The sequence below is a fragment of the Lissotriton vulgaris genome, chromosome 2_1 (genome assembly GCF_964263255.1).
Source record: "Lissotriton vulgaris chromosome 2_1, aLisVul1.2, whole genome shotgun sequence".
Lineage (NCBI taxonomy): Eukaryota > Metazoa > Chordata > Amphibia > Caudata > Salamandridae > Lissotriton > Lissotriton vulgaris.
The window spans coordinates 1,856,430,649-1,856,574,827 of record NC_141687.1 but is presented as its reverse complement, the minus strand read 5'-3'; the positions used below and the strand labels follow the sequence as shown (position 1 = coordinate 1,856,574,827).

At 45.6% G+C, this 144,179-nt stretch overlaps 1 protein-coding gene across 1 annotated transcript; it reads right to left on the bottom strand.

Moving 5' to 3' along the window:
- Positions 1-37,152: 37,152 nt before the first annotated feature.
- On the bottom strand, positions 37,153-130,005 carry CILP (cartilage intermediate layer protein). The gene is made up of 8 exons (XM_086958032.1): positions 129,864-130,005; positions 97,679-97,774; positions 94,851-95,120; positions 88,475-88,669; positions 59,860-60,174; positions 50,395-50,503; positions 45,714-45,871; positions 37,153-39,522 (listed from the first exon to the last, which is right to left on the bottom strand). The coding sequence occupies exons 1-8, from the start codon at positions 129,928-129,930 to the stop codon at positions 37,172-37,174; spliced, it is 3,561 nt and encodes a 1,186-aa protein (XP_086814158.1). The 5' UTR covers positions 129,931-130,005; the 3' UTR covers positions 37,153-37,171.
- Positions 130,006-144,179: the final 14,174 nt, after the last annotated feature.

The window sequence follows — 144,179 nt, the reverse complement described above, 5'->3', positions numbered from 1 at the left end:
CTTCCAAACTCTGCAAAAAGCCCAAAATGCCGCAGCCCGACTTCTGACGAACACCCCAGCCAGAACATCAGCCAAGCCCGCACTGAGGAAGCTGCACTGGCTCCCAATCAGGGAAAGGGTAACTTTCAAGGCCCTCTGCCTGGCCCACAAGGTACTGAACAACACAGGCCCCCCAATCCTCAACAACTGGATCACACCCTACAGACCCACGAGAGCGCTCCGATCCGAACTTGGAAACTTCATCATGATCCCCAGGGTGAAGAAGGCCCGTGTAGGCGGCCGCCGTTTCTCAGTCAATACGGGAAAAAAATGGAACGCACTCCCCTCGAATCTCAGTGCAGAACCTAATCTCCTACGGTTCAGGAAGTCTCTTAAAACCTTACTCTTCCCTTGAGCCGTCTTCATTCCCGACCTTCATCCCTTGGGAGCACCAGGTTCAGCGCTGGGATACCCGTTGGGTGACTACACGCTCTAGAAAAACCTAAAATAAAATAAATAATAAATAAAATAATACCATCAACGGACTAAAGCAGGGCTGTCTTTTGGCTCCTCTGCTTTTTTCTCTTTACATCTCAGACCTCCCCAAGTCTGTATCTGCTTGTAATGGTATCGCCCCAAGTTTGGGGGGAACCCCAATCTCCTGTTTGCTATATGCAGACGATATCCTCATATTGGACTTAACGCCCAAAGGGTTAAATAATCGTCTGCACGCTCTGCACCTTTTTGCAGAATCTCACTACCTGAAGATAAACGCAGCTAAAAGTAAAATTATGTGTATCTCAGGGAGGAAAAAATCAAAATATGAGAATTTTGGTTGGTCAGTAGGAGGTCATAAGCTAGAGGTGGTAAAGTCTTATGTCTTCCTGGGGAAAATAATATCTGATAACCTAGGCGACAAGGCCCACATGGAGAATAATACCAGAAAGGCCCTGTCTCAAGGTAAAAGCTTGAGCGCATTATACTCTGCCACTGGGAGAAGACATTTCTCTTACTTGCTAGAGGTCTTTCGGGTGAAAATCCTGTCATCCCTCTTGTATGGAATTGAAATAATCGATCTGGGGCAATGGGGTTCTTTACACGTTGCAGAAGGAAAAATTCTACGGTTTTTAGCCTCTATTAACACCGCCTGCACAGTGGCTGCCCTGAGACTTGAATTCGGCATCCGTAGTAGTTGGGTGCAGGGCTTGGCAGGGTTAGTGCGTTGGGTAGCCTGCTTGGCTAGAGGGGAAGTGGGGACGCTCAGATATCTGATGAAGAATGAATTGCTGGGCACCCTAAGGGAGTTCTCCTTAATTGTAAAGAATTTTAGAAGGGCTGTTGCCCTCCTACAATTGGAGGAGAGTACGCTTTTTACTCTGTCTGCCGGCCAGTTAAAATCACTTCTGAAACAAGCCTCATGGGAACTCAGTTTTAGGTTGGACAGGGAGTCCATTCTCGCAAAGAAGGGAGTTTCTCCTCTTACTGATACTTGCGTATTAAAGCATATGCAACCCTATGTCTCCTGGAACCTATCCCATGGCATACGGCGGTTCTGGCTTCTCCTGAGGCACGATCTGCTACCCCTAAATAATCTCATGGCTAGATGGTATGGTTGTTCGGCAATTTTTGTAATTTGTTTACCCAGGACTGTATTCACGTTCTCTTTGTATGTCCTGAACTTCGATCATTTCGGCGTAAGTAGCTGAGACAGATATGCCTGAAATTAAACATTCTTACTGCCAACTCTTTCTTACAAGCTTTATATAATCCCCCCAATGAAATGTTCTGTTTTAGTATTTTTAACTTTTTTAAAAGTTTCTTAAATATTTATTAGATGGTCTTATTAACTATATTGTGCTGATTATCTTGTATTTTGGTACTTAGGTAAAATTTGTAAATGTCTTTTGCATTTGAACGAGTTCTTTGTATTGTGTATCTTTTTATGTGGACCTCTTAGGAGTTCCAAAACATAATAAAATAAACTTGAAACACAGACGAGGAGGCTTGTTCCTCCAGGTCATGGCTTCCGTCGCAGGCGCCTACCTCTTCTGCCCCTTCAGACATGTTAGATCCGGACGATATTGTCCATCCCCGCTCTTCGGAGTGGGTTCCCGGGGAGAAGGTGGCTCTTTATGTGGCTAACCGGTTGCGTAAGCCTGTAGATAAGGACGCCCGCAGTCGCCTTAGAGCGGAGTGTCCTCGCCCCACCTTAGAAGGTAAGGTGGCGTTGAGCCCGGATATAGATCCCAAAATGGCAACATTTTTAGCCAAGTTTGTTAAGGACCCTCGGAAGGGTATAGACAGGTCGTGGCGCACTTGCCAAGACAAGTTGCTGGATGCCATTGGTCCCATGACTAAGATTCTTGACATGGCTGAGGAGGCCAAGGTGTCAGGAGACCTCATATCTCCTGAGGTCCTGTTGAATTGGGCACAGCGAGCCATTGTTTTCCTTGGGAATGCGAATTGCGCGCTCTCTACCGAGAGAGACGGAGGTCGCTCTTAATTAAGATAGATCCCAAGTTGGGCGACCTCGCTTCGTCTGAGGCTGGCGCGGTGGCGCAGGGTGGGCTCTTCGGAGACTTGTTCATCAAGGAGCTTGGCAAATTCGTAGCCACCTTTACCTCCTTAGACAGGGCTCAGTCGAATATAAAGAAGGTCTTTGCCCCTCGGGTTTTTGACCGGGCCGGACGTGGCAGGGGCCGCTCGTTCGGCCGTGGCAACAGCTCCGATCGGGGGCAAGGCTCCGGCCGCGGTCAGTTTCAGTCCAACGACCGCTTCAACAACTTCTACCCCACGAGGGAACAGCGATCCCGCGGCCGGGGAGGCCAGAGAGTCCAGCAACAAAGTGTTGGAAGAGGTGAGTGTGCTGCCCTCAGCGAGTTTGCAGGTAGGGGGCGCTTGGCGCAGTTCTTCCCAGCCTGGGTTTCCCTGACAAGCGACGCTTGGGTGCTGCAGACGGTCCAGGGCTTTCAGATGGAGTTCCTTGGTCGTCCACGTCAGCTACAGCGTCCCCGCCCCAATACTTTCTCGCAGCGCGATGCGGACTTGGTGCGCGCAGAGGTTTCCGCCCTCCTCCACAAAGGGGCGATCTGCTGCGCGCAAGAGCATCCAGGGGGGTTCATCAGCAACCTCTTTTTGGTCGACAAGGTCGACGGCGGCCGTCGCCCGGTCATCAATTTGAAAGACTTCAACAAGTGGTTGGTGTACCGCCATTTCAAAATGGAGGGGATTCACCTCTTGCGGGATGTTTTACGGCCATCCGACTGGATGGTCAGACTCGACTTAAAAGACGCCTATTTGGCGGTCCCGGTTTTCCCTCCCCACCACCGGTTCCTACAGTTCAGTTGGGACGGTCAGGTCTACGAGTTCACCACGCTTCCTTTCGGGCTCTCCTCAGCTCCGTGGTGCTTCACAAAGGTGTTGCGCCCGGCAGTGGAGGCCTTGAGAGCACGGGGTGTCAGAATGATTGTGTATCTGGACGACATGTTGTTCATGGATCAATGTCCACGACGGTTGGTGTCCCAGCTGCAGATGGCAGTCAACCTGCTTCAAAGTCTGGGTTTTGTTATCAACGAGAAGAAGTCGCTTCTGGTTCCCGTCCAGTGTGCCACCTTTTTGGGGTTCAACATAGACTCTGTGTCTGCCACGTTGAGCCTTCCTGCCAGAAAGATGTCGAAGATCAGACACGAGCTGCGACACTGTCTGGCGAGGCCGCTCATATCTCTGCGGCACTTGGCGTGTTTAGTGGGCCTCCTGTCGTCCTCAATCCAGGCCATTTTTCCGGGCCCCTTCCATTATCGTGCGATGCAGCGTCTAAAGACGTACCACCTCAGCTCATTCCCCTTTCGGAGGAGGTGAGAGGCGAAATGCAGTGGTGGCTGTCACACATGGAAGCCTGGAACGGCCGTGCGATCTTTGGGTCAGCCCCGGATATAGTCATAGAGTCCGACGCCAGTCGATTAGGCTGGGGGGCCAGATGCAGCGATTTTTCCACGGATGGCGCCTGGTCTGCCCAAGAGCAATCTTTGCATATCAATTGTTTAGAGTTGCTCGCGGGCTCCTTTGCAGTCCAATGTTGGACAAGAGACAGAGTGAAATCGTGTGTCCTGTTGCGTATGGACAACGTGTCGGCGGTCCGCTGTATCAATCATCTGGGTAGGGCCAGATCCAAGATGCTGGCGGACCTCGCACGGGAATTTTTGCACTTCTGCCTGGACCATCAGGTGTCGGTCACGGTGGAATACTTGCCGGGCCGGCATAACGAGGTAGCAGATTGCCACTCCCGGCACCTGCTGGATGCCAGCGTCTGGAAGTTGGATCCTCAGGTCTTTGCACGGTTGGCGGACAGGTGGGGCCCCTTCACGGTGGACCTGTTTGCGTCACGTCTAGACCACCAACTTCCGAGGTACTTCAGTTGGTGCCCGGACCCGCGGTCGGAAGCAACGGACGCGTTCCTTCAGGATTAGTCGAACGAGAAGGGTTACGCGTTTTCTCCATTTTCAATGATAACGCGAGTGTCGGCGCTGCTGCGTCGTCAGTTGGCGGAGGTAGTGTTGATCACGCCTTGGTGGAGGTCGCAAGTTTGGTGTCCGGTTCTTCTGGAACTTTCTTGGGATTTTCCAATCCTACTCTCCCTCTCTCCTCACATTCTGCTCAGTCCGGAAGGGACTCCCCACCGGTTGGTTCAGGAGGGATCGTTAAGGCTGATGGCTTGGAGGATCTCCGGCGTCGCTGGACGCTCCCTGGCCTTTCGGGAGAGGCAGAGGTCTTGCTCTACAAGGCTTGGGCGGATAGCACAACCAAGAGATACCGATCAGCGTGGCATAGGTGGCGTCGCTGGTGTATGCGACGGGGTTTCGATCCTGTGGGGGCAGATGTAGTGCAGGTCCTTAACTTCCTTGCTGACCTAGCGGAAGTGGGCTTGGCCTATCGATCCATCAATACTTTCCGTTCCGTGATCTCGGCTGGCCATGATTTGGTGCAGGGTTCCCCGATTGGGGAGCACCCTTTGGCGTGCAGATTGTTGCAAGGGATCCGTCTCTCGCTGCCACCTGATCCGCGTTACTCCGTCCTGTGGGACGTGAACAGAGTTCTGAATTTGTTTCTGTCATGGCAACCGAATAGGTTTCTCTCCCGTAAAGAGCTTACGGCTAAGCTGGCGATGCTGTTGTGCCTGGTGTCCTGCAGGCGAGTCTCGGATGTACGAGCTCTTGACATTACGGCTAGAGTTTTTTCCCCGGATGGGGTGTCCTTTACGGTAACAAGGCGAACCAAGACCCTTACACGGGTTATTTCATACCCAGCTTTTCCAGACTCCCCTAAACTGTGTGTAGTACAGTGCCTCCGTGCCTATGAGGATATGACTGATGATACTCGCCCTCCGGGCGAATGACAACTTCTCATTGCCATACGTAAACCGTACAAGGCTGCTTCTTCCCCTACGATCGCCAGATGGGTGCGTTGGGTAATGCAGGAGGCGGGAATTCATACCAAACAGTTCGGCGCTCATTCAGCGCGAGGTGCTATGGCCTCGAAAGCATTTGCCCTTGGGGCTCGGCTGGAAGATTTGATGAGAGCGGCCGATTGGTCCTCAGATTCAACTTTCAAGAGGTTCTATTTTAAGCCAGTGTTGGAAGTGGCTCGGCTAGTTGTCGACAAGCTTTGAACTGGCATAATCCGAAGCCTCCGGTCCTGCCATAGAATGAGAATTTGCCTAGCCTTAGTGCTGGTAAGTTCCAATTCTATTAAGGACTCGGAGGCGAGGATTATCCCTCCCAATGACTTCCAAGAAGTGTACCCTCCCCGTATGCAATGTAAGTAAATCATTTATGGGAATTTTATGCTGTTAACATTAGGGTTGCTGCACTGTGTTCAGTATTTTTTACCTGAGATATTCTGGAGAGATGTTTGGAATCTGATGATGTGATCTTTTTCAGGAAATGATGGTTCCAAACAGGATGCGTGAGAATGCCGGAACATGGGCTTTGCGTGAAGAAAGAGGAAGAGGAGGCAGCAGAGGAGCATGATGGGAGCCACAATGGCTACAGAGACTGACAAAGGACTAATGTTTTGAGTTCCTGTTTCCCAAGTGTTCATGGGAAAAGTAGTTTTATGTGTTTTTTTCTTGCTGCTGTGGAGAATAAAGTGAAGAAAGTATGGCATAATCCTCGCCTTCGAGTCCTTAATGGAATTGGAACTTACCAGCACTAAGGCTAGGCAAATTCTCATTATGTTATGTTATGTTATGTTATGTTACTGTTTGTTTTGTAGAGCGCTCAGCTGCTCCAAAGAGCGTCCCGGCGCTAAAGATCATCACACCAAATACCAGCAGCAAACAAACAGCCATAACAGAAAACATAACCAGAATTAACCATAACAGCATTACAAAGCAAACAGATAGGTTTAAGTCCTTTCCTAAAAACCGAGAGATTGGTGCACACCCGCAACGTCAAGGGCAGTGTGTTCCAGAGGCGGGGTGCAAGGTAACTAAAGGAGCGACCTCCACAGCGAGCACGCTTCACTGTTGGAACAATAGCCTTGGCCTGGGCAGCAGATCTCAGAGGTCTAGATGGAAGATAGAAATTGACCCTAGTCTGCAGATATTCAGCGCCGAAATTGTGAAGCGCCCTAAAAGCTGTAGTTAGGGTCTTGAAGAAGATACGCTTACGAATCGGCAACCAATGCAGAGAGACAAGGAGATTGCTGGCCCTAGATCTTCTAGTTAGACCGAAGATTGCCCTGGCTGCAGAATTTTGAACTATCTGCAGACGAGTCAGCAGATACTCAGGAAGACCTAAGTAAAGGATGTTGGCGTAGTCTAGGCGCGAGCCAATTAATGCTTGCACCGTAATTTTCTTATGCTCCAAAGACAAATAGGGCAGAAACTTGCGCAACATCCTTAAGATGGCAAAGCACTTCCCAGTCAAGCCAGCAACCTGGGTTTTAAAGGAAAGAGTGTTATCGACCATCATACCCAGGTTCTTAGCTGTGACCGAATCGCTGGCAGGGGGAGATATGGCCGAAGGCCACCATAGCTTCCAACGTGGGTCTGCAGGACAGCCAAAGAACAATATCTCGGATTTGTCGGAGTTGCATTTGAGGCCATTTTTCCCAAACCAGTCAAACACAAACTCCAAACACTTCCGAATGGCTGCTCCATCGAAGTCACAGCCCCTGTCACAAGTGAACAGGAGCTGTGTGTCATCCGCATAGGATATGATCTGGGCCCCTAGCTCCTCCACCCATGCCGCAAGAGGTGTAAGGAAGATATTAAAGAGGGAAGGACTCAGTATGGAGCCCTGCGGGACCCCTACCTCAAGCTGCGGCATCCGGGCGGAGAAAGGGGGAGCCCAGATCGTTTTTGTCCGATCGGCCAAAAAAGACTGAAACCATGCGAACACCGTACCCCGCAGCCCAATCTCCCAGAGTCTAATTAGGAGGAGGTCGTGGGGGACGGTGTCGAAGGCCGCCGACAAATCAAGCATGATAAGCAGGGCCTTTCCACCCCTATCGAGGGTCTCCTTCACAATCTCAGTAACCTCAAGAAGAGCGGTCTCGGTGCTCAGGTTAGATCTAAATCCAGACTGTGACTGATATAAAAGGGAGTTACCCTCTGCAAAGTTGGTAAGGGTGGTATGAACACACTTTTCAGTGATCTTGGCCAGGGCAGGAAGCAGCGAGATTGGCCTATAATTAGAATGCAGTTTGGCATCTGCATTCTGTTTTTTAATGAGGGGAAGAACTAAGGCCTGTTTCCAGGAGGAGGGGACTTTGCCCGACTTCAAAGATGCATTAATGAGAGGGTTGATGATCGGATTAATGGCAGGTGCCAGGGTCGCAAGACACTTGGCGGGACAAGGGTCCAGAGGAGAGCCAGATTTCAGGCTAGAGAAAAGGTCAAGCGAGGCCTGAGGCTCTAAAGAGGGAAAACAGTGCAGGGTAGGGCCCACAGAATCCATATGCATAGCTGGTGGGCATAACCAGGGGTTGGAAAGGCCGTCGACCTCTGAACCTGTACTCAAGATGATCTGGGTTCCTTGCAAAGCTGACTGGATAGTACGTATTTTATTAGTAAAAAATACTGCAAGCTCCATGATCCAAGGTTCCGAGAAAGCAGATGCAGAAGTGCGGCAGGAGGGAGTTATGGGTGGCAAATGTGTTCACTTCCTGTTTGCAGATATGCCTCAGGGTAAGTACCTGTACAAATCTGCGCTAAATGTAATGAACACATTACTTACCAGAAATCTTCATTTACCCGGTTCGAAGTTCTCATCATCCCAGTCATTACTGAACTGAGGTATTCTGCCTCCTACAGACACTTAAACCTGCTTCTGGGATTGTGATCCCATTTTAAACTAGTCCTCTTTCTGTCTCCACGAAGCAGAGAAGAAGACTGTCCGTCCCCCCGCCTCACCTTCTGTATTTTACTCTATGAAACAAAAGAGGTACAAGTTTGGGAGGGGTGGAGGGATCTGACCTGGGACGAGGAGGAGGAGTAATGGTAACCAACGTTGGTTCTTTAGCCAGTGGCCAAGAAAATAATGAAATTCCTTGGAAAGTGTCCCGGCTACATGCATAACTGTCAGTCAAATAGAAAATATTTCTGCTATTTAGCAACCGGGTAAAAAATGCACACATCCTGTAAATCGTGCATAGAGGAAATGGTAAAGTGTTATTGCTATTTACACTGCTGCCAGCCAAACATGGCACAATCTCTACCATTTAGCTAGCAGCTAATAAATATTGATATTTCTTTACTATTTTCACAGCTTCTGGCCAAATAGCGCATATTCTCAATTATTTAGCCAGCGGTCAGGTAAATAGTGAAACTTGTTCGCTAATTTCCCAGCCACCATTCAAACTGCACATAATGTCTGCTATTCAACCAGTGACTCGGTAACCAGTAACGTGTTTTGCTATTTGCATGCCCGCTGTCCAAGTCATGCATATGTCTGCTATTTAGTCAGTCGCCTGGTAACTAGGGAAGTTTCTTTGTTATTTGCACAGCTACAGGTGAAACACTACATGTTTCTTTATGGTTTAGCCAGTGGCTTGGTAAATAGTGACATTTCTTTACTACTTGCATGGCAGCAGGTCAGAACAATGCTTCAGCTCTACTATTCAGACAGGTAAATGGTGAAGTTTCGTTGCTATTTGAGATCTCTTAGTTATCTTGTGGAGGGAGGTTACATATTAGAGAACATTCTAGTTACCTGGAGCCCGACTAAATAACTGCCCTTGTCTTAAAAAGCTAGGACTGACCCAAGGTGTCACTCTGGATGCCTCCAGGCACATGTTTCGAAAATAAACTGCAGCTGGAGAGCCTGGTGGGCAGTCTGCTGGCTCACTGTCCCTGCTGGGATGAAAAGCAGGCATCCGCCCTGGTCATCGTTCTTGGCTCATCTCCTCCGAGAAGTCTGAGAGGTGCCAGAATAAAGTCTACTTATGAGAGCAACCCCCCAATCTATGCGCCACGCAGGCGATGAATCACCACGGCTGTTTGGTTTTGTTAATGTATTCTTCGCTTCGGTGCCACCACGAGGCCGGCCTCATTTGGGCTGTTAACCCATGTTATTGTTTTAGGAAGGAAGGGCTGAGGGCTGCAAATCCGAACAACTGATGTCCAGACAAGTTACATATTACAGCAACAAACATGAGGCAATGTCTAACCTACATTGGAATAGAGACAGTGTCTCACAACTGCTGTGTTTGGTGAACCAAGGGAAAAACGTTTGTAAAGAATAAAGTAGGTGAGAGAACGAGAAACAACTGTACTTCCAAAGGGAGTACATTTCCCAAAACATGCGAAAGTTTTGTTTTCAGGAGACTTCATCCTCAGGCACAAGATTGTGAAAATGAGTTTCATGTTATTGTGCAAGTCTTTAATCAGTTCCTTATTGCTTCCACTTCTCACCACTCCGGTTTCACTCCTGAGTGAGTTAAGTGTCGCTCCAACCAACACCAAACGGACGAGTTTTTTTTCCATAAGAAGCAGGTAAATTGACTTTAACATGTTACGTTGATAAAAACAGTTCCTCGTTAATAAAAAAAACGGTTCCTTACTACTAAATTGACCTGGCCAATAAAGAGTCCTCCGCCTCTTGCACTATACTTACATTTTTAGATTCGGTGTTAGCTGACTGTCCCAACATTTTATGTATAGTGTACTTACTGATGGTTACTACCAGAGACCCTTCTTCATCCACTGGTCTGCTACTGTGTCAGTCACATTAATCTTCCACCCTCAAGAGCATGGAGCAGGGTCAGGCCACTAACACCAGTGAGCGACGGCATTCTGCTTTTTCACAAGAAGCACATCCGTACACAAACTAACTCCCTTCCGTGCTGCGGACGACTTGATGTATGTTTTTGGGACAAAAAATATTTTTCCTTTAGCCAATGTTTTCTTTTTTTTAGGTCTCGCTAGACGTACGCAAAAGCGAAGCTTTTGCGTCTAGCGAGACAACTAATGTCGTCACTTTCAGGGGAATGTAGACAGCAGACTGTCACGAGCGTCTCCTGCCGGAGATTCTACCTCGTGTGCGCGCACGGCCAGCCCGGCGCCGTGCACGTCCCCTGCCACAGACACACACATGCACTTGCAGGCAGGAAGAGCCACAGACACACGCGCGCACCCCCCCACCCCCCAACCCCCCCCCGCCGCACACACGCAGGAGCGCACCTACACACACGCACGCACACATACAGAGACACTCCCCCCCCCCGCGCCGCATACACAGAAGCGCCCCCGGCCGCCGCATACATACAGAGACACCTCCCCCTCTTTCCGCAGCACTTCTCTTTGTTCCCGGTGTGACTCCTCGGCTCTGCAGCTCTTCTCCGGGGCCGCGGGACAAAAGCTACTCCTCTGCGCAGGCGGCTCAGGGGCACTCCGCAGCTCACGGGAGCCCCGGGCCGCGGGAAGACTTTTCCTCTCCTTTCTCGGGTGCTCGAGGAGGCGGGACTTCCGGCCAGGCCGCGATGCAATTGGCTGGCCGGCCGGGCGGCTGGTTGCTTTCGCTACCTTCTAACATCTGGTTATGAATGGTGGGCGGGGAGTACCGCTAGACGCTAAGCCTGCTTACTGAATGAAATGCGCGTTGAATGCCACCGCGTCACCACAACAGTTCCGTGGGCGCCCTTCCCCCGCCTTTTGTACTTCCCCCTCCCGCCAGGGGCCGATTGGTCAATAAGAGCCTTTGGGTGCTGCTGACGGAATCACCACTAACGCGTGTCACGAATCTATTTAAATGAGGAGTTTCATAACGGCAGAATCCCAGCGCCCACATGGATTGCTGAACATTTCATCTGGTTTTGAGAATCCCTTTAGGAGCGGCCACTAGACACAGACGAAACCGGCAAAGGGAGCTGGCACACCTCTGTGCACGCACCTGCTCTTCTCTGTCTTAGCCTCGATGTTCTGCTTTTGTTTACAGAACTCCTTCCTGAAGCTGCGGACCTGTGCCCCGCCGTTCTGCCAAACCACGAGGAGAGTTGGCAGGCAGGGCCGTTTCTAGGTGTTTTGCCGCCCTAGGCGAGAATTGAAAAATGCCACCCCCCTCTCTTTTACTACCATCACTCTCTCCCCCCGTCATCCAGGTGTTGGGAAAGAGAGGCCTGCTTTTGTACCTCTCTATCTAGTCTGGACTGTCAAATACGTATTAAAGTAAGTCATCTGTATCAATTGTTGCGGCTATGTAAGTGTTATTGCCCTGTTCTGAGGGTATTAACTAAATTATGCCATCATGGGCTTGAGTTGGAAGAACAGTAGGGGCACTCGCCTCTACCACCTCCAATCACACCCAACACAGGCAGATACACAGACCCACAATCCCAGAATGCTTCACCCTCTCGCTTCACGTTGAACTAAGAATGCAGGCAGCGAAGAACAGCAGCTACTTCCGGCCATCTTGCCACTCTGATTAGTTGCAATCATGTCGGCTGCACGTCTAATTGGCAACTGGTTGCCCATCAGTGTAGTCCATTGCTTTGCATCATCTTTATTTCCAAGCAGTGCAGTCACTCATGTGTCAAGTATTTCGAAATACACTTTTCTTTCACTTGAGAGCCGGAGGCGTCAGATGTCCGCATCTGCAGAGATAGCGCTGCCAATCCCTGATTTATGACACGAGTGTGCAGCGCAAGAGGCATGGAGAAGCACACGCTAGCATTAGTATGCAGCACACCGTGCACCCCTTATTACCAGACATAAGTTTTAGATTTTAGATGTGGTGCTTGGCCTCCAAATCGCCCTTGAATCTGTGGTGTACTATGGTCAAAGATTAAAGGCGCGATTCATGGGATCTATTTGGTTTTAATTGGAGACCAGATAAATGTAAATGTATGTATACTTATAAAGCGCACTGTTACCCCATCACTTGGGTCATCCTGGCGCTGTATACCGCTGGGGAACCCGTCCTGGCTTTCCCGGTGAGATGGTCCCTCCTGGGCACCCCCAAGGTGAAGCCAGGCATCCCCGGCGCTGATAGGGCCGTTGTGGAGATTAAGCAAGCTATTGCCCAGAGTTGCAGAGTGGGACCCATGGTTAGCGTAGGCACCTAGGCGAAAATTATCAAGTCCGCAGACATTGACCCAAGACCCTGCCGTGTCGGGAATTGAACCCTGGTCCCGGGCCGACCTCTGCTTCAGGGTCTGCCGCTTCTAACCAGTGAGCCACACTTTTCCACAATACTGTATAAGGTTTCCAGTTTTATGGACTTATCATTTATATTTGACTGTCTCCATCAATATTTATGCTTTTCTAATTTTATTCAAATGTCATTTTGTTCAATATATATCCGCATTTATACATATGAAATATGTAAACTTCAGCTTACAGGGTTTCAACTTGCAGGGTTTTTTAATTATGTTACGGGGTTATGCAACACCGCATTACTAGCCTGATTCATCAAGCCGAAATGGGCTCGCAAAGGGCCAGATTCTGAGAATCTGGCCCTTTGCGAGCGCTATTTTTGCATTTGGGATTCATCATCCCAAATGCAAAAATCGGTAATAGCGATTTCGCTATTTTGCGAGGAATTACATTCAAGGAATCTCTATTTGAGATTCCTTAAATGCAATTCCTCATCCATTTTAAAATTGCGAATTCGCAATTTCGGCCCGCTATTTACCGCGAGGTCAAACCTCGCGGTAAATAGCGAAAACTTAGAAAAATGTTTTTAAAAGCATTTTTCTAAGTTGCATGTTGCACACACACATGTCCTTTGGACATATGTGTGCGCAACACCTGTTCGTATTTACTTTTAAGGGGTGCTACAGGGTGTCCTTTGGACACCCCTGGCACCCTTTAAATCGCTATCTTATTTGTGATTAGCAAATTGCTAATCGCAAATAAGGAATACTCCCCATTCATTCCTATGGGCCTTTTGGCCCATAGGAATGAATGGGGAGTTATTCCTTATTTGTGATTAGCAATTTGCTAATCGCAAATAAGGAATATGTAGGAATCGCTTTTGTTTTTGCGATTCCTACATGAATGCCGTTTTGCGAGTCTGGAATAGCGATTCCTTATGATTCGCTATTTCAAACTCGCAAAACGGCACTATGATGAATCAGGCTGTACGTTTCTTAACTATTTTGTTTTTAATTGAACTTTTATAGTGGAACAACCTGAGTGTATCCATGCACTGCAAATATTGGTGCTCACCTGAAAGTTGCTGGATTAATAACGCTGTCAAACGAAGGCCCTACCCCCACCTTACTATTCCAAAATATAGCGTTCAAGAGACACCAATTGATTACAGAGACCGTGGTGGGATTACCAACACTTTGTATTAGCACCACTGGCTTGGCGCTTAACACCCAGCAGCATTCCAGGAGCAGCAAGGTTAAACAAATGGACGCTCGACATGACGACGCCCACTCCGTTATCTTATAATTTGTCATTAAAAGACTGCATTAAACACACAGAAGACAAGACTGCCTGTACCAGCCCCCTGCACATCCTTCAAGCGCCAACTCCCGTCACCGTAAGACCCTCGTGGCTGAGGCGACACAGAACTAACTATCATTTGTTTCAGTTTCTGTTTCACATACAATGTCTGTGTGTTTGTCTTATTTTCAGAAAATCGTCAAGCGTTTAACTTCTTTTCTTTCTCACAAATGTATACATAGCTTTGATGAAAAAAGTATTACCCTTACATGTTGAGAGAGTCCACTTACCTTTTCTCTCCCTGAACTCGGTTTCAAGGTCAAACTTTATTCTAACGAGTACAGCACAAATAAAACGGGTATATTTATTTAACACACGTTCACGCATGCTTGTTTTTTGCCGCCCTCCTCCTTTTGCCGCCCTAGGCAGCCGCCTAGTCTTGCTAATGGCAGAAACGGCCCTGTGGGCAGGTGCTTGGACCCAAGGATGTGTCCCCGTCATACGGCCAAGGCATGCATCCTGACGGCGTCAGCTGCAGAGGTAAGAGTCCTGGCGCGTGCAGCGAGATGCTCTTTGCGTATAAATACTACCAGCCTCAAAGGTTCATTAGTGGCCTCCGATGAAAGATTTTTAAAAAAAATTTTGGTCGAGCTTCAATTACCCGTCTTATTTTCCAGGGTGTCAAATTATTCTTTTATGAATGCATGGTCTAATTATTCATCATGATCCTTGTGTTATTTCGGTAAATAGACTTCTTTAGGATTGTTCAACAATGGACTTTTCTTTGGATGTTGCTGTCCCTTGTGATGTGGTAATATCCAAATCTGTTTATTTCGGATTCTTGAGCCATAAAACAATTAAACAAATAAATACATACAGACATCTCATACATTTCACCTTTTTAAATAAAAAATATGTCACAAAATGGGAAAGTGATAAAAAGAATACCCTCCATTCGACTATAATAAATGGACGGCGGGGGTGGTGTGGAATTGGCAGCGTTATTGGTGACACCACTGCCATGCAGACACAGACACCACCACTGGCATGCACACACAGACACCACCACTGGCATGCACACACAGACACCACCACTGGCATGCACACACAGACACCACCACTGGCATGCACACACGGACACCACCACTGGCATGCACACACAGACACCACCACTGCCATGCAGACACGGACACCACCACTGCCATGCACACACGGACACCACCACTGGCATGCACACACAGAAATCACCACTGCCATGCACACACAGACACCACCACTGCCATGCACACACGGACACCACCACTGCCATGCACACACGGACACCACCACTGCCATGCACACACGGACACCACCACTGGCATGCACACACAGACACCACCACTGCCATGCAGACACGGACACCACCACTGCCATGCACACACGGACACCACCACTGGCATGCACACACAGAAATCACCACTGCCATGCACACACAGACACCACCACTGCCATGCACACACGGACACCACCACTGCCATGCACACACGGACACCACCACTGCCATGCACACACGGACACCACCACTGCCATGCACACACGGACACCACCACTGCCATGCACACACGGAAACCACCACTGCCATGCACACACGGAAACCACCACTGCCATGCACACACAGACATACCACTGCCATACACACAGGGAAACCACCACTGTCATTCACACACGGACACCACCACTGCCATACACACACACAGACACCACCACTGCCATGCACACACGGACACCACCACTGCCATGCACACACGGACACCACCACTGCCATGCACACACGGACACCACCACTTCCATGCACAAACAGACACCACCACTGCCATTCACACACAGACACCACCACTGCCATGCACACATAGACACCACCAGTGGCATGCACACATAGACACCACCACTGCCATGCACACACGGACACCCAAAAAAATGTATGCAAAGCATTGTCATTTACAATGCCAGTAACTCAAACTTTAATGCTGCGAGACCTATTGCATTGCAAATGCTTGTTATAGTGGTGAGGGCCCAGTAATACGCAATAAAGTTTTAACTAAAACATGACAAAACAAAACAAACTGTGAGAAAGCCAAAAGGCTGGCAGCCAAGACAGTCCTATTGGCTTTGCCTCTGCTCATAGATTCTTTGCAAACTGCAGTCCTAAGCCAAGAATGTTGTGTCATTAAAGGACACCTTGAAAAAGATTGAAAAGTGGGTGATATCAAAAGAGAGCAACAGAAAGGATTCTCGCAGGGTGCCATAACTTAGCCTCCAATTTCACATGGAAAGTTTGGCCTGCTGGGCCCGATTTTCGTAGAAGGATTGGGATCAAATGACTTTGGCGGCAAAGACTCTTTACAAAGTATACAAATGCTCAAATAAAATGTAAAGTCCATGGATTCCTGCAGAGCAAAGATGATGCTCCTTCATGGATACAATGGAGAATGTCGCACCAGAACCCAAGCACAGCATTTTTGCTCCACTCACATGGCAAAACCCCTGCTTGGACTGGTGACAGACTCCAATAGGAATCTGGAAAGACTTGGAATTGCTAGATAATCACAGTTTCCAACAAGTTAGCAAGTACCAGCAAAGTAGCAATGACCTGGAAGTTGGAGAACTTGGAAGCTGAGGGACTGGCCTTTTTAATGAGGGCAATGTAATCTTAAGATTTATTGGGGCCCAGACCAAGACATATTTTGGGGGGGGCCTGTTTGGAACAAAAACAATTCTTTTCTGGCTTTCAGCTAATTCAAACCCCTAGTATACCAAACAAAATTGAATTATATGTTACACTTTCAGAAATGGAAGCAAAAGCAGCTGAAAGGTCAAAGTGCCAGGAGTCTGTGAGTCAACCAGTAACCAATGAAAGCTTGACCGAGAATTGATAAAGCGGTTTCTTTTTGCGCCTGGACCTATATGTTTTTCCTACAAGAACAATATTTAATGCAGAATTCAGTTTCTAATGAGCTTGCTTCTCTCATTGTAGAAAAGACATGGTAAGGGCGATTTAGTGGATGTATGATGAACTAGTGCATTGTATCAAAATAAGAAAAAAACCACATAGCACATAAACTGGTAGCTTTAGCTGGTGGATAGTCTCAGTCACAAATAAATCCCTCTTCACAACTGATGTCTGACTATACAACACATGCCATTTCCATGTAGCTTTAACCACGCAGATGTCATAACAATGCATGGCTTTACCACGCATGGTAAGTATAATAAGGTAAATGAAACCCATATATATGAGAGTGCCGTACGTTGTGGTTAGGATTAATGGGTTATTAGGTGTGGCTCATTGGGTCTTTTGAGATGTTCCTCACCATTAAAAGCACAGATTAAGGCACACCCTAATTTTTGTATAAATTTAATTTAAATGTGTTATAAATATGTATAAATTATTTAGGTAGATTAATTGTATAACGGATGTGTTCAATTTAATTGAAATGGAACATATTCACAATGATTGGAAACATTAACACATTGATTTGTCATTTTGGAAAATGGGTGCTTACAGGTCCCGGAAATTCAATTATCTTTCTGGTTGGTGCTGGGTCATGAGAAATGAAGAGGGACATGGGTTCCCATAAAACAGTAGTCACTGTGTTTAGAGATTGGCCCAGTTGAAGCCATGCTACCGAAACGCATCGGCAGTGAATTTTGTTTTAACATGCTTTTGTTTTTCTTGTTAATCACAGTAATAACATTGAAAATGTACCTGGATATAAGTATTATAAGAATTTGCCCAGAAACTTGTGCTGCGGATGTTGCTGAGGAAGGGAACTGAGCAAGTATATATTCGTATATATAATAAAAAAAGAAAAACTGCCAGCAAATAAAAACTGCAAAAATAACGTTATGGTAGCATCTGCTACCATGTCAACGTTATTGTTTCAGTTTTTAAGTGCAAACTCTGTGAACAGTATTCAAGCGCTTTGCCATAGCAAGAAACAAGCAAGACAAGATAAATTATGAAAAAATTAAGAAAATAAATAATAAGCTTGCCTCAGCAGCCCATCTTCTATTCCTGCAGCCAAGCTTTTGGAATCCATAACTCTCGTGAAGAGCTGAGCAATGCATCTGTTAGGGCAAAGTGGAACTAAAACCCCATGCATCTCAGCCATTGAAAGCACTGCTCTTATGCTTTTTATAATAGTAAATAAACAGCATAAGAGCAGTGCAAGGATTGGAACAGGTGACCACAGCTCTCCATCTGAGACCGTTGGGGCTGTGTTGCTTGTCCAGCTCTATGATAACTATGTCTATGGGGAAACCATAAACTGAGAATGTCTGTTCAGCCATAAGCAAAATACTGGCCAACCTGACATGCGCAGTTTAGTCAAAGAGCCAAGCTGCTGGTCGGCAATAAAGCCACACCTATTACTGTCGGCTGGGAGAGGCAGCTCAGTGTGGTGGGATGCTGTGATGCACAGAAGCGCTGTGGTGCTCAGAAGTGCTATGATGCACTTAAGCACTTCATGTAGGTAATGGCTGTAGTCAGGTGGTCAACTCCCCTAAGCCCCTATGTAGAGAAAATATCTAGTCATAACAAGTTGATATTCACATCCAAAGTTTAAAGTAACATTATAGTTAGGTGAATTTTTCAGTGACAACATTAACATTTTGAGCTAAAGAAAATCACAGCAATTAATCAGTTATAGTTAGCAGCGCTAACTATAACTTGCGCCCGCCTTGTACTGCTTATGACCTCACATATGATATCACTCATGACCTGTTCTATGACATCATTTATGACATCACTCATGACATCTCAAATGATATAATTGAGGACATCATCACCTTCGGCTGTGCGCAGTGGGGGGTTGGCTATAGGGCCTAGTGCTGGGGAATCCCCTCCACCAAGGCCACTTTTTTCAAATTAAAGGGGTAGGAGGCTTCACAGCCCACCCTCCCCAAGCCATTATTGACCCCAGGGGCCACATCCCTCTCCCCAAGCCTTGTTAGGCCCAGGGGGCTACGTCCTCCAGGGCCACTCTTTTATCCTGATCCCCGATGCCCAGTGGGGGCCCAGGGGGGCACAAAGCCCCCCTCCCTGGTTGATTTTGTCTCTGGGGACACCATTCCTCAAGGCCAGGTGGGCTTCTTTGGGAAGAGGGGCACGCAGCCCCTTTACCCAGCCAATTTTGGCCCCAGGCACCCCATACCCTGGGGCCTGGCACAATTTCTATGGTGAAAGGGGCATGTGGCCCCTCCCTGGGCTGATTGTGGCCCTGGGGACTCCATCTACTGGGGCCCGATGCAGTTTGTATGGGGGAGGGGGAACAAAGCCACCTTTTCAAGGCTCATTTCAACCCGGGGGACCCCATTCTCCTGGGGTTGGCCACATATTGAATAGAAGGGGGCACGAGGACCCCCTCCCTGGGCTGATTTTGCCTCCGGGGATACGACACCCTAGGGTCTGGCAACCTATTGAAGGGCTAAGGGGGCACACAACCCACCTCACTGGCTGATGTTGGTCCCAGGGACCTCATCCCCCGGGGCCTGGTACCAAACTGAAGGGGGGTGGTGCGTGGCCCCCTCCCCAGGCCAATTTCAGCCATGGGGATGCCATTCCCCGGTGCCGATTCAGAAAAGGGGGTGGTGATGAACAGAGTGTCTGAATTAAGCAGACCACTCTTACCCAGTCCAAAGATCAGGGCTTGATCCATCACCGTTTTTTAGCTCACTGCACCATCCCAGCTCAGAACCTGGCTACATGCAAATTAGTCTGTTCCTGTCCCAGTGCATGATGGGAACAGGGCAAACCGAACTACCAAGCCAATTCTTATAGTGGGAAGGAAACAAGCTTCCGGGGACCGGTTTCTGGCATTTCAGCCGTCGTCGGCCCGGCTTGCTTGAATCCTGATGGTGCAGTGAGCAAGGGACTCATGTCTGAGTATACCCTGCCACACCTATAGTGGCCAAAAACGATTCAGAAAAGGGGGTGGTGATGAACAGAGTGTCTGAATTAAGCAGACCACTCTTACCCAGTCCAAAGATCAGGGCTTGATCCATCACCGTTTTTTAGCTCACTGCACCATCCCAGCTCAGAACCTGGCTACATGCAAATTAGTCTGTTCCTGTCCCAGTGCATGATGGGAACAGGGCAAACCAAACTACCAAGCCAATTCTTATACTGGGAAGGAAACAAGCTTCCGGGGACCGGTTTCTGGCATTTCAGCCGTCGTCGGCCCGGCTTGCTTGAATCCTGATGGTGCAGTGAGCAAGGGACTCATGTCTGAGTATACCCTGCCACACCTATAGTGGCCAAAAACGAGTCAGAAAAGGGGGTGGTGATGAACAGAGTGTCTGAATTAAGCAGACCACTCTTACCCAGTCCAAAGATCAGGGCTTGATCCATCACTGTTTTTTAGCTCACTGCACCATCCCAGCTCAGAACCTGGCTACATGCAAATTAGTCTGTTCCTGTCCCCTGTGCCTGGCATAATAAAAAGGTGGGTGCCTTGGTGCCCACCCATGGCACCCACCACACTGTTGTAAGGGCAGCGGGGGGAGGCCGCAGCTACAGCCGGCTCCCCTCATCCAGCGGGAGCTGGCATCGCTTTTACCAGCAGGGAGCAACTAATAATGCTGCTCGCCACAGGTGAGAGCTATATTTAGATGTGTTTCCCTGCCCGCATCACTGAGGGTAGGGAAACAGATCTAAAGTCCACTCCCAGCGGGCTGGGGGGTTAGTTTTCAGGGTTAGGGCCTTTGGGTAGTTTTCATGGCTGAGGGAGTATTGGGGATGTTTTCAGGGCTGGGGGGGAGGGTAGTTTTTTATATTAGGGGTTAGGACGTTAGGCCTAATGGCAGTGGAAGGGGTTGGGGTAGTTCTAGGGACAGCGTGAGGGAGGTGGGAGTTGGTCAGGGTAGTGTGTGTTAAGGGTTAGGGACAGCGCGGTGGTGGGAGTGGGTCAGGGTAGTGTATGTTTGAGGAGGGTTTTCAGGCTCAGGGAGGGGGAGGGGAATGGGTAGTTTTCAGGGAAGGATTTGGGTCTCAGGGCAGATGGGCAGGTAGGGGGTTTGTAGATTAGGGCAAGAGGGTGGTGGTTGGAGTAGTGGCGACCTTAGCCATGCATACCCCTTTACCATTCAGGCTTTTACCACGAAAATGTGTGGTAATGGTAAAGGAATGCGTGGTTAAGACGCATTTGTGGTTCGGGCTGCGTGGTAGAGGCATGTGTGGTTTAGCCATGCGTGCCTCTATCGTACAACCCACTGCCACTATTTGTCAAGTGAAATTCTTATTTTCTCCTTAATTCACTTCCCTTGCCTTATCCTCCTGCCTCTGTCTAAGTGTATACATTTCTTGTTCGTCAGTGATCTCACGCTCAGTTGAGTAAGAGAAAGGTGAAAGGGCAGAATCCAGGCAGAAGGCAGAGAGGTAATGGGAATGGCAAAGTGAGACAGGTGAAGCAGAGAAAGAAGGAAGGTAGAGCCAAAGAGAAGTAGTGAAATAGGTGAGGTAGGGAGAGATGCAAAGCACATCGATTCTGATTAGATAGCCAGGAAGAAAGATACAGAGATGAGGAAAGAAGAAGAGGTTGGTAGAGAAATACAGGGTAGGTAAGGTTATAGAGTGGGGTAGGGATAGCAAGCGCTAGAGATAGGGAGAAGAAAATATAGGCGAAGGGATGGGTACAAAGAGGGGTGAGGTACAGAGGAAGTTATGGTAGAGAAGTGACCTAAAGAGTGCTGAAGGCAAAGAGGTAGATGGAGAAGAGTTGAGACAGTCGGAGCACTATAGAGGAAGGCAAGGTAGAAGGGCAACATGAGAAGTGAGGAATAAGAAGACAATCAAGTAAAGAGAGTAGTGAGGTAGAGAGAAATGTAGAGACAGGGGGTGACTTGTGGATAGAGATTTAGATGTAGAGATGAGGTAAAGAGACAGAGGTGGGGTAGAGAAAGAGAAGTGAGAATAATACAGATGTAGAGAGAGACGATGCAGAGACAGAGAAGTATGATAGAGAGATGTAGAAAAAGAGCAAGGTAGACAGATGACGTTATGAGAGTGCGCATAGATAGATAGATAGATAGTAGATAGATAGATAGATAGATAGATAGACAGATAGATAGATAGATAGGGTGATAGATAGAGTGAGGGCGATAGATAGATAGATAGATAGATAGATAGATAGATAGATAGATAGATAGATAGATAGATAGATAGATAGATAGATAGATAGAGTGAGGGCGATAGATAGATAGATAGATAGATAGATAGATAGATAGATAGATAGATAGATAGATAGATAGATAGACAGATAGATAGATAGGGTGATAGATAGAGTGACGGCGATAGATAGATAGATAGATAGATAGATAGATAGATAGATAGATAGTTAGATAGATAGATAGATAGATAGATAGATAGATAGATAGATAGATAGATAGATAGATAGATAGATAGAACAATGTATGTGCATTGAGGACTCTTTCCTTGGCCATCTTTCTTCAGTCCAAAAGGTGCCACACCTTGTGCCCCATCCCCATATACTTGAATCTGATTCTAATACAAGTACATGTAGCGTTGTGCTGCCGTCTTATCCGTCAAGCTCTGCTGGACTCAAGATATTGTGCAGAGGGCCACCTGAATAGGTTTTTGTTTGTCGTTTGTGCTGGTTATTCATATATATCTCTTTTGACACTCAGGAAATCTCTGAAAACCTGGATTTATTCTCAGTCTGACTCCTCAGTCCTCGCAGCTATTTAATCCATGCACCCCTAGACGACCTCCTGTGGGCTTAGCGCCAAGATGCTCCCTCCGGAGCGAAAGTTAGCGCTCTACAAATGCCAATAAATATCAAATATCAAATATCAGAGCCCCTGAGAATCAGTGGCATCATCTTTCCACTATATGTGCCCGCTTCAGAGTGCAACCTCGCCCCTCTAACCCTCCAAGGATTAGGTGACCCTGTGTATGCAATACGGCTTCTATTTGAATGAGACAGCGGAATTCTACATAGCGCGAGGCTACCGGGGATAGATTCTTCCATATTATGGCCCCCATACGTCGTGGAATCAATTGCAGGTCTTTCAGATTTTTGTACTATAAGATTTCTTTTTAAATACATGGTAATCTGCAGGTACTTTGAGTAATATTAATATGTGGCTTTCCTGAAGAAGAGCTATGCCGAAATACGCATAGACAATTGAATACAAGCCATGGTATGATTCATCATCACAAGACAGGAGTACAAAAGAATGAAATAATAACCTTATTTTGCAATGAAATATTACTCTATGTATGATGTTTCACTGCCATACATATCACGTTTGTATTATGATTTCTAGTGGGTCTGGTTTAGAGTTAATGTAAATGCGAATGCTGTATACATGAATTGTTGTGGTCTTTTGAGAAGTTTGCTTTTTAAGTCTTTACTTGTGCTATATTCTAATACATAAATTATTGAATGTTAACCAATAATAAAAGATCTGTTGTCTCACACGCTGTATATATTACTCCTCTAGCCCTCTCATAAATTTTCATTAATAATAAAATGTATCTGTCTTGGTTGCTTAAGGTTCTGCACATTGACGTTCGTCGGGAAGATTGCAAGACCATTCCAGCCTCTACATGTGCTAGCCTCCAAGACACTTCTGCCCTTGCTTCTGCATCCAGCGGAACCATTTGTGCGTAACCCAGACTTTTCTGTGGATGCCTTTTCTTTAGACTGTGGAGCCTTCTGTAATAAAAGGGCCCCGGTAATATCGACTGGATGGATGAGAACAGTAGACCTACCAACCTTGCCTAATGCTGAAGAAAGACCACATGGAAGGGACTTGAACCTGTACATTCGCCCCTGCCAAATAAACTGGAGATACTTCCTGTGCTTGTAAAAGATGGGCACTGTTAAATATGTGTCTTTTAAATCCAGGCACCCCATCCAATCTAATGGAAGCAGGATATCCCTTAAACAAACTACGGATTCCATCTTGAAATGGCGATAAAGAACTACATTATTTAGATCTTTTAAGTTTATCAATGGACTGAACCTTTTGTTTTTCTTTGCACCTGGAAATATGGCTGATAAAACTCATGGGATGTCCGGACCAGAGCTATATTGCTCCCTTCATCAGAAGCCCTGCTGATATCAAATCCACCCCTTCCTGGGAGAACTTCATTGGCATTGACAGTCTGCGCTGAACGGGAATTGCATGGAAGTCTGTTCGGAGGCCCTTTACTGTCTGCAAAACCCATAGATTATTGAAAATGCTTTCCCACTCCTGCACAAACCGAGCTAAACTGCCCCCAATGTTTCCAAAGGCAGAGAGTGCACTCGCACCTTGTGTTCCCCTTTCCCTTGTTTGATCGTCTTAGTAGCCAAATGCAAAACGTCTGTCCCTTCTTTGCTGGAAGAAAACAGGCCTGGTGTATTTAAAGTCTCAGTTGTAATAGGGTCTGAAGGATAATCACCTGCCCGCGTAGCCACCACGGTATCTGCTCTGGCTCTGGGACAAACCTGTAAAAAAAAACTCAGCAATGAAGAGTGGGATATGTCTAGAGACGAAACAGTCTGAATGTAGCAACATACTCCTTCTATAAATTCATCCCCAAAAAGGAAGCCATCTATAATTAGAGAGACATCAAAATCAGCCAATTCTTCCGATTTTAGGTCAATTCTCAACAACAGCCTCTTCCTCCTCTCTAAGGATAGGGTTTCCTAGGAAACAAATAGCCCTTTGGGCCAACCAGGGTATAACCTCCAGGTCTAGGGACTCCTCTATAGATTTTCCTTGTTTTGCTGTGCATACTATTCTAGCTAGTGGACCCAGAGTGTCCAGTAATGTATACTGACTGTAGCCCAGGTTTTGTCGATGGAAACGTCATTCACTTCTTCATATGGCCTTTTCTTTTGACACCCATCCTATCCTAGGAATGAATAATACCATTTGGACCCAAAATCCATTTCATCTTGTGGAATTGAACCTCTACCAATTATCATAGGCTTGTTACGATGTGGCACCATCAGTTACCACTGTTTACTCTTTGAGAGTTTCTGCCCCCTGCAGGGATAGTCAGGGAAGTACACATAACAGTCAATACTGAAATGCCTGGATCTGTTGCTACATACTTAAAATAAAGATACCACCTTTGAGATAGAATTTGAAACTGAGATATCTAAAAACCCACAAAAGTAGCTATTAAATATTTCTTCCTCTGTCTCTTCCATTTTTCCTGCCTGGTCTCTGCTGCTTTTAGTATCCATAATGACCTTGCTAGTCACAACCCCCAGGGAACTGACCCACCATCAAGAATAACATACGTAAATGGCCTTCTTTAAATCTTAATTTGTAGACACAGCACATTCTCGTGCTACCATTAAAGCAAGATTAAATTCTCCTTCACTCATAATTAGTTAGTACACAGCTCACATAAAAATCAGAAATAAAATTGCAGAATTAAAATAGAGATACTAGAAGTGTATCACTAATCTCTATGCACATTGAAATTTCAAAAGAAAATATTTTTTCAAAATCTGTGGGACTGCGCCGCTGCTTCCACGTGCCCTGCCGGCTACAATGTATCACAAGCACAGTTTTAAGCAAAAATGAAACTGCTCTATCTCTTTCGATACAAAGTAACTGCCCAAATAATCTTCACCAATGAAATCCTTCCCCAGCACCGCCTCGGAGAAAAGCTGACAACAATAAACAAGGCAAATATTACATAACAAAACACTCAAAAATGTCCCACAGCCCCATACTCCAGAAACTTATGTTCACAGCAAGAAAAGAGGAAGTTATACAGTTATTGGTGCTTTTTGTACTATGATTGATTTGTTATATGTCACTTCCTACTGGGACCTGCAGTATTGTGGGTATTGTAGTGCGTTTAAGTACTGTGAGAAATTAACAGTGAGAAAAGAGACTGCATAATATGAGCCTCTGGTCTTGTAATAAAATCACATATCTGTTTAGGACTATGCCCAGCCCAAGTCAAGAGCTGTCTTTTAGGCACATAGGAGGCAGGATCGACAGTTGGATGGAGAGACCTGCAGACAGCTCTAGGGTATACAGACTATTTTTCCAATAAATACTATTTATTAGTCATCAACAAGGAAATTGAGCATTTTACAAGGAAGACAGCAAATGTAAAGAAGAAAAGCATAAACCTTAGAGATCAGAAAATAAAAAAGCAGGACACTGTCAAAGGAAAGGTACACGGGGAAGCGAGATTGTTGCACATAAGCTGTATTAATGATTTTGGAGTGGCGCACAGCACCTCCCACATCAGGGTGGATGAGATCACAGACATCATACAATACTATCAGCATTGGGGATAGAATTCCCTTCATAACATTGCATAGTGGTGCTTGGATTTGTCTTTGGCCCAGGAGAGGGAAGACTATGCAGCACCAGTGAAGTATTTGGATATAGAGTGAGATTTGCGCTCTTTTATCTCTACTGTTCCTCTTCAACTTAGCATAAACCTTTTCGAGGTTTTCCTTAGGCATGGTGAAGGAAATGGTATCTCCATTGTACCTTAGCACCCAAATGTTTTAGTGCAACGTACTCTAAAAGTCCTACTCATGATCCTGGAGGAAGCCCATATGGGTAGCTGTACACCCATCAAACTACATGCCAAACCTAAGTCAATCTTTTTTTTGTCCTCATTCACCTCAAAAAAGACAAAGCAAGGTGTCCGTTGTTTCTGCCATTCTTTTTCGATGGAGAGGGGGGATACTGACCATTAATAGGCTTAATACAATAGGCACCCGCTTTTCTACGACTTTTTCTCTCACACAGTGTAAACACCGGAACTGCTTATGATTTTTGAAAGTGTGACCAGACCATGCAGCAGTCAAAGAGTTTGCCGGTGTAATCATTGGACATTTTTTTTTAAGATCCTATTGAAACTAAATACAAAAGGCTTTATGGTAACCCTTCTGTGCTCTCCAACCATAGCTGCAACATGTTCCAGAAGGCTTTCTTCTTTGACTTTTTCCCTGATAGGTCCATTCCGGATATATATATAAGAGACTCCAACCAATTTGTATGCTGTGGTGGTAAGTTGCTCACCCATTTTCGACATATCTCTCTTCTGGCTAACAATATTGTATAAAACAAAAGTTTTTTTGAAAGACAACTGCAATGGGAACATTAGTAAAAGACAAGTAAAGACTGACACTCTCCCACACTCATCCATGCTTCTCCAACATAGCAAAATACCAGAAACCGAAGACATGTTGTAGAGCTTTCACTTTCTTTCACATAAGATTCGAGAAGTAGTAAAAGATTGAGAGGGTGAGCTCAAATTCCCAAACTTTTCCTCTCATACCTTCCTTATATGTTTTTTTTTTCCCTACTGACTCCTTTAGATGTCAGAGGATTTACAGGAAGCATCTCTTAGCCTAGCCATACCTTTTCCTCTCATACCTTCCTTATATGTTTTTTTTTTCCCTACTGACTCCTTTAGATGTCAGAGGATTTACAGGAAGCATCTCTTAGCCTAGCCAGTGCCAAAGTCTGTGCTGTATTGTATTATTAACTCTGCACATCAGCAAGTCATCACGCGGTAGTATGTGCATGACAGAGCCACCATTTGTGCCATATTCACCACCATTGGCAATCAAGCAATGTTCAAGATAATAGTGATTCCATGACACATACCGTGCAAGTGTCCGTCAATTTCCCTAATGCAACCCATAATAGCTGATGGCAGTTAGACTAGTGGAAAGAGGCATCTGACTGTATATTACCATCAGAAAAAAGAAATGCATAGATTGTGAAAGTGCATGGCTCCACTTCATTTATTTGTATACAAATGTTAAATGAACAGCACTGTTGTTGTACACTCTTGTTGTTGAAGTATCTAAATATTTGGAGTGTCATTTAGCCATAACACTAGGAAATTTTCGTTTAGGGGTGAAGGCTGGCTTCCCAAGCCTAATTGACTCCAGTCCTCTTGGACATCCTACCACCAGAAACCTGTAAGCAAATGCTCCACTGCCCATCACATGCCAAAGGCCATACTCCTGATTTGCGTTTTGTGAAAAACATAAAGTGTTATCTATGGGTACTTCCTATACTTTGGCTTGCTCACTAAGCAAGCAGTCTTCTGCAGTTTTGCTCTCCGGTAAATCCTTATATGACTTGACCCTAAAATGGGAGATTTGCCTTCACTTGTGGCTGTGTTGTATGGGGACCCGTTTGTCAAGGTGCAAGGTCTATTCATGACAACTTTCATGATAAAGCACAGCTATCGCTATACAACTATTTTAATAAAGGCTGTGTTTGCCAAAGCCAATAAAGGCAGCCAGTGTTTAGGAAGCCTCTTCTTTCATCAAGGCCCTCAGAGATGTGGTGGGAAATGGCGAGTTGGCTGAGAGATGGTTTGTCTTCTTTCATCTAATAAGAGCTGGGAAGAGCAAAAGATTGTTCAAGATTGGTCAAAATTGGAGATACTTGATTTGGAAGCGTGTGTACCTTAAATTGTTTATGGTTCCATTTGTAATTTGGCCCATTCACATTTATGTTTCCATGAAGGAACAGCAGATAATGGACAAGAAATAGGAGATCTTTTTAAAAAAAAAAGGTGCAATTCAGTTTTCTTTTGTTCACCAAAGTGAATTTCTGAACAATGTATTTTTGGTCACCAAAAAGAAAGGCATTCTGTTTGGACATCAACCTGAAAAACATGCCTTCCACAATTCATAATCTGTTGACAACCTTGCTTCCTCTCCTACTACTCGTCATTATGCTTACCGTAATAATGTACTGCGATGCACAGCCTTTTGGCTAGGCTTGCCTGCAGATATACTGAATTCATTCATACATACATACATACATACATATATCTTAATGGCTATACCCTCTAACAGCATTTCAAGAGGGAAGACATTAATCATATGCAGGATCTTCTCCTTCAGAGAGACTGGATAGTCTGCTAGGACGTCAAGGATTCTTACCTCATGGCCCATATTTTTCCTTTCAATTGACAATTTCTTCAGCTTTTCTGGAAAGAACACGTTTAAAAGTTATGAGCCTTTTCGTTTAGGCTCGCTTCAGCCAATAGTCCTTACCCAATGCCATGTGTATGGTAGTGGAACCTTAGGATGCTAAGGATAAAAACTATTATTTATCTGGACAATACCATTTTCATGTTGCAGGAACCACACTTTCTTTCTAAAGAAGTTTTCAAGGCCATAACTCTTCTCCAGAGATTGCTGATAAATGTCTGTAAGTTAGGCTTGAACCTCAAAAAACTAATGGAGTAATTAGGCTTCAAAGGTGACTCTGTTTCCTCTACACTGCAGCTTCTAAGAAGAGGAATACGTGGGAGTTGTGTGAGATTCTGTCACAAGGGAAGGTAGACTTAAGATAACTGCCAAGAAAGGTAGGTACCCTGGCATCATTAATTCAAGCAATTGTTTTGTATGACCACTTCAATACAGGGCTCTGCAGAGATTGAAGATCAGTCACTTGCTGAAAGGTTTATCTTACATAGAGAGGGTGATCCATTTGTAGTTGGATTACATTGAGGCATGTAATGGTAGCATGAGCTTCGGATTCTCACCGGACATAATTATGCAGTTTGATGGCAGAAGAACAGGACTGGAAGCTAGATGTGGCTCACCCTCCACAGCAGGGACGTAATCATCAAACAAACTCTAGGTGCATACAAACTGCCTGGAACTGCTGGCTAGCTCGTTTGCAGTCAAATGTTGAGCAAAGACAAAATTAACTGCTGTGTATTGTCAAAGATTAACAATGTCTCAGGGGACTGCTACATAATCAAGTTTAGGGATGTAACGGAATTGGCCAAAGAATTCTGGCATTATTGCCTAAACCACCAGGTGTTGGCCTATCTTGAATATCTTCCAAGGAAGAGCAATGGGACTTCCTATTGGAGCTCTCAATTCCTAACCAATTGCAGCAACTGGAGGCTGGACCACTGAAGCTTGGGGACCTTGCAACTGAAACTAGCTTGCATCATGACTCAGTCACCAGCTGCCCCAGTTTTTCAGTTGGAGGCCAGATCCACTGATTCGGGCCACAAATGTGTTCCTACAATCATGGGAGAACAGCTCCAGTTTGTCGTTCCACTAGTCATAATTAATCCTCAAGTCACAATACTAGTCTGAAGACTGCAAGCAGAACTCGTTTTGGTTAATCCACTTTGGAGGTAACAATTGTGCTTCTCAGAACCTCCCTTGCTTCTCCAAACCTCCTTCCACATTCTCATCAGATTTTGATAAACACTTAAGCATAGCTTAATCATATTGCCAAGCCAGGTCCTTTGAGTCTGATCATAAGGAGAATTTCTTGGGTTCATGACAAATCCCAGACTTAGAATGTCCAGTTTCCTTCTTCCTCCACCAAGCTTGGGTGCCGGTAGTTTAGAAGAGATAAAATTCAGCATGGAAAAAATGGTTTGATTGGTGTATGGGTCAACATCTGCATCAATTGGGGGCAGAAGTGATGAAAGTTGTCAATTTGCTAGAAGAATTAGCAGATAAAGGATTAGTCTAGTGTAAAGATAATTCCTACAGATCAACCAGCTTAGCAAAGCATGTGCCATTGGCAAATTTTCCATAGGGAAACATCCTGTGGCAATAAACTGATGAAGGATACTCAAATGATCACTCATCCAGAACCATAATAATCATATATTTTGGATATTAATGCATTTGTTAGGCTGTTTGAACAATACACAGTCAATTTGGATCTTACTAGAGAACAGCTACCAGCAAAATTGGCTTTGCTACTGTGACTCGTGTCATGCCATATTGACTCAGATGCCTAGCCAATAACTTTTGATTGCCCATCTGCACAGAAGTGAACTCACTAGATTTCCCATCTTCTGTCCACAGAAAGTGACATTACTTGATTTCCCTTATCCATCTGCATCTGCATCTTATTACTGCCAAAGCCACCTTTAAAAGAAGAAGCCAAGCAAGAGGACTTAATTTCCCATTGCCCATCTGCACAGGAAGTGACATCAATGGATTTCCCATCATCCGTCTACACAGGATGTGATATCCGTGGATTTCGCATCATCCATCTGCACAGGAAGTAACATCACTGGATTTCCCATCATCCTTCTGCACAAGAAGTAACATCACTGGATTTACCATCATCCATCATTACAGGAAGTGACATCACTGGTTTCCAGCACACAGTACCTTGCTCTCTTCCCTCCTCCCAGAACCTATACAATGGTGGCTGCAGCGTGGACACGCAACAGGCATGTTGCTGCTGCACCAAAGGAATCCGTCTTTGCCTGGACGGCGCTCAGTTCCAGGAAAACCCTGGTTCGCCCCTTATCCATCAATACCCTGATGCACTCTTCCAAGCTCTTAACCCTGGCTGCTGAACTGCATCCACATCCAACCACATGGAAGGAGAAATCACATGCTTCTCCTACAAGTTCTCATGCACTCTTCCCCACCCTACACCCACCACTCTAACAGCACCCAGCACCCCATTCGCTCACACTCACATAAACCAGCCACTTGCTCCAACAGACCAAACACCATCTAAAAAAAACATGCCACAATTGCATGCATACTCCTCAACATATGCTTCCTCTCCAAACATGACATGGAGATATGAGACCTACTGCAAGACCACACTTCGGACTTGCTCTTTCTCTGGAAACATGCTTAAAGCCAACCTCGGCACCAGAAATTTCTACAGCCATTGCTGTTGTCTACAAGATCATTAGGTTAGACCTGAAGACCACCAGCAAAGCCAGGAAGTGGAGTCACTCACCATCATATTCAAATATACCATCAGTTTCACCCCCTACACAGACACCCCCACCAGCTACATGGAGCACCTCACGTTCAAGATACACATCACAGCCAACTTCTCCCTGGGCAGAACACTCATAAACAGACCACCAGGGACCATACCAATTTCACCAGCAACATCATGGACTTCATCACATCCCTCTTAATTAATGACAGCACCTTCATTTTCCTTGGAACCTTCACTTTACCTAGAAGACGGCACCAACCTAAACTCTATGACCCTTTTAAAAAACCTCAGAAACCTTGGCCTCACCCAACATGTTACTTATCTCACCCACACCACCGGACACCTATTTGACCCGATTTTCTCCTATATCAGCAACATCAAAGTTGAAGAGCAAGCAACCATGACTCTGACAGACCATGCCCTTGTCAGTTTCAGCACCCCCATGCCGGACCATCACAGAACTACCACCACCAGAACCGCTTGCCGAAGCTGGAAAAGGAGCTCAGAAGAGGAGTCGGCTTCGGCCCATTCTAAGCTGCAGCCTGAGCACACCAGTAACTTGCTGAAAACCACCAAAAACCTCTGGAGCTGGGTCACTGCATGTACCAACACTCAGGCTCGCCTCAAGCACAAGCCAACGGCAAGAGCCCGACAACAGGCCAGCTAGTACACAGATGAACACAGGTTGATGAAACACCACTACAAGTAACTGGAGCGCAAACGGAGATCAAGTCAAAAGACCACAGAGAAAGACATCTTCAAATCAGCTCTAATATGCTGCCGATATGTAACACCATGTGCACAGCTCTTTCAGATTGCATCAACACCAGCAGCAAAAAACGGCAACAGAATCTTTACCATCATCAACGATTTCACCAGCTGCCTTCAGCAACATCAACCCCTCAGAAGGCCTTTGCAAGAAGCTGTTGGAATTCTTCTGTAACAAAGTCACCTCCATATACAGAAACTTGACTCTCAAACGGACACTACCACCATCACAACTCAACTACCCATCACAGCTGATGAAAGAACCCTGCCTTCGTGGCCTGCCATTACCACAGTCTAAATCACTACTAACATGAAGACCATCACCTATGGAGCTCTGTCTGAACCTTGCCCCACCACTCCTTCACAAAAGGTCTCATACCAATCAACGAAGCACTAACACCATCCTTCATTCCTCCATTGACTCAGCCACAATCCAGGACACCTAGAAACATGCAACCACCATGCCCTTGCTCAGAGAATCATCCCCTGACCCAGCCACACTTTCCAACTACAGACCTGCCTCCTTCCTACCATGTACAGCAATGGTTTTTGAGAAACTAAACAACTGAAACCTTACTGACCACCTAAGCAACCACCAGTTCCTCAGTGCCATGCAGTCCAGATTCAGGCCCAACCACAGTACAGAAACAACACTCATCTCTACTCCAGACTACATCCACATGACCCCTGACAGAGAGGAAACACAGCAGCCCTCATTCTTCTCGTCCTTTCTGCAGCATTTGACACAGTCTCACACGCCATCCTCAACAGAAGCCTGCACGAGATTGGCATCCAAAGACCCACTCTCCTGCTGGACCTGCACCTTCTTAATGGATGGAACACAAGCTGTCAGACTCTCCTCTTACTCCACAGAAACTTGTAAACTTATCTACAGACTATCTCAAAGTTTATCGCTCAAACCCATACATGATCCGGGTGGGCAATGTCATCCGCGTACAACAACATTAACATCCTCTCCTTCTCAGGTGACAATCAACTCATACTCTCCATCTCAGACAAGACCCCCAACACAAGAAACAGGTTCACCCCCTCATGACCGATGTCGCTAACTGGATAAAAGCTAACTGTCTCAAGCTCAACAGCAACAAAACAGAAGTAATGATGTTTGGCAAGAATACTTCACCTTGGGACTCCAACTAATGGCCGAACAAACTCAGGCCACACTTACACCCAGAACCCATGCTAGGAATCTCAGAATAATCATCAACAGCAAACTGAACATGAAAGTGAATGCTATAACTGTATCCTGCTTCCATACCCTGAAAATGCTGAGGAAGATGTTCTAGTGGCTCCAAAGCAACATTAGAAAAACTGTCACTCAGGCCCTACTAACCAGCAAGTTGAAGTATGGGACACATTCTTTGCCTGGATTACTGAGCAACTCACTCAAAGACTACACACCATCCAGAACTCGGCAACCAGACACATCTTCAACCACACACACAGAACTCACATCACACCACACCTCAAGGAACTGCACAGGCTTCCAACAAACACAAACATGCTCAATTCAAACTCCTCGCACACAAACACAATCAAGGCACTACACAACTCGGGCCCCACCTGCCTGAGCAGTCACATCTCCTTCCACCTAATACCCAGACCCCTCCACTCCACAGGACTCCTACTGGCACACATTCGATGCAAACACAGAACCAGATCAGGAGGATGGACATTCTCTTACATCGTTCATAAAGCATGGAATCACCCCCCCCCAACACCAGATTCACCTCCTCCTCTCTTCTTGCATTCCGCTGAAACTGAAAACCTGGCTTGTCAATTAACCAGCCTACTATAGGTAGAGCAAAGCACACTCACCTGCTCAGTGCCAGGGAACCCTCACGGTTGATAATGTGCTGACGAATACACAGAACATAACAACATAACATAGAATGTTCAACCCAACAGGGTCACTTTTGCCCTTTTTCAGGCAAACCAAAGCATATATCAGGTGAGAATGTTATGTTTCTTTTCCTATTAACCCCAGACTGTGCGTAATGCAATGTTTAAAAGGATATGACTGCAGAATAAGAACATTTAGGCCTAGAGGTATACATTTACCATGTAAAGGTGTCTGCACCTGTTTCTACTTCATCATGAACAAAATGAGTGAAATTAATTAGGTCTCAATCAGGGATTGACAGCGACCGATTTGGAACCTATTCAATTAGAGAAACCTCCAAATAGTAATCGATGTGTGTGAGGTTGGAAGATATTGTGGGTTCAGCTGAGTGTTCTAGAACTTTACATTCAAATCTATTGCTAGTATGGCTTCTGAGAGAATTGCTAAGCTTTGAACACGCATAATACTTGCTTACAACGATAACACAGAAAGCAACTGCTGCCTGTTTCTACGTCTGATCGTTTTATTCAGTTAAGACACTAAGGTGAGTATTATCCCACCCTGTATAATTTGATGAACTGATTTTTGATGGATTAATTTTGTATGCAGGTTTCATATTTGTATCCCATCCAAATGTTATTATTGCTGAAATATGCTGATAAAGAGGCTATTCTAGTAGTAAAGAACGAGACAATCATACTACCTGTCTCTGTGTCCTTAACAGAATGATCATTTTCAGAAACCACCGAAGTGGAATATAAAGTGAAGATGAGACGTGCACACTTTCATTAGGTGGTGTTTGCTACACTCTCTGAATGTGAGTCGAATGTCAGCCAGCCTGCTTGCACAAAGATTGGTGTATCATGCTCAACAGTGTGCCATTGCATGTTGCTGCTTAGTCTGGTTTATCTACACGTCCTTCCCTGAAAGAGACCCACAAGTATAAAGTGTCCACGCCCGCTCCCAATCAGAAGCTCAGTAGCTGAACACTGGTAAATTTATTAGGTTATCAGAAGGTGCCTTTTGCACCTTTGAGCACCAATCATACTTACTTCTATGCTGTTTGCCGTGCAGGCTGCATGAAATGCATCTGGAGGCCACCTCAATGTTGGACAAGCCTTCCCTCAGCCATTTATTTTAGCTAAGTGTATCAACTGGAAAGTCATACATGTCATGCTTATAATTTCAAAGAAATGCTGCAGCAGGACAAAAATGTGTTGACCCCACTAAGCATCACCTAAATATTATCAGACAGAAAACGTAGTTATGTAACCCAAAATCTAATCACTTGGATGTCAGGCCACATTGCAACTTTCTGAAAGTTATTTTGTAGATTTACTACAAGAATGCCATTAGTTTTAGTGGAAATTGGCCTGCAGATTTGTTAAAGCCCATTTTATAAGGGGTCGTGGCAGCCATCTTGGATTTGAGCACTTCCCAATGTAGTTTGATTTCATGTCAAGGTTACCTGATCATGCTATTCCTATTGGTAAGAATGAAAGGGCATTAAAAGCCTGAACCTATTAGGTGACACTTAAAATGTAACATCCCCAAACTTTCTTGTCTGAAAATTGCATGGTGGCACTTCAAAGGCTGGTGTGGCTTAACAATTTAATTTGCAACCATACCAAAACCAACCACTGGATAACATCTGGTCACCATAGCCCCGTAACATAGTGGTTCCAACCCTGTCCACTTTAAGCCTTTCTATTTAAAAAAAAAAGCAAAAGCGTAATTAAACTTCAGTATGAGAAGGTAAGAAAAAGAAAACTTTCAAAACATGCAAAGATTGTATCTGTGAAGGGGTGTAAGAATAATTCCAGTGGTATGTGACTGCTACTCTGTGAGGGTGGTAGTGAGTGAATACTGGTGAGGCATGTGCAAGAGCTGCCGGTATTGTGGTCGAGACGGGAATTATTATGGGCGGTTTTTGAAACTCCTTTGGTCAGGGGCGTTGGTGGCCAAATCTTACCTAGTAGTAGGGCATTACGAACCCTGCAGATTGGTCAAAAGAGACAACTTTACATTTTTTTTTAATTCAAATCAAGTGTGACTGGCTACACATGTAATTACTAAGCCTTGGACTGGCATGATGCGCCAGGACGCTCCTTGGCTGGAGTTTCTGTGCGCACAATAAATAATCGTAACATAACATAACATAACATAACATGACAGTCTTCTGTTGTGCTGACAGAGGGTTAGCAATTATGGATCCTAAATAGTTGGCAGGTGTTTGCACAGCCAACAAACTTCTCTAATGTGGACGTAATAGCTGTCTTTGAAAAGATGCTAATGATTACATTCAGAATTTTCTCTCACTGAGCCCGTCCTGCACATTTGTGGAGGTAAGGATGGATATCGGCACTTTGAAAAATGCTGCCCAACCTATGATTTTTTGCTAATTTGGGATAGTTTTTCTTTGCAGTTCTCACAGACTTCTATTAATGGTCACAGGACCTATAAAATGTAAGTAAGAAAACCCGAAACCGTAGTACTTATGAAGTACTTATGAAGTGTAAAAATGATCTTTTCTTGTTAAAAAGGAAACAGATCTTTAATTTTCTTTATTTGAATAATTGACAATAATTATACTTATAAAATAACAGATACCTGAATTGCAAATTAATTTAAAATGACACATTTGTTTTCACTTTTTCCTTACTGTTAAAGTTCAATTTTCATTAAAACAATTACTATCAACATGGCTCTTTGATTTATGCAGGGTCAAAGTGTTCCTTAAGTCCTGCCATTCTAGGTCTGTGCCTAGATGCATGCTAACATTTGTGCAATCCAAAGAGCGAGAGAGATGCCATTTTCTCCCACTTGTATTAGAGTGAGGTGGTCTTAGTAGCAAAAAAATGAATATTTTGGGGTATAAAAGAAATAGGAATGGATGGCATCTACATTTCTCTGCTTAATGTCTCGGAAAATATTCAAGTTTGCCTTGTATTACTTGCAGAAGAAGAAAGTCTGCGGGCAGATTGGTTTGTGGCACTAGCTCTCTGCCGCCGGTTGTTTCCAGCTCTTGTTCTCCTAGGACTCACCACAGACTGGCTTAACACATTCTGTTGGGGTTGAAACACACTTTGTTGGCCTGTCTCTTTCTCCACACAGTTGAAAGTTAATGCAATGCCCAAGTTACTTTTCATTACCCTGGATGACCCATCAGAAGTGCCATCAAAGCATCTACCCAAGGCTATTTCTTTTGCTGTTCTGGGGTCTTGGTCAGTAACAGTGTAAATGCCATAGTTATGTCCCAGTGGGTCTAGAGGAGCAAGCATAGTGTATTCATTGGTGTCATTATTCACAGGTAGAGGTAAGTGGTTGACAAGATATTCATGAAGCATGCTGTTCACGTTTTCCCTGCGGCAACTTCCTTGTGGAAGAATTTTCACCATTGTGCGATCTACTCTGTCTTGATCATAGAGCATGCCACTGCACTTGAATTCTAAACAGGCTGTTGAAAGATTTGGCTGGTCCATATCCCGGATGCTCCGCACATCTCGGATACCGTATAGTTTACCCACAGTTTGTGGATGCGTACCACCCATATTGCGAGACCTTAGATTGACTTCCTGGGGTCCAATGACTTTTACCTTGACGTAACATGCCCTGAACTCCAGGGGCTTAGGCCACCAGGCGAGATAATCTGCGGTCCAACTCATCGGGTCATCTTCAGTAAAAGGAACTGTATTGTACTCGTATCGGTCACCTTCCACTCTGTAGAACCTAAAATGTGCATCGCCATAGGGTGCTTCATCACACTGTCTTGCATGCTCAAAGGCATATATGGGGCCATTACTTTCTTCAGCAGCATTGGGGGATGGCTTGGCCACATTGATCCTGAAAGCAGTCTTTTTAATTTTAGGATCCTCATGATCTGTTCTCCTATAGCTAAGCTTGTTGAGGTAGGGCTGTGGAACACCAATGGCATTAGGGTTGAATTTAGGAGCAGATGCAACAGCTTCCAGTTCTTCTCCTCCTCCGAGGGTTGCTGTCACATAGGCTGAGTAGGCATCAGACTTTTGGTCATCACAGAAAGCTGGTAAGCATGCCCCATTGGAACCTGTGATCACGCTGTCAAATCTACCCCAAGCTCTAGGGTTGGTAGAAAAACCAGATTCAGGTTCCATGTTAATTAGATTAATCACAACACCTTCAATTTGTTCACTTGGCAAGAATCTCTCACTTCTATATGCCCTGATCTTGACATAACACCTTCTGCTTTCTGGGACATCCAAGTTGAAAAGCCTTCTCTCTCGAATTTCCATGTTTCCAACCAGAAAGATTCTGTCCTCCCTTTTCCCACGTTTTTTTGTTTGGAATTGAAAATCTCCTTCTTCTTCCCATAACCCGGTCTCTGGGTTGAGTGACCAGAGCTTCATTTTCTCCAGGTGTTCTGGCATCTTTATTTGTGTGGAATCCATGAATACCTTTACCTCACCAGCATTAAGCGTTTCAGTTGCTGCTTCATCTGTGAAGTCCAATGAGAACATACCATATGAGCGAAGCGGGAAGGTGTCACCTTCTTCATTGATGAAGTTAAGGTCGCTTTGTGCTGCAGCAGCAGTGGCAATGTCCCTCGGATCCAGAAAAGACACACTGGCTTTAACTTTGCCAGTATACATTTGTCCATTTTGCTTATAAAATGTGTTCGGGGGGATTTCCAGTTCAGCAATGGGTTCTGTTCCTGCTACCTCACCAAGTGGAATCTGGTTAGACCGGGAAGAGTCAATGGTGATTGGGGCTTTCTTCCTCAAGAGTTGAACCTCATGGAAGACTGCTCCTCCTTTCTTATTAAAAGGCAAAACTTTAGTGGTGTTGACAAACCTTTGCAGTTGATCCACAAATGTGAGAACCAGCCTCTCAGTACCTACTGGAACTTGGACAGAGAAAGTTCCTTTGTATCCCGTTATACTCACTCTATTTTTCCCAAGATAGATATGGCCAAACCTCAGAGGTTCCCCGTTATCAGATGCAATGGCCCGTCCTCGTACGATGATCTTCGTCTCAGTGCACTTTTGACAGCCACATTCTGTTGCTACTTTTGTGGGTAGTGTGTACCCTTGACATGTGATCTCCCTGGTTTCTGTTTTGGTGACGCCACAGCAGTAGGCTACTGAGTCTTTGCAGCGAATTCCTTTTTCGGGTTCTCCTGCACATGTGCTTGAAGGGCATTTCCCCACATCATAGTAGAAGGAGTTGGTCGAGTTTTGGAAGCAGTCTTGTGGAAGTCTTATGAGGTGGCTTTCAGGCGTCAGCTCACAAGAGGGGCCAGTTTTTGCTGTAAGATAAAATATCAACCATAGATGTTATAACTGTGAGTATCAGTGCTACCGCAAGTCTGGTCTATAAACAGTTTGAAAAACATTGAATTAAGTTTATCTTTACTCTTTTCCCTCACTAAACAAATTCTCACTCATCTGAATACGCCGTTATGGTATGAAGAAAACACATCTTGACATTCAAATGTGGAAAACAGTTTTACTGTTTTGCAAAATGGAAATGGCAAACGTATGAAATTAAAACAAATACATGACATGGCCCTAACTCTATCTAAGCCCTTCTAATTTTTTAGAAGGTCTACCTTGGACTACTTCTGCTGCCATAACTGCCAGACCAAATCCTCATCTCCAGTGAGATGGGTGCATGGCGAGGGGGGAGAAATGGGGCAAGTATTGCTCTGGCCTTTGGGAAGATTTAAGTATTTTGATTAAGAAACTCCCCAGTCTATCTGTCCTTGGGCAAGATGGAGGGATAAGCGCACATTCTACCTCTCACTTGCGCAAGCTGAGGTAGAAATTATTATTTGCATCCCTCTTCAATCTTGGGTAAGATGAGGAAGCTGTATCCTTTAATGGCCTTTATGGGGTTTATTATAATACAGTGACTACCAGGATTGGTATTTTATTCTCTCTTGACATTCATGCGTATTTGGAGAGCCTGTAAATTGTGCGGTATAGGGGAGCTAATGCATCGATCCCTGGGGAAAAAAAATAAAATATACATATATATATATATATATATATATATATATATATATATATATATATATATATATACATATATATATATATATATATATATATATATATATATATATATATATATATATATATATATATATATATATAAATATAACACAAGTGCACGTGACAACAGCGAGTCTTTCACTAGTATTTTTTTAGTCATATAGTAATTCTTTCGTGTTCATCCGTATGGTAGTTTTCTAGTCACATGATTATTTCACTTATGTATTTAAACCTGACAACTGAGCGACGCTGTTATGTGAGCAAGGCCACCTCCCTGGCCGAAACCCGTCATTTGTTCGATTAAATTGCACTTTATGGATCAATAAAAGGTTACTGCAGCTGGCATTGATTTGAATCAATCTAAGAGTCCGCTTCTCTTGGATATATATACCCCACCTTTATCAAAGGACTCCAGATCCCAGAAACGCCACTGTTTTGCTAACGCCCAGAAGGCGGGGACGTATTACTTGAGGGGAGAGCTTCAGCAGCTGAATTAACTTTGCCACTGACGAAGAGAGCCCTTGCTCTCGAAATGCATTTGGCGTTTTATTTCTTAAGAAACCTCACCTTTGAAAGCCTGCTGGCAAGTACTTGAAATAAAGGAGTTCGTGATTGAGTTCGTGTGTGGTTGCTCCCAAGAGGGTTCCTGCGCTTTTGTTGGATTTATTACGGCCGCCCGGTCGCGTGAGCGACCTGCTGCTGAAGCGGAGCCAGCTCTTCATCACAGAGGAGCATGTGGACACGAACGTCTTGGAGCTCTGCAGGGGTAGCTCCTTGAACACTCCATCAGCTACTAAAAAGCAAGGCAGGCTGACAATGGAGTCGTGCCTTAATACCGACTGTGAATTATTTGCATCCATTTCGCTGAAACGCACCCCACCTTCATCAAAGGACTCCAGATCCCAGAAACGCCACTGTTTTGCTAACGCCCAGAAGGCGGGGACGTATTACTTGAGGGGAGAGCTTCAGCAGCTGAATTAACTTTGCCACTGACGAAGAGAGCCCTTGCTCTCGAAATGCATTTGGCGTTTTATTTCTTAAGAAACCTCACCTTTGAAAGCCTGCTGGCAAGTACTTGAAATAAAGGAGTTCGTGATTGAGTTTGTGTGTGGTTGCTCCCAAGAGGGTTCCTGCGCTTTTGTTGGATATATATATATACACATATATATATATATATATTTTTTTTTTTCCTTATCACTTTTGCGAACATAGAGAAAAATTGTTTACAAACAAATTTGGCGAAGTCAATAGTTCTGGCTTGCAGTTTAACTCTGAAGTTTGGCCTATTGGCTTGGGTAATTGTGCAGGCTGGAATGTACACAGAGGCGCTGCCAAGGCAGAGCTCAGTGGCACATTTAGAAGTTGTTGGGGATGATAGCCATTGGAGAGGACCTGAAAAGGGGGATATAAGCAATCAGAACGGCTGTAGTGCAAGGGCAGGATGGCACATAGCAGCTGCAGGGTGTTGGGGCACACACAGAGAGGCAGCAGGTGGCGGGGGCACTTGGAGGGGAGGAAGACACACAGAGGGGTTGCAGGAGTGAATCATGGTCGAACATAGAGGGACTAGTTTCCTGCTACGGAGAGGCAAGATGGCGTCCGCACGACAGACATGTGTGTGAGGAGCTCCTGGCCAGATCGTCCTTCCCGTTTGTTTTACGGAGGTGGCCGCGTGGCGGCAATGCTGGCAGATGAGATTTTGGTCCGTTGTTATCGTGTGTCCCATCTTTGCTGCCCGCATTGAAGTTTAATAACATAATGGAAAGAAGGAACCCGCCGCGTGTTTGACCACAGCAAACGCAGTGGAGCAAGCGTTTGGGCTGCAGCCGCACCTGAGCCTGTCTGCTAATGGCTGTGAGGCGGATCCGCTGTGGAGCTCGCAGCAAGGTCCGCGGTCAGGCTCGGAAAAGCCTAAACCATCGTATGCAGGGAAAGCAGTGGACTATTCAAATATTTCAACCTTTGCCGGTCAGGGAGCGGCTGAAACTTTTGTGAAACTTTTTTCTACAGAGTGACGCTACGCCAACTCCCTGCTACATAGTTGCTGTTGTTGGCCGCGAGCCGGCAGCATAAGAAAAAACAGCCGGGACTTCAAGGCTTCGGTGAGTGTGTGTGTGTTAAAAGCCATAAACATAACGTTGCAACTTTTTGTTGGTATTCGTTAAGCTCAAAAATCCAGCCGAGTGTTTGAAATCGTGTTGGGCTGCTCCGGGATACTGATATGGCACCCAAAGTTGCTCGCGGGGCGAAAACAAGAGCTACTGGGGAGGCTACGGTAGGAACACGTGCAGCACTTGCAGCAAAAGTCTCCAAAGAAATGTTTGGCGCTGAGGACCAGTAAAATACTGTGCAGGGTAGAGACTTAGTACAAGGAACTCCTAAGATATCGCAGATATTCCAAGCGACTGCTGGTAAAAAAGTTGTGATTTCTTCTTCCAAACCGTGTAATCCTGACGCTCAGCAAGTGGGGGTGAACCGGCTGGTTTATCTCTTGAGGAGAGTCATGTATCTCTGGAGCAAATGGAACATAGAGGGACTGCAGGGGACAAGTGGCACAGAGGGGCTAATGGCAGGTGGGGAAACACAGAGGCTGCAAGGAGTGGAGGGGCACACAGAGGACTAGCAAAATTGGGACAAGGCGTCTCACATAGGGCTGTAGGTGGGTGGGTGCACAAAATGGGGATGAACCGAAGGCTGTGGTCACAGAGAGCCTTCAGGAGGCAGTGGGACACAAATAGGTGCTGGCAGTAGAGGCAGTTCAGGAAGGCACAAAGGAGGCTATAAGGATGTGAGGGGACACAAGGGGGAGCAGGGGCGGATGGCATAAAGAGGGGAGGCTCTGGCCCACCGAAGAGCTGAATAGAGGGGCTGGGCACATAGAGGTGCTGTAGGTTTGAATCAGGGTGGTACGTAGAGGTGGTGTAGGTGATGGCACACACAGAAGACTGAAGAACAAACAGGGGCAGGGCTAGACTGGGCACTGAAATCAGCCCTTTCAAATCTGTCCAAACCAGCCTTCACTTGAGAAAGCCTTGACTAGAAAGGGCCTCAGGGTATGCTTGGGTCATGGCAACCAATCCTGCTCTGAAAGCAGCACACTAGCTTAACAATCTATTGTGAAATTGAGTCCAACGCTGAGCAGGAGACAAAAAAAATTCATCAAAGTCTCCAAAAAGCTAAAGTTTAAAAGGAGGTGATTGTGACTAATATAGTAACCTTGCCCTAATAAACTAAAAACGTCATGAATTAAGGTACTACTTTTGCCTCGCGTCAGAATCCTCTTGTACTAAGTCACCCTTAACTCCCACGCCAACCTTTAGTCCTTAAAATGTCATATGCCTTTTGAAAGAAAAATATACACACTACACAATAGAATTAGCTACAGCCTTGTCCCAATTCCTGTTGTGCATGATCAAAGGATCCACTGTGGTAGAGCTGCAGATCTGCATGCTCAATCGCGCATTGTGATTGACAGCCCGCAACCCGAAGGAAAAGTTGAGGCCACCATCTTAAGACTAAGAGATTCGGTCCAGGAGCCTTACAACATTAAATAAATAAGTTATTAGGGGTCACTGTTGGGGTACCCTAACCCCTTGGACCAGATGGAAGGCAGGTTTAGGGGATCTATTGATCCGCACATCGACCCTGAGCCCCATTCTTACCCCTGGAACATTGCAGCAGATCCGGATCCATGGCACAACAAAATGAAATAAAAAGAGGGAAAGGGGTTGGCCTACAATGGAAATCTTACTTTTAGTTTAAAAATAAATCTCTGTAAAAAACAAAGTTTAAAGTGACGTTATAGTCAGGAATTGTAATAATATCTTACTTTCCATTAAAAAAAAACTTAGAAATTTACTGAGAAACACAAAAGTTAAAGGGATGTTAGTTACAGTTAGGGGAAAATGTCATTTAAAAAATAACATTGTGAACAAAATTACTGAAATTCACCAATTATAGTTATATCAAGTAACTATAACTCATGGCCTAAAGTAACTATAACTCACACCTAAACATGCACTGCTTGTACCCTCACATATTAAATCTCATGACATGTTCAATGACTGCATTGATAACACCTCTAATGACATCTGACATACCATCATTGATAGCAACACTCTACATGGGATAAAAGCCCATACACGAGCTAAGACCTGAAAATGGTTGCCATGTAAATCATGCACCAAACATCATGTAATGTATGGCAAAGCCTCCTCAAAATTGAAACAAGTGTATTCTTTAGCATTGCAGAAGCTTTGACCATAATAAGTCACATTATATCACTGCAAGCAGAGTTCCTTATTAAAAGGTTTAAACATTAACTTAGACCCATTTGGGACCCCGCCTCTGTCCTGGCGGCAATGCCGTCAGTGACCTGAGATGGGTCATTTGTCAAGTGCACCCTGTATATGGCCCAGATTCTTATAGTTAGAGCAACACTATAGCCTATTTAATCAAACACAGTGCATTTTTGTAAAGCTCATATTCAGAGCTCACATATTGGAAGGTTCTTTCATATATGATAATGAAGTAAAAGGACGATCAGTGAAATAAAATATTGGCCTAAGATCATACAATTTGGTTATGCAGGAAGCCGGGATTAATCCCAGGTTTTCTGGTTTGTATTTGAACAAATCAATCACTAAATCTGTATCTTTTTTTTCTCTCCTTTTCACTTCGAATGTTACTCCTTTTGTTTTACTTTTTGAAAGCTCAGTTCATTTAGAACCTCGAGCTGAGCCAGGGCCAGGCACATTGCTGAAGATTCGCTTGAGCTTTCAGTGACTCACCCATCTCTAGTGCCACATTTTCTTTTTTTATATATGTCTTGTTAAACCTACTCTATAGTGTCAATGTACTAAAAGAGAAAAGCAGATTTTAGAATGCCTTAGAGGTGCTTTGCTTTTAAAATTTGAATTACAATAATACACATTATCACATAAAACACATTTTAAATATTAGCACAATATGCCCAACAAAAACACACATTTCTTAAATGATTGACAGACATTGCTGCTGTTTCAAGCAAACAATGAATTCTCACTTGCTCCACTCAGTGCCGTATAGGATACGGTTCAAAGAGGGGAGTATTTTGTGCTTATGTCTACTGCCATCGTTATAAAGAAGGGGTTTAAGCCCACCCAGAGCACATTACATAGACCCATAGTGTGAAGCAGTAAAGATCACGAGTTGATTGCTGATCTTAATAACTAGGATCCTTATTGCCACTACTGTAGTAAAAAAATGTGATTGCCTTTTGCCCTATAGTAAGACATTTTGAAATCTGTTTTCACTATACCCCCCTCACACACACACACACACACAAACACACACACATATATATGTTCTCGCTCTCTCTCTCAACTTTCTTCAACCTTTGGTTTCACTTTGCTTTTTGATCCAAGGTTGATGTAAACATCAGAGGGGCCGTTCTGGTCCTTACCAATGACAGCCAGCTTGGCAACCTTGGACTTAGCAGAGCCTGCTTCATTTTTCGCCAGGCAGTAGTAATCCCCATTCTGGGTCATGTCTAGGTTCCTTAGTACCAGGTTATTGTTGTACCGGTACACTGTGTGGTCCAGTAGGGTTCCGTTGTGGTACCTATAGTTAAACGAGAAAAGAGCCTACAATTTATTAAAGTCCATGGTAGGGCTGTTGTTGTTCTCCCTCTTCTGCCCTCAGCTCAGCTCTATTTATTCATACACTGCCGTGATATTATCAGTCTGTTAATGGCATGCAATACAAACAGAATAGTTTTTTTCCACTTTTTCTGTTCCATTGAGAGCATTTGTGACTGCAAGGATTAAGCAAGTGGGGGAACCTCACACATGCATCAAATACCTCTGTAGGTTGAGGGTCAAGATCCAGCTGCAGATACTTAAGTGCATCCAGTTCTGTTCTTGTTATGTTAGCAACCTTGTAAGTGCAAAGTGACTCTCTGCTGTATAGTAAACAAGCATTGGCATAGCCAATAGGTCTCGTCTTTGGGACCTTTTAAGTGTTTAGCTAGACCTATTGGCTTTGCTAATATATTTAAGCTATGTTGTAGATAAGTGTGGCTTGTGTGTAGCAAAGTTATAGCAAAAAGTGCTGTAAGCATTTTGTTACCTTTTCTATAACTAATATGATATGTATAACTGAACAACCTTATTAAAAAAATATAAAAAAATTGTTTATTTTTTTCTTTTTTTGGGGGGGGGGGAATGTTGGCAACTATTTCCTGCCTGTTCTATTAGTTGTTTTGGTTTGTGTATCCCGACACATCATGACTGCTCAGTGGAGTCCCCGCCAGTTTTGGCTGCTCGTGGCAGCTTTAGTAACAGCTAAACCACACCAAAGCCTTGTATCCTGTAGCAGTCCCCTGCACCCACGACAGGTTAAGCCCCAGATCACAAACCCCATTAGAGCGACGGAGCGCATTCATAATACTGCACGGATTTGCGGCTTTCATTGGTGCAGCAGGTGCTGTGGCCCTGGGGCAATGGCGCGTGAGGGGCCCACAGCATACCCAATCAGGCCTGTTTTACGACCAAAACAGTTGCAGTGGGAGGAATTTTCCTTGCTGTGCCACTGTTTACTGGTAACGCTGAAATACACGTATTTGTGTAGATATCAGCGCTCAGAAGGTACCGGAAGGAGCCATTAGGCGCTTTGCAACCCACCTAAAATATGTATGTATGGCTGATGGGAGCTAATACATTGACTTTTCTATTTTTGCCAATGTAAGTCCGCGCGTACCACAGCGAGACATCTGTTTTGAATTATTGCGCACGCTTCTGGGCACAATAATTCAAAACAGATGGTGCCTGTGCGGGTAACCGCAAGTGATAGGCCGTGGGCGGAGCAAAGGCGGGACATGCACCTGCCTTTGCCCAACACAAAGGCCAATAGCCTCTGACCAAAATCAAACCACACGCCAAGCGTGTGGTCAGATTTTGAAGCCCCCTTACAAAAGTTCTTGCAGAGCAGCGCATGCGTGCTAGCTCAGGCGAGACCTAAAAAGATGAGCCGCGGAGAAGAAAGGCTAGTCAACTGTACTAAATACTGTAGTGTGAAAAGACTTGCTAAAGTTTAAGATGGCTGCTTTTGTTCGTTCATTACCACACCATTTCTGTCTAGACTTAAAAGGATCTACTGCTCGCTCTGGCCAGCAAGAATTTAGAACTGCAAAATATTTGGTGGTAGAGGTACATAGATTATGCCTAGTCTAATAGTGCATGAGTTTGTTGACAAGTAAACTTGGCTAGAATGATGAAGTGATCATTGCTTAGAGAGCCCTACAATGTACTTTCAATTCATTTGTTATATGCTCTGTCAACCCGCGGGCAAACTGGGCTTTTCATTCTTCTTACGACGTAGCCCCTTCTGTCTTCCAGAGGCAGTGGGACTGTTGGCAATGTCCCAGTGGCGTCACTAGGTGGGTACGGGGGGTGCGGACCGCACCGGGTGACACCCTCACATGGGGTGACACCATCTGGTTACGGTTACGCTGTGCAGGGGAATAACAAACTCCCCTGCAGCCCCCCAGTCTTCAGTACTTGAAGGGGGCCCCCTTCGAGAAATTAATCCTTCCTGCCTGCGCTGGGCTTGGAGGACTCGTTCTGATTGCCACCAGCCACGGATCTGTTGTGTATTTTCCTGCTGCTCCCTCTGTCAGACTGTCAGCCCCGTCAGCCTGCCTGGAACAAACATAGTTGCGAATCTTCGGCGCGGGCGGGGCTGCTCAGAAAGTCATTGAAAGAGGCTGCGCTTCCTGCTCTGTCTGGTCTCGTATTTCCGTGGAGCAGAAAGCCATTGAGCGCGAAACAAGGAATTACGAGGTTAAGTGTGCCTGCTGTTCACACTTAAAATATTCAAATACAGTTCGTGGCGCTGCTGACTGCCCTTCCAGCGTTATACCCACCTGGAGGAGAACTGAATGCGACTCTGCACCCACTAGAAACAAACATTGAAATGCTCCTCTGCTGCAGTCCTGCCCAGGATGGTCACAAAACTTCCAAAGCTGGGGACGTCGCTGCTCAAGGAAAGGAGCAGATAAACTGTAAGCATGAGGATTATTAGGCAACAACTCCGATCTTTCTTTGTCACTTATGATGTGCATTTTAGTCACTACATGCCAGGTTATCAAATCTGTGGCTTATTTTGGGAGCAGAGCAGAACACGAGTTAGCGGGCCACATTATCGGCCCGTTTTAGAATCCTAAGCACACAGGAAGTGCTCCAGTGACTGATTAGAAAGCCTGCACTTGATGGGGGTCATGATAAACTTTTCACACAGCACCTGCTCGGGCCTCTACATGCCCCCACCCCTCCACAATTGGAGGGTCCACGGCTGCATCAGAGGCCTACACATGTTTGTTGAGTAGGCTGGGGCGCGACCTGTGCAGACGCTCCGCATTGCAAGAGTTTGGCATGCACAGAATAAGGTAAGGTGAGTCCTTATTATTATAGGCTGTTCTACGTGCTGTAGCTGCTTGATGGCTGGCACTGCACCAACTGTATTTCTGCAACCACTACCTTAAATTGAGAATATCACCCTGAGAAGTTGCTGTTGGGAGCTGGATAGCAAGCCTCCAGCCTGAGTTTGCAGGAATAGCAAAATGCAAAGTAAAGGACAAAGTATTATTGGTAACAAAACCATGCATGTCTTTAGTTTTTCCTGTTCAAACCATCAAATATAAACCATGCAGTTGCAGATATGAGAGTCTAAGTGCATTAAATCAAATAGCAAATCAGGAATGGACTAATGTAACTATAGGGCTGTTTTTGAAAGGTCTATTGTTGAGAGGGGAGATGGTGCAGGCAGAGGTGAGATGGTGCAGGCTGAGGGGGAGATGGTGCAGGCAGAGGGGAGATGGTGCAGGCGTAGGGGAGATGGTGCAGGCGGAGGGGAGATGGTGCAGGCAGAGGGGAGATGGTGCAGGTTGAGGGGGAGATGGTGCAGGCAGAGTGAGAGATTGTGCAGGCAGAGTGGGAGATGGTGCAGGCAGAGTGGGAGATGGTGCAGGCAGAGGGGAGATGGTGCAGCTTGAGGGGGAGATGGTGCAGGCAGAGGGGGAGATGGTGCAGGCAGAGGGGGAGATGGTGCAGGCAGAGGGGAGATGGTGCAGGTTGAGGGGGAGATGGTGCAGGCTGAGGGGGAGATGGTGCAGGCAGAGGGAGAGATGGCGCAGGCGGAGGGAGAGATGGTGGATGCAGAGGGAGAGATGGTGCAGGCAGAGGTAGAGATGGTTCAGGCGGAGGGGAGATGGTGTGGACAAAGGGAGAGATGGTGCAGGCAGAGGGGAGATGGTGCAGGCAGAGGGTGAGATGGTGCACGCAGAGGGTGAGATAGTGAAAGCAGAGGGTGAGATTGTGCAGGCAGAGGGTGAGATGGTGCAGGCAGAGGGTGAGATGGTGCAGGCAGAGTGGGAGATGGTGCAGGCAGAGGGGAGATGGTGCAGGTTGAGGGGGAGATGGTGCAGGCAGAGGGGGAGATGGTGCAGGCAGAGGGGGAGATGGTGCAGGCAGAGGGGAGATGGTGCAGGTTGAGGGGGAGATGGTGCAGGCTGAGGGGGAGATGGTGCAGGCAGAGGGAGAGATGGCGGAGGGAGAGATGGTGGATGCAGAGGGAGAGATGGTGCAGGCAGAGGTAGAGATGGTTCAGGCGGAGGGGAGATGGTGTGGACAAAGGGAGAGATGGTGCAGGCAGAGGGGAGATGGTGCAGGCAGAGGGTGAGATGGTGCAAGCAGAGGGTGAGATGGTGCAAGCAGAGGGTGAAATGGTGCAGGCAGAGGGTGAGAAGGTGCAGGCAGAGGGTGAGATGGTGCAGGCAGAGGGTGAGATGGTGCAGGCAGAGGGTGAGATGGTGCAGGCAGAGGTTGAGATGGTGCATGCAGAGGTTGAGATGGTCCATCCTGTAAGTTGTGAGGGGGTGACACCATGAGTTACCCGCACCGGGTGACACCAGCCCTAGTGACGCCACTGCAATGTCCCAATTTCCCCACTAGATGCTCTGCCTGTGAGCCGACATTCCCAGCTTAATAGTGCAGGATTTAGGACGAAAATACCTGACCAAAAACTCACTTGGTCCTTGTGTCCAAGTCGGTCAGTGAAGTTTTGAGAACCAGAGAGTGCTTCCTTACCAGAGATATTGGTGAGGTGTGGGCTCCCCCATGGCGCCGCAGCAGAAGGTGACGCTCTCTCCTTCTCTCCGTGCCTTGTCCTCTGGGTTCTCCACTACATACGGCTTCTCTGTAGAAGGCAATGGTTGTTTAGCATTTGATGGCTCACAGAGGTGTAAACAACTCATCACAGCATTCTCTGCAACTGTTTAAATCTTCATTAGGAAAACTTGGGTCTTTCTTTGTTAACTCCCCTGCGTGTTAGTCTACACAGTTATTGGTTAAGCAGTCATGATTAACACAATCAAAGATCACTTAAAAGAAAACCTATTTTCTTTCCATCTTTTTTCTATGTTGAAAAATATATATAATTAAAAATATATATATAGATAAAGAAATGGAAGGGTTTCTGTGAAATCAGTATGAAGTGTAAACAGGTAGCCCTAATTATGATTTAGCAATTGAGAAACACAGGAAATGATGGTACAAAAATAACAGTTTTCTCAGCGGGTTTTAAAAAAAATGCATTTGATAATTAAAAGGCTATCAAATGTATTTAGGAGTTTGAAAGAAATTGAGACCATAGACTGCAAGTGCTAACACATTTGGATGAAAGAAACCAGTCTAATTAAAACAGTAATATGCAGTCATACATGGGTAGTACTCCGAAAAGCTTATTATGTTAAATTAATTCATATCATATGCAGAAAACAAAATGGAAACACTTCATTTTCAAGTCAAAAAATGGTGAAAAATATACGTCAAAATATATTTGTACCTACTATCCCCAGAGAGGAAACTGAGGTGAGTAAACGGAAGGTTACATCAGCGTATTGCTACCCTTGGAATGAGTTTGTAGAGACTCGTCTTGAGGATGGACAGACAGAAAGTAATGGTCATCCCTGACATAAACAGATAAAACCTGCCCTAATTCCTGGCAAGGATACAAATGACGCACCGCAGGATCATCAAGTCGCCAATGCAATGCATCTGAAGTACTGTCTCCAAAAAAAGATAACAAGTGACAGAAGGGAAAATCTATGGCTTTCAAAGTGGAAAGATTGTGTATCATTAAAAATGAAAACAGTTACAGTGGTCCACCTTTTAATGAAGGAACTCTTTCATCTCTACATGCCCTAAGGCCAGAACTAGATAGTATAGAGTAACTGAGTCTTGTGACCCTCAGGAACGATACGAAGCCACAGGTAAGTTGAAGGAAGTTTATCTCTGTCGAGCGACCTCCTGCAAACCAGAGAGCAGCCCGCTTCACAGCCAGCCTTGAACAACTGACTCACTTGGAACACTTCCCCTACACCAAGCCTCCAGAACACAGACTGCTGTCCACACTCCACATTCCCATTCCTCACCCTGTATCCAGAAAACACTCAGATACAGGATTACAACACATATTTTACAACAATCGCAAATATAACAAACAAAACATAAACAGATACATCTGAGATACATGGGTCACAGTATGGAGTCCCTCAGGGCTCAATTTTGAGCCTGCTGCTCTTTAACGTTTATGTTAGCCCTTTGGCGGCTATAGCAGAACAAGCAGGGCTCACGGTGTATTCATACACCGATGACACCCAGTTTATTTACTCTTTCTCTACCAAATCTAATAATAACACTTCCTCACTAAAAACAGGATTGACTAACATTGCCAGCTGGATGTATGACAACAAACTGAAGCTAAACGGGAACAAAACGGAGCTTCTGCTCTTTGGCAAAGATAAAATCCTATGGGGCTCGCAACATTGGCCCCCTCAAATGGGGCCTCCTCCAACTTCGGTTCAATCTGCCCGTAATCTGGGCTTCGTGGTTGATGACCAGCTTACCATGAGACAACAAGCAAGTAAAGCAGCCTCCGTTTGTTTTGTCATAGTGAAATGGCTCAAAAAGATACTCTGGATGCTTCCCTTGCCCACTCAGAGAACAGTAATTCAGGCGCTTGTCACTTCTAGGCTTGATTACGGCAATGTGCTGTATCTAGGAGTGGGCAAGGAGGTGTTGAACAGATTAGAACTTGTCCAGAATGCGGCCGCCAGACTGCTCTGCAATCTTCCTGCAAAGATGTCAGTCTCGGCTGCACTTCGCGATCTCCATTGGTTGAGGATGGATAGTCGCGTTAAGTTTAAATCTCTCTGCTTTATGCATAGGATAAATGCCGGAGTCGCACCACACTATCTTCAAGCGTTGGTGCACCACTACCACCCTTCACAATCCCTTCGCTCGTCAGCACTACTTTTTAGTGCCTAGAATTAAGAAATCCAGGATGGGGGGACGCTCCTTTTCATACTTGGCCCCAGTACTCTGGAACTCCATGCCACTCTCGCTGCGCACAGAACCACAATATTATATGTTTCGTAGGGACCTAAAGACTTGGCTCTTTAATCAATAGATCACTTCTCTGGCTTTCTTCCTCTCTGTTTTTGACGTTCCATAGCGCCGGGAAACCTACGGGTAGCTGTTGCGCTGAATAAATTTACTTAACGTAACATAACAAATAAAGCACAAGAGCAAAAGCATTGCTTTTAATTGAACACAATGTACCCATATTATTGAACAAAATCACTCAAATACAGAGGTGGCCTGCAAAATCAGAGATTCCTCGGAGCAGCATGGTCTACACTCCTCCAAAATTCAACCCCAGGATCACGATGCTCAATGAAGGAGAACTCCTGGTATCCCCTTTAGAAAAGCTCAGGTCATCATCCCCAATAAGCATGAATGCGCAGCCCCTTGCTCCTTTCCACCACACTACTGACCACCCCTCTGATACAAAGCTACACTTCTATTATTCCAATTTTCCCCATTCTCCAACAACACAGAGAAGCGGCGCACATCCTTGATTCTAAATCGGCCTTTACACTTGGACAACCCACCTTCTCGCCGAGGACACTGACCTTTGACCCATATTGTTCGGATTCCTGCTGTTAACCCCAGTGCCACTCTTCACCTCATTAGCAAGCCACATCCTGTCCTTCATCCAAGCTGGTAACAGTTTAGAGCCTGAAGCCCTTCCTCTCATCAACTCAAAAGGGGATTTCTGAATTGCTTCATGAATACTTGTATGATATGCGGAGTCCAGCATCATACTACTGACATCATGCCCCGCAACAGCCATCTGAATAGAGCCCTTGACCAATCTATTCGCTCTCTCCACAATGGCATTTCTTTGTGGGTTGTAAAAGGATGTGCGATTATGTACAATCCCACAAGAGTCCAAAAAGACACACATACCTGCAGAGACCAACTGATTACCATTGTCTGTCATGATGACACAAGGTACACCCTCCTCCCGAAAAAATCTCCTTCAATGCTGGAATAATGGCTCTAGTGGTAATATCCCTTAAAATCTCAACAAAAAGCCACTTAGAGTAGACATCTACCACTAACATCGCATTCATCATGTCATGCCTTAACTCATGTATCGGTCCAATAAAGTCCAGGCTCAAAGTGTGCCAAGGACTACCAGGATCAATTAAGTGTCCCATGTCTGATTTAACACCCACCTTGAGTCTTTTTTTCTCCTTCCCTGCACACCCCACATTCACCAACCCACCTATCCCCCTTCTCATCCATGCCAGGCCACCACCAACTCTCTCGCAACCTCTTCTTGATTTTAGACTGTCCCAGATGCCTTAATGTGCCATGGATATCAACGTGGAACAAAGACCCCTGAGCGTTACAAACGTCTTCCCTCTCATCAATACCACATCATCACTAAACAAAAATTCATCAATTATATTTAAATAAGGTCTGACACGCATCAATATAGTGCTTTCCCTCCTTCCACCAAGTTTCAACAATCTCTTGACCTTACCAAGCACTGGATCCACAGCTGTAGCCTCCAACCATTCTGATTTGGTAATGGCATGTAAGTTATCCAACTCCAAGACAACAGGCACAGTGGCAACAGCCCCCTCCTTCTCTTTAGATGAGACAGCTGGACCATCCACCACTCTCCAATCCAAGGACAATCTCGGCATACAGTCAGCTGGGATGTGCACCACCACATAGCAAAATTCTTGGAGCCTATCTGCCGATCTAGCCAACCTTGCTGAACTGTTCCTTCCCTCACCTGCCTGCAGAACCTTGATCAAAGGCTTATGGTCCGTGAATATGAGAAATGTAGTACCCCAAAGATAGGTCCTAAACTACTCCACTCCCCAAGCTTCAGCTAGCACCTAACCCTCAATACAGAATAGTTAATTTAAGAGGTGGTCAGCATGTTGGAAGCAAAGGCCACCGTCCTCTCAACCCTGACATGTACCTGTGACAGCCCCGCCCCAATTCCAGAGGCGCTAACTGTAAGAATTGACTTCAACTTTGTATTGAAAGGGGTTAGAAATGCTGCATTACAAATCTCTTTTTTGATGAACTCAAAACACTATTGTTACTCCACCCCCCAATGATACGCAACCCCTTTCTTCAATAATGTTCTTGTACTTACTTTCTTTTGTCTGAGAACCCATGAACAAACTTGGCATTATACTCAATGAGGCCCAAGAATGACCACAACATGTCTTTATCTGTGGTAGGCAAAGCCATCTCAATCGCCTTCAGTAGATTATACTTAGGCTTAACTCCTTCCGCAGTGATGCTGTATCCCAAATAATCCACTTGTTCGACAACAATTTACACTTGTCTTGATGTAGGGTTAAACCAGCATCCTTCAGTGTACGCCTGCCTGAGCGCCAAGGCATGTCGCTGCACAGTGTCTCCAAAGATCAAAATGTCATCTTGAGACTACAAGGTGTATTTCATAGCTTTAAATACCTCCTTCATCATCCTTTGAAACACGCTGGCAGCAGATCACAGGCCAAAGAGCATACATGTAAATACTACCTGCATAGTAATGAGGTAAGTGACTTCGAATCCTCATGCAACTTGATCTGATGATAGGCAATATTCAGATCAAGTTTGGAGAAATACCTGCCACCACCCAGGGCAAACACCAACTCATTTATATTAGGCAGGGGAAATGTGTCTGGAGACGGGTGATGGACTGCTTGTGACACTCTGAAAGGGAAACACAGGAGTTGGTGGGTCCTTGAAGTGATGAGGTGACCTGTAAGACACCACATGTCACCCAATCATCCACTGTGAAAAGCATGGCTAAAGATAAAACATCCCACATGGCCAAATATGATAAACTTGACACATTTATACAGCCTGGGTTTGCAGTGTTGTCCCAAGGTCTGGGATCAATGGGAGGAGACATGACTGGGAACGCTGCAGCCCTTTCAGACACTGTTGTCATCTTTGCTGTCATAAATCAATCTAGAGAAAAACTAGAAGTAAAATTAGGCATGGTCAGCAGCAATGGGATGCTTTTACGACAAGAACCTCCAAAACACAGTGGGAAGAATCACTGAAGCAGAAACCTGAATCTCCAAGACAGAAGATTCAGTTTGCACCCTGCAACAAAGGGTAGCAAAACTTACATCGACTACCAGTAAACTTGCTGCTAGTGTAGAGGACATGGAGGGACAGGCGAGGAGGAACAATTTATGTTTTGTGGGATTCGATGAGAAACTCCTAGACCATTGACTTAAATCCTTTGCGCCCCCTGGTTTATCAATAAAGAGAGAGCACAGGGACCTAGCCGCTAAACCTCCTGCTGGAGTTAGCACCCGAATCGTCAACTGTTTGGACAGGGATGCTACACTAAAATGCTTTCTTAATCAAGGCCTGATACAGTATGATTTCTGCTCCATAATGATCTTTCCTGGCTGCGCAATATTGGTCCAACAGCAAAGGAAAAACTTCCTAGCGGCCGCCAAGAAATAACTATGAGACCTTAACATAAGGATCAATCACTAGAGGGTAGCTGTTCCTAACAAGAGTTGACCAGTATGGTCGCAAGAAGGACAGGTGACAGGTTCATTTTCTTCTATTGCACACATAACAAGTTTAGGTCCACCATCAACTAATGTCAGTTCTTCACTAGTACTCTTTCTAGCTATGTCACTGACATCACCATACTTGAGAATTATCAAACAGCAGAACCCTCTCACCTTGCCTAACTACATGTCGAATGCCTACAAGAAAAGCTTCTTTGCATTCTCACTCGTAACTTTTAACCCTCAGAATTGACTAATAACACTCAAATGTAAGCACCATTTGTAAAGCCTCTTGATGACTTCACTGTAGATTTCTCCCTGTCCATGTGATATAAACCTTCCACAAAATAACTAATTCTTGAACCCAGAATTTTCACCCTGCAGCATCACATAATCAATTCCACAATCACGCTCCTCTCAGCCACCACATGCAGACTGTTCTTTCCCACAGCATTCTTCTTACCCATGCCCACACCATTGTTTCAAATACATTACTCTACAGGGCAAAAAAAATGCCAAAATATTTGGAGATGTGGTCCAATAGATATGTTTGCAATCTCAACACCCAAAGATATAGGTTTCAATTCTATCTTCGGTACTTCCTCAACAATCATGTAATTCAAGGCACATCACTTTAATCGGCTGTACCCTGCATTTTAACTATGGGTAAAGTAAATATGTGCTGTGTACTATTACTTGCATTGTGTCATTTGTCTCTAATTATCTTAATGACCTTCGTTTGTAGTCTCTAATGTCTTTCCATCCACTGCTATGCTAACAAAACTTTATTTTAAAAAAAAATCATTTTAACAATCGGAATGCCCACAGGGGAACAACTCGCGCTTGGTTACATAATCCATCCTACTTTTCCCTTGCTGGGCAGTATTTGGCCCTTCATGCCTATTGTGTGCAGATCCCTTCACAACTCTTTTGAACCGCTCTCACATTCTCATATCTCACATATTTACAAGAAAATCTCAATCCATTGAGCAATATCCATTGCGAATTGAAGATTTGGATTCTCAAGTAACCACAATCATTCTTGTAGCTTGGAATTAAAGGCATGAAGCATTGATTGATCCCTCGGGTATTCTTCTTCCACATCTGTCAGTGTGCACAGCACAAGCCGCTCTTTCATCTCCTGATTCACTTGTATTCTAGAGAACAATTTGTGTCTTTTAAGAGTATTTGTGTTTTTTCTCAAATACTTTTTAAGTTTCAACAAATCTTCCCAATTTTGTCCGAGGATGAGAAATTCTCAAACAATTAAAAAGTATGCCTTCTTTGTATTAATACGCAAACCTGTATATGCTTGCCATCAGCATGTAAAGAATAAATTCAATTTCATTGCCACCAATAATGAAAAACAGAGGATTATAGTTACTCAGGGTTTTCACTTATTGTTCCTTTGAATCATCCCATGGCGCTGTGATGAAACTACTCCGAGTGCTCCACTGGGCCTGATCTAGCCCTTGCTAAGAATTGGCACATGTTTCTTTTCTCTGCATATATTGTTGTTAGCTGCACTTTTCTGGTTACCCTGATGAAGGGTCATGTTGGACCAGACACTAGGATCGATAATATGCCAACAAGGCCAGGGATAGGTCCCTCCATCTATGGAAAATGTGACAGGAGGTGCTTACATTTTGCATTATTAGCTGCTATAGGATCAGCCCATTGCACAAGTGTCTCCCTTTGCAGCAGTCGTTGACTTACAAAGAGGACCACTGTAAACCATTGTTATAAATATTGCTTGCGTTTCACTTAATAATGTGTATATATGTCTTTCATTGTATTAGTATGGTAGCGCATGTTTCTTCAGGGCTGTGCACTACACAATATGTGATGAAAGCAAGTTGTGTCCATTGGTTCTGAGGACAAAAAACACATTTGTGAAGGCAAACAGCAGAAATGCAGCCTTAGTCTAGAAAGTGTGGGGTGCCCTCAGCAGGGCATGGATCTGCTCTCTCTCAATTGGAGCTTAGCTCTTATGATGGGAGCTTAGCCCAGAAAAGTAACCTTTATTCATGTTTAAAAAGACGCTCATCAAATATTTTCTTTACTTGTAGCATATTCGACCGTACAACCTCTTAATGATTTTGGTTCATAAAAGAACTAACTGATGTTAGTCTTCTGCAAAGGACAGCAGAAAGAGGTTCTTAGAGAGCTGCAATCACAAACTGAGAGCTTATTTTAGAGGTTAATGGAAATGGAAAATGATCTAGATTCTGAAATAACTCTAAATAAGGAGTGAGATGCACTGGATACATTTCTTCCATCCTTATATCCCTGTGAGAAGGAAATTTGGTAACTTGAGTCTCTTCTGCAGTTAACCTTTCTTCAAAGAATTTAAAGATGTTCCTTTACTGCAGAATTCTAACTCAGGTCCTACTTCACCTAAGGTGTCTGAGTTAATAAAACCCATAGGATGTGACTATATTTTAACATTGTTTTATTTTTCAGCGGCTGGCTCTGAGCCAGCGCTATAGGGTGGGGGCGGCCAGGCCCATGGTAGGAGTCGTTGGTGCACTTATAAGAGCACCTGTGTGTTTGACCGGCCCTCTTAGGCTGGCCAAAAACACAGGCGCATTTCGGTTTCTCCAACCTGGCTGCTTTGCACAGCTGGTTTGGAAAAACCACACATACTCCTGTGCCTGAGAGGAGAATCAAACCGGCCTGCTCAGGCCAATCCCCGCGCAGCTCTCATACGATGAGAGCAGCGCGGCGATTGCACAGAGAGTCTGTGATGACGTCCCAGGGGCTGCTGGGACCAGGAAGACGAAGACGTGACAAGGGAGGCGGCCAGCAGCTTCTTCAGGTAAGTCTCTTTGAATTATTATTAAATCTCCCCCCACCCCTGCATTCTCCCTCCTGCGCTCTCCCCCATCTCCCCTTCACCCCACCCCAGTTAGAGGCGCTCATCCAAATTACATGGTTTTAGGAATAAATCTGACCTTGACTAGAAAAAGTTGCAACTGATGCATGCATAAAGTGCATGCGATTTTCACAAGTATGTTTTTTATGCTGAAGCACGTTGTGTTCAGGTAGAATAGCTTCCCCATAGCCTGCCGAGATACTCCTCTGCTTGTCTTGCAACCATTCCCTTAGATGCTTTCAGATTCCTCATATAATAATCTCTACCTTTCCCGCATTTAACTTCAAACTGCATCAAGTCATACTCCACTGGCATGAAGGAAAAAGGATCAGTGTATATCTGTATGCCTTCGGTGGTAGTTGTATAGTGTGAAACTTGTTGGAGAACAGTGGAGTAAAGAACAGCATACAGAGTCTAGGATGTAATCCAAAATTCCTTAAAGTGTGGCAGATTGTACATAGGATCCTAATGTGTAGGATGGTGGTATTCTTTGAAGAGATTTGTTTTCAATTATTTTCTGAATTTCAGGAGCAAACAGATAGACAGATAGTGCTGTGTATCATCTCTATATGCATGGCTATGAGGCCCTGACCATATATAGGCTGTAATAACGGGGCCATAAACATACTGAAAAGAATGAGAGGTAATGGGAAAATATACTTTGAATTTTCGCACTATATGTATGGGTCTGCCTGTACTAACACATAGTTAAAAACTCTGGTTAAAAATCAATGACTTATAAGAGATTCTCCAACTAACCTTCTCTTCGGAAATTCATCTTGGCAGAATATGTCTTGTTGCTGCTCTTGGGCATGGTGAAGGTAATAGTTGAATACTTTTCCTTCTTGATTTTTAATATAGTGATTCCATCTGGGCAAAGACCAGGGATGCTGAACTTCCCCAGACTGTCCGACTCCGCCATATGCTTAAGTTGTTGGGCCTGCAGATAGACAATGGCTCCCTCTGCTGGTGCCCCATCTGGAAGGTAGACCGCCCCGTTTAGCTGATACTCTTCACATAGGCAGGAATCACAATCAGCATTCAATTGGCCCATTGTACAGGTCAAGTTGCAGGCTGAAAGAGAAAGTCAGGTGTAATTAAAAGGATTCTGTAAAGCAGAGTTCATAAAACATCATACAGCACTATGTGGGTCACTTCCTTGGACCTTGTGGGGTTTTCAGAGGCAGAGCTTCCATTGGTTGTATGTTGTGATACCTTTAATTGGAGCTATTTGAGAAGCTGGTTTTGGCATCAACTCACTAGGAAAAGGATGCAATCTAATAGTTAAATCCTCATCTCTGATTTGTTTCCTATTCCTCTCTTCCCCCCTTGACCAAGATATGTCACCCTTGGTAAACCCCTTCATCTACCCTGGCTTCTCTTGCCATTCCTGTAAGGACTTGAAGCATTTGGAAGAAAGATTTAAGGGATTAGTTTCGTCCTCAATACTTTCTTTTCTTCAAACAACATTTTATTGGTATGCAATGTTTAATTCAATAAAGTCATGAAAACAAACATATTGGGTGAGCACAAACGCTTCGGACAAGCAGCACAGTTCCAAGAACACATTGGTCCTGAAAGGCCAAAGATTTCCCAGATCTTTGGTTGTTGTCACATTTCTTCTGCATGCACATTTTAATTCAGTTTGTAATAATGCATTCACTTTCCCCACACTTTACCAGATTTCTTCCGTCACCCACTTGTTTCTAATATTATTTACGGCCCCCATAACCCAGTCCGTATTTACACACGATATCTAGAATTTCAGTGCTTCATAAGTGTCCAACACTTTTTCCCGATCCGTATGTTCTAATGCAAGCCCCAGATTTCAAGCAGTATTATGGGGTAGGTTTGTCACTGGTATCCCCAGCGTTACTCTTCTACCTTCCTTGGGTATTGATAACTCAGTGACCGCCTGGATAGTGATTAATACTAATAAGTAAAAGCTATCACATTTAGGGCATAATAAAATAGTTTGGAATAGAGAACCCTAAATGTTACATCTCTTCAGACATTTTTCGTCATTTGACAGATGCATTTTGTAGAGGAAAGTGTGTGTCCAATATGCCCTTAGTAGGTTGGAAATTGCAGAAGGCGAAAACCGGACCTAATTGTAATGTCCCTAGAATGCATAAACCCTTCTTCCCAATCGGAGGCTTCCAGAGTGCCCATGTTACCCTCCCATCACAGGGGAAGTTCTCATTACCATCATTATCATTCCTCCTGGTTACAGTCATAAAGATTGAGGTTGCTCTGGCCCCAGACAACCCTCTTACACCTCAGTTGGATATCAACCTTAGTCCTACTATTAGTTAAGACTTTCCTATATGGCCTCTCCTTCCCACTGACACATCAGGCTGGTTTCTTGAGCCCAACAAAAAGGTTTTGCAAGACTTATTATTAAGTTCATTTTGTATTGTATTTATGCATCCCTGGTGGTCTACCTGGCAATACAGAAGAAGTGTGGATCACTGGTTAGAGGAGGCATACCCTGAAGCTGAGGTCAGACCCCGGACCAGGGTTCGATTCCCGACACCGCAGGGTCCTGAACCCAATTGTCCACGGACTCGATAATTCTCGCTTCGGTGCCCACTCTAAGCACGAGTTCACACTATGCAGCTCTGGACAACAAGCTTGCTTAATCTCCACAACGGCCGCCCCCGCGGCGGGATGCCTGGCTTTCACCTTGGGGATGCCCAGCACGGGTGATCTCACAGGGAAAAAACCAGGACGGGTTCCCAAGTGTTGTGTTGCTTACTTCTGTACTGCTCCTTTAATCACACACATTCTTTCTTATGTCATTGCTGAATATGGAATGTTACATATGTCATCTTGATGTGCATCCTTTGTAAGAGTCAGTTATCCATTGATGCTGATCTATGCTGGATTACTTGTACTGTGCTCTTCGATTAAACAACTTCTACCTTAACCATCCTTGGATTCATCATCATTTCACTGGCGACGGGATTCGAAGAGCAGAACCCACGGTATCTACCTGATTTAATTTGGAAATTTAATCTGGTTTCCTCATTTCTCTAAGAAGGACGTTTTTTTCTACCTTTGGACTTGGTAATTATACAATACACTCCATATTACCTTTGGATTAACTTTATGTGCTTTTGCATATTTTAATTCTGAGCGTTTTAATCTTAGTACGAGCGTTGCAAATAAAAAAAACAAGAGCTTTGACTTTAACTTCTCATTTAAATTCAACCTTCGTCTAACAGAAATGACATTTTGTTAATGGAATTGGAAATCGGAAACTTAAGGAAAGCGCTCTTTTCCGCTTTTAATTGAGAAGTGTCTTAGCGAGTATAAGCCTTTACCGTTATTTTAATGCGTTTTCCAGCTCGCATTCAGCTCGCTCCAGCGCTCGCACCATTTCCGAAGGTAAACAATTCTTAACGACGAACTCATTGCTGTTCCAAGTGTTCCGCGTTGAAGCTGCTACGTTCCGCTTTGAACTCTGGGAGTTTGCGTGTGACGTAACACGTTGCAGCGTAACGGCGGCCATTTTGGTAAAACTTGAAGGCGCTGACACCGTCGTTTCAAGCGTTCAGCCTAACTTCATTGCTAATTGAGAAACGGAGTGACTAATTGGATTATTTCAACAGCGGTTTACCTTAACGGTGATTCGCACACCTTGTCCTACCTGATCAGCGTGTTACTTTCGGCGGTGACTCGCACACCTAGTAAGTTTAAAAAAAAAAAAAAAGAGAAGAAGAGGATTGGAGAAATTTCAACAGCGAGTTACTATTAACAGTGATTCGCACACTTTTTCCTACCTTCAAGCGAGTTGCCATCTACGGTGATTCGCACACCTTGTTAATTCCAAATTTAATTATTGATTTACAGTACATACTATCATCTTATCTGCATGACTTCATTTTAATTGTGTTCTAACACAGTTAGATTCGAAGCATCTAGTCCAGCAATTTATTTACGTTTTTGTAATTATTGTAGTAGTAAGTTTAAATTAGGATGACTCAGCCTAACTACAATATTAGTCCTCCTCAGGCATTTTGGGTTTCTGGTAATGAACCACCGCTTAAGTGGTTGGAATGGAAACCTTATTTTTGTAATTACATTGATGCATTAGATGAGGATGGAAAAATGTCTCATGCTCAAAAAAAGAGACTTCTTCTTCATTCCTTAGGTCCTGTTGGACTAAAAGTTTATGAAACTATGACTAAACCTTCCTTTCCTGGTGATTTAAATGTTTATATGTTAACGCTTTTACATTTAGACACTTATTTTGCTCCTAAGGTGTGTATTGGCGTAACGAGGTATAAGTTTTTCTCTAGGAAACAGACTAAAGAAGAAAATATTGACCATTTTTTAGCTGATTTGAAGAAATTGTCTTTGGATTGCAAATTTGGTGTTCTACAAGAAGAGTTAATTAGAGACCAAATCGTTATGCATTCCTATAATACCTCCATACAGGATAGGTTATGGATAAATGGGGACTCTCCTCTTGATGATATTCTTGCCATTGCACGCAAGGCAGAAATGTCTGGCAGATGTGCTAATGTGATAAAGAAGGATAATAGTGCAATGTCTAATGATGTAGTTTGCAAAGTTAATGCTACTGATAAAAAAGGTATAACTACAATTCTAGACAGTCTGTTAGTTCTAACAACAAATTTTCTTCAACTAAACTTAAATGTTACAGATGCAACAGTTTAGACCATTTGGCTGACTTCAAAGGATGTCCTGGGTTAAAAACCAAATGTGCTAGTTGTGGTTTGAAAGGTCATTTAACGAAAGCATGTAATAGGAAAAAGAGAAGTAAAGTAAATTTCGTAAATGACATTGATGAGGAAGAGAATTTTGAAAATGATGTTGAGGACAATCTTGTGATGAATGTTCATGATAAGTTAGTGCTAAGAATAAGAGATGAGGATATGGTTAACAAACCTATTTGTACAATGAGTATTGGTGGTGTAGTTGTAAAAATTTATGCCGATTCGGGCTCACCGTATACCATTGTTAATGAAGATATGTGGAAATCTTCATTTATTCAACATGTGGGGGAGAAATTATTACCATCAGATATCCACCCTGAAGGTTATTTAGGAGACCCTATTTCCATCTTGGGTTTTCGCTGGTTTGTTTTCAGGTTCAAAGACAGGGAGTGTAGAGGGAAACTGTACATCTCGAAGAAAGGACCACCTGTTTTAGGGTGGTTCGACCAAAAACAACTCCACATTATCTTAGATCCTAATAGTAAAGAACAAGTCTTAGTAGTTGATGATTGTTCTATTGTTACGGATAGCATTTTAAAGAAATTTCCAAAAGTTTTTAGTAAAACTTTGGGGAATTTAATTGGTTTTGAACATAAAATCATATTAAAGGATGATGCCTGTCCAAAGGTGCACAAGTGTAGAAATGTGCCTATCTTAGTGAGAGATGAAGTCAGTAAAGAACTGGACAAACTTGTGTCTACTGACATCATAGAACCTATTGAGGCGAGTGAATGGGTTTCGCCAATTGTCGTCGCAAGACGTAGCAACGGCAAAATCAGGTTGTGTGTAGACCTAAGGTATTTAAACAACAACATAGTGGTTGACAAATTCCCACTTCCCAAAATCAATGAGATGGTCTCTAGTGTTGGTAATGCCCAATGGTTCTCTGTCATCTGCATACCACCAGATTTCCTTACGCCCTGATTCAATGAAGTTTACGTCCTTCGTGACACCTTTTGGTTGCTTCCGTTATAAACGCATGCCGTTTGGCTTAGCCTCAGCGGCTGCTGTTTTTCAACGGCTTATGTACCAATTATTCAAGGGGGAAAAAGGTGTCAGATATTCTGGTTTTCGGAGATGATGAAAATGAACATTTATCAAGGCTACATAAAGTTTTGAATATTCTTGAAAGCAAAGGCCTTACTATTGAACATTCAAAATGTAAATTTGCTCAGAAAAGTGTAACTTACCTAGGCCATATCATTGACGCTGAAGGGGTTAAACCCAAACCCTCTTTGGTTTCAGCAATCTCCGAGGCTCCTGTTCCTACAAGTAAGGATGACATCAAGTCGTTCTTAGGAATGGCTGAGTTTTGCTCTAAATATGTTCCTAATTTTGCGAGCGTTTCATACAATATTCGGCAACTTTTAAAAAAGGGTGTGAAGTTTGAATGGTCAAAGTCCTGTGATGAAGATTTCATGAATATTAAGAACGCTATTGCCCAGACCACTGCCTTGCACAGTTTTGATCCTTCCTTAGAAAATGTAATTACTACGGATGCAAGTAACAAGGGTTTGGGAGCTGTTTTGGTGCAGATTGATGTGAAAGGGAAGGAAAATGTAATAGCCTATGCCTCTAGATCTCTTTCTCCTTGTGAAGAAAAGTACCCTATAATAGAAAGGGAAGCTTTAGCTTGTGCCTGGGCGCTTGATCATTTCAAGTCCTTCATATGGGGCAAAATGTGTTTGTTACGAAGTGACCACAAACCATTAGTAAAGATTTTGACTACTGAAGGAGTTATCAATGCTTCTGCTCGCCTGGCTAGAATTTCCATGAGGTTACAGAATTTCATCTACAAAATCGTTTATGTGCCAGGTAAAAGCAACGTCCTTGCCGATTTTCTGTCAAGAATGCCCGTAATGTTAGAGGAAGTTGATAATAATGATTGGAATGAATTACAAATAGCATATGTTCATGATGAAGGACTTTCAGCTTTTAGCAAGGATGAATGGAATAAGGAATATCTTTCTGATGAATGCTTACAGAAGGTAATTTCCTACACGATTGAAGGTTGGCCTGAAAAGAAAGATGTTCTAGATGATAATTTAAGACCTTTTTGGGAGATTCGGTCTGAACTCTCAGTTTCTCATGAAACCTTATTAAGAGGTGAAAGAATTGTTCCTCCTGGTGGGTTGCGTGAAGGAATCATTGAACTTTGCCATGAAGGTCACCCTGGTATTGTTAGATCTAAATCCTTAGTAAAGAATTTATTCTGGTGGCCGGGTTGTGATTCTCATATAGAAAAAATTGTTAGAGACTGTACCATTTGTGCTTCTGCTGACAAAACTTTGCGTACCTTCCGTCCTCCTATGTTGGAGTGTTCTCCTCCAGAATCTACTTGGGAATCTGTTGCTGTTGACATTATGGGTCCTATTCAGGATCAGGATGGTTCTCAGTGGTATTTAATTGTTATCATTGATTTGTTTTCTAAATGGCCTGTGGTCAAGGTGGTAGAGAGAGCTGATACTGATTCCGTTTTAAGTTTTCTGGATGAAACTTTTGTTACTGAGGGTATTCCTTCTTGCATTCTCACCGACAATGGCGTTCAATTCTTATCAGTTAAGGCGAAAAGGTATTTTAGCAAACTTGGTATTAGACATAGGACTACGTCCCTTTACAATCCTGGTGGCAATGGTGTAGTGGAACGTTTTAACAGTGTACTGAAGAATACTATTCAACTTTCGATTAGCAATAATCTGGGTTGGCAAACTCAGGTTGGGAAGGTTGTTTGGAACTATCGCATTACTGTGAACGATTCGACTGGTATTTCTCCTTTTGTTTTAATGAAGGGTAGGAACCCACGCTCTAAAACCATTCCTACTTGGTTATTTTCTGGTGAAATTGATCCCTACTCAAAGGATTTAGTTAAGGCACGTTTAGTTCAGGTCCATGATAAAAGTAAGAAATATCATGATTTGAAGCATGGATCAAAGGAGGTGACAATAAATGTCGGTGACTGGGTTAGAATTAAAAAACCTTTTAAGGTACAGAAAGGTGAATCTACCTTTTCTGAACCTTTCCAAGTTTTGGAAATCTTGAAAAATTCTGTTAAACTTAGTAATGGGAAAGTTTGGAATTTAAGTAGAGTTGCCAGATGTAATCCTGGTTCTTCCTCTAGGCTTGAAGTTTCTAATCGTATGTGGAAACCTGAAGATTTGGAGGTTGATGACTCTAATGGCAATTTGGATTCTTCCTACAGTTCTGATGTGGTTAGTTGCCCTAGTTCGTGTGAGGTTCCTGGTCCTAGTGTGGTTGTTACTGAAAGCAATAACTTAAATTCTCCTAGCGATATTTCTGAGGAGTCAGTTGTCACTCCTATGGATGATTGTTTTGTTTCTGGTGAGGATTCTACTCTCCGCCATTCCTCAAGGAAGAGGGTGGTTCCTTCGTGGCTTAAAGATTATATCACCAATAATAGTTAAGAGGTTTTCACAAATTTTGTTATCATTTGTAGTAGTTGTTTCACTCATTATATTTTTCTTTTCTTTTCTTTTTTTTCTTTTTATTATTAGATAGGGGGATGTGTTGTGTTGCTTACTTCTGTACTGCTCCTTTAATCACACACATTCTTTCTTATGTCATTGCTGAATATGGAATGTTACATATGTCATCTTGATGTGCATCCTTTGTAAGAGTCAGTTATCCATTGATGCTGATCTATGCTGGATTACTTGTACTGTGCTCTTCGATTAAACAACTTCTACCTTAACCATCCTTGGATTCATCATCATTTCACCAAGGCAAGCGCCGAGATGCCCAAGGGTAAAATCGAGCGCTATATAAGAACACACATACATACATACATACAGTCTTTTACCCTCGCCGAACATGGGCTTGGCTTGGGCATGGAGCTAGTTGTAGGCAGTGGGCTTCATGCAGTGTGAGAGCGCAACCATGTTAGAATCCTGGTCTCTGCGTGCCAATCAAATTAAGTGCACATGGAGATAAAAGCAAACAGCTAGAGGAGTCTAGTTTTAGTTAATTAGCACTCGTGAGACAGATTTTTGGTCACCCTTTATAACATGCCGAGAGCAGTAGCTCATAGGCTGCAGACTGCCTTGCTGGCAACATTTCCTTCATTTGTAAAATGGGGTTTCCTGGGGATGGCATCCAGAAGATGTCAGCCCCTGGGGTTCTTTGGACAAGTGGCGATATTTATTTACTTTTAGTTAAAGGTGCAATAAACAAGAAGGGAGCTGCCAGCCAGCTACCAGCAACCGTAATCTGAGTCAGGCGTTCTAGCTAGAATCCCCATGAAATTCTATCTGGACGCAAGTGCATGTCAGGCGAGGCATGCACTGAGTAAGAGAATTACAACACATTTCCATCCATACATACACATATATAAAACCATGCGGCCAAACAAATATCAAAGACTATATCACACTTAAATGTACAACTAAGCAAAAGAAGAAAAACATACTATACCAATGCTAGGTTACCTGAAAACACAATCCCACAATAAATGATCTCAATCCAAAGAAAAATAAAAAATAAATCAGACTATCAAGTGGTTACCCACCACATAATCATCATGCCAGACCGGTGCTCGCCGGGCCCTCTCATGACCCCTGCTGTCTTTCCCATTCTCAATGCCTTCAGTTTTAACTATTCTTCCACTGACCACTTTTTCTCTCAACAAAAAGGCAGCCACCTTCACGACTTTCCTGTAATTCCACACATTACCATCATGCAACAATACCGTCTAGAGATACACTTTCTTTACCTGTAATAAATCTGAACATTTTGCCAAACCCTTGTCCTTCCGTCCTCTCTTCACTGGCACCCATTCTCTTGCCACAGAGTTCTGACTGATACCTGTCAATACACCCAACAACCCATCAGCAGAACTTCCCTTTTCCACTGTCTTGGATATCACATCTCTTGCTTTCCTTCCTCACATAACTTTAAAAGGTTATTTTCCCCTGATACTGTTAGGTGTGGTGCAGTACTACCACATCAATTTCCTTACAGTGCATCTCCACTGATTACTGTGACAACGCCAATTGTAAATCCTCCTTAAGAGGTCTGTTCCACCTCTCAAGAAGACCATTACTCTGGGGGTAATACACCGAAGACCTTATGTATTCCATACCCTTGATTTTTAAAAAGTCCCTTATTTCATGGGAGACAAACTGTACCCCATTGTCAGTAACCACGCATTCTGGTATTCACTCCTTGTCTTATAACTTTTTCAAAAACCCTACAACATCCCACGTGGTCATTTGATCAATAAATTTGACTTCTTGTCATCTTGAATCATAGTCGATGACAACTAAAGCATACTTGGAATATGTACCGAGCACTCTTTAAGGGCCAGAACTATCTAACTCAATCTTTTTCCTTGGGGCATCCACCATTCTTTGGGATTTATCACTCCAGGCACACTGCATATAGTCACTAACTGCTCTCTCCACATATTTATCTAACCCTTACCACCAATATTTCATCCTTATTCTACTCTTGGTAGCACTCATGTCAGTGTGACCTTCATGCGCTAACTTGAGTATATTGCTCCTTAATGCTTCCGGCACAACTAATAAATCTCCTCTCAAAATCACCTCCCTGACCACAGCTAACTCCACACTCACATGCCAGAAGAATTTCACTCCATCTGATGACCTCACATTCGCTGACCATCCTCCTGACATGTAATCTTTGACCTCCTGTAATATGCCATCTTCCTTAACCGCATGTATCAACTATCCATAAGATATTCGTCCCTCCCTGAGCACAGTTACTCCTGCTACCATCTACTCCTTCTCACTTTCACCTACCTCACCAGGATTGTCAACTGGTAATCTTGACAGGCAGTCTGCCACCACATTATTATTCCCACTACCATACTCTATTCTGAAAGTAAACTCCAACATTTTTAAAACCCATCATATAATTCTAGTTGAAGCTTGGCATGTCCCCTTTCTGGTGAAAACTCTACCAGCGGGCAATGATCAGTACGAATTATGAAATCTGTATTCCACACAAACTTCCTGAAGTGATTTACTCCCCACCGGCAAGCCAATCCTTATTTTTTAATCGCAGAGTATGATAGCTCTGCCCCCCTTATAGGTTGTGAAGTGTATACATTGTCCACCTCTTTACCATCCACATCCTGTATTAAAACTGCCCCACAACCCACCTCAACTAGCATCAGTACAAATTATGTTTTTGTTGTGCATGTCAAAAGGTTTTAAAGCCAGAGCCAAAGCTTTACACTTTTTCAGCAGCATAAACTACATTTAGTATTCTACACTCCACTTGAACTTAACATTCTGTACCATCCACTACTGCACGTTTTTGGTTCTGTCCGAGAACATCTGGACAAAACGAGAATACTACTCGACCAAACCCAGGAAAGAACGTAGTTGGTCCTTATTCCTAGCATGGCAAATTCAATGTGGAAAATGTTTTCACCCAATTGAATGTCGACAGTATATTACCAATGTTTGGCAGAGGGTGATGATTCACCCAAATGGCTTTTTTGAGATCACGGGGATCCACACATAGCTGTAGATCCCTATTTACTTTCCTTGCCAAAACCACAGGGGCTAACCATTCAGAGCCCTTGACCTCTTCAATAATCCCTTCCTTACACAATCTTTTGAGTTCATTCCACAAAGGCTCTCTCAACACCACAGGCACAGTTTGCTGCGTATGTGCTCTGGGACACACTCCATGCTTTGAAACAATTTTATGTTCAAACCCCTTTAGTAAACCCAAATCTTTCTCGAAGACCTCTGTAAATTTGTCAACTCATGTCTTTTTGTCTATTCTGTTCATACCTGGCCTAGCATTTACAATCTGGTCCGGATGGTTGGGATCCATTTTGATTAGCAGATCACTCTGCTGAGGCCATCCCAAAAACAGGAATCTTCTCTGGCAATATATACTTTGGAGTTAGTTTTGATACCCTAAAATTCCAATTACCCTTTAATATACCTCATCAGATCACTTGGGGTGTTTCCATAAGCCACCAATTTTTTGTCTGGAGTACACAACATGTGACCTGGAAACATGCCAAGTTGCCCCTTCGCAATCAACGTGTAACCTGCCCTAGAGTCAGCCTTAAGATGCACTTCTACTCCATCAATCTTAATGTTAAAAATGGGTGATTTCTGTTGTTGGATGTCCTGACCTCCCCCACATGTAACAGAAACTCTTTTGTGCCTTCCTCCTCATCCAAATTATTGACAGATCCCTTATGTTTGGATTATTCATTGCCAAGTTATCTCTCCCTTTACAAACTCTTGCCAAGTGCCCCTTCATTTTACATTTCCTGCACACTTGATCCACTGCAGGACAACACGTTAGTAGCAATATGACCTTTCAAGCCACACTTGTAATAAACAGTGTTCCTTCAATTCACGGTTATATTTTCTAGAGGAAACTGTTATATCTTTTTTCTCTCCTGACGTTTTGCATGCAATTCCATAGATGTTTCCACTTTCTTGGAGTCACCTGTCGCCATCTCTTTTAGTCCTTCTTTGGTGTACTCTGTCCTTTTGGCAATATCAATGACCTTTTGTAGAGTTAACCCTTCCGTATTTAAAAGCTTCTGCTGAATCCTCTTGTCAGACAGTTTTTGCATGAGTTGCTCCCTTAGCATGTCATCTAGAAAACTCTTGTAAGTACAAGTGGACACTAATGATTGTAGAGCAGCCATGAAACTGGCTCCTTAGGTTGTTGAGTTCTTTTCAAGAACGTAAACCTCCCTACTATCTCACTGTTTCTTTTTCCAAAATTGTGATCCAATTACAACTCTGCTATCTCTTAGGAATCTCCTTCCGAATCATAATCATCTTTTACAGGCCACGGAGAAAGATGTTTCAATATACGTTGTCCTTTAGTATCCAGACAGTGCTTGAGCATAAATAATTTGCATGAAGCAGTAAAAACACCACCTCCCACTTCTTCTACGTAGTTCTGGAAACCTTCCTTCCAATCATCCTATGCTACAACTGGCTCTCTTGGTGAGTTCAAAAGCACTGTTGGTGCAACCATTTATTTCATGTGGAGAAAATATATATAAGTATATATTTAATGTATATATTTATTATTTTCTTTCCTTTAATTAACCTGTTTCTCTGGAGTGAGTGTGCCTCCAGCAGGTTAATTATACGTTTCTCTTATTTATATTTGCTGTGGTGAATTGGTTCTTTAATTGGCATAAGCTGTAGGCTTCAGTGTTTTTTGGCACAATGTTTGCCAGCAGCAAAGCAGGGGTTGCTGGATTACACCCACTTCCATAGGATTCCTTGTTCACTTTCATTATTATTCGGTGCTCGGGGCACATCAGATCCTACACTGCTTCACCAAAGCGCAAATGTACCTGTTGATTTCACGGCCGTTGCTAGGTGACGCATCTAGCAGCGACACGGCCTCAACGAGGCACTTCACCATGGAGCAAGCTCGCGCTCGAGTTATGGCCATACCAGAGCTGTAGACAACCAAATTCTGCAATAAATATATCTGCACAGCTATTCCCAGCAGGTATCGCCGCCACCGCAGCCGCTGAACAACTCCGACACTGCTGGCTTACTGCTAAACAGGTCCGACATTGCTGGCTCTGCCCGGATGCTCTCCTCCCTGCTGCTGCATAGTCTCATCATTGACAGTGAAAAGTTGATGATAACCATGTAAGTGAAATAAGGACATTTATTTACTTTCAGGTAATGGTGTAGTAAGCAAGGAGGGAACTGCCAGCCAGCTGTCGGCAACGGTATTCTCTGTCTAGCATTCCAGCTAGAATCCCCTAGGAATTCTACCAGGAAAGCCACTGTATGTCAGGCGAGGTGCACACAGAGAAAGAGAAATACAACAGATAGTCAATGACTGTGGGGACGCATTCATCTAATGTAACAAAAGAACAAATTTGGAAAGGGGAATTTACGGATGTATTTAAATAATTACACACAGAATTACAGTCAAAGGAGGAATCCATGGAAGAAGAGAGGGAATTTTCTAAGACACCACGGGTGCGTAAGACAATTGACACACGAACATTGGCTTTCCTAATTTCTGCCAGCGTCTATTGCAAGAAATTTCCAGAGGGATCAGTGTCAATATTCAAATATTTGGCCACAATTCGCAGAAACACTCATGGATTTTCTGGAGTTTGCCTGGCAGCATTATGATGAAGAATTCAGGGCAAGGATTGTTCGAAAACCAGACGAGCTTTGGGGGGAGATAGATAATGAACTATGGGTCCAATGGATGTATCTACAAAGACCACCTCCCTCATTACACACAGCAAGTAGTTTAGCAGTAAGTATCGGCCCTTTCAGGGGCAACATACCTCGGGAGGGCTGGGGAACTCGGGCAGAGGTAAACATTCAAATCCAGGGGCGTGCTGGAGCTTCAGCAGAGGCTTTTGCCCAAGGAACCCATGCAAATATAAGCAAAGTGTACAAAGTGTGGCATTCAGTCTTACAATGTTTCAGGGAGCAGGCGATTTCAGCAGCAGTGGACAAGGCAGGGGATCCTACCCACCTGGGAACAAAGGGTTTTACACCAATTAAAATTGAGATCATTAATCTGTGGCTGTTGTTTTAAGCCAATAGAGAAGAAGCACTGATTTTGAAATGGGGGTTTGAGACAGGTTTTCGGCTACAATATCAAGGTCCCAGACTTAGACAGTTTGTTAAAAATGTGAAGTCTGCTAAGCAGTGCTTAGTTTGAGCTGGTGGTTTCCAGTGCTCGGCACCGGCATGTAATTGTCAACACTGGGACTCATGACAGTCAGCCATATGGTGGCATTGTTTTCCAATTTTGTGATGAACATAACAACAGTTTTTTTAACAATTCTATATAAATTAAAATGACTAATATCTGCCACCCAAAGTGAGAAAAATAGCTAGGGTGACGGTCATTACAATTTTTTTTATGTATAAAAAGTTGGAATTGTCATTAGTAACACAACGAGTGGTTCAAGCTGCTGTGGTCTCCTCACAAGGGCCCTGGCACATACTTATTTACAAATTAAGCAGTGTTGCTAAGGAACCCCCATAAAGAGTGAGACAGAAGCTAAACAAGGAAGTCATGGAAGGGAGGATGGCAGGCCCATTTACATCATGGCTATTGCCAGACTTTATGGTTTTCCATTTGAGGGTGATCTAAGAAAAATGCAGGCGAATTCTAGTTGATTCATCATTTGTCTTGGCGTGAAGGGTCATCTGTCAATGATTTAATCACTCGGGAGGATACAGCAGTACAATGTGCCTCCTTGGACGAAGCTTTGGCCTTGGTGTCTAAGGTGGGCCCTGGTGCCGTACTGGCAAAATGCAATATAAGGATTGCGCTTCGCCTTCTCCCTGTTCACCCAAACAATTTTTCTCTATTAGGCATTCAATTTGAGAACCAGTTGTATGTGAATAAAGTGCTGCCGATGGGCTGTACTATATCTTGCAAATTATTTGAAACCTTCAGTACATTCCTACAGAGGTGCTTTATGTTCAGTCAGTTCATGCGCTACTCACTCATTATTTGGACAACTTTTTGTTTGTTGAGGCAAGTGGTAATAATGCATGCCAAGCCTCATTGCAGAGCTTTCAGAATTTGGCAGATGAGATGGGAGTTCCTTTGGCACCAGAGAAGACTGATGGACCAAGTCTCTGTTCAGTCTTTTTCGGCAATGAAACGGATACCATCAGGATACGAGCTAGGTTGCCTTGTCAGAAAGTGCAAGAAATAGTGGCGTTGCTGGAGAACGCCATTAAAGCTCACAAACTCCAACACGGTCAGCTTCAACAATTGCTGAGTCATCCCAACTTTGCATTTAAGTGAGAGCAGACAGGGCATTTTGCAGCAGACTTAGTTTTGCAATGGCAGGTGCGAAGTTGCCACATCATAGAGTTCAGGTTTCAGGTGCATTGAGGGCCGATTTTGACGTCTGGCTGATGTTTATCAAAGGTTTTAGTGGTGTTACAATGTGGTCAGTGGATGATGGCTTTCTATGATTTATTCAAATCTACTCAGATGCAGTAGGATCAGAAGGTTTTGGTCTTTCCTGGAAGGATCGGTGGTGTGCAGAATAGTGGCCTCTGAAATGGAAAAGAGGGGGTAGAAGCATCCATTTGTGTTTAGTTCTTCCCTTTGCAGTTGATGCTAGCAGTTTGTTGACATACTTTAGCAAATAAAACAGGGAATTTTCATGTGGAGAATAGAACAGTAGTGGATTTGGTGAATGGCCAGAAAACAAAAAAGCAAAGGACAACATGCAGTTGAAGCTACTGCAGAGATTTATGTTAGGCTGCCTCATATATAACATTGTCTTTAGAGCCAAACAGGTGTCAGTGGTGGACAATCACATCACAGACACACACGTTGTCTCGTTCACAGTGGCAGAGATTCAGTGGTTTCCTGCCCAAAGAAGATTTGAAGAAAACTCAGGTACCAAAAGAGGTTTATGATGTAACAGATTGACGATTATTAAATTGGTGGAAAATTCCAGGCCTGCGTGGGAAGAGGTTTTAGCAAATGGTGCAATTTGCAGGAACCAAGATGCAAAGAGGCAAGAGGACGTGGTGAGGTTCAATATGGGTGACATTGACAGTAGTGTATCAACCACCACAATATAAGGAATACGAGCAGGAATATGCTTTTATGGGAAAAAAAATCCTGGGGTATGAACCCTTAGCAGGTGAGATGTGTAAGAGAATTTTAACAAGATGGTTCTACAGAATTGAAGAGAGATCAGTTTAGGAGCAAACCAGTGTCCATGGAAAAGATGGTGTTGTTGGTAAAAGGACTTTCAAGGTTTTGTTATTCCCCTACTGAAAGTTTATTGTTCATGTTATGCATGTCTTGGTTATTTTTTGGAGATTTTATGATTGTTGGAGCTACTAGGTAGAGGCAAGGAAGGAGGCTCAAGAGTTGAGAACATTGATTCGTCTGAAAATTCAGTGAGGATTTTTGTGGTGAATTCCAAAATGGACCAGGCTGGTAAAGGGACACAGATATTGTTCTATAGGATTGGGGGCTGAGTGTGCCCGGTGGAAGCCTGGCAGGATTTTATGGCAGCAGGGGGGGCAAAGGGTGAGCTAGTCTTTCTACATACAGATGGGTCCAGACTGGTTGCAGCACAAGTCCTGTTGGTCATGAGGACGATACAAGTCCAAAGAGGGGACATTCCATAATATTTTGGTACCCATTCTTTCATGATCAGTGCAGCGTAAGAGTAAGAGTCCACCAGGTTCATTACGGGAGGTGAGAAAATTAGGCACATAGTCTTCGGATTGCTGCTTAAGTTACAACAGCCCTTTGGATAACTTGTATGTTTACTGTTTATTAGAACTTTGGAATGTTGGGAGCTCCATTGTAGACAATGGGGTGCTATATGCTTCTACGGGCCGGTAAAGGCCCGCAGAGCAACATTCCAATGTTTTTCAAAGGCCTCTCGGAGCTCGAGGGATTTAAATCCCCTCGAGCTTCAAGAAGCCTTTGTTTTATTTTCTAGAACATTCTGCCCTCTTGTGGCAGAATGTTCTAATAGCCTTATAGCCCTACGTAGCAGGGCTAAGATGGCTATTTAAGTCCAGTTCCTTCTTAAAGTCCCTCACCTTCAGCTCAGGCAGGCTATAAGGCTATATTAATGTTTTTCTTTTATTTTACATTGCGTGGTGGACCGACCCTGGTGGCGTTTCCAATTTGGATTGTGGGTCATTCATTCATTAAGTGGGCAGCAAAGCAAACCGAGAAGAAACCTTGTGAATAGAATTTGGGTATTTGATGCGATAAATAATTAATGGTGCTGGATGGGTATTATGAAGTAGGGCCAAATTCTGCCCTCTTTACCAGATTTGCTGTCAGAGAACCATGTCCAGATATTTTGGTTGTGGGCTTCGGGTTACTAAAATGAAGAAGGCTTTGGATTTGATTGGTAGGTCGTGGTTGGGTACTCATGGTTTCAGGACAGCATTGGTACCAAGAAGGGTGTGGCGTGGGGCTTTGAAATAATCAGCAGTTGAGAAAGCAAGTATGAAGGTGAATAGAGAGATTCTGTAAGGCGAAGAGAGTGGGTTGGCTAGGACACAGGCATATCAAGAAAAAAGATTCCATGTTCTTTAGGCAGGGTGGAGTTCATCTCTTCTTTATGGGGCATGAAGTATACTTCAGGTTAGTCATTGTGTTGGCGATGATGAGTAAGGCGATAAAAAGACTATTATGGTGACAGCCAACTTTGCTGTTGTGTGCCAAGGTGGAATGAAGAAGGCTGGAGTGGTGACAGCCAATAATTGTTTTTCTGACTGATATCCTGAAAGAAAGAACAGCGTGGGGGGGGAGCATGAAACACTCTTTGTTCCTGGTGGCAAAAATGGAGGAGCTTCCGACATGCCAGAAGGGTTTGGGGCCTTGCAGGGCAGTCATGGCAGAGAGAATACAGGGGAGTGATGTTGGGTCACGTGTGAAGTAAAGCTAATGGAAGAAAAGGGGATTGCGAGGAATGAATCTTTGAATGATGGCTTGGGGACTATTTACTATTGGGGGAGGTTTAACCCTTTCGATGCTTATGACGAGCTCAGCTCGTCATGATGCACGGTTGAGCTGTGCTGATGACGAGCTGAGCTCGTCATAAAACAATGATAATGACAATAAGTCAGCATAGGAGGGGAAAACACCTAGCAGCCAAGGTGTTAAGGGTGGGGAGGATCAGGAAAATCATTGCATTAGTGAGGAGAGGTTTTGATAAAATCTTTGTAAAATTAAAAAGTTCACAGTCTGTGTTCCTGTCCTAATAAAGTGGCTTTTGCTCCTACTTTGGCCTGGTTATTCTGTGCCTGCTTGCTCAATAATGGATTTAGTTCCTGGCGACATAGAGCATAGAAAGAGCTCCCAAAAGGGAGGCAGTGGTTTTGATAACAAGATCAGTGCTGGAATCTCTGATTAAAGAAGTGGTGAATACAGCATTGGTGCAACCTCCTGATGAGAGACAATGTATGGATGCAGATGAAGATCTGGATAGAAGTCCAGTAGTAAAATACATCCTTGGGAGGCAGTTATTGAAGGTTACAGCACATGTAAGAGAACTAACAAACCGCAGCCAGATGAGAAGAATTATGATGGACAGGAAGCACGAAAGTTCTTTTAAAAGGGGAAATTCAACAACACATTACACTCTGAGAGCCCACATATATGCCTCAAAAGCGATGTTAGGGCTTTCAAGGGTTATTTGATTGTTTATAGGAGAGGAAAAATCCCACTGAAGTTCTGGATAAGGTGGAAATTTGAACCCAGTTTTGATGTGACACCACTTTTGACTCTTTATGAACAGCCACAATGTCAGCTGGAGTACCAGTAGCCGGCAGGATGATATTGCGGCTTAAGCTCTGGAAAGTGGAGAAATCACAGTGATTATTAATTCACCTTATCCTGTTAAACTGTGATACATTGTTTAATGCTCAACTTGATAAAATAGTGAACATGTCAGCTGAATTGAGGAAACTGCTTTATCCATTCTGATCCCCTACAGCAATTACATTTTTTTTAAAACAAATTTTCGTTGTCAAAAGAACACATATGATGCAGACCACTGAATTCCAGAGACAGCTGCCGCATGTACGATACAAAAGAAATTGACTTTGATCATTTTACTAAATTGAAACAGGAGAATATAAAAGGCAATACCCCCGCCCTTCCCACCCCCCAGTGCACCGTCTCCTGATTTCAGAACAGCATATCTCTAAACCAAACTGCCATTGCTCTACATAAAAGCCCAGTGCCCAAGATATCGGATCCTGCTGTGTAAGTAAGAGCAACCCATAAGAGAATGTAGAAAACAGGGGAGGCCCACAGGTCACCTCGGGTCCCGGCTCCTGTCCTCCCACGGCGGCTCAAATTCCAAGCATCGATAATCTGCCCAACGCCTCCAGATCTTATAATGCTTACGGGGGCACCCTCTAGCTTCACAAATGGGAATCTCGAGGCCCAAACTGAAGCCCAGACCTTTTTTCCAGGTCGAGACCAAGGGTGCAAACACTGCCTTCCAGGCTCTAGCTATATCTCTCTTCGCTAAGGTAAAGCCTAGGAGCATAAGGTGCCGCTTATATATGTTGCCCCCGATCCCTTCCATCGCATGGAGGAGGACAAGTTTCGGGAAGTTAGGGAGCTCCCACCCCAAGACTTCGGAGAGGCAGGCCAAGGCCGCCCTCCAGAATCGTGCAAGTGATGTGCAGTGCCAAATAGTGCGTAGCAGGGTCCCCTCCTCGTGCCCACAATGAAGACACATCAGGGAAGCCACCAAGCCCGCCCTCCAGAGTCTAACCATGGTAAGATAGACCCTATGGAGATATTTAAATTGAGTAAGCGGCAGGCTCACCGCAATAGCCGCCCCACGCGGGGAGGCCAAAGCTTCCGTCCAGTCCTCTTCCTCCATCTGACCTACATTCCCCTCCCAGGCCTCTTGCAGACACTGCAAGGAGGGAGAACAGTGTGTATCCAGAGATTGATACATTTTAGAGATCTTATGGTCTAGGAGGTCTCCCAATAAATACCTTAGCCTCTACAGGGCTTAACTCCGGTAATGAGTCCAGGCCCTCCAAGCTGTGGGAAATAGCATGCCTAAATTGTAAATATTTGAAGAATTGGGTCTTCGGCATCTGGAATTCCTTCTGGATATCTTGAAAGGATTTTAAATATGTGCCCCGCATGACGTTTCCCAGAGTGGAAATCCCAATGTTATCCCAGTCACGAAACCCAGAGAGATTCAGCAACTGGGGGAAGCAGCCATTGTGCCAAAGTGGGGTCTCTCGAGTCAGTCTATTCCACCAACCCGTCCTCCGCAAAGCCTGCCTCCAAAGCTGAAGCACAATCTGTGTGGCAGACGGCAGGGAACGCCTCAATGGAGCAGAATAAAGTAGAGCGTTTAGGGACTGGTCGCCCATGCAACGCTGCTCCACGGCGTAGGCTGGATCAGTTCTGTCCCCATACCACCACTCATTTAAGACCGGTAAATGTGATGCAACATAATAAGACCAGATGTCTGAGGTTGCCAACCCCCACAAAACGTAGCTAAGAAGCATCTCTGTATCGCTACCCTCACTGCTCCCCCACCCCAAAAAAACTGACCTGAGGCAGAGTTCACCTGGTGAAACCTTGCGGAGGAATCCGGTATGGATGATTTTGTAATTGATACAACAGTCGCGGGAGCGACTCCATCTTAAAAATGTCTGATCGTTCAAAGATGGACAGGGCATATGGGACCAGGTCTTAATATCCTCAAGCACACGCTCCCATATGGGTGTAAGATTGCGCTCCCAAGCCGTGGCGGGAGTATCAGATAGATACACCCCCATATATTTCATGCCCCCATGAACCGACGATGCCCAATTACAAGGTGCACCTCGACCCCCCAATACCCACAGGGTGGGCTTCCGAGGTTTCATATATAGACCCAATGTTTCCCCAAAGATCTGCACGATACACATCAATCTGGGGCCCGTGCATTCCAAGTTAGTAAGAAAAAACAATACATCGTCCGCATAAAGGGCGATGCGATCAGAGAGCCCCTGTGCCCACTCACAGCCGGATACCTGAGCATCCATTCGCACCCAGGCAGCAAGGCGTTCCATTGCTAAAGCAAAAAGATACTGAGAAAGCGGGCATCCCTGCCTAGTGCCCTGACCATTAGGAAAGCCTGAAGAAATGAAGCCCGTAACACGCACTGATGCCGTTAAATCAGTGTATAACAGAGTTAGATAGGACAAGAAATGCGGTCCGAGATTCAGCCGTCGCAGGAGCGCAAATAAATAGACCCAACTCAGGGAATTGAATGCCCTATCCATGTCCGCCAGCAGAAGAGCTGCCCGTTCTCCCAATCCTGGACCGCCGTGACCGCCACCTGGGCCCGTCTGATATTATGACGAGTTGCACGCTGGGGCATGAACCCAGCCTGGTCCGGATGCACAAGTAGAGCAATATGAGGGCGGAGGCAGTTCGCCAATGCCTTAGCCAATATCTTGGCCTCAACGTTCAGGAGGGAAATAGGGCGATAAGAGCCGTGGTATTCCGGCGGTCTACCGGGCTTATGGAAGACCACAATCTCTGCATGCCTCGAGTCCCTGGGCAGACAGCCCCGGTCCCTGGCCTCCTCTGCCACCTTGCGGTAGTGGGGCCCCAGCTGCGAGAAATATTTCTTAAAAAATTCTGACAGAAACCCATTAGGGCCAGGGGCCTTGCCCAACTTTAACTCCCCCAGGACCCCCCCAGGGGTATATAGCTGAGCATAATATTCTACAAAGCTACGTGCAATATCCGGCGCGCCAGACAGAGGTAGTCCATCCGATCCCATGACACCCGGGAGAGCCTGGGGGCGAATCGATCCCTTATACAGCTGATGCAACAAATTGCTAGATTTGACGCCCCACTGGTAGACCCTACTGCGAGTATACTGCGAGTAGCCAGCCAAGCCTGGTGAGCCTCATCTAAGAGAATACGAGAATATCCCGGCTGCGCTAGAAGTAACTGATGTCGAGCGGATCGCCCCCCCTCTTCCCTGCCATGTGCCTCCAACTCCAGAATGGTAGCTTCCGCCTGGACCAGGGTCTCTCTACGTAAGCGTTGGGCCGCAGCACAAAATGAGATGTCTACCCCCCGAATAGTGGGCTTCACGGCCTCCCAAAGAGTCCCTGCCTCAGAGACCGAGCCCAATTGATATCTAGATATTGATCAATAGCTTCTTCCATTCAGTCTCTATAATCCTCCTTCTGAAGGTTCCAGCGGAACGGCCCACCGCCCACCCTCTTGTATAGTACGTGTCACCGGTGAGTGATCGGAGAGTCCCCGCGGGAGAATGTCTGCCGCCGTCACCATTTTATCAAAAACCCTTGGAACAAACAGATAATCCAGGTAGGAAAAGGAACTATGGACTGACGAGAGATATGGTTAGCCCTGGGTACTACCATGAATCTTGCAACAGGGGTCAACCCAATCCAAACTCATCACTAAGGAGTATAGTTTTGTGGGGTGGCGGCAATCTGATATCCCCCCGGATCTCCACCTGTCTCTGACCACATCCATCACATCATTCCAATCCCCTCCAACAACCGCTAGTCCCTCCGGTATATCCACCCAGAGGGTCATCATTTTCTCCGGCACGCCAGGAAAGAGGCGGGGGCGTAGACACTCCCCAGGACCAAGATCTCACCATCCACAATGCCCTGCACAAACATATACCTGCCCTGAAGGTCCCCTCAGGCCTTCACATGTGTATACGCTACCCTCCGGTGTATCAAAATAGCAACCACCCTGGAACCCGTCACGAACCCAGAATGAAAGACCTGAGTAAATCCAAACCACTGAAAGCATAGAGCCTTAGTCCCCATGAGGTGAGTCTCCTGTAACAATACAATACATCTGCGCTGGCATGCTTGCCCGATGTTAGAATAGGCCTTCTTTTGATCCTGTCAGGTGCCCCCTCACGTTCCAACTAAGAACTCTAATGAGGCCAGGGGCCTCCTGTACACTAACAGGCATCCCTACTCCCTGCAGGCCCCATACAGTACAGTGGAAGCATCAAGAATCCTCCGCATACTAGAAAAGAGTCTAGAACCTAGGTAGACAGTGCAACAACCCTACAAACCCTTCCCCAGAAACACAACCCAACAACACACCTCCCCACCCTTTACCTCCAAAACAATGATGTACCTGTTGCGGCAGGCAGAGCAGGCTGACCCCAACAGGAGGTCCCACCCCTCACCCACCAATGGATCCCCAAAACACAGCCAATTGTCAATTGGCCTCCTCTCCTTCTGTGGAGCCCCACAGAGAGATCGGCCATCGGACTTGCTTCTCTGGTCTATGAAGAATATTCAAGTTCAAATAATAGCCTGGTCAACCTGATGTCAATCCGCCGAAACATGTGACAGAGAGACAGACCCCTCCCGGGCCCCGGCCCCCGCAGACTGCGAGCAGCGCCTGGGTTTGGAGCACCTTCCCCCTCTCCCCCTCCGCCCACGATGACTCCTGGCAGGCCCGCCCGAAGAGGAGTCAGATTCTCTTCCCGGGGGAGCCGGACAGTTTCATCCATCCAATTGAACACCTCAACCGGTGTGTCAAAGAAGTGGGTGTGGGACCGGTATACCACATGCAGCCTGGCTGGATAAAGCAAAGCATAAGGGAGTTTGAGCTCACGAAGGCAGGCCTTAGCGGTCAGGAATGACTGCCGTCGCTGTTGTACTAACTTGGTGTACTCCGGAAAGATTAAGATGCATGAGCTGTTGAAGAGCAGCAGTTCCCTAGCTCGGGCGTGTTTCATGATAGTGTCCCTGTCATGATAGTTGAGGAGCTTGGCGATGACAGGCCGCGGGCAGGCATCAAAGCCCTATGTGTGCACGCTGCACTATGAAGCAGGTCGAAAGTTCCCCAGGGGAAAGCCTAACCTCCAGCCATTCCTTAGGAAAGCGCTCCATATTCCCCTTTTTGCAATCCTCAGGAAAACCTACAAATCGCAGATTGTTGTGTCGCGCCCTCCCTTCCGCATCTTCCACTCTTGATGCCAGACCCCGTTCGTGGTCTCGAGAGATGTTACCTTCTGTTGCAGCGTAGGGACCACATCTTCCACGCCCAAAATCCTCGTCTTCGTCTCTGTAATTCGGGCAACCGCTTTTCTCAGGTCCTGGCGCAGGAGCATTACATCGGAGCCAACCGCTCCAATCTTGCCATCTAGGGCGTCCCTGGACTTGGTAATGGTGGCCAGGAGGGCCGCGTTGTCCAGCACAGCATTTTGAGGCCCACCGGGCGGAACCGATGAGCCCCCTGACCTGTGAATTTGCCAGGCTTATCCCTGGTCATAGTGGCCCAGTCCCTGCCACCAACCCCAGCCAAGGAGCCCTCAGGCGGTGAATAGGCAGCTGCTCCTTCGAGCGTCAGGCCGCCACTCCCACGAGCGACGGAATCCAACTCTCGTCGGCGTCTATATGGTCAGGGGCGCTGCCCCCAGCGATACTCCCCAACGCGACTCGGCTCAGCCACCGTAGCACCCGCGACTCCTCCCAGACCCCGTACATCTCAGGACCAAAACCCTTACACCCATGATGGATCCAGGTGCTGCTGCAGGGGCACAGGCATTCCCCCTACATGGCCCGACAAGACCACCAGTCTCCCAATAGGCTCACACACCCAGATGGAGACGGGTGGGGAGGAAGGAAAGGCAAGGTGGCAAGAATAGTGGTGGCCTGCCACTTGAGGTCCTCCTCCGGCACAATGTCACTTAAAACTGACCCCCAAACAATAGCGGGAGCAGAGGCCGTCCCCCGTGTGGCCCGACAAGACCACGGAACCCCCGATAGGGCAACACACTTGGCTGAGGTGTAAGGAGGGTTCGGGAGAGACAAGGAGGCAGAACGAGCTGGCCACCACCAGGCCACTGACCCTGGCCGCTCGGCCGTACTCACGTGCTGGGCTCTCAAGGTGGCAGAGCTTCAAAAGTCCCGGGGCCCCCTCACTGCCAGGAAACACACCGAGCACTGCCGGAAGGACGCCGCAGCTCTAAGATGGCCGCCGGCTGCTCAGTGAGCTCCAGCCACCGGCGCTGCTCCGTCCGTGACCCGATCAGGCCGCCGATGAAAAGCTTATCCCACAAGAGGCCGGCTCCACACAGGCTATTGGTGTGGCAGTCCGAGCTGAGCATACCCCCCAGCTGCCGCGGCCGGGCAAGGCAGCAAGAAATCCACGCTACCCTGCGGCTTGGGATAGATCCTCATTGCAGGTAGGCCTCCTTCGCTGCCAATCACAGCACCCCTGCCCCCTCGTTGTCTACGGCTCCCAAGCCGGCTCCGGTAGCAGCTCTCAGCAGGCGACAGTAGTGGGATGGCTCAGGGACCTTGTTGGAGAGGCAGGATAGTTGAAGGATAAGAAGAGGCTGGATGGAGTGCGCTTAGCTCACTTCTGCCATGCTGGCCCACCCGCAATTAAATATTTTGCCTTTTAAAATACTATAGAACAAGGAATTTCCCTTTTGAGGCAGTGTATGAGGTCAATACCGCCTTCTTCTCCAAATCCAAACCAAAGGTTGATAATTAGCAAATATATAAATCTTCACTAAACGTATTATCCTGAATGAGTACTGCATGACAAAATTTCAATGGGTTCTAGATATCATAAGAAATGGGTATGCTCCAGAGTTTTCAGGTTGCCCTCGAGACCGTCAGTTCTGCTCCACTCCGATTCCCAGAATTCCAACCAAAAGACAAGCAATAATTTTGGGAGTGCAAACTTTGTTACAGAATGGTGCCATAGTCCTGGTAGGGCATTGGTAGAGAAGATGTGGTGTACATTCAATGATATATTTGGTACCGAAAACCAGGGAGAAAGTAGAGGCCAATTCTGGCCCTAAAATAGCTCAACAAATTTGTCTGTTACACTTCCTTCAGGATGTTGACACTTAAGATGGTAATTCCAACATTGTCAAAGGTGGCTTATTTACGACCTTGGATTTAGAGAAGACATATTTCCATGTGCCGATAAGAGTGAACAGTTAGCAATATCTTAGATTTGTGATCCAGGAGCAGCTATTTCAGTACAGAGTGCTCCCTTTCAGACTGGCATCGTCACTACATGTGTTTACAAAGGTACTGGCACCAATTGTAGCATCCATGCAAGTACAGGGTATACACTCATTTCCATACCTTGATGACTGACTTCTTTTTTGAAGGTGGAGTCCATTGTGATGGAAGTATATATTTCTGCCTAGAACATGTAGTTCATCATAATGTTTCAGATGTCCAATCTTCTTTTGGAGCTGACAAAACATTAATTGGGACACCCAAAGACACCCAGGAGAGGCAAATGTTCCTTCCAGAAATCACAATTCAATCTTTACAGAAGGAAGTGTTACAAAATACTATCCTTACGGAATGTGATAGCCAGGCATTTGTTACAGATCCAGGATCTAATGTCGGCAACAACATCTGTGGGTCCTTAGGCAAGTCAACTTCTTCAACCAACAACGTATCACCTGTTGGATCATTAGTTGCCGGTAGCACAGGAGTACAAGATACTAATCCCAGTATTGGAGGAAATAAGATACCACCTTCACTAGTGGCTAGATGAATCAAACCTCAAAAAGGGAAATATTTTCAAATATCCAAACCCTCTGGTAGTAACATAAGATGTAAGCTCATTTAGGTGGAGAGCAACTCTCGAAGGGAAGGAAGAGAATGGGGAATGGTATGTAGTGGAGCTATCGTACTCCTCCAACTGGAGGGTGTTGATGGCTGTATGGCATACTCTCCAGACATTTGCACCTAGTCTAGAAAATTCTGCTGTATTGATCAGGACAGGTAATCATATAGCAAAGTCCTATTTGTGCAGGTAAGGGGATGCAAGAAACATGACCCTGCCAAGAACTGCCATAGAGGTATTTTCATGGGCAAAAAATCACCTGTTTACTCTGAGAGTAACATATATCTTTTGTGTGCAGATCATTCAAGCGGACCGGCTTATTTGCAATCTTCCAAGATCATTTCCATTTCACTTAAGCCCTCATTAATTTCAGGTGATAGTGGAAACGTTCAGAAGCCATGGCTTGATTTATTTGCCTCTTTGAACAATGCTCTTCTGGGCAACCCAGAATATTTTGGCGGTGGCTGTGATGCTGATCCCATGGCTGCCAGGGACACTGTTTAAATTGTCCCCCATACCTCTCCTTCTTGCTCCGTATCTCACAAAAGATACGGAGCAAGATTGTTCTCATCTGTGGTTTCCACTATCAGTTGGTGAAAGGACATTTTCTTCAACTCCCTTTACATTCCCTTCACCTTCAGTTTCCTACCTTGACCTTGAGACAACTGAAAGCTCTGAGTCTCACAGCATAGAAACTGGAATGCTATCCCTCCAGCAGACAGGTTGCTCTCAGGAAGTTGCAACTTCCATTTAGGCTTGTTGAAAGCCATCAATGCGTACAACTTATTCAAAGCATTGGAGAATTTTTGAGATGTGTTGCCAAGATAAGAGTTTTCAAATGAAGTCATACAACCAGTTCCTGATATTCATGCGTTTTAATGCATGCTTCCTCATTGGGTTTACCCCCCTCTGTTTTGTTGCCCCAATGGGTGACAATTAGAGGTTTCAGAGAGGCATCTGAGAATATTCCAAGTAATTTCGCTAACTTTCAACTTCTGAAGAACTTCAGATTAAAACAGGCAATAGTTAATACTCCAACTGCTAACAAGGATTTGTCTTTTGTACTTAAGGATTTACGGGAGCAACAAGTTGAACTATTGGATACAGGAGATATTTGATGATTTTCAGCAAAATTCCTTTTTTTGATGACCATAACATTTCTAAAAGATTAGGCAAACTGGGTTCTCTTTGGTGATCAGTTATCCTTATCTAAAATTCCTTCTGGTAAATATCTTGAGATTTGTTCCTAAGTATAGCCCTATGGTCCAATAACATTTTACTTGTTCACATGAAATTGTGCTTCTTATACTTGAGAATGATTCAGCAACTATGATTCCTCCATCATTAAACAAATAAAATGGCATTGGTGATCTATTTACAAAGAACAAAATACTTTTGTTACTCTAATGCTCGATCTGTGCTGCGGTGCTGCGAAAAAGGGGAGGAAAGTCACAACAGCACCCCTGAGTAGATGGTTCAAGCGGGCTATCTCACATACTTCTATTTTAGCCAGAATTGTAGTTCCAGACAATTTACTAGGCCACTTTACCAAGTCAGTCTCCACTTCCTGGGCAGAGTATAGCTGGGGTTTCCCTGCAGGAGATATGTAGAGCTGCCACTTGGCACATGCCTAACACTTTGTGTCACAAAGGTTACAGCTAATAAGGATGACTTATTGCAGTTTGGTACAGGTGAGCTGCAATTAAGTCATTTGTATGCATGTAAAAAACAAAAACAAGTGAATAAATAAATGACTAGAAAATGAAGAGTGTTGAGGAGGAAATAATAAACCTTTTACTTACAGGCAACCGTCATTAATCTGAATCAAGTGCTGCTCACCCTAGTCAGTATCCACACCCTCCCTCCCGTATAAGACATCCCATAAGTATTGCTTGCAAAAGTAGGCTGGGTCAGTGGGAGGGCATAGTCTTATTGGCATGTAAGAGGGCTGTCTGGGACAGATCCACCTCAGTAGTTATGACTGAAAAGAGGGGGGCTTGTTTCAGAGTAATGAATATTACCAGTAAGTAATAGGTTCAATAGCTTCAGTTCCCAAGCCAAGGCTGCTTTAAGTTGATATTATTTTTTGGAGGGCTCAAATTTGCGTATGCACCTCTTATTGGAGGGGGAAAATGTGACCTCTAGTGGGGAATCTCATCACAAGCAGAGACTCAAGATCTACTCCCACATTTCAAACTTTAGTTAAAAAAGAAGCATACTTTTCTGACAGAACCGCTAGATGGCAAGAGTGTGCACAGTTTATGCATCTCATACCAGACACTAAGCTGCCAAACTGATTTACAGGTCATATTCACATACATTGAAACCTGCACTTTTATATTAAAGTCATGGTCCTTTGCTCAGCTTGAAGGAATAGCTCTGTGTAAGATTGTTCGAATGGAGAGTAAACGATAATAGGTTTGAAATTAAAGGACTACATGAACCATAAAGATATACTTTTTGTCTGAGGGCAGCCACAGCACTGTGTGGTTTCTCCTGGTGGGGCGTAGTACCTGCTTGACAGGAGACTCCCTCGCAGAGACGACCCTCCACGCTTGGCCCATTGCAATGGGCTTCCGGCTGACTTCCTGCCGCTGCCAGGCAGGTCCTGGTGCGGGTTTGGACACCAGCTTCTCCACACTTTACCGGACACTCGCTCCAGGAGGACCACGGAGCCCAGTCCGCTTTCGTGTCTGCAGGCGCTGAACCTGAAATACAGTAACATTAGGGCAGGGATCTCGAGAGAAAGGAAGTGGGGTGTGAAGGGGCGGCCTACAAGTGTTCACTCAATAAAGGAATCAGGGCATAAGTCGGGGGTACACGCGGGTACACGGCGTCCATCAAATATTTACACAGGGAAGACACCGTCCTCCTTGCCAAGAAGTTGGGCCCCACTGATACTTGCTGAACTTGTACCAGTGTAATTGTCAGACACCGGGACACATTCAGCAGCGCCTGTACGTTGTCTGGTTTCCATCCCCAGCAGCAATGTGCAGGCAGCGAGGGGGACATTTATATTTTCACCTCCAGCTGGGCCAAAAATGAAGGCGGAAGTAAAAGGCCCATCAGGCCTCCTTTTAATCCAGTACCCTGATTGGATGCAGCCTGGAAGCTCACACTTAAATGAAATGCAACAGAGGAGGAACAAAAACACACAGCTTGTTATCTCTTCACAGGTACTGAAGAGAGAAATCCTTTTGGCTTTGTTCAGTCCCTGTATATAAGCAGGCCCGGACTGGCCGTTGCGGGCACCAGGAAATCCCCCGGTGGGCCGCATGGTTGGGGGCCGGTTTTGGGCCCCTGGGGGCCGTTTTATGTTACAGGGCCGTTTTTGCAGCTATGCTGCAAAAACGGCCCTGTAACAACAAGCACTGGCGTTGCCAATAGGTCTCGCAGTAGGAAAGTTGGAGCTATTGGTTTTGTAAATGACAAAGCCCTTTATGTTTTTAAAATGAAAACAAAAATAAAAGGCATTGTTATTTGCAATTGTAATAGCTCCAACTTTCCTGCTGCGAGACCTATTGGCAACGCCAGTGCTTGTTATTGCTGGTGCTATTGATATAACAAAGTCAATTCGTAATTGGCAGAGAGCTGCGGCTCACAAGACTATAAGGGTCTGTACAAGTGCCGCACTGTTTACTGGTCGCCGAGATCTCGAGCTCCGTGAACAGCACTTGTCTGTCTGTAGAGGACCGGGCACATTACCCAGAGCTGTGGCACTCACCGCAGAGGCCTACACCTGACGCACAGCCCGCCATTGGTGACGGAATGTTTGTGATTTCATGAGGAAACGTTACGTACCATATGAAAAAAAGGTTGTAGGATTAAAACAAATAACCTTTGGATCTTGTTTTTATTTGTATTAATTAAATGCTTCCGAGTCCACCATGGGCAATACATAAGTGAAGTCATATTCGAGGTTATTTTCATGGAGAATTCCGTTTTTTTGTCCTTAATCTGCAAACATGCATGTGCTTTTTATTTTACCTTTCCCAGGACAGTCGTAAATAAGTTTGATAATTAAACAGTGCCACCCGCTCGTCAACTCTGCATTTCATTCCGTGTGCTCTCCGACTGTTCTTTTGGGTGTCTTTTAGGATGCCTCAGTTTAATCAGAGCGGTACAAAAGTTTAAACAAGAAGGAGTGGGCGAGAAGGGAGGGGGGGAATGGCAGCAGCAGATGAGCCTGATTAAAGCTGATGAAAAGGGAGGGGGAGGAGGGAGTGCGATGCGAGCAGCAGCAGGGAAGGGGCGGAGAGGAGGCTCTGATGGAGAGCAACGCAACCACGACCATAGAAGCCCTGCAATGTAAAATAATGAATCACGTAAAGCAGGATGTAAGGCTGTGACTTTGAGTGTTTGAAAGTGAACTCTACAGTTCTTGTTGGGCAGCTCCGAGAATTACGAACAGGGTACATAAACACATGAATACCAATGGTGTGACTAAACGTACACGCCAACAACCCTTTGGCTGCAAGGGTGCACCCTGGAATTAACAGATATAAGATGTGAATAGAGCACCCTCCTCAAGTACTATACCCAATTATGCTCAAACAGTGATGCTCACAAAACACTAGACCCGTTTTTTCACTGCTGAAATCCTTAAATAATTCCCACCAGCATAGACTATTAGAGCGAAAGGGAGAAAGAACGCGAGGCAGTAAGACAAATTGGGAGAGTCAACAAACGATGCACGCTCTGTGCTGGGTGAGGGGGAGGGCCATTAGCCTTTAAGAACTCTGGGCGAGATCAAAGGAAGGGTGGGAGTGACATTGGCGATCGAGGGGTGAGGGGGTGCAGCCTGGTGAGCTGAAGTGACAGCAGAGAAAACACAGATGCAAGATTTACAAAAGCCAAACATTATAACAATCTGGGAATACTCGTTCTCGAGTGCGTTGCAGCTATCACAGACTGCATTTTTCTTGAAAGAACTGTTCTACTATTGTTACACATAACACATGATTTACAAATATATCTGTATATTGTACATGGTGGGCCACTTGCGAGATCAAAAAATGAAAACAATCCTAGAGCATACGTCAGCTCATTCTCCAATGTGCAGATCTTAAAATAGTGAAATAAACACCAGCAGATCCTGGGACTAGTGTAAAACTGAATTCGCGGTATAAAGTCATAGGAATTTTGAGCGCTCCGGTGCTCCAACAGAACTTTACTGCCAGCAAAAACGACATGAAATAAAGAGGCGGACTCAGCACTTCATGCCCTTCTGGGAAGTCAAAATAGGTGGGGGAAAGTAACGCGTCCTGAACTGGCGACAGCAGTGTGAAGGGAATCAACGCGACCTCGCATTGAACGAAAGTGAATTGGCTGCGCGTCCAAAGGAAACAAGAAAAAAACGCTACAATGAGGATTGCAGCGCGTCCTCACGCTGTTGATAGGTATGAATAGAAGCGTAGTCTGCACGCAGGAAGAAACACAGCTGTGGAAAGCAGTGCGACCTCGCTCTCAAGAAAATACGAGAAGGAAATACAACGAGAAGGGAGGGGAGAATGGCAGCAGCAGATGAGCCTGATTAAAGCGGATGAAAAGGGAGGGGGGAGGAGGGAGTGCGATGCGAGCAGCAGCAGGGAAGGGGGCGGAGAGGAGGCTCTGATGGAGAGCGATGTAAAGCCATGCTTTGCAGCAAACCCTAACAAGAAGAGACATGGAACTCGGTGGGCTGTGTAGGCAATCAAGCGGAAAAGGAAAGCCGTGCAAAACTAGATGGGCCGGCCAGCAGTGAATAATTAGTGGAGAGAGAGGGGAGGTGCAAAAAAGTTTACAGGTTTTATTTTCCATGGCGGGAGAGCCTGGGTCGGGAATGCGAGCGAGGGGAGGCAGGCAGATTACGAGGGAAGCCGGATGGGGGCGGGAGAGCCTGATGGGGGAGCGTGAATGCGCGAGGGGAGGCAGGCGGATTGGGAGGGAAGCCTGATGGGGGCGGGAGAGCCTGGTGGGTGGGCGTGAATGCGAGAGAGGGGAGGTGCTGGTGTGGGAGGGGGGAGATGCTGGTGTGGGAGGAGTGCTGCTAGGGGAGGAGAAGCCGGATGGCGCGAATGCGAGAGAGGGGAGGTGCTGGTGTGGGAGGGGGGAGTTGCTGGCGTGGGAGGAGTGCTGCTAGGGGAGGACTGGGCTGGGCTTGGATGCGATGCGCGTGCATGTACACGGGCACTGCATGAAAACCGCGGGGCTGAAAGCCCTTTGGTTTGAAGATGTTTTTGCCACATGAATTCTCGCTACGCTCGATGCGCTTGCGCGCATCGATAGGTCGCGAGACCTAAAAAACGGCCGAAAACCGGCCCTGGCACAGAGCGCGGTCACCCCCCTCCCCAACCCCTCCTCCCGGAGGGTGGGGGGGGGGGCGGCCGAGCACTTTGCCAGGGCCGGTTCTGGTTCCCAGTCCGGCCCTGTATATAAGTACTTACAATGTAAGAATGTCAGATGTGTTGGTCTGACCCAGTATTTACACAAAAAAACAATGTAAATAGCACTATTTTTTTTTTTTTTTAGCGCTACTCATCCCAGTGCATGGTGTCAGAGCACTTTATGTAGCATGCGCATTATACATTGATAATAAATCATGTACATGTGTAAATCAATGTAAATATGTGTTACATGAGACAATGAGGGTTACAAGGTATAGGAGTCACGTGTGCTTTAACCTCCAAAGTTATCTTACCATTATTATTATTCCCTGAGATTTACTCTACACCTTTGCAGCAGATGCCTTAACCCAATAAAATATTTTAAAATGCAGACTTTGCAACCAATTAAGCAATACAGATTTACTGCCATGTTTCTACTTGTTGCCAATTTCTTTGTGGCAGGGTTTAAAAAAAAATATAGATTTTGCATTGGGGTTAGGCCACTTTGTAGCACAGCCCCAACGCAAAATCTCAATTGTTAAATCTCATAATGCGCTGATGGACTTAAGATATACCTGAAAAACATATGTGAGGTCTTAATATCTGATGTCACTTCTTGTGATGTCAATTCCAGTGAGGTCACTTCCAGTGATGTCATGTGTGATGTTACGCATTGTGATGTCATTCGCTGTGATGGCATTCTCCATGATGTGACTTGCATACTGTCTAACTTGGTTAATCTCCCCACTTCCTTTTTAGGACTTGTGCCCTGAAAGAAACATTACAACATGTGTGGTGTCTACTGTCCCACTACATTCCTCATGTGATAACACTTTATTTTTCCTACATTGCCAAAAATTCTGCCGTACTGTATCATTCCATTGCACTTGAGCTGTGATTCCAGTACAGGCACGCGAGAAATGTGTGGACTCTGAAGTGGACCCCTGTATGATTCTAGTGCATTTAGGGCCTCATCTACAGAAAAATGGCGCAGCTCAGCGCTGCAAGCCATTGAGCTGCACCGTGCTGTGTGATTTTCAAAGCACAGGGATGTTTCCTATTCACAACAATACGATGCATCCCTGTGCTTTACCCTGCGCTAGCACACCATGGGATTTCATTCGCCAGCGCAGGCACCCATGCATCATTTTGCAAGGGTGCCTGCGCTGTGGGGATGGTTGTTTTTGTGCAGGAAGGAACATCTTCCTGCCCAAAAACAACCATTAATGGCATTTTCCTTTCCTTGCATTCTGCAGAATGCAGCATGCACCGAAAGAGGAAAAAACGAGGAGAAATAAAAGTATTTCTCCTCGCGCCATTCTTATGTCTTCACTTGGGAAGCATAGGATTCTGACGATTCCCAGTTCTGCAACATGTTGTAAATCTGGGAATGCGTCAAGTTCCATGGATGTTGCTTGGGAACACCCATAGCAACACCCATGGAACGCCCCTTTCACACAGAGTAATGAGTGAAAGAGACCCATATTCACAAGGCCATGAAAAGTCATGCTGATGCGTCAAAAAGAGTGATGCACCGGTGGTACAAAGGACTTGTAAATAAATGTGTCAAGTGTACAACTACAGTCAAACTGCAGTGCTATTTAGAAACAAATGAAGTGTGATTGTAGCAGGTGTATTAGAATTGCAGTGAAACTGTGCACCTCTGGTGTGAGTCTAATGCTCCTGCTGCATGACTTCAGAGTGTCTGCAGTGGAACTATTCCATGGATTTGCTACAATGTATGTGAACTAGAATTCTAGTGCATCAGAAGTGGTAAGTTAATACATAGCCTGTGGTATTAGAGGACATAAACGGGCATATAAATTGACCTCTGCTCCAGCCATACTGACCAGTGGCCACTGGCCTGTCAGCATTCTTCTATTTTACAAGTAGGCCAATCCGCCTCTGAGCCATTCCCAGGAATGGACTGGGAACAAAAACAAGCCCTGGCAATTCAATGAGACCAGCCTGGGGCAAGGGTTTTATTGAGAAGCACAGCTACTTCTTTTGTTACAGGAGGCTGATATTGCAGCACTGCTGCAAAACCGGCCCCCAGTAAAAAAAAAAAAGGCCCCCACCACTCAAAAACCAGCCCCACCCTTCTGGCCTACCGGGAGAGGATATATGACGTTACAACGCATGCTTTTACCACGCATGCTGTGACAATGCAGGTTTTACTACGCATACCATTACAACGCATAGCGCTTTGGGGTGCTGGATAGTGAATAGTTTAATTTACTATTCCAACTCCTGTCCCCGTGGACACTAGGGAAGGTGTTGGATAGTAAATTAAATCTATTCCCTATCCTAGAGCGCCCCCCAGCGCAATGCGTTGTAATGGTTTTCATTGTAAAACCTGCGTTGTAATAGCACTGCGTGGTAAAAGTTGCGTTGTAAAGGATGTTTCCCACCGGGAAAACACCCGGTACCCGGTACGGCAAGTCCGGCCCTGGCCATACCAATCCGATTAACTGTCATGGCAGTAAAGGTTTTTGAAACCCTCATGAATCAGCTTGGCACTCACCTTTAGGACACAGGAAGCGGACAGCGTAGTTGGAGCAGTTCCTGCCAGCCACCTGCTCCTTGTTGATGCACCAGAAGCCCCGGGCCAGGCTGGCGTGCACCACTTCCCCCGTCCTCTCTGCTGGGATCCAGTCAGCCGTCCTGGCTTCGACCCTAATCGGCGCTTTGCACACTTTATCCCGGTAGTAAAACCGAATTGCGTCCAGGCGTTCGTAGTCTCCATTGCCACCAGGGTGGTCGACATTGAACCAGTTCGTCCACTCCCAGGGCTCTAAGAAAGAAAATGGAGCGTACAACAAACGTGACCACTTATTACACCAATGAGGAGAAATCCAGAGCACCACGAGGCAATAAAAATGTTCTCAAGTTTCAGGCCATTGTCACTGTATTACATTTAGTTACACACTGTATTCTATTACAAAGGTAACCACTTTACCTAATAAAATTATTTAAATTGTATCAATTTCAAAATAAATTAAAATACATTAGCACGGGAACGCAGCAGTATATTCAAAAGCTTGTGTGAAAACAGCAAGTGTGGAGTACGGGTTTAGTCTTAGAAATTTCCGGCATACTAAACCTTTAGTGACATATCCCATGAATGAGTTGCAATAATAATACTTTTTATAAATTGTTTTTCTTAAGTCATAAAACTGAAGATTAAATGTATGCATTACAAACTATTTTAGCACTGTGATCGGCTTACAACTTTGGGTTCTTAAGAGTAACTTCTTGTAAAACCAGTAAATGCATCATCAAATGTTACGGAATGGCGTATCCATCTGGTAAACTGCAGCACAACTAGGCTATCACTTTCTGATATCAACTAATATTCCGACAGAGACATGAGCATCAGTCGAATGGGGGAAGCCAGATGCAGCAGCCCTTTGTACTTCTGAATCCTGTGATGTTATCTGGGCTAAAGGTTGGCAGACAACACTTCTGATACGCCTGATATTTTGGTGCCAGTACTTTTGCATTGCCCCCAATACCTCTCCATCTAAAGGTCTCACAAAAGATACCGAGTGAGATGGTGGTGGTAATACTGAGTGCCCTGTATTGGTCTCCTCTCTGGTTTCCACTGACCAGTTGGCGAAAAGGCATTGTCTTCAACTTTCTTTACATCCTCCACACCTTCGGTTTCCAACATTGACCATCGGACAACTCCTGATCCCTTCCTCCATGGGGCCCAAATGACCCAAAGTCGGGGTACTTAAGGACCTAAGATTTGAGAGGGTCGACAAAAGTCATATACTGACAGTGGCATGCACAGGGTTGTGTGGTACACATGGATCCAGTTTTTTCGTTCTGAAGAATGCCACAGACTAGCATAGGCCAACAGGCAGAAACAGGTTGATGGTTGGAGTGCTGATGGGGTACTATTTCCCTTTTTCTCCACGTTGGTTTTTAATACCAAGTGGTACTACATTTAATATAAAGGTCAGTTAAGCATATCTCATTGTTTTTTAATTATACTATGCCACTGGTTCAGTCTTAGTTAGAAGTACCTCCCTGATCCTCAGGTGTAGGCCCGTCCTTCATCAAACCGGGATTTTGAAGAGCTTGCGGAGTCCTATGATAAAGCATGACACCTGGTGGTGTGTGAGAACATCCTGTCACATTTGTGTGTATACCCAGATATAGGCTAGAGTAAGGTGTAGCATTGGTTTAAATAGTTTCTCGGGTGGCTCAGTTGTGTTTAACAATTGTGATTGGAGGACAGCACACCCTTGAGGCCCCACAGCCTCTAGTTCCCTACCATGGATTGTGTCCGTGGTAATCTGTGAATTGATGAGCCCTCTTAGAATACCTTTGAAAAAAATACCCATGAAGCCTCAAATGATTCTATCAATTAAAGTCTGCAGTAGGCTCCCAAGCAGCCTTTAAATTTGCTGATTAACTTATCACTCACATTTACATGAATTATTTTCACGTAGCAAGCATCACAGAGACAAGGCTTGCTGCTTCTTTAAATTTCTGTCCCAATTCTTGCTTCACAGTACAGGTGATCCCCTACTTCCCTTCATGCCTGAGGCAAGTCAAGGTCAACATTAACCGCTCAGGATACTTTGTGAACTGTTTTGGTAAAATGTATAAATAAAATTGGGAATGCTGTTCCCAACAGATTGACCTCTGGAGAGCCTCCCTCCTTTCTCAGCTACTGCTGCACGTTTTTCAGTTACTGCCTGGCCTGCGTATGGGACAGTAACCCTCAGTCATGGAGAGCAGGAGCTGTGAAAGGAGAGAGAAGCTACAGAGAACCTCAGTCCACTTTCTTGTGTGGCAATATTGTAATAGATCGATAGTCTGGCACTGCCGGCTGTACCTACCATCAAAGTCCCACTCTCGTGTTATTGGTCCTCCACTAATAATTGTAGAGTCGGCCCAAATGGCCTACAACCTGGAGCAGCAGCAGGCTATAATGCTATATTCTTTTACTGCTGACGTAACTCCTGTACAGTGCCTTAATGCCTAAATTGAACCAAACAACACCAAAGACATAAATAGATTAACCCTCTTCCATCTAGAAATAGTTAGCTGGAGCACATTGATGAAGGTCTGTTTACCATGGTATTTGTTAAAATATGGCATTAGGAATAAGTATGTCTACAGACTGATTCAAATACTCATGGTTTGATCCACTAGTAGTATTAATACTAATCTCAGGAGCTGTTCAACTCTTTATCAATGATATTAAAAGTTAATGAATGTCCTTCTTTCATATATTTTCAAGCTTTATGCATGCACATTGGAGGCCTAACAATAAATTCAATCACATTTCGCTCGCGTCCTGGGCTGTTTCACAGGGCGCCATGTTGCGTATCTCACCTGACGTGCTGTTCTTCAGCCTTACTTGAATGTGTCTTTTGCCGGTTTGTAGTTTTGTGGCCGAGTGGCTGAACAGACCTGCATCTTTTTGAGTTCCTGCAAGAGATGTCACCCTTAGAGTACAGACTGTACAAAGAAGCCATAATAATTTTCATGGTTTTACGGTATCCAGCCTACAGCATCTCAAATGTGTCCAAGAAACTGGAGCCTTGGTAATTGTCCTAAATCAATTTAGGACAATTACTATCATTGTACTTGGATGATGTATTATACAAATAATAAAAAATATTTCAATTATAAGTCTTAGTCTGTTGGCCTATATCTAGATTAATCATATTTGTCCGTGCATTCTTAGTTGATCAATTTAATTCAATTCACTTTATTGATTTAACCTCTTCCATGCTTCCTTCTGCCGGGGCTGTCCAACCTCACACGGGCGTGTGCAGGGGATGGCCAGGGGCCGTCCGTTCTTCGCACGCGTGGACTTCTCCCGCACAGCGGGGGAATTCCACCCGCTCGAAGAGGTTAGACCTCTTCAGAGATTAACAATTTAAAATGAATACAAAAACAATACGTTGTTTAAATATAACAATCCATATACATAATTTCTTTTTATAAACTGATAAAAAAGATTTTAAAAATGTAAACAAATTGTAACAGACAAATTAATTTGGAGGTGATCTAATTAAAGCAATCAGGTTGTTGATTGTAACTAGAGTATATCTAAAGCATATAGATTTTAGGAAACAATGTAGAGCTTCTTCCAGTACTTTGTTTGTCAAAATGATCATCAAGCACTGACTCCTCCAATGTAAAGCGTCTGCCTAGCTTCACAACCCCGCGAAACTGACTTCATATGCTCAGATGCATTGATCACTCCTAGACGTTAATGTATTGCACCTCATGTAATTAGTATACCTGTTTACCAAAGCTTGTCCACCTCCCTAAGCCAGAACCAGTTGTAGGATTGTCTTTGTTACACACAAAACAGCAATTTGTTGCTGCAGCACTCCTTGTCACTTAATAAAAAAGAAATATATTAACATAATCAAAGGCCTTCGCAAATTTTTTGACTATCTGCCTTTGTTTGCCTGTCTCACAGTAGCAATTGCTCTCATAACATCAAGAATTGACTACTGTAACAGTCTGTATGCAGGGGTGGCTAAATCTACCCTGCATAAATTACAGATGGTCCAAAATGCGGCGGCTCGGCTGGTTTTGAGATGGCCTAGAAAGTCATCTGCATCAGCCGCCTTGAACATGTTGCACTGGCTCCCCATCCAGAAACGCATACTATTCAAGATCCTCCTGATTACTGTCCAATAGATTTCACAGATACCATCCGAATAGAGAACTCAGGTCAGCTACGGCTAATTTAATGTCCATCCCCAAGTTCAGACTGGCCACCAAAGGTGGAAAATCATTGGCAGTCCTAGGCGCTAAAGCCTGGAATATTCTTCCAGCTCACCTTAGAGCATGTCCATCAGAAAAAACCTTTAAAAAACTATTAAAAACCTGGATTTATGGACTGTCTGAATCAAAATGCAAAACCCTTGTCTAAATGATATCTAAAGCTCAGTTAAAACCTCCCTACATTCTATTCTGTAATGAAGTCAATAGCGCCAAGATGCTCCTTGGAGTGTGCGTGCGCTATATAAAAACCCCCAAACATCAAACATCAAATTTGTTGATCTTGTGATTGGGCGCTGTCTGGTGTAGCACCCTACGTCTGCTTCCTTACCTTGCTTTATAGTAATGCAGGCCCTGCCTTACATACTATTTTTATAAACTACTGCTAAATTCCCACATACTTTTCACATAAACCATAACCGAGCCATTCCGATTCGCATGCCCAGCAAAATACAAAACCACAAATAAAAGGCTTTGGCTTTCGTTATTACCTTTGGTCAAGACTTAAAAGTAGTTTAACAGGTACCGCCTGCTCTGAGCTGGTGAAAACGCTGAAAAGATGGTGAATACCCCGCTTCTCACAAACCCGATGTGTGAATTTTTAGATTATAAATTGTTCACAATATGAAGGGTGGCCTGATCTTATGTTCATAACAACAGCCCTGCAAAGAGTCTTCACAGCACGAGCACCTCGAAAGTTTGGAAGTCCGAACCCCGAAACAATATGGCCTGCAGAATGTACTGCACGGTCATGCCCACAGTACCAATTCATCAGATGTACGTCCATTAGGGGAACCACAGCGTAGACCTGAGCGAAATATTCTACCAGGGTAGGATAGGTATATCTATTGCTACTATGGGATTGAACGTGGGATTGTACATGGATGCTTGGGGGAATTCTGCACAAAGCAGCACCAGATCTCTAAGTAGGATAAACAAGCATTGGCATAGCCAATAGGTCTCGCCTTTGGGACCATATAAGTGTTTTGCCAGACCTATTGGCTTTGCCAATGTGTTTAGGCTATGTTATTTTTAAATATATTATTGTACTTATAGTTTGGATTTTACTCCTAAATGCAGATTTACAAACTCTGTACCAGGATCCAAAGAAAATAGGACTGACCGAGCTACTAATGTACGACATACGGAAATTGTGATCTATTGAAACAAGTTAAATGGACACAAGTTCATATAAGGAGTTTAGCTCCAAATCAAGGACCTAATAACAGCTCGGGCTGTTAAAAGTTTTCCTGCAAAGCAGAACCTTCCTTTTAAATTCAATAATTTCAAGTAAAAATCCCGAATAAAGTCATAGCCTAAAGCCATTTCTGCTGTGAAACATCCACATAACCGTAGCAGTAGCTGTGGCTGGTGAGATTACATTCAGTCATTCTTGAAGGAAGCAACATTCCCGGTGTAGGCGCTGGGGTGCTCAAAGCTGACATCTCACCTGAGTGCCCGTGCCTTCAAGGCAAGGTCATATATGGTAAAGAGTCCACTGCGCTAAGCATATGTTGGCATTTCACCCCATACTTACAATATTAAACAGCATTGGCAAAGCCTGTAGGTCTGGTTTGGACTTCTTATAACACATAAATAAGTCTGATTTGGAATTTTGCAGACCCATTCACTTTGCCAACGCTTTTTTGCAGAAGCATGGCAGCAGGATAAGAAGGGACCAGTTGACACAGTGACCAGTATAGCTATAGGGAAGACCTGGTCGCAGGTGGCATTAATCTTATGGGACATGCTAGCCTGTCCCGGGAGAGGGGAGAAGAGCAGAGCAGGGCAGGTCCAGGGCACATTCAAGTGAGAAAGGCGATGGATTCCAGGAATATGCCTGATCCGGGAAGAAACAAGCGTGGAAGAGAAATGTAGAGTGCATGGGAGGAAAACGGAAGAGCAAACGCGGCGTGGAGAAAAGGAGGGGAAAACGAGGCATGGGGAAATAGAAGAGCAAATACGGGGCAGGGAAAAAAAGAGAAGCACGAGGGGTGGGACTGGGGCAGTCAGGGAAGGTCAGAGGGGTGCTGAACAGAGCGGGCTGTGCATGCTTCCCCCGGAAACAGCTGTGCAGAGTGAGCATTTGGCATTTGTGTTTCTGTGAAAGGTTGCCTGGGAAATCCGGTTGTGGGATCGACCCGGAGTGTGCCCTTTTAACCAGCAATTTGGAGATCAGGACTAAGATCAGCCGCAAGATTCGGGTAGGTGAAAGTCTTTCTTCGATTTCAGAGAGCAAGGGATACTGTCGGTAGGAGATAAAGTTACACCGGTTCAATGTCGTAAAGGTAGCTTGGTAGATGAGCCAAAGAGAAGGAGCAACAAGAACCGTGGCCGTCAGACACGCTCTGTTGATGGGGAGGAGCGTTGAAGCGCGCGTTTGGGAGAGCAAGCAAGAGTAAAGCCAGATGGTGCTTGATCGAGCGATGGGAGGAATGCGCGTTACTGTGCGCGTAACCGCACGCTCGAGGCCAGCAAAAGCTTGTGGTCAGATTTCTAAAGCCCACTCACTAAATGTCTTGCCATACCAGCACATGCGCTGGCTCAGGCGAGACCTAAACACGTGGCGGTCCCTAAAAAGGACGTGGCCTAAGAAGGGTACCTAGAATATCTTTCCAAGAAGCAATGGCCAGTATAATTAAGGTCACTGTTTCAAACATGTAAAATAAAATCCATTTCTTCCCATAGCATAACACCGACCAGTATTTTGGTGTTTCTCTGTGTACTTTCTGTTACTGTATCTAAACATATTGCACTTGAATGGAGATGCACCTGAAACAAGCTAAACCTATTGGCTTCACAAAAGCATGTTAGGAGCACCAGAAAATGAGAAACTACAATGACTCATGTTCTTCCCGTACTTCCTTCTACAGTCTCTCTGTTATGTTATGTTATGTTATGTTAAATTAATTTATTGAGCGCGCTAACACCATTAGGTTTCTTGGCGCTGTACAGAGCGAGCAGGGAGGAGAGACAAACAATAACCCAACTGAAGATGAAGACTAGTGATAGGCTATGGTAAACAGATACGTTTTAAGAGAAGATCTGAACATAGGATAAAGGGAGGACAACCTAAGAGAGAGGGGTAAAGAGTTCCAGAAAGACGGGGCTAAAAAGGAAAACCTAAGGCCACAGTGTTTCTTACGCTTGAATCTGGGGGTGGAAAGTAAAGCCAATTGGGATGACCGAAGGGTGCGAGAGGGAACATAAGGATGAAGCAGAGAAGAAATGAAAGAGGGGCCCTGACCAGTGAGGGATTTGAAAATAATGCAACCAAGCTTAAAGTTACATCGGGCAGATACCGGAAGCCAGTGAAGACTTTTTAGGAGAGGTTGGACGTGCTGATCTCTAGGTTGGTGGTAGATCAAGCGGGCAGCTTGATTTTGGATCAGCTGGAGTCTCCTAAGTTGGTATGCAGGAATGCCTACGTATAGTGCATTTGCGTAGTCAAGCCGAGACATGACTAACGCAAGCAAGGCCACGGTAAGGGCATCAGAAGTGAGTAGGCGGGAGATCTTACGTATTTTCCTGAGCTGGAAATGGCTAGAGGAAACTACCGCGCTGATCTGGGGTGTCATAGATAGGTCGTTACTTATGACAACACCCAGACTTTTTGCTGAGTTGACAGGGCAAGGAGGGTTGCCAAGGCTGACAGGCCAAAAAGATGAGTGCCAGGGATTGGAGGGCCCCCCGACAAGAACCAGCTCTGTCTTGTCGGGGTTGAGTTTCAGATGGTTTGTGCCCATCCAATCACTGATAAAACAGAGGGTATTTTGAAAAGTGGAAATGGATTGATCACCGGAGTCAATGGTGAAAACCAGTTGAATGTCATCTGCGTAGTTGAATGCAGAGACATTGAATCGACGGAGGGAGCGGATTAACGGGGCCAGGTATAAATTAAAAAGGAGGGGGGATAAAGAGGAGCCCTGCGGGACACCACAAGTCAATTCGACTTGAGAGGCAGAGAACTGGGACAGCCTGACAGCTTGATGGCGATGGGTCAGGAAAGAGCGCACCCAGTCCAGAGCTGTGCCCTGGATGCCAGCCTCTCTGACACGGTCGACCAAAATAGCATGGTCGACCGTGTCAAAGGCGGCCGACAGATCCAGGAGAACCAGGGCCTGACAGGTGTTGGAGTCGGCGCCCCTGCGAAGTTCGTCCATCACAGAGAGGATGACTGCTTCTGTGGAATGCGCAGGTCTGAACCCAGCCTGCTGGGGGTCCAAAACACAGGAGTCCTCTATAAAGGAAGTGAGGGTTTGAGTAACGTGAGACTCCAAAACTTTACTGAGGAAAGGAAGGAGGGAAATGGGACGATAGTTGCTCATGGTGGACGGGTCAGCCGTGGGTTTTTTCAAGATAGCAACCACCTCTGCCCGTTTGAAGGAGGCCGGGACCACCCCTGAGGTTAAGGAGTTGTTAAGGAGTTGTCTGTTAGACACGTATTCCCTTTCCCCCACCTTACTGAAATCCTCCACATGCATATTGCAAACCTGAGATACTTCCTCTTCAGCAGACTCTTTACAATGGATGTCAATTCACCAAAATGGCTGGGGTAACGTAAGCGACATCACACACATTTAACCTTTACTTTCAGTCACACACTTACTCATAAACACACATTTTTTACTTACCCCAGCTACCAGAGAAGGTCCTATTCCTTCTAATTGATTTTCAATTTGTATTACACTGATAGTGAATAATTTGATATTATTCACTATTAATGTAATTTTTCAATATCAACAGAAAACAAGGAAAGTGGAGCCCAAACAGCCTCTTTAAGGTCGAGCTGCCTCTGTGATCCGGGCACTGATTTTGCCACCTCTGAGGCCAGGGGTCGCAAAGGCAGTGTCAGGGGTCACATGAGGCAAGCCAAGAGTCACAACTGTGACCCCTGGTGACCCCTAAATGACATCCATTCTCTTTACACTTGCTCCTGCATGCACTTCCTTGCATCTCCTTCAATTCAACATCCCCCTAAACACACAAGGCACCCACTCATTAGTAAGTACTGCATTTTCTTTAGTTTCACCCTGTCAGTTTTTCGGTAGCTGTGCACATCCTTCACACGCTTTCGCAGAATATAATTGCCACACATGATCACTGCTCTGTGCGATCTGCAGATAGGCCAAGGACTGGATGAACATGTGCTCTGAATACCCTTATGAGCCACTGACAGGCACTGTGAGAAACTGGCACTACCGTCAGTCTCATCTTCAGCTCTCTCAATCATGGCCAGTTATAAATATCCACAACCTCAACTCACACAGACACCTATAGGCAACTCAGTTAACATTAGGCACCACACAAGATCAATAAGCTATGTTTTTTTTTAACTACAGAAACAGCGTAATTGAAAACAGCATTGGCAATGCAATATGTCTCGCCGAAGAGAGCTATTGGATTTGGCAATGTTTTGTAGCCATTCTGTACAAGAGCACGGATGCTTTGGAGTGTGGCTAAAAATAATTTTCAAAAGCGCTATGACAAAGTCGGCGATAATGTGCTTTTTTTAAGTGCATCAGCACTGGATGCATCATGGTCCTTTTTTAGGTCTTGCCTATGCAGCGCGCAAACACTACTTTGGAGTGACCTCTTAGAATCACTCCGGACTTTTTCGGAAACTCGTGCATGTACTGCACTGTTTCCAATGAGCACTCATGCATGTACGGCATTTACCTTGCGGGAGCGAGCAGCAGTGCCATCTGTTTGCAAATTTCGCACCCGCGCTTTGGAAACAGATGGTGCCGCTGCTCACTACCGCAAGGTAAACACTGTACATGGACTGAGCCTCGAAGCCGCGCCCCCGTTCCCCACCCTGCTATCATTAGCTGAGAAGGTGCAGTTCCAGCAGGGCACAGTTTTGCCAGGAGGTCGCTGCACTTAGTTTTACATCTCAACCAAGGCTTGTCGGGGAGGATTGTAGGGGGTCCCCTCTTCATTGCTTACTTTAGAGGCCCTGACACCTTTGTTACACCACTGCTAGGAGCTTTAGTCTAACAAGGGCTGCTCTGACCGACTGTATTGTGATCCAGTACATTTTGTCGGTGTGCGCCACTGACAGGTTACTCTACAAGGCTTATCTAAGGTCTACTTTCCACACCCTGACGAGAGTGCATAGCAAAGGCTCTGTGCTGGCGCCAGCGCCTACCGAGAGTGCCAGGAATGCAGGGATCCTGGAGGAGGACAAAGAACACAGGAGGTCAAGGGTTCAGTAATATATCTGCTGAGTTAACACACACCGTGGGTTCAGTTACCCTGGAAACCGGAGCACTCACGGTCGCCCGAGGACTACAGGACGTCACTGACCCCATCATGGCCATGAAAAACGACTTTGGGCGAAAATAACAGAATGCGCATTCATTACAACAGGATATCAGCAGATTAATATGTGCACAAATATGTGAGCTTTTCAAGCTCACATATTTGTGCACCAGATAAACAACAGTAAATGCACGCTATTGTTGAGTTGGATACTATACTCAGTATCACTTTACACACAGTTTGTACTTCACTAAGTTTCAAATGTCTTTTGCTTTACAAAGTGTAAATCCTGTGAAGGCTCTTTTCTTCCATAGAATCTCCAGTTTCAACCGAACTCCGACTCTATCCGGGGGTACTTGACTTATTTCTATGCTGATCCCCATGCCCACAAAAAAACCTACAATACTTTTCTAAACTCTCCTCTCATTGGTGGCCCTCGCGGGGCAGCATGTGCTGCACCTGTTCAAGGCAGGGCATCACCGCGGCACTGCTGGCGCTTCACCTAAGTCACAATAAACTTCCTCCGGAAGAGGGGTGGGCAGTGGACTAATTTTTTTATCTTTCACAGGTTCCCTTAATACACGCCCAGCTGATGCTACTCACATTGTTCTGGCAAAAAACATGATTTTTTAGCATACCGGTTTTCTGAGGTGTGTTAATGTTAGCCAATTAACAGCGATTTGCATTTGAACTGCTATCTCTGCCCTCTAACCCACTGGGGTGTTTAACTGTGATTATCCTCCCTCGCCCCCCAAAAAAGAAACTACATTTCATTTTGCATTTCACAAGTCTGCCAACTGGCACTATGACATATGACCGGCGCCACAGTAATTATGTGGCAAGGGAGGGCCAATTAATTTGAATAAAGGTGTGACAAGAAAAGGCAGATTATGCGGAATAATGCAGCACATATTGAGATCGGATTATTTCTTTTTTGTTGTTGTTATTTTGCACATGGTAACAAAGTCTAGGAAACTATTTCACCGTATTAATACCCATTTAACACCCAAATGCACCAATACGCATCGCTGATTTATTCATCAGTTGGCTCATTTATTAAGCTGCAAGGATTTCTCCACTCACGCCAGACTGCCTTGACATTACCCTGTCTCCCTGTTCATCACAAAGCTAAGAATGTTGAACAAGTTCATAAGCTGCTCATTCTTTGCGTGCCACATAAACCGAATGAGAAATGATACAAGCATTGGCATAGCCAATAGGTCTCGCCTTTGGGACCTTATAAGTGTTTAGTTATCCAGCACAATATCATTGGTGCAACAACATCAACTATTACATGGCTAAGCACTTATAAGGTCTCAACAACAATGCCTAATGGCTATGCCAATGCTTGTTATTATTATTTTTAACCATGCTGCACAGAAGCCACATTGCTGTGCAGCATGACTACAAGTCATTTCCAAATCAGCAAAGCCAATGCTGTACCGAAGGAACAAAATGCAATGGTAGAGCAAATAGTCTCAAAGGCAAAACCCACTGGCTTTGCCAATGCTTGGTATGTCATGGCACCACACCCCTATGATTCCGAGCAATCTACCCATTCATACAAAAGAGAAAAAATGTCACTTGGCAAAAAATCGTTTCACATAAAGAAACCAATTATGCCCATGTCCATTTCTTAGTGCACATACATTTGGAAGCACATAACATCTGTTGTCCAATAAACATCCGCTTCAAGGAAGAAAAGGGTTTCTTTGAAGTCTGTGAGGTATAGTAAAACACACTTACCACTGGCAAGAGGTTCAACAAGGACGACAGGGAAGAGGAAAAAATGTAAGTAGTACCTCAGTCACAGCGTGATCAGAGAAAGGACATAAATTAAGTGGAAGCAATCAGTATTTATTCCATGCTCCAGCCAAAAGAAGAGGAAGTGAAGCCAGCATGCGCTGGCCAATTAAAAGGTAGCAGATAAAAGTGACAGTGAAGCCAAAGAATGGCAAACAATGGGGGGTAGGGGATGCAATCCCCTTGTTATTTAAAATATCTCTCGCAAGCTAGGGCGCATGCAGTGCAGACCTGAAAAACCCTCTAAGGAGAATGCAAGGTAAAGGAAAACGTGAAATATAAACAGGAACTACATGCTGACATGGAGGATTTTATGTTTTTACAGTCATTGTTCAGAAATCGATCGGTTATTACCTGTGTAGTTGAGAAAATGAATATAGGCCCGTTAGAGGCAGGTCAGCTTCAGTGTCAGATTTTAATGACTGACATGTCTGAGCAGCACTGCAGCATATGCACAGACCTCGCGTAATTGATGGTATCATTATGCATGTAAACCAGTCAGTCAGTTACGCAATTTTCTGAAGATATGTAGGGGCAGATTATTGTTAACTGGCGCATCCCCAGGGATGCGCCAGTTAATGTGCGCCATAGTGCGCCACAGCTCAGCCACCCATGGTGCGCCGCATTTACAATGCGGCGCACCATGGTGCAAAAACGGCACAGATGCGTGACGCATCTGTGCCGGAAAGATGGCGCATTGCTGGAGTTGCGTCGCAAGCGCAACGCAGCTTCAGCAAGGCTTCAGCAAGGCTCGGGGGTGCCCCATCTTCACAATGCTGCGTCAAGACCTACGCCTGACGCAGCATTGGCCTGGAAGTGACTGAGTGAAATCTCATAGATTTCACTTAGCCACTTTCAGGAGGCGTTCCTGCGCAGGAACGCGCCCCCCCCCCCCCCTTGCGCAGGAACGCCTCCTCATGGCGCAGGGCTTTACAACGTGACGCATCTCCTAGATTCGTCACGTTGTAAATAGGGCTCATGTTTGCGCCGCCGTTGAGTCACATAAAGTGACGCAATTGCGGCGCAAAGAGGCGCAAGGGCATCATAAATCTGCCCCATAATTTTCACGGCAAATTCCGTGGAACGTTTCCCAGCAGTTGTGCCAGGTTGTGAACACCCCTGTGGACTATTAAAGCACCTGGAACCCAACACTGACTCCAGCTAACGAAAGCCTCTGTCTGCACCAAATGGAAACCGCGCCCCGCCAAAAGCACTACATTGCCATACACGTGGCAGGCATCTGCTTAGCATACTGCACTGGGCGTGTCTCGATACACTGCGTTATGCTACTTTCCTGCGTGTATACGTTTTGCCAGTATTAGTGTGTCACTTTGTAAAACGGTAGCCTAGTGTTTTAGAGCCATCTTCATCACACCGACTATCCTACTTGTAAACGCACGCCCTATTTTGTTTGGCAATATCAGTTGACCTGTACTGCCATCTACAGGTTACTCAGCAGACTGCCTTTCCGTGAAAAAAAGACAAGCAAACTAATTTCAGAACAAAAGCCAGTTTGGGATTGTATTCTAATGTAATTGTATTGATATAGCTCTTACCACGCTTGACGGTGTCGAAACGCCTTACGTCAGTCAGTACAGTAATTCGGGAACCCAGAGTTAGTGTTCAGTCCAGTGTTTATTGATTATTGTTGGTTATTGCCATTATTCGTGTGCCCTCAAGGGAACAATGCCATGCACTTATTTGGGCAAAATTAGGTATGATCATTTATAGGGGATATGTGAGTTGTGTAGACAGTTCGTGGTATTAATAAATGAACTAGAGGGGAGGCATGGATATTACAAATGGGTTTATTGTGATCTCTTAAATGAGGTGTTGGCAGTTGCAGAAATGCAATAATAGAGATTAAGGCAAACACCCCTGACACCGTAGGCTGTGTTTGGAGAGAGTAAGGCATGCGGGGATGGAAAGAAGAAAAGAATCATTTGAAGGAAAAAGGAGAGTTGGAAATCTGAACTCTTTAAGTGAACATAAGTGTTCATGCAGGGCTTTAAGAGTAGACCATATAAGAGGATTTATGATGCCGCATGCAATCTTAGAATGCAACACTGTAGAAAAAAAACATTATTTTGTATTCATAGGGAACAACTTTGGCATGCTGAGCATGAAGATTCTTTTGTTTTACATGTTATTTTTCTGGCTTTGGTATTGTTCACATCTAGTATGGTTTTCCTGCAAACTGAACCCAGATTTGCTGTAGATGAGTGTTGCTTGATGCTGAGTGGTTTGAGGTTTGGGGTTGAGCCTGAACATGCTGAGAGAAGCAGTTGGCGTGATTATTTAGGATTGTGTTTGTGAAATAAACTTTTGTCTTTGTCCAGTAAGTCCCTAATATCCGAGATAGTTCTAGTGCACCGTAAATAGTGAGATAAGACGCCTGCTGTACCTGGTGCAGAAAACTATCCAACATCCAATATCCAAATATCCAACAGGTTTTTGTTGTTTTTAATTTTGCACTAGAGGTTTTATTTTTATTCTTCATGTTTGCAAACATGCTTTAAAAAATGTAAATTGATATTTGTATAGCACACTACTCACCCGCAAGGGTCTCAAGGCGCTTGTATGAATACCGCTTTGGAACCCCTCCTGGCGTCCACTCCTGGGCACTCCCAAGATGGAGGCCAGGCATCCATAGCATTGTGGGGGCCGTTGTGGAGATTAAGCAAGCTATCGCCCAGAGTTGCACTCCATGATTGGAATAGGCACAGAGGTGAGAATTATCAGGTCTGTGGAATGTTTGAGCCCAAGAACCGCCGAGGCAGGGAATTGAACCCTGGTCCCGGGCTAGACATCTGCATCAGGGTCTGCCACTCTAACCATTGAGCCACACTTCTCCACTTGCTCTTTCTTATGAAAGAGCTATGCACCAAAGTTTTGAGTGGTTTGTGGGAAAGGTGATGCTGTGACCATGTATTATATGGGATAAAGTTCCCCAATGACGTACTTGCTAAGGATATTGCAAGTCACCTTGCAGTTCCATAACCTTATAGAGGAACTTAGCCATATGCATCATTCCTCTATACGGTTATGGAACTCCTTGATGACTTGCAATATCCTTATAATGTACGGCAAGCTGTATTTTATCCCTAATATATGTCACTTACTACCGCACATATCTCTATTTTCGTAGTGTTTTTATGTGTAAGTATTTTTAGTAATACCGAAATCAGTGAAACAGATTTTATAAACCTTGGTCATGAGTCAGCCTTGTTGCTAATTCTCAAACCACTGTTCTTCAGGTTGTACATATACCTCTGCTATGGGTACTTAATCTACTAGGCATGCAAACTCATAATTGGTGGTGGTAGTAAACGCATGGACACCAATCCCAGTGAGAAAGGTGTTTAGATTGCTATAGAAGGTAGTGAGTCTGGGGGAGGGTCACTTTTCAAACTATGTGGTTGCACGTTGGGAAGCAACCTTAACCGCGATACTAGATTAGCGGTATAGCAATCATTCACATGGATATACATCATAACCTGGGTGTAAAATTGGGGTAACTTACTTTATTTTATGTACACTGATGGTAACTGTGTTGAAGAAATAATAGCATCGGTTTGATTTGGTCACAGAGCATTTGGAACGTGTGGACGGTGTAAATCATTTACCAGACATACCTTTATACCACACTGTGGTGAGTCAACTGGGTAGTGTTGACTACTTTTCTTTTGACTGGATTTGGTATGATAGTATGACTTAGGCTTTTCTGGGTTTTTTCAACATGTGCTGGTGTATCAGTCAAATGACTACGTCCTGATGAGACCCTATGAATAGTTTGGCGTCAAAACGTTGACAATACCCTCCAATTGATAGTTGTTGAGGATTAACTAGTTACGTGACTGATAATTCAGTCCCTTTCCCCCCATCTCCCTCGATTTTACTTAGACAATCATCTCACAACCATTTGGGTTTGTACAGTGTCTTGTATGCTACATATTTTAAATATGATCGCTATATCAGCACTGCGTTGCCTGAACTTATACCACTAACACCACCTTAAAATATATTGTTCTGCACATGGATTGATGTAATACAATTGTAACAAAAAACCAGATTTGTTTGCTTTTGTACATTTCAGTTAGGACAGACCTTCATTTCTAATCTGTTTTAGGATTCCTCTAAACGTTAGGTGGGATTTCCTGATGCAAACATGTCCCAGTGACCTTTTGTTTGGAATATACACCAACATATTCCTCCGCATCGAATATACCATGGCTCCACGTTTTACTCCTTGTGTTAATGATCATCAAGAGTAGCCTTATTTTCACTAAATCCTCTTAGAAACACCCCCTCCCTCCGACAGCCTGTGGTGCTGTTATACTCTCATATGATTGTAGCCAGCGGTCTTCAATCTGTGGGGCCCGACCCCCAGGGGGGTCGTGGAGTCCTGAGAAGGGGGTCGCAGATTCTGCAGAGTGCAGTTCCTGGTGTCGGGCTGATCGAGGGTGCTCACGGCAGAGACCTAATTCACACAGAGGTGTGAAAAACATCAACGCCTCATTAACAAGTAAAAGATCTTTTAAAGACCTTTCAAGTACTTGGGTGTGACTGTGTGTGTGTCCCTGAAGCTGTTTCAGCCTGGCTCACATACACTAGCTGGGGGGGAGCTGGTGGGGGGGATGAGGGGGGGGGGGCTGGGGGAGTGGCTGTTGTTTAGCCCTTTGAGTTCAATGGATGTTGCGCACCTGGAGCTGTGGGTCCCATGACACGTCCCCCGCCCCCAGCAGGGAGGCACAGAGATGCCCTCCTGTGAGCAGGAAAGAAGAAGGACGATGACGCAGAGAGATACTGACCCCCCCCCCCCCATGAGAGAGGCACAGAAAAGGTGGGTGGATGAATGATGGGTGGATGGATGGATGTAAGGCTGAAGGATGGATGTGGATGGATGAAAGGCTGAAGGATGGATGGATGTGTGAAAAGGTGGGTGGATGAATGCTGGGTGGATGGATGGATGTAAGGCTGAAGGATGGATGGATGTGTGAAAAGGTGGGTGGATGATTGATGAGTGGATGGATGAATGAAAGGGTGGATGGATGAATGATGGATGTATGGATGGAAGGATGAAAGGGTGGATGGATGAAGGATAGATTGGTGAAGGATAGATGTGAATGAAAGGGTGGATGGATAAAGGATGGATGGATGAAAAGGTGGATGGATGAATGATGGATGGATGGATGGATGTGTAAAAAGATGGGTGGATGAATGAAGGGTGGATGGGTGGATGGATGAATGATGGATGTATGGATGGAAGGATGAAAGGGTGGATGGATGAAGGATAGATTGGTGAAGGATAGATGTATAGATGGAAGAATGAAAGGGTGGATGGATGAAGGATGGATGGATGGATGGATGGATGGATGGATGAAAGGGTAGATGGATGAATGATGGATGGATGGATGTGTAAAAAGATGGGTGGATGAATGATGGGTGAATGGATGGATGAAAGGGTGGATGGATGTATGAATGGATAAAAGGTTGCATGGATGAATGATGGATGGATGTGTGAAAAGGTGGGTGGATGAATGGTGAGTGAAAAGGTGGGTGGATGAATGAAGGGTGGATGGATGAATGATGGATGGAAGGATGAAAGGGTGGATGGATGAAGGATATATTGGTGAAGGATAGATGTATGGATGGAAGAATGAAAGGGTGGACGGATGAAGGATGGATGGATGAAAGGGTGGATGGATGAATGATGGATGGATGGATGTGTAAAAAGATGGGTGGATGAATGATAGGTGAATGGATGGATGAAAGGGTGGATGGATGTATGGATGGAAGGATGAAAGGGTGGATGGAAGAAGGATAGATTGGTGAAGGATAGATGTATGGATGGAAGGATGAAAGGGTGGACGGATGAAGGATGTATGGATGGATGTGTGAAAAGGTGGGGGATGAATGATGGGTAGATGGATGGATGAAAGGGCGGGTGGATGGATGCATGGATGAAAGGGTGGATGGATGATGGATGGGAGAATGAAAGAGTGGATGGATGAAGGATGGATGTATGGATGGGAAGATGAAAGGGTGGATGGATGTATGAATGGATAAAAGGTTGCATGGATGAATGATGGATGGATGTGTGAAAAGGTGGGTGGATGAATGATGGGTGGATGGAAGGAAGGGTGGATGAGTAAAGGATGGATGTATGCATGGAAGGGTGGATGGATGAAGGATGGATGTATGGATGGAAGGATGAAAGGGTGGATGGATGGATGTGGGAAAGTGTGGGTGGATGAATGATGGAGGCATTTGATGAGGTCTAACAGGCGCATTTATGGTTGTCAAAAGTTGATGATGAGGAGTACCAGTTTCTAGAAACTTTTGTCGGAAGGGGGTCCTTACGCCTAAAAAGGTTTTACAAGGGGGTCTCGGCATCAAAAAGTTTGAAGACCTCTGTTGTAAACCATCAGGATGCCGAAACCAAGTTTTTGCTGCGTGGAGATCAGTTGTAACTCCCACATTAATCTTATCTGAGGAGAAGTGTGGCTCAATGGTTAGAGTAGCAGACGCTGATGCAGAGGTCTGTCCCTGGTCCCCACCTCGGCGGGTCTTGGGCTCAATTTCCTCGGACCTGATAATTCTCACCTCAGTGCTTATTCTAATCATGAAATGAATTCGTACTTGTATAGCGCACTTATACCCTAAGGTGTCTTGGCGCTGTATTTACTGCTGTGGAAACCTTCCAGGCTTTTCCCTGTGAAATGCCCACTCCTGGGCACCCCCAAGGTGAAGCCAGGCATCCCAGCGCTGTTGTGGAGATTAAGCAAGCTATTGCCCAGAGTTGCAGAGTGTGACTCCATGATTGGAATAGGCACCGAGGAGAGAATTATCAGGTCTGTGGAATTTTGAGCCCAAGACCCGCCGAGGCGGGGAATTGAACCCTGGTCCAGGGCTAGACCTCTGCACCAGGGACTGCCGCTCTAATCATTGAGCCACACTTCTCCAAGTATAGCAGTCTTTCACTGAGAAGTCTATCTATGAGGGAATTCAGGGAATCAATGGAACAGTGTTACCATCTTTAGCAGTCTGTAAAAACATTTATCTCCTTTGATAGCAGCACAGATTGCTGAATAGCTGTGATTTTATCTCATTGATGCACTGGCATTTCGCATTGTCCTGGCAATCACATGACTTAGGCTACACAAGCCTCATAATGGTTCATAAACTCAGGCTCTTACATTTGCATTTATTCATAGTGCTTAACATTGTTTTCAGAAATATTGCATCCCCTTCCTGATTTCTATGGACTTTATTGCAGCATTTCCCTCATTGAATGGGTACCCATCATTGTTGGTAGTCGTGGTCTATGCCACTAATAAAGAACATTCCATTCAAGACACTTCCCACTGCAGTAGAGCTCGGAAGAATGCTCATAATTCACGTCTTCCGTTTACATTGATAGAGAAACTCAAATGACAGCTCTCTTCTGGAACGAGGTGATGAGTGGACAAGGAACTTTGAATCTGCCAGCTACCATCCACAAATGGATGGATAAACAGAGCAGCTTAACAGGCCTCTACTCTTTGTAATCCCTTCGTGTCCAAATTCCAACGTGTCAATGTGTACTCGAGGTCAGACCGCCGCAGGCACATCTACCGTCTCTAAGGTATTATTCTTGTGTTGTGATCGCTGTTATTGAAAAAAGGCATATATTTAGGACAGCAGCCGTGTTAACATGTACATCTCCTCACTTTGGCAAGTTTGTTGCGTAAACCACAATGTTGATTTATTCCAATCTTAGCTTTTGAGTAAACATCTCAAGTGGACACGTTTGCAAACTCAATGAAACTTCACAAGAAATGTTAACTTTCAATATTTGTGCTTGTATCAAAGATACAATGGAAACTATGGAGAATTAAAATTCAGATCTGTTGTCAAAAATGGCCAAAAAAGACTTACTTCAGTGATAAAATGGCTGCTCACTAATGTTTCGCATGTGGCCTCCTGTGGGTAAATTTGCAACAGCAGTCCTTATGTGCCATGCTCCAACATGACAGACAGGAGTGGTGGTGTTTGCCAGGCAGCTCTCCACAGTGCCCCAAAAGACGACGTATCAGATAGACACAAGGGTCACCCCATTTTACCAGGTACCTACATATCGACCCCGAATGTAAGGATATGCACTTTATTCTTCTGTTAATTTGTTATACAGCACTGTTCGACTCCAGAAGGTGACAGAGTGCTTTGCAGCAAATATCCTTTAAGAGAATTTGTACATTTGCACAACAGTTGAAAGGTGTTGTAGATGTAAGTGACAAATACCGCAGATCATATTGGAGTCTCTATGAAGCAGAAACATTGGGGCCCATTAGGATGGTGGCGGACTTCAGTCCGCCCGCCACCCTAACGGTGCTGGGAACGGCCACCAGTGGTGCGGCGATCCTGCACCGCCAATTAGGATGTGACCCCCAAGTGCAGCTCCCCACCGCCAGGGGCCCACAACGAGCCCCCAAAGTGATTCCCGCATATCTTTCCATGGTGGAGTTTCCGCCATGGAAAGGCATAACACCGTCCACATCATAATATGGCAAGGCACCGCCCCCATATTATAGGCCTTTTTTGCCCGGTAGGCAATCGTGATGATTACCTACCGGTGGAAAAGTGGTGGACGGTCTTTACGTCTGCCGCGGTAACCCCGCCATGCTAATGTGGCGGGATATAAAAGGCCATCCAGCTGGGATCACCACCGCCGGTCGGGCGGTGGCGATCCGCCCGCCATGCTAATGGGCCCCATAGTTCCTGCTGAATTTAAAACAACAGCTGTTTATTGGTTCCTTAACTTGTGACATTGTATTAGGGATTTCTATTTCTCTGCTCTGGGAAGCACTTGAACTTAATGGTGCTTTGTTGTACAGTCAGCTATGCAGCATTTGCACATTAGATAAATCCATCACTCATTTACTGTTCTGAGTCTTTTTCATCGGATAAATTATAAGAACCTGCTTGTATCTAAAATACCTAAAATACAAACTTCCCTGCTGCATGATTGTCTGATCCACCATAAACACCTGGTTTGGTTGCTTAAAATCTCTACCATAAAACCAATTTTCAGAGGAAAAGCATCTCATAAATACAAAGGGGCAGTTTTACAATAACTGGTGCATCCCTGCATATCAGCAGCGATGTGCCAGTTATTTTGTATCACGGCAGACACCTTTTGCGCCGCCACGGGGCAGGAATAGACAGATGTGTGACGAATCTGCTGCCGTAAAGGGGACGCATTGCTGGAGTTGCATCGGAAGCACGACGCAGCTCCAGCAAGGCTCGGGGTGCCCCTATGCCTAACATGCTGTGTCAATCCTTACGCCTGCTTCAAGCAGGCGCAGGGTTTTGACACTGCATGACCGTAAAAGTGATTGAGTGAAATCTTGTAGATTTCACTCAGCCACTTTTAGGAGGCGTTCCTGCGCTGGAACGCCCCCCTCTGCGCCGTAACGGCCACATGTGGCACAGGGCTTTACAACATGACGCATCTCCCTAGATGCGTCAGGTTGTTAATACCCTGCAGCATGGCGCTGGCTTTGCACCACCGCTGTGTCACAAAAGTGATGCACTGGCGGCCCAAATGTGGCATACGGGGCTTGTAAATCTGCCCCAATGTCCCTTGGCAGACTTACCTATTCCTCACTCAATGAAAAGTGCAATGTCATCAACCTCTTCTGTGAAAAAATACAGAAGATTTAACAGCAAATCGACAACACACAACCTACTTAAGCTCTTAAACCCTCCCCTTTCCATAGAATCCTACATTGGCAAGCCTTCACAGCCTCATCTCTCCTCATCATACTCAACTCCCTCAAAACCACTTCTAATGAAAATAGTGTCTTACCCTCGTCCTTCATCAAGCTCTCTTTGGGGGAGTTGATCCACCCCTACTCTCCATTCCAATGCCTCCCAAAAGCTTACAAAACAGGCCAGATTGTCCCACCCCTAAAGAACCTACACCAGATCCTGGTGAACCTCTCAACTACCGGCCCATCACTCATGTACCAGTCATTGGGAAGATCACTTAAAAAGCAATCTATGTTCAACTCCAAGATCACGTCAATGATAACATCTCCTGCATGGCCACTAGTCTGGCATCAGATCACACTGCAGCATGGAGACAACAACCTTTTATCAGTGCTTAATCTGAGCCAGTGGTTTCCGGTGCTCAGCACCGGCACTTAATCATCAAAACTGGTGCTTAAGCACCAGTTAAGGACACATTCATATTTGGGAGGCACTGGGAAATTAAATGATTTGCCCACAATCACAGGATGTTGAGCCGATTCCGAGACCCAAACCTGGTTCCCCAGCTTCAAAGTTGGCAGCTGTGGCCATAAGGCCACATACTCTCCCCACTTGTAGGGGTTCATTGTTAGTAATCGGTTCTGTGGAGGCAGCGCTAACTTAAGAAATGGGCTGATCGAAGCTGCCTCCCAACGAGAGCACTAGCACTTATTTTTTTACAAATTAACCACTGTCTTTCATACTCTATACTCGTACACCTTAAGGGCATCAAACATATTGCAGACGTCTCACCGGGGCTTGAAGAAATATAATCACATCATCCTCGTTCCAATTAGCTCCATTGACTCCTCATGCTAGCTCTCACTATATTCAAAAATAGCTGCATGATATACAAAGCCATTATGACCAACACACCTGCCTTTCTTGCAGGCCAGTGCACCATCTCTGATGGTTTTTCTCACACCTTCAGCTAGGACACCACCAGGATGCAGACTAAGAAGTGTACTAAAGAAAAAGCAAATCAGGCCTTTCCCATGTATGCACCCAGGGTGTGGAACAATGTCCCGGTAATCATCAGGACTGCCACAAAGCTGCTTTGGTTTAGGAAAGAGTAGAAGACACACCTCTTTAAAGAATAATACATCAGAGTGCATTACCTGTCCATAACCTAACTACGCTTCCTAAAACTGGTTGACTTTATGGTTGGCGTTGACCCTGTACAGAAGTCCGCCTCCTATTGGCTAGGTAAGTGCTGAAGAAATATATACATGAACACAAACATACATTTTCGCTCTCTCTGGTAGAGCTGAAATCTTTACATTTAAGTATTAGAATGTCAATTAGCAGCTGTACGTTTCCCAGCACAGGCATTTTGAGACCAGACCCACTGCAGGCAAAGTTTTTAGGTTTTCCAGACTATAGACAACCATTGTCTTTAGAGGGACATCCAAATCATGTTCAGTACTCCATTAAGTCCCGATTACAAGGTTCATGGTACTAGTGGGTTGCAAGCTATGCACATATAGTTATTGTTACAGTGCGTTAAGAACCTGCCAGTACTGTTCAATTATGAGTTAAACCCCTTGGATACCATGATTACCAGTCAGGTGGAACAGGATGTACAACAACTCTGGACCAGATTTTAACCGCCAGTAATTCCAGCTGGTAAAACCACATGAGACTTTGGATCCAACTTCATACTTGCCTTCTCCATTCCTCCACTTAGTTTTCTTCTCTGACGAGGGAGAGGCGTAGTGTCACATAATGGCTCCCACTTAGAAACAAAATATCATGATCCTGCCAAACATATGTATAAAGAATCGGTGCCTTCACTATTTAAATGTGATTGCTGATTCTCAACCAGTACAGGCTAGAGAGGTTAGACAGAAGATCTCTCTAAAAGCAATTTAAAGTTCAGATAGCATTTCTCCATTTACCTGCCATTGTCTTTGCATGCCCATGTGTTTGAGCATATTTGAAAACCTTGTTGCAGGATTACTCAAACATTGATACTTCAATTAGCAATTTATTAACTTCCCTGCACAAGATTTGCATGCTTATAGAATTGTTTTTTTTTGCTGGTGCATTTCTACACTATCAAAATGCAGGGAAAGAGTTAAGGTAGCTTGTTAAGGAAATTATATGTTATGTGGGATAAAAGACCCTTCACTATTTTGCAATAAAATCCCGGATAAAAATAGTCTAAGCGTTTAGCCAGCAGGCAAATATTCAGAAAATCACATTTGATGATTGTAATGATGACATTCGAGTTGGAAGACCAGGCCAAATTTCTGAAATTGACCGCCACGGAACTGGAGTCAAATCCCTTCTATAGACCTCTGTCCTTTTCGGTCCTTTGTTCTAATCTTTTCTAACACAAACCTATTCTTAAAAGCTTTGACTGCCTGGTTACCACTCTCCCTTAGCATTAAAGTACCCTGCCTTCCTGATTCATACTTCAGAATTACTGCTCAAGCTCTGGCCCTCCCCTAGTTGGATGGTGGCATTGCACCACTTGCCTGCACCCTTTAGTGCATTCTGGCTCCCTGGAGACAGTCTTTCATGCCACTTTAACCATCTGTGAAGGCCAACATGGCACAATAAGTGATGGCACAGCCAGACCTGAACTCAAGATTGGAAGAAGGAAGTGACCAGAAGGCAACTCTTCTCAAGCCCTACACTTATGACCTGGAACAGCATCCTTCACCACACCAGCTAACCTCTACAGCCCTGCGCTTCAGAAAAGACCATGAAACATTGCTTCAAAGAGTACCTCCATTCAGGAACCTTCCTGCTTCCCTCTCTGCCTGGCCTGACAACACAATATTTTTTTTTTACTCACTCTCCCCTCCCTACACTCTTTAGCACTCACCCTGAATTGTTTGCTACACCCACTAATATTATGCACTTTACTTAACAACTCCCTGGCTATGTTTGTGCTAATTAGGTCAAAATGCATACATTCTATTTTTTAAAAAAAATCTTTTTATTTGAGAAAAAACAAGCAAGGCAAATACAATACATAGGAAAGTGAAGACTGTACGAGGGTAGAGCATCATATCTTCAAATGGTACAAATAAACAAGACATTTGGGGGGGGAGAGGACACAGAGGAACATCGAAAATGCACAATGGAATGAGGCGGTCAGGGGGAGAGTGGGATATCAAGGACCTCGGCAACTTGTGGTACACATATATCCCCTCTATATCTATTCCAGGGGCCCCAAATCCTGCTCCATTTCCGGGGACGCCCCCGAGCCAAGTACACTGTTTTTTCTCGGAACATACACCAATCCATATTTTTAACCCACAAGTCAAGAGTAGGAGGCTTCTGTGACCCCCACAACTGTGCAATGTTCCGTTTGGCAATCATGGCCCCCTAGTGTCACCCACTGGGTTTGTGCCACATTATGATCAGTAGGCTCCCAGACATTAAGTAAACAGCGCCTGGCTTCTGGTAAGAGGGCCACACCTGTGACCTCCTGCATTACCGCATGTACTCTGTTCCAATAATCAGACACTTCCCGACATTCCCAGATGATATGGAGGAACGTCCCCAGCTGACCACAACCCCTCCGGCACAGACCCATCTCCGATAGTCCCATCCGAACCAAAAGGGGACCCGTGACATATACTCTATGTAATATTTTAAGCTGCACCAATCTCAATTGCGCTGGAATCGCGACCTCCTTAGGAGAGGAGATCGCCGACTGCCAATACTCGTCATCAAGCTTGAGACCGTCACTGGTCCATTGATCCCGCAATTGCAATAAAAGGTCTGCTCTATGATTAATCAATTTTTTTACACTAGGGATATGGTGCTATCAGGCAGATGACCATCCAAGATACGGTCCTCTAACGGGGTACATTCCAGAATCTCTTCCCCTTCAGAGAAAACGGAAATCAAAGCATGTCTAATCTGGGCATAACGAAAGTATTCCGCCCCTCCCAATTCATACTCTGTCTGCAAGGCAGCAAATGATTTAGCCTCTCCTTGCACCCATATGTCTCCGACCTTGGAGATACCAATAAGATCCCACTTGTCGAACCCTTTAGTGTTCCACAGTTTGCCAAACCGATCTGAGCTGAAAAGTGGGGTAACCAGAGTTAAGCGGTCCTTCCACCCTAAGGAACTGGTAGCATCACGCCAGACCCGCACCGCAGTTCTAGTTGGACCCGCCAAAGTCTTCTTCACCGATTTAGAATATAGCGCTCTATAATAATTGCCACCAGGTAATAACCACCTATCCATGGCGAAACCAGGATTCAACACTGGTTCATACATACCGTGGTTGATGGCTGCCAACTGTGACGCCCAATAATATCTCTTGATATCAGGGAGGGCAATGCCCCCATCATACCATGGGAGCGTTAATTTAGCTAGTGCAATACCCAGTCTGCCTTCCCATAATAATTTCCTCTGTAAATCCTCCAACAAACTAAAGTATCTCGCCAGAACAATATGTAGCGTGTTCTGAAGGGCATACAGAAAGCGAGGAAGCAACATCATTTAAAAAAGAGCCGCCCGTCCAAGCATGCCGTAATCGAGTCAAGGGAGGGAGAAGATTCCTCTCGTACCGAATCATAGGGTCAATAGAAATGTAGATTCTCAGATATCTAAATCCCTCCTGTGCTATTTGAATAGGACAATTACGGGGTAAGGTCGGTATCTTGCCACTGAAGGCGTAAACATAGGATTTTGCCCAATTTATAACCAAGCCCGAGTTTCTTCCAAAGGAAGCCAGAACATCGCAGAGTACCATTAGTGATTTCTTGGGGGAGGTCAAATACAGAAGAATATCGTCCGCATATAAGGAAATACGATCCTAGAAGTGCGGTGACCAATAAATGCCCCTCATCGAGGGTTCCCAGCGGATCCATGCCGCGAGAGGCTCGAGAGCTAACGCAAATAAAAGAGGAGATAATGGGCAACCCTGACAAGTACCACGCCCAAGACAAAACGGCTCCGATACGCGACCATTAACTACGACCTGGGCAAGAGGGTCTGTATATAGAAGGCGCACCCAACTGATGAAATCAGAACCAAAACCGAATTTAGTTAGTACCGCCCACAGGTACGGCCATTTCACAGTATCGAACGCCATTGCTGCGTCCAACAACGCCAAAATGGCCGGTTCACGCAGCGTCAAGGCCCTAGCAAGGACCCCATGAAGACGCCTAAGATTGAGTGCCGTGTTTCTATGTGGAATAAAGCCTGACTGATCTGGGTGTACCAAATCGCTAATAACCTTTATCAGCCTATTAGCCAGCAACTAAACAAAAATCTTAGGCTCAGAATTCAACAGAGAGATCGGTCGATACGAGGTACATCTGTTTTTCGGTTTTCCCTCCTTATGAATTACGACTATCGAAGCCAATCTCTGATTACGGGGGGAAAAGACCACGGTCCCGGGACTCCAGAAACATGTCTCTTAAGTACGGGGCAATCCTATCCGGTCGCAGCTTATATAACTCAATCGGTAGACCATCAGGGCCCATCGCTTTACCTGAATTCAGGGAGCGCATTGCCAATGCCACTTCATCAGCTGTGATCTTACTATCCAGGAGGTCCCGGTCCTCTACAGACAAACACGGGAGCGCGATGTCTCGCAACAACAAGCATGAATCTTCCTCCGGTCTACCCGACACGGAAGAGTAAACAGAATGAAAATGTTCGGCAAAGCTTGCCACTATTTCTTGCGGATCAGTCACCAGAGTTCCGTCTTCCATCTCAATTTCGGGCACCACACGTATAGCTCTGTCTTTCCTATCCAACAATGCGATCAATTTACCAGCTTTATCACCAACATCATAAATATGCCCCTGTTGTTCTTGACTAAGAGCCCTCGCACCATCCGTTACCAACATTCTATAATCCGACTGCTTTAATTGCGGGACATGCAATCTGGAGGGGGTAACCTCCTGCTCTAATTCGGATTCCAACGCAGCTATCTCCGATTCCATTCTAACCACATCCTCTTCCTTCTGTTTCTTGACACCGACTTTTAAAGAGAGAGCCTGACCTCTAATCACTGTCTTAAATGCCTCCCATAACGATACAGAGGAAGAGACCGAACCCTCATTTTCTCGAAAATAGTGGTCCAGTGCCTTAATCAGAGAACTACGAGTTTTGGGATTCCGAAGATACCAAGGGCTGATGGGAGCCACCCTTCCCCCAGATCCAGATGCTAATTCAAACCGAAACCAAAGTGGGGAGTGATCAGAAATACCACGAGCCATATGTCTGACCTCAGCAATATAGGATGCCTGTGCAGCTGGCACTAACACGTAGTCTATCCTGGAAAGACTACCATGGGCACCAGAGTGAAAAGTGTATTGTCGTTGAGTAGTGTGTAGGGACCTCCAGCTGTCCACAAGGCCCATTGTGTCAATGAAGTCCGGCAACCAACCCCGAGCCCCCGTGAGAGCCCGAGGTGGGTGCCTGTCTAATTCTCCAGATAACACTGCATTGAAGTCACCCCCCAGAATCAGAAACCCTCCCGGAAGATCTAATGGAGCCCTTCCCAGATCAGCAAAGGTCGTAGATTGCAGTCCAGGAGGAACATAAACAGACACAAGGGAAAGCACACGGCCCTCCCATCTTCCGGAAACCGCAACATAGTGGCCCCTCTCATCGAGGACCGAGGATTCTGCTTCAAATGGAAAAGAGTTCTTAAGGAGAATTTCAACCCCCCGGGACGAGAACCCCGCATGGGCCACCAGACAGTATCCCTTTCTATTCATGGCGTGACACGTATTACCCACTAGATGAGTTTCTTGAAGCAGAACTACATCAGGAGAGTGTCCCTTCAAAAGTTGCAACACCACTCCACGTTTGATCTTGTCCCCCAGCCCATTCACATTCCAACTCATCAACCTCAACCCCCTACCACTCATCATGAAACAGAATAAAAACCCATCCCCCTGCAAGTCCTTCACATCCATGAAAATGTCTTGCAATATAGTGCCTTGCTGGAAAATGAAACTGAAAAACAACACCCCCCCACCTCCCCTCTCCGAACACCCTGTTACAACACCCCCCACCCTGCACCCCTGCCTACGACCATAAAGCCACCCCAACTCGCACTGTGCCTGTCGCCCCCACATCTACAAAAAGAAAGCTATGGAGGAGAAAGACCCTCCAGTAACCCAACCACTCCCCTATACAGTCAGCAAAAAAACTACACTCTGGTTCAGAACCATACAATCCGAAGAAACCCTGGCAACCCCGGAGACAAGACATTGATATTCATTCCTGAGCCATTTGTTCGCCATCAGCCCCACCAGATGGGTCTCCCGACTCTTGCTGAGCTGGCAAAGTGTCTAACCAGTCGGCCACCACTTCGGGTTTATCAAAGAAGTAGGTCCTTTCATTATGTTCAATCCTCAGCTTGGCCGGAAAAAGCATAGCATATCTGAGGCCCATGTTCCGCAGTCTCCTTTTCACCCCCAGAAAACGGAGTCTTTGTTTTTGAACCACCTGTGTGAAGTCCAGATAAAAGCTGATAGTTGAATTCTCAAACTTCAGGGGTCCACTTGCTCGAGATGTCTGGAGGATAGCATCTCTATCTCGGAAATTGAAAATCCGTGCTATAATAGGCTTCGGCGGGGCGCCCACTTTCGGTCTTCCACCAGGCACTCTGTGTGCTCTTTCCACAGTGAAGAACTTACTCAGACCCTTGGGCTTTAGATGGTTCATGATCAGGTTTTCAATGAAAAGATCAGCCGCTTGCTCCTCCGCCTTTTCCGGAACACCGATTACACGGACATTGTTCCTTCGGACCCTCCCTTCAAAGTCCTCAAGGCGGCGGACAACAGAGTCGTTTGAGGCCCTGTCTGTAATTCAACGACGTCATCAGTTAGACTCGATGTCTTAGGGCCCCATTAAGATGGCGGGCGGTAGCCACCGCCAGCCTGGCGGGGGAAATCCGCCCTCCATCCTTCCCTGTATTCCCCCCGCCATATTAGAATGGCGGGGGGGGGACCACGGCGGAGCAAAACACTGCCCGCCACTTTTCCGCCCCGGTCACCTTGCGGCCGGGGCGGAAAACGAGTAACATGCAGGCGGTGTCTGTCAGACACCGCCCGTAATATTACAATGGACATTTTTCAATGCCTTTCCGTGGCGGCAATGCCGCCACGGAAAGGCATGCGGTGTTCACTCTGGGGGCCCCCTGTGGGCCCCCAGAGTGAAGGCCAAAGGGGGGTGGCACACGGGGGTACCTGTGGTACCCCCCTGCATTTACATAATCAAAGCGGTAGGCACCGCGCGGTGCCTGCCGCTTTGATTATGTAAATGCTGCAAAGCATTTTTAGTATTGTGGCGGGCGGAGCACAGAGCTCCGCCCACCACAATACTAAAAATACAGGATGTGCCCGCCACAGTGAGATTTCCGATCCCGCCATCCTAATGGGGCCCTAAATGTCTAACGATTTGACCTTCTCGTTTGTCTTTGCGAGGTCTGTGCGGATAAGATTGACATCAATAGCCACAGTATCCAATTTATGCGCCAGGGTCTCCATCTGCTTACCTGATACCGTCAATGACGGCCATAACATCCTGCAGAGTCAACTCAGTCACTGGAGCCGAGGAATCCTTCGCTTCCTCCTGCGACTTGCCAAATCCGCTGGGCGACCCCTTAACTTAGGCATATCGGTCCATGACGTTGGACTGGGTATATCTGCCCCTCCTGGTGGTTTTTAACTTCTGCTTGTCCCCCTCCGGTTTGCTCGCCATCTCAGAGCACTCTCGGTTGGTGTACAAATCGGGAGAGCTGGTCTCAGATACAGCAGACAATAGATAAGGACTTTGTGCCAGGCTATGTTCCCGATGTCTCTTATTTGCCCAGTTGTAAGAGACAGAGATTGTGAAATGGCCTCCGAGCGATACACTCAAATCAGCCCAGGCAGAGGGGGGGAGGAGAATGGAGTGTCCCCAAGGCTGTTGCACGAAACGTCGTATATTGTCCAGGATACGCAGACACCGCCCAGGGGCGAGAGCCGCAGCAACAATGAGTCTAGAATGGTCTAAGTGCCAAAATCGAAAGTGAAAGTGTGGCAGGACCGGGCTCCCTCGCTGAACCTTGCTGATGTTGTTCAATTACACCCCGGGCACCATGCCAACTCTAGCACGGGTCTCCAGGAGATACAGGCTGCAAACTTCACCACATCACAACTCTGGCCTCCGGGGTCTGATCGCGACGCAGTTTTCAGCTTTCAGCTCTCCTGTGGTCCATCTACCTAGAGATGTCGACAGCTGACAGGATCAATGACAGGATATATGCGGGAGGGTACGAGGGTCTCGGGAGCCCCTTGCTCACGCAGCCATCTTGGATGCGCGCGAAGCTCCTCCTCCGAATCATAGAAAGATTTAATTTGGGGATACATAATAATAATTGGTCTAATGTCTTTTCGACAGGTTAAAAAACAATCTCTGAGCAAAAACAGTGACTGGTTTATGACCTGAGAATACTTTCGCACTGTGACGCATGTACAAGCACTGATATATGTTGTGAGAAGGGTCACCTTCTCGCTAAGGCGTGCGCTCATTAATACTTGAAACTATTGAGTCAACTGACCAGAGAGAGAGCCATCACGAACCTTTCCAAACCACCTCTGTCGAAGGGTCACCACATATGACCCGAAATGCATTGGGTATTGGAATTGTACGAATAATATTTTGAAGATGAATCCATAAGAGGATTGAGAGTATGAATTGAATAGAAGAAAGAATAAAAACATTTTCACAAAACTAATGGATTTGTTTTGGAAATCTTTAAAACCTTGATTGAAAAGAGTGAAGAAACTTGATAGTTTCAAGTATTAATGAGCGCACGCCTTAGCGAGAAGGTGACCCTTCTCACAACATATATCAGTTTATTTAAGGCACGTATGGACATTGTGTGACAGACGTAGCGCCAACCATAAACATAAGATTAACGTGTTAAAATTGAAGAAACTAGTGCAAAGGGACCAATTGCAATTTGACATCTACAAACACATCACATAGCTAAAAAGACCTTTTGGTAGGATTTTCAGACTTGTGCACCAACAATATAATGGTACAGAATTCTGCATATGAATCCATTGAAATGGGAATTAAATGAAGTGATGATTGCCTTCAAGGGATACGAGACCTACATTCCAAATCGCAAAATGCCATTATTTTTACTACTAACCCATCAATTGGAAAGCTGCAATGAAACAAATTGTCATGGTGTGAAGGACAATGTCAGGGGGGCATACTTCCTTCAATGTCCACAGCCTACATTCAATAATTGGACGCCGTCCCTCAAAGAAAGCTTTTACTTTGTGAATTTCTGTTTCAATATTACATCAAGGGTTTGCAGCTGCAAGAGCAGCCCCAGCCTATGGATCCATGGATTGCTGGGACGGATCACTGAGTTCATTCTAACTTTTCATAATACACTTACATGTGGGATCCTTGCATTTTGCAGACATACGGGCTATGTTTAGGAATTGCAGGATCTGCAATTATATCAGTCTCAGTATGGAGTGACCTAAGTATCGTCAATCGTGGTTCCATAATCCTATCTAGCCAATGCTGCTGTAGGAACACTGCATAAGACTAGTTTTATTCACTCTTAAAAAAAGATTCAAAAATTGCTGTCATCATGAATATGTACTTTTTGTTCATCTGAATGCTGTCAGGTGTGAACAGGTGAGATGGAGCGGGGGTAACAAGGGCGTAGCACTAGGGTTTGTTGTGCTAGCTAGGCCTAAAGGGAGTGAGCGCCAGTAACACACACACACATAATGGTTACAGCTACGGGAATGACCTCGATTGATCCAGTCCCCTTCATTTATCTGTTTGGCCGCGCCCAGCCAAACAGATGCGTGTCGACGTCACTACCTGTGATGATGAACTCGAGTGGCTCTCTACAGCAGGTACGTTGTCAAATGAAACCTATGTGTTATATTGAAAGACTCAGAGGCATATTTACAAGCTCCTATCGCCCCACACAACGTCACTTTTAGTGACCTTGTGATGGCGATAGGAGCTTTGTGAAAAGGGGTGGTCAATGGGTGTTGTGGTGGGCGTTCCACCACAACAACTATTGATTTTGATGCTACTCCCTATTTACAAGAGCAGCATAAATAGGTGGCAGCGCCAGAATTAAGACCAGGGAAAACCTGGTCTTCAACAGGCGAAACAAGGAGAAGTGCTTTTATTTCTCCTTGTTGTTGCTGTTTACATAGAAACAGCGAAACGCCAATGCTTGTTTATGTGTAGGAAGGTGCCCCTTTCTGCACATAAACAATCATTTTAGAAATTACAAAACAACATTTAAAGACCCCTTCCTGCACATAAAGAATCTTCTCCTCAACACAGGCACCCTTGCACCATAGTGCTAGGCTGCTAAATTTAGCGCCAGCACAGGGGGAAACGCAGGGCTGCACCATATTCTAGTAAATATGGTGCAGACCTGCATATCTAAAGTGACGAAACGTGTTGTTAGCCTTCTTGGCTTAACGACACGCTTTGCCACTTTATTGTAAATATGACCCTACTTTCCATAAGGGAGAGAAGCTCTGCAGACCCACGAGCATACAAAAATACATGAACTGACATGCTAACAGACTATCAAGACTAGAGGACTCCAAGAGAGGCAGATATACATTATAATGCAGAAGAGTTCTCTGGTACCCGTCCTCACTGACGCTCTCTGCTGATTGTGGGAGGCAAAGGTCTTGTCTCTGCCGTATAATTCATGAGGGGATGATTCGACTCTGGGGAAATTATCACTCTAGGAAAATACAGTAATGGCTGCTTCCTCTCTGTAGGTTTCTGAAGAGGAAATCATTCTGTTTAAGGGTCTCAAGGCTAGCCTCATCAATGCGAAAGAACTCATGTAGAGGCACAGCAGGGGAAAGAACAAACAGGGAGTTGGAGTGCTTTGATTAACTTCAGATACTAGACAAAAATGACTTTGATTGATCTGCAAGGCTATGTCTCGACCTTCCCTATTAAAATTGTAAGGAAACTGCAGGTATGCTCGGTCCTAATCAAAAAGTAACATTGAGTGCTGGGCTCACCGACTCAACGAAGAGTAAAATGCAATCAGTCATGCAGGCTGTCTACAATTATCATGCTTGAGAAAAATGTACATGTAATTTTTTTTATGGAGGGTATCTGCATATTTTTGGCTCATTCTGAAATGTGACTGAATTTTAATGAATGGTGTCTTGAGGACTCCGCGGTACCAAAGATGCGTTTATAGCTCTTTCCCAGTTGCTGCAATCACTTATTTACTACACACTTTTAACCTGTCTCTTGGATCCTACATATGCGATGTGTTGAATGTTTGGAGAAATGACAACATTCCTCCGACTTTGCACCTGCTCAAGGAGGCATCTTTTTTGATGCCAAGCCTCTTTTGACTGTCTTAGTTGATGGGCTTTGCATCAAAAATGGATGCTTGCACTGATCCGCTAAGTACCAGCCATGTAATTCACCCCTTAAAGCAAAGCAGCTCAAAGGTCAATTGCACAAAGAAAATGGCACCTTTCCAGCACAAAATCCCTTTTGCACTGGAAAGTAAACACTCTTCCCAGACTTTGTCACTTTGCGCCGCTCTGTGACTTTTTGCAGCACAAGTCTGGATAAATCACCCTTACATTCTTTGGTATAAGTCTTACGTTTCCAGACTGGTTCCTTGTGTTACCTTTACATGGATCATTACTAGGAAAGCACCTAATATGTGGAAAGGGAAAGTGAAAGCAAGTTGATCTCAATGAAGCTTGTATGGTCTTTCAACAATATCAGTTACGCAGCCTGCCCGTGAATTCTGTTTGACTTGGTCGCCATTGCTATTGTCAGCTGCCCAAAATCCCAAGGTCCTAGAGGAGATTGCGATTCCAAAGATAGCCAAATGACAGGTTCATATTAACCAGAGTGAGACTTTCCTCTGGCGACCCTTTTTGGTACCACTTACCTTGAACTGAAACACTCAAGACGTCCAGCAGAAGTAGGCCGAGGGCCCAGCCCTTTGTGGTGATCATCTCTGGCTTTGCTGATCTGCTCACGACTCCTGCCTGCGATGTTCCACCAATGGGAGCGCCTTCTGGTTCACTGCCTCTTCACTAGAGGATGTAGGACATGGGTCAGTTCCTTTCTTTTCATTTTTGATTAGACTAACAACATTGCGATCTTCCTTTAACTTTCTACAGAGCACATTATAGAAATCAATAAAGTAAAATGAATATGCTTTCATTCTTTCTGTGTAACCACTACCATAAAATCACATTTCGGTTGGTAAATCCAGTCTCTTGTTTTGGTGGTTTTATTTCCACAATGAAATAAACAGTTTGTGGTGACTTTAATCTATAACTTTCTTTCACTTATTATGACTCTTACAACTTATATCTATGTAGTTATGCATATATATGGAGAAGTGTGGCTCAATGATTGGAGCGGCAGACCCTGATGCAGAGGTCTAGCCCGGGACCAGGGTTCAATTCCGCGCCTCAGCGGGTCTTGGGCTCAAATATTCCACAGACCTGATAATTCTCGCCTCAGTGCCTATTCCAATCATGGAGTCCCACTCTGCAACTCCGGGCAATAGCTTGCTTAATCTGCACAACGGCCCCCACAACGCTAAGGATGCCTGGCCTCCACCTTGGGGGTGCCCAGGAGTGGACGCCTCACAGGGAAAGCCAGGATGGGTTCCACAGCGGTATTTGTACAAGCGCCTTGAGACCCTTGCTGGTGAGTAGTGCGCTTTACCAGTACCAATTTACATTTATATATTTATTACTTTACTCCTACTGTAATAGAAGAGAATAAAAAACCTTTGACTCTCTCCAATGCACTGCTTGATGTCTCACCCTACATCTCTCTCAATATATCCTTTACCTTCACTCTCTCATCCATCCCAAACCTCATTCTACTACTATGATCTCCAAAATAACCCTTTCTAGACTCTTTCCCCCTTTATCCCCCCTCCTTGTCTCACCCCAGACCTCAGTTAACTACTATGATCTCCCAAACAACCCTTTCTAAATTCTTCCCTCATGAATCCCTCCTTTGACTCCTCCCAAACCTCATTTTACTACTATGATCTTCCTAATCCCTTTCTAGAGGCTCTTCTTTCCTCCATCTCTCCTTTCACCTACCCCATACCTCCTTTTGGTACTAGTATCTCCAAAATGACACTTTCTAGACTCTTTCCCCTTCTATCCCTCCATTATCCTATTCAATCCAACAAACAGACTCGCATGTCCAGCACTCAAATGAACTCACATTTTCCTATACTAATCCACCACTAATCCTTTTTGGTTTCCGAGGTAGCGTGCTACTTGTCTAAAAGCACTTCAACGCCTCGTCAAGGGAAGTAAGCGCTTTATAAATAGAATTTCAATACAATACAACACAATATCAACTCTACACATTTCTTCACGCACCTCTGCTTCTGAACTGAATTGCAGAAGTCACAGAATGACCTGCCTAATTAATATTTGTGATGGCATGCTAGGGATAGAAGACCACTATTCCTATCACTGGATACAAAGCGGAAACCTTTTTCTCAAAAGTAGCTCAAGTTCCTTGATGAAACTGTTTATAAAAGATAGGACTAAGGTATTTAAGACGATTCTACAACACCATTGTAAAATAGGAATGCACAAGTTGAAGGATAAATTGGTTCAGTTTATTCATGAGAAAGATCCCATCCACAGGAGAGCATCCAGCCAGCATCAAGACAAAGCTACAACTGACTCTTAACTAAAAGATAACATTCTAAGAGATGTGTAGAAGATTCCAGTGCTTCATGACATCAGCGCAGCTATGTCATGAAGCACAGATGGACACAGAAGCACGATGCCACACATCTCCCTTCTAACAACAAGAACAAAAGTAAAAAGATAAGAAAGCAATAATAAAGAATTAAAACATAAATCACGCAGTTACGTAGTCCTTTAAAAACTCAGGAGAAAAGGACACTCTAGTGGACTTGCGAGGAAGTGAAAGAGGTTCATCTCTTTGAAAATCACGACCAGAAGAAGCCTCCACAAGTTCATCTCTGACCACCACCACCCTGTTCAAATTCCAGACTCGATGATCTGCAGTTTTGATGGCATTCTTAAAAACTTTGATGACACGAATAGGCTTCTTAAAAGTTGTAGAAAGAGCCTTATTATTTTTACAGGGATTCTTAACAAGTACCCAATCACCCACTTTGACAGGTGTGACTTTTACAGAATTCTTCACATCAAAAATCTTCTTCCTATTCTCAATTCTAGAGGATTCACGTAACATCCAATCATCACTCAAATCAGAAGAACTTGGTTGTAAATCATTAACCCATGCAGGCACCACCAGAGTATTCGCATTGCGTGATCTAAAAAGTTCAAAGGGGGTCTTTCCAGTAACAGCATGGGGAGACAGTCTATAGACTTTAACCTTGTTAAAAACATCTTCCCTCCAGTCTGTGCCAGCAGATTTAGCCATCCTGATGGTTTCTTTAAGAACACGGTTAAATCTCTCAACTATACCGTTCGTTTCTGGGTGGTATAAAGATGATTTTTTATGTTTAACACCTTGTTTCAACAAGAATTGTTCCATCTCTTTAGAGACCAACTGAGGACCATTATCTGTGAGGATGGTGTTAGGAATGCCCTCCCTTGCAAAAAGCTTGCCTAAGAAAGCCACCACATGTTTAGTCTCAATGCCACGAGTAATGGCAATCTCTGGCCACCTAGAAAAGAAATCAACAAGGACAAGAATATACCACTCACAACCAGCAGAAACAATAGGTCCCAAAATATCTAAGCCTACCTCTTTCCAAGGTGAATTTGGTCTATCCCTAATTACCATAGGTTGGACCTTAGGTTTTGCCACCCTCTCACTAAGAGCACAATCTATGCAATCCCTAATCTTACGCTCCACTTCCAAATCCATATTTGGCCACCAATATGATCTCCTTAAAGTCTCCTTCGTTTTCGAGACCCCCAAATGTCCAATATGTGCTAAAGACATAAGCTCATCCCGAAGAGACAAAGGTGGAACTAGTCTAGTGCCCCTAAAAAACAAACCACCTTGCTCCGAAAGCTGATCTTTAACATGCCAAAACTTTTCAAGCCCTTCATTAGATTTCGGTTTAGCCTTCCATCCTGTCATCAAGAGCTTGAGCACCTCCACAAGAACCAAATCTTCTTGTACCATTCTCAACCACCTGTCTTTATCAATGATAGCTTCCTCCACAACACAAACCATTTCATCATCTTCATCAAAATCTTCCTCACCACTTGTTAGACGGACCGGGAGGGTCGGCCGAGGATAGGGGGAGAGGTCTCCGGGGAGAACCGTCTCCAGCGATCGTACAGACAAGTAACTTCCCCCCCACAGACGTACACCACACAAGGATAAGGGTCAACGATACTTTATAAGCAATTCTTTAAGTACGGTAAAATGGTACAGGGAGGTCTGGACTCAGGGGTCCCCTCGGTTCTGGTCTCTGGATGGGGAAAGGGGTAGCGGGACAGTCTTGTTACCAATTGGTTAGATGAAATAGCTCTCAATCCTCGAGCTCGGCGTTCTAGATGATCGGGCCGCGGCGGAGCCAGCAGGTCCCGAGATGGGTGAAGGCGACGGTCCGCGGCGAAGCCAGCTGGTCCCGATGAAGGTGGTAGTTACAAACGGTCCGCGGCCACGCCAGCAGGTCCCGACGACGATGAAGGTTTCAGAAGGTTGCGGCAGCGCCAGCAGGCAGGACGATAGTTCGCAAGGTAGGGCTACGGCAGCGCCAGTAGTCCGTCAAGGATGAGTTCTTCACTGCGTCTCTCGACTCCAGGATACAACTGCCTTCCTGCTCTGGAGCTGCCCCAGTTATAGGTCTGGCGCCCTTTGATGTCCGGACCCTCGCACTTGGAGGTCGGGAGGTCCGGGATGAGGGAGTCCAGACACCCAGCAGGGGGGTGGAGCCAGCGCCTGGGGGAGCTGGGGTTGATCGGCCCTTGGCGGGGGAGAGCCATCGACACCTCTTTCTCCTATTGACCTGCCAAGTAGTCCGCTCACCTCCTGGGTGGATGGTGGTGCCGGGATGTCGGGGCCTGGCCAGGCCCAGGGTTAGGGTCGATCGGAGGCCACGCGGCCTCGTGGTGCTGTGTCCAAGATGGCGCCCAGGTCGGGCGAGCAGGCCGGTAGGGGATCGGGCCCATGAGGTCGAGATATTCAGAGGCAAGGGTCCCAGAGGGGACGGAAAACGGGTAGTGGTGGCGTGTAACACTTGAGGAGCCGGGCTCGGGCCTGGTCGTGCGGGGAGGGAGCGAGCCCTTCATGTGGCCTGTCCAACATGCGTCCCCCCCAGCTGAAGGCGGGGAGAGTCACCCATCCTCTTGGGGACTCTCCTCGTCGAGGCGGAAAAAGCGTGACAGGCCATCTGCGTTGGCGTGGTCTTGCCCAGGTCGATGTTCCACAGTGAAGTCCATCCCCTGCAGGGAGATGGACCAACGTAGTAGTTTCGGGTTCTCCCCCCGCATCTGCATTAGCCACTGCAGGGGCCGATGATCGGTCTGTACCCGGAAGTGGGTGCCGAAGAGGTAGGGCCGGAGCTTTTTGAGGGCCCATACCACGGCGAAGGCCTCCCTCTCGATGGTGCTCCAGTGTTGTTCTCGGGCCAGGAGTCGCCTGCTGATGAAAGCCACTGGCTGGTCAAGTCCTTCGGTGTTCAACTGGGAAAGGACTGCCCCAATGCCATGGTCGGAGGCATCCGTCTGGACGATAAATTCCCGACTGTAGTCGGGGGCCTGGAGCACCGGGGCGGAGCACATGGCGGCCTTCAGCTTCTCGAAGGCCGCTTGACAGTCTGGGGTCCAGTTGACCTTCTTTGGGTGGTTTTTGGATGTGAGTTCCGTGAGGGGCCCCACAATACTGCCATAGTCTCTCACGAACCGCCGGTAGTAGCCTGTGAGTCCCAAAAAGGCGCGTACCTCGGTCTGGGTGATGGGGGGCTGCCAAGACTGGATGGCAGCGATCTTGAGTTGCAGAGGGGCCACCAGACCGCTTCCCACCTGGTGTCCGAGATAGGTCACGGACCCCTGGCCAATTTGGCATTTGCTGGCCTTGATCGTGAGGCCAGCTCGTTGAAGGGCCTGTAGTACCTCTCGGAGGTGGTGGAGGTGGTCGGACCAGTGGTGGCTGTATACAGCGATATCGTCCAGGTAGGCAGCGCTGAATTCTTCAAGCCCCGCCAGAACCTGATTAACTAGCCGCTGAAACGTTGCTGGGGCATTCTTCATGCCGAATGGCATGACCTTGAAGTGATAGTGTCCATCAGGAGTGGAAAATGCAGATCGTTCTTGGGCCCGGGGTGTGAGGCCGATCTGCCAGTAGCCCGCCGTCAGGTCGAAGATACTGAGGTAGCGGGCAGCTCCCATGCGGTCGATTAGTTCATCTGCCCGGGGAATGGGATGTGCGTCTGTTCTGGTGACCGCATTCAAGCCCCGGTAGTCGACGCAGAACCGGAGTTCTGGTGTGGCGCCGGGGGCGGCTGCTTTGGGGACCAGTACTACTGGGCTGGCCCAGGGGCTGTCGGAGGGCTCGATGACCCCGAGCGTGAGCATCCTGGCCACCTCCTCTTGGATGCAGGCCCGTACCCGATCTGGTACGCGGTAGGCCCGGTGGCGGATAGGGGGACTGTCCCCAGTGTCCACGTCGTGTACGCACCAGGGGGTGACCCCTGGGGTGAGGGAGAACAGGCTGGCGAACTGCAGCAGGAGGTCTCGGCATCCCTGGCGTTGTTCCAGGGTGAGGGCCTCCGAGAGCCGGACCCCGTCCACGGAGCCGTCCTTCTCCCGAGTCCGTAGGAGGTCAGGGAGGGGTTCGGAGTCCTCCTCGGCTCCATTGTCTGTTGCCATCAGGAGGCTGAGTTCTGAACGCACAAAATGGGGTTTCAGTCTATTAGCGTGGAGAACCCGGAGAGGGTTCCGTGAAGATTCCATATCGATGAGATAGGTGACAGGGCCCTTGCGCTCGATTACTTTGAAGGGCCCCGTCCATTTGTCTTGCAGGGCGCATGGTTCGGTGGGGGACATTACCCATACTTGTTGGCCGGGTTCAAATTCAATGGAGGAGGCATTTTGGTCGTACCACCTTTTCATGTCCTCCTGACTGGCCTCCAAGTTTGCTTTTGCCATCTCTCTGAATCGTCGGGTCTGGTTGCGGAGGGTTAGGAGGTACTTGAAGACATCTGGAGGGTTCTTTAGAGGGGACATTTCCCAGCCTTCTTTGACTAGGCTGAGCGGCCCTCGTACCGGGTGTCCATACAGGAGTTCAAACGGGCTGAAGCCGAGGGACTTCTGGGGGACTTCTCGGTAGGCAAAGAGAAGGCACGGTAGTAGCACATCCCACTGGCGACGGAGGGGCTCTTCCAACCCCCCAATCATCCCTTTGAGCGTGCGGTTGAACCGCTCAACGAGTCCGTTTCCTTGAGGGTGATAGGGGGTCGTGAATCGGTAGGTGACCCCACACTGTTGCCAGAGGGACTTCATGTATTTTGAAATAAAGTTTGTGCCCCGGTCACTGACGACTTCTCGGGGGAAGCCCACACGGGAGAAGATCCCCATCAGGGCCCGGCCGACTACCGGGGCTGTCACAGTTTGCAGGGGAACAGCCTCAGGGTAGCGGGTGGCGTGGTCCACCAGTACCAGGATGAACCGATGTCCTTGTGCTGTACGGGGGTCGAGGGGCCCCACAATGTCTATCCCCACCCTCTCGAACGGGGTGGTGATCACTGGAAATGGTTGCAGGGGGGCTTTCAGCTTGCGGCCGCTCTTCCCACTGGCTTGGCACGTGGGGCAAGACCGGCAGTGCTGGAGTACATCGTTCCTCATCTTAGGCCAGAAAAAGTGGGTCACCAGGCGACTGTAGGTTTTATCCTGATCCAGGTGGCCAGCCAGGGGGACATCGTGGGCCAGGTTTAGCAAGAAGTCTCAAAAGCGGAGGGGCACCACTAGCACTCGACTGGCCCCTACCTCCGCGATTCTCTGTTCGCTGTACAACAGGTCATTGTCCCAATAGACCCAATGTGTTCCGGAAGTATCCCCTGCGCTCTGAGCGAGGGCTTGTTGGTGGAGTCCCTCGAGGGAGGGACAGGTCTTCTGTTCTTGGCGAAACTGTTCCTGGGTGGGCCCCCCCTCCTGATGCCACTGATCCAGGCCGGAAAGGTCCTGCGGCTGAACGGGCCCCTCGGGAGTTTGTTCTGGGGGGACGGCCCGGTCGGCGTCTTCTACTGGAGCAACCGGGGGAGGAGGTGCCGGCCATTCAGGTTCTTCGGGTCGGGGGATGGCACGGGCGGCCATGGACCGGGTGGTGACGCACGCCCAGTCCGGGATGCCCAACATCCCCAGGTGCTCTCTCCTTTCTACGGCGGCCCACGGGGAGCTTTCAAGGTCATTCCCCAGGAGACAGTCTACGGGGGCGTCATCTCGGACCGTCACTTTCAACATGCCGGAGACTCCTCCCCACTCGAAGGGGACGCAAGCCATCCGACACAGACTCTCCGAATTGTCGGCTGAACGGACAGGGCAGAGAATGTTCGGCAGGATCTGTTCTGGGGTCACCAGGTGACAGCGGACGGCTGTCACACTGGCCCCGGTGTCACGTAGGGCTTCGGCCCGGCGTCCATTAATGCTCACCCATTGACTGTACTTCCGGGTGTTGGCGGGTAGGGGGACCCGCGGGACCATGTCTCTTCCCCCTAAGCATGCTAGAGTCATGGCGGCTGGCTCCCATTCTTGGTGTTCTTGCTCATAGTCTTCATGTTCCTCGGAGATTTGTTCTTCCCCCAGGGTGGCGGCAGCCATCTGGCGGGGTCTCGGAGTCTGGCTCTGTGGACAATTTGGGTCGTTTGCGTAGTGGCCGACTCGCTGGCATCGGTGACACGTGACATTGGCTCTGTATCCCGGCCGCGCCGGGGTGTTGCCCCGGTTGGCCGGGGGTGGGGTGCTGGTAGCGGGGGCGGCCGGAGCGTTGTCCTTTCCTCGTCCTTGGCCCCCTCCTCCTCCTCGGGGACGGTGCTGACCGTGGTGGTTCCGGTTCTGTTCATAGGACCCATTTCGGCCCACTCGGGTGATTTCCCACCGGTCAGCCTCGGCGGCGAGCTGCCGTGGATCAGTCAATTTGCTGTCGAGGAGGTGCTGCCTGAGCTCGATGAAGCAGTTGTTTGACAGATGCTCCCATACCATGAGATTGAAGAGTTGTTCGTAAGTTGTGACGTTGCTTCCTTTGATCCAACCCTCGAAGGCCCGGCTGAAATAGTTCACGTATTCCACCCAAGTCGTACCCGGGATTCGGGTGCAGTCTCGGAACCTCTGGCGGTACATTTCGGGTGTGAGCCCATAGCGGGTGAGGAGGGCAGCTTTCATGTGGTCATAGGAGGTCATCAGATGGTCTGGGAGCTGTAGCAGGGCATCGCGGCCCTCATTGAGGAACCTCCCCCATAGTCCGGCTCCCCAGTCGCTTCGATCGATCCGGTGGGAGGTCATAGCGATCTCGTAGGCCTTGAACCATTGCTGGATGTCGTCCTCTCGGAAATATTCTCGAACGACATCCTTGGGGATGTGTACCTTTTTCTCTGTTGCCCCTGGGGTGCGAGGTTGCTCGGGCACCCCTAATTCTTTGTTCTGCTTGCGTAAGTCTATCTCAGCTAATTTGCGCTCATGTTCATATGCCAGTCTCTTTTCCTCGAGCTCTCTTTGTCTTTGTTTCTCTTCCCGTTCTTCTCGGAGCCGCAGATGTTCTAGGTTTAGTTTCTGTTCGGCTAACTTGAGTTCACCGTCCATTTTGAGCCGGGCCATTTCTAGTTCATGTAGTCGGGTTCTTTCTCGTTCTTGGATCTCGTCTTGCGAGAGACCCGTTCTTCGCTCCTCGGGAGCCGTGGTGTCTTTTTCTGCTGCTGCGACATTTTGGTCCGGGGGTCTGACGGCCCCGGTTTCTGCCCAGGACTCAAGGGCGTGCTTGAAATCGTCTTTAGTACTTAGACCGGTGGTAGTGATACCTAGTTCAATGCAGAATTGTTTCAACTCACGATGGCTATATTCTTCCAATTTCTCCATCTGGAATTTCTCGGTGGATCCGCTTTCTTTGGTTGTCATTGTGATTTCGTCGTGGGGTGAGCTACTCTCTGTACGATTATGCGGTGATTCGGATCGCGCCGCTGGCCACCAATGTTAGACGGACCGGGAGGGTCGGCCGAGGATAGGGGGAGAGGTCTCCGGGGAGAACCGTCTCCAGCGATCGTACAGACAAGTAACTTCCCCCCCACAGACGTACACCACACAAGGATAAGGGTCAACGATACTTTATAAGCAATTCTTTAAGTACGGTAAAATGGTACAGGGAGGTCTGGACTCAGGGGTCCCCTCGGTTCTGGTCTCTGGATGGGGAAAGGGGTAGCGGGACAGTCTTGTTACCAATTGGTTAGATGAAATAGCTCTCAATCCTCGAGCTCGGCGTTCTAGATGATCGGGCCGCGGCGGAGCCAGCAGGTCCCGAGATGGGTGAAGGCGACGGTCCGCGGCGAAGCCAGCTGGTCCCGATGAAGGTGGTAGTTACAAACGGTCCGCGGCCACGCCAGCAGGTCCCGACGACGATGAAGGTTTCAGAAGGTTGCGGCAGCGCCAGCAGGCAGGACGATAGTTCGCAAGGTAGGGCTACGGCAGCGCCAGTAGTCCGTCAAGGATGAGTTCTTCACTGCGTCTCTCGACTCCAGGATACAACTGCCTTCCTGCTCTGGAGCTGCCCCAGTTATAGGTCTGGCGCCCTTTGATGTCCGGACCCTCGCACTTGGAGGTCGGGAGGTCCGAGATGAGGGAGTCCAGACACCCAGCAGGGGGGTGGAGCCAGCGCCTGGGGGAGCTGGGGTTGATCCGCCCTTGGCGGGGGAGAGCCATCGACACCTCTTTCTCCCATTGACCTGCCAAGTAGTCCGCTCACCTCCTGGGTGGACGGTGGTGCCGGGATGTCGGGGCCTGGCCAGGCCCAGGGTTAGGGTCGATCGGAGGCCACGCGGCCTCGTGGTGCTGTGTCCAAGATGGCGCCCAGGTCGGGCGAGCAGGCCGGTAGGGGATCGGGCCCATGAGGTCGAGATATTCAGAGGCAAGGGTCCCAGAGGGGACGGAAAACGGGTAGTGGTGGCGTGTAACACTTGAGGAGCCGGGCTCGGGCCTGGTCGTGCGGGGAGGGAGCGAGCCCTTCATGTGGCCTGTCCAACACCACTAGTTTCAGAAATCGGAACAAGGCGAGACAAGGCATCCGCTACCTTGTTTTCTACTCCAGGTAGATATTTAACATCAAAATTGTAATCCTGTAAGCCAACAACCCATTTCGTGATCCTACCTGACACAGCATCAATCCCTTTTTTCTTCAAAATCTCACAAAGCGGCGTGTGATCCGTCCTAACCTCAAAGGTGGTTCCCCATAATAGATTTTTAAGCTTCTTGACCGACCAATAAACAGCAAGCGCTTCCCGCTCAATCACCGAATAGCGAGTTTCAGGTCCCTTCAAACTCCTTGACAAGAAAAGAATGACCTTCTCTGTCCCATCACACTTCTGTACGAGTACCGCACCTAAACCTTTCAAGCTTGCATCAGTAATCAAAATCGATTTCTCAGATGGATCAAAACTGCTCAACTTCGGGGCAGAGGCTAGTTTTCCCTTGATGACCTCAAACTCGTGTTGACACTTTTCCCCCCAAATGAATTCCACCCCTTTCTTCAATAAAGATCTCATGTTGGCACACAATGAAGCAAAATCTTTCACAAACTTGCTATAGTATTCAGCAAGGCCCAAAAAACTCATCAACTCTTCCTTGTTTGCAGGAGGAGACATCTTAGAAATGGTAGAAACCAGATTTTCCTTCGGTAAAATTCCTCCTTCAGTGATTGTGTGACCCAAATAGTCAATGGAGGTCTTTCTAAACTTGCATTTCTCTAATTTGACAGTTAGACCTGCACTACAAAGTCTTCCTAACACGGCATAAAGTCTAAGATCATGTTGTGAATCATTGACCCCAAACCACAGTATATCATCCTGATAGACTCTAACCCCTTCTAAGCCTCTCAAAACCCTCTCTAACGCCCTCTGAAAAACCGATGCGGCTGACACTAACCCAAATGGTAGTCGCACAAACCTAAAAGTGCCATAAGGTGTCACAAAAGCCGTTAAGTCCTTCGAACCTTCCTCCAACTTAATCTGATGATATGCGGACCTTAGATCAATGGTGCTGAAAACTCTAGCACCCTTAAGTAACATTAACATGTCCGCAATCTTGGGCAACGGATAATGATCTGTAAACACACATTTATTGAGCTCTCTTAAATCAACACAGAGACGGAGAGAATTATCCGATTTTTTAACTGCCACAATCGGAGCAACCCATTCAGTCCCCTCTACTGTTTCTATAATCCCCCCTTCAACAAGCTTGTCAAGCTCGGCTTTAACCTCTTCCCTGACAGCCACAGGTACACTCCGCACCTTGCAGCAAACAGGCACAGCATTTTTTTTTTGAATTATACGATGGCAATAATCATTCAAACACCCCAACTTTTCTGAAAAAACTTTAGGATATTTCATTTTAAGGTCAGTAGTGAAATCCTGAGAGACTAAGGAAACAGTTTGATATTTACAGGGAAAAGGCTCTTTTAAAACAATAGGTGCACTCGCGATGACGTGAGGCAGGTAGAGTTGTTTTTAAAAGATGCAAATAAACGTTGTGCCTAAATAGCGGTAAAGTGAAAAAAAAAATCCAAAGGTCCCAAAATCCAATGGTGCTAATATAGAAAGTTTCAAGGCACAAGAGATGGTCACGTTGCGATTATTTCGAAGAATAAAGGTCTCCAAACAAAAAAAAAAAAATAATTTCTTCAATTTCTTCTTACCATAACGAAATTAAAATGATCTTCAAAGTTAAGTTGAATGCCACCGAGGTACCTCTTAAAATCTTCCATGTAGAGTCTTTGAAAACTCGAGGGAATTTTTTTTTTAAAAAAAATATAGAGGTAGGTGTTGAGATCTTTCCTTGTTTCAAATCCCATCCTCGTCGCCAAATGTAAAATAGGAATGCACAAGTTGAAGGATAAATTGGTTCAGTTTATTCATGAGAAAGATCCCATCCACAGGAGAGCATCCAGCCAGCATCAAGACAAAGCTACAACTGACTCCTAACTAAAAGATAACATTCTAAGAGATGTGTAGAAGATTCCAGTGCTTCATGACATCCGCGGAGCTATGTCATGAAGCACAGGTGGACACAGAAGCACGATGCCACAACCATCCTACTTAGAACGTGGCTGAAACCCCTGGAGACCCATCATTGATACTTCTGAAACACAAAAGGGTTACGGTCCTGCAATCTGGGAAACAGCCTGGATTACATCGGAGTCCTCATTCAATGGCACCAGCACTGCTACATCTTCATGATGGCGACAACAATAGCAGTTTCGAAATCCTGGTGCTGTGGTGCTAATAATGATTCCATCAGAAACTTTAAGACAATTACAGATGTCTTGTATTTTAGAGTCCACTGTTTGTCCCTTCTAATTGCAGTTTTTTGGCCTTTGCTAAAATGACTGCATGAGATGATGAGGGAATGCCTCAAGAGAGAAACTGGCAATTTGGGATATCTGAAAATCAAGTCTTAGTAACTAATACTTGTCAGAGGTAACAAGCATGTGTAATTGGGTAGCTTGTTATTACTCTGCGGAATCAACCAGGCTTTAGTTCTTGGAGGTCTCGGAGAGTAGGACTTTGTGCTAGAGGGCACCGTTTCAACGTCCTTTTGATATCTATGCTTTTGAAATCATGGTTTGGGTTTTCCTGGTTTTGGTAAACCTGACTCAGCGAGTCTCTATACCTTGTTTTTCTTCCACAGCATTCTCCATATCCTGATGCATTCTCCTGAGCACCCATCTTTCACCCAACTGTTCCTTATTTATGTGGCTCTCTTGACCACCCTCATACCCTCTCCTGACCTCTTGTTCATGCGTGTTGATGACACACATCTTATTTTCCGCCTGAAAGCAATGCATCATCAGCTAGTACTTTTAGAACAGCAGCTTATAGAATGTCAGAGAGTGGATGGGTAAACACTGCCTCAGATTACACCAAGGGTTAGGCTGGGCCTCTGGAGTACTCTAAGTAGCCTGCAGAAATGGACAGGGACCCTTCACCAAAAACCCTGCTGAAGATCCTGAGTATTAATTCCTACAATGAAGCCGTTCACTCAAAGACACATTTATTGACTGTGGTCTCAACCTGTTCATTCAGATAAGGAAGTTAAGAGCTGCCGCCATGTCTTGAAAATTGAACTGTGCGAAGTAGGAATAGTCGACGGGAACATCATAAGTCAGGAGTGTGATTTCTTTCTGTGTGAAGAGCTCCAAAGAACAAAGTAAGGCATAGTAGTGAGAAGATCCCAACGAGGGCTCACAGTTGTCCATTCAACCCCTTTCACGTCAGACTCCATGAGCAAGTCGTAATAGTTCCTAATAAAGTATACAGGCACATGCATCAACCATTTTTGCAAACGCAAATGGTGCGATGCACGAAAATCATCCGTTTGCACCCGCAAAAAGGGCATTTGTGATGCATCAAGGTTCAAGGCACTTTGAGAATTCGCAATTCATTGTGCTTTCTCAAATTGCGATTGCATGTAAGGAATCACAATTTGCAATTCCTAAATGCAATGCAAGAACCACTTTAGAATAGCGATTTTGCTACTACCGGGCGCAAATTACCATCAAGTTGAACTTGATGTTACTTTGCAAAAACTTTGAAAAATGCACTAAAGTGCATTTTTCAAAGTTGTAGGTTACACACACACATGCTCTTGGGGCATGTGTGTGCGCAACATGTGTGCAAAGAGCAATTTCAGGGGTGCAACAGGGTGTCCTTTTGACACTCTTGAAAATGCTTGCACACACTATCTTCCCCTAAGGAGGTGGCCATTCCCGCCCGTCTCCGTTTCGTCCAGCTTAAGATCCTTCATCGTGTGTATGTCACCGGTCCCCGGTTGGTCTCCATGGGTTTTCCTGCGGATGGGTTATGTAAGCGTGGCTGTGGGTTGAGTGCTACTTTCCTCCATATCATCTGGGAATGCCAGGAGGTGGCCGCATTTTGGAATCGAGTGCATGCTGTGATGGAGTGTGTTACCGGGGTTGCTTTGCTGCCTGAGGCCCGGAGATGTTTGTTGAATGTGTGGGAGCCGAATGATTACAACGTCGCCCAGACTCGGTTGGCGGCCCTTGGGAACAT

Excerpts from the sequence above, each read along its gene's own strand:
- CILP (XM_086958032.1), bottom strand. The coding sequence starts at position 129,930 with ATGATCACCACAAAGGGCTGGGCCCTCGGCCTACTTCTGCTGGACGTC. Across the intron at positions 88,670-94,850 it reads CCGCTTCCTGTGTCCTAAAG|GTTCAGCGCCTGCAGACACG; the intron begins GTGAGTGCCAAG and ends ACTGTATTTCAG. Across the intron at positions 39,523-45,713 it reads TGCCAAGCTGGCTGTCATTG|CAAAAACTGGCCCCTCTTGT; the intron begins GTAAGGACCAGA and ends TTTATCTTACAG.